A 144,179-nucleotide genomic window follows, 5' to 3' on the forward strand; every position below is an offset into this window, starting at 1 on the left:
GCAAGAAGTGTTTCTTCTAGCGGCGTATATTTAACCGCATAAAAACCTGAGGCATCAAGACTCCCTAACCGATGGTACTCTAGGTTGAAACGTAGTAACACAGTCCGGTCACTGACCGACAGGTAAAATCCAAGGATAGCGGCATATATTTAACCGCAAGAATACAGATGACACCAACAAAGGTAACTTTTTCTTAGAGAAACTTAATATATCTGGCTTAACCGCTCCATAACCACGGTTAAAACTCTGGATAAAATTCTGGTTCATTACAAAACCGCATAAAGGTGTGCATAAAATTTTACATAGAATTTTACAAGGGTAATTAGCCAATACATATGTAACAAAATACCGGAATACACAGCAAGTCAAATTGTGGTACTGTTACAGTGATTTTATATCTGTACATTTTTTATTAGGCTTATTAGTACTATTACTTATTTTTATGTTTTTATATATATACCATTTATCGGCCATATTGTACTGACACCGGTGTCATTTTTATATACAGTGTATATTAAAATTTATTTTATTCACAATAAAATCTTATATCAATATTGAAAATACTGTGGTATTTTATGGAAGAAAAGGAATGAAATATTCAAGGGCAACACAATAACCAATATAATAATATATCACACGGGAAATAGCATTTTTGCGCCACCCATATCTGCACATCATTTTGGTAGAAAAGTTCTTCAGGCAGCTGTTTCAGTTTGATTCTTCTGCTTTTGATTTTAGTTTTTTTCTTTCAATTATGGAAATAAACTTATTTTTTTTGTGTTGTGGATTAATTTTTTTCAGCGGAAAATGGCTGTTTTTATTTTATTCCCTCCCTCTCTAGTGACTCTTGAGTGGAGTTCCACATCTTGGGTATTGCTATCCCATACGTCACTAGCTCATGGACTCTTGCCAATTACATGAAAGAAAACATAATTTATGTAAGAACTTACCTGATAAATTCTTTTCTTTTATATTGGCAAGAGTCCATGAGGCCCACCCCTTTTTTATGGTGGTTATGATTTTTTGTATAAAGCACAATTATTTCCAAATTTCTTTTGCTGATGCTTTCTACTCCTTTCTTTATCACCCCACTGCTTGGCTATTCATTAAACTGAATTGTGGGTGTGGTGAGGGGTGTATTTATAGGCATTTTGAGGTTTGGGAAACTTTGCCCCTCCTGGTAGGATTGTATATCCCATACGTCACTAGCTCATGGACTCTTGCCAATTACATGAAAGAAAGGCCATTTTATGGGCTATTGGTAATTTAGTGTAGACTAGGTTTTTTTTATTTTGGGTGGGCTTTTTTTGCCAATATGAAAAAAATGAATTTATCAGGTAAGTTCTTACATAAATTATGTTTTTACACCCTGTGTTTTGACCATTAAAGTGTGTTCCTCTCTACTGCACTATAGAGCTTAATCATTGCACATGGGGCAATTAGTTGAGTAGCCTGGTCCCTGTAGCCCTCTGGTGGTACTTGGAGAAGGGAGAACAGAACAACGGGACGGATCTGACCCTCACCACAGAGTGCAATCCACTAGGTCTCATTGGCGCTGGGGAGCTGCAACTAGTTCTTACATTGGATAAGGGAAAATCAACACAAAATGCTGTGGAATAAAAACAGTGTTTATTACGGACTTATTGTAAAAAGCAGTCATCAACTTATAAATGCATTGCAACAAAATGATTACACAAAACATTGATAACAGTACAGTAACATAAGGCAGTGTTTAAAATATAAATGAATTACTTATCTTTGGGTTTTGGATAAAGCATTAATAGTGTACACTGGCAAGCAGTCATAATTCAGTGGAAAACTGGCAGCGAAATCCACAGATGCTGTATGAGACTTCTTAAGATGTTACCCAAGGACTCTCACCCCCTTCCTAGAAATTCTGATAATTACACCTTCTACTTAGGAGGTGTTTCTAACGTCCTGTCAATCATATTATTTCATTTAACATTTAGCAAAACATTGCAGGCCAGATACTGAGTGACGCACTTACAATTAAGCACAAGCAATATCGGGTTTACGCTTGTCGGATGTAGCGCTCATATTACAAGTTGAAAGTAAACGTGATTGCTTGAGCGCAATTGAATTGAACACATGTCGGGACAGCACGTCCTCAGAGTTCTGGATAACTGTATCACAAAACAAAAAACTATCACAAAACTCATCAAAAATATATTTAAAAGTACAGTTGCACTCATAATAACACTATCTTATATGGGTTCTCAGGTTTTAGGGAAAAAAAGGCTGCAAAGGTCTTTAACATAGAGATACATACATACTGTATACATGTCTAAATATGCACACACACATAGATATATATATATATATATTTATATGTGTATACAGATGTATTTATGTATTTATAGACACATATACACATATAAACAAATAAATATATATATATATATAAGTGCATTGGAGCCCTTTGCAGTCAAATAGATAAAAACATGAAGAAAAACAAGTTTTTTTCTCTGAAAGGCATATGTGTTAAAGGTATATGTGTTATATACAATATGTATTTTTGTATATGTATATATTTATTTATGCTTAAGAATGTTCGTTTGTGGAATTACTAATTGTCTATACCCTACACCTAGGTATGTCTAGTAAGCCCTCCATTTGGGGGGACTAGCACTTTTCTTTCACTCCCTCTGTCTAGGACAGAACCAGTGGCGTCACTAGGGTTGGTGTCACCCGGTGCGGTAAGTTATGGTGTCACCCCCCCAGAAAGCAGACACACACAAAAACACAGGCAAACACACATTCAAACACTCAGACACACTTAAAACATACTCAGATGCACACACAAACACTCGGAAACACACTCAGACACACACACAAAAACACTGAGACACACACACACACACAAAAACTCAGACACACACATACAAAATATGTAAACTGCACTGCATTAATTATAAAGCTCATGCCTAGAGCTGCTCCCTGGCTCAGCAGAGCATCAAATGAAAGATAAACAGAGCACTCTAAAAATAAATCACTAAAGAAAAGTTTTAGGTGCAAACTATGAAAATTCTGCTCTCTGACTCTGTTCCAAGTCTGTCAGTGCACAGCCCCGGGCCGCGTGCCTACCGCTTCTTATGGCCAATCACCTCTGCACTCTGCCCACCCCCAGACCCCCGCCCGCCCTCCTACCTGTTCAGTGTGCACTTAGTGTACCGTAACCGTAATGGTCTGGTGGGCATCATACGTGGCTCCTTCACTTTAAAGACAGTGTCAAACAGTCATGCGGTCAGGTGCCAGGCATCCCCTCATGATTTGCCAGTTCCCGTTTAGAGAGACAGCACAGCAGTGAGTGACTCCACTGCTCCACATGTCACTAAGCAGTGAGCACAGATAGGCAGGCAGGTTTAGGCTAGCAGCGCAACTTTGCAAGCCCCACGGCATGCCCACAACATTCATAGCGAAATTGGGCAGGGGAGAAGCAAAGTACAAACAAGCAAAAGCAGCCGGGAAAACTATTTGTTGAAATTGCAGCACTGGCTCAAGGGGCAAAAAAATTGTGTGTCTACATCTTCCCCAGTCCCACCAATGTTCACAAATGCCAGCCCCTCTAATAAAAAAAAATCTATGCATCTCAACATTGTATTTCTTTGAATTTCAATAAAATTTAAAAAAAAAAAAAAAAAAAAAAATTTTTTTTTTTTTTTTTTTTTTTTGGTGTCACCCCCTGGTGGGTGTCACCCGGGTGCGGCCCGCCCCCCCCGCCCCCCCCTAGTGACGCCACTGGACAGAACACTCTATAATATGACCTTTTAACAATCATAGGTGATTTACTAACATTGAAAAATAGCAACAGGGTGGAGCTGTAATGCAAAGCAGAAATCACAGAGGTTGCAGATAAAAGAGGAGTCTGGGCAACAAACAGTGGAAGAGAGACAGGGAAGGATAAAGAGAAAGAGAGAGAGAGAGCGATAAAGGGCTTAAGGAAACACTGCTTCTTCCTATAATACAGTGACAGCCTTTATCATCAACCTTGCAGGTAGATGTAACTGCATTTTCTGTCTTTTAATGCTGACCTTTTCCCTCTCTTCCTATAATCTAAAATAGATTTCAAATAATTAAGTTAAGTTAGTTTTAGTTACTTTACAGACTGATCTCATAACTTGCTTGAAGTTGCTGTAGTTTTACTAAACCTGCTACATTCTATGCGGTGATGGCTTGATCTGTGTAGAAACTCATTTATATTTAGAGCTAATGAAATAAGCATACAAAACAGGGTTGTGTCTGAAATAGAAAATACCTGGAACTTGTTTATGCAGTACTTTTGCAAAGCAGTGTTACTTATTTTTAAAATATATTATTACATGCAAAAAGTAATTTGATGTTTCTATAACTTTAGAAATAATAAATCAGTGATTAATAAATAACAAATGATGGGATTGTTTTCTAGACAGAACACGTTACAGTTGGCAGCAGTCACATCACTGACCTTTCAATTTGTTGAAAGACACTAGAGATGGCACCAGCCTCACCAAAAAGGAGACAGCACTGGCAGAGAAGCGTCAGTGCTGGTTACCCACAATACACTCTGGCACACGCCTTCCTATACTGCTGCATTGCTCTCTGGTTCAATGCTCCTGCCGCAGCCGCAATCAAGGTATTATGTAACCTTAAAATCTAATAAAAAAAAAAATCTAATATCATTTTTTGATTTAAGGACCAGCGACGTACCCTGTATGTCACTGGCTTTTTTTTGGGACTTGATTGTTTTATAGCGTGGTCTTGCCACCAGCGTTGAGACTGCTCTATTCCACAAAGCCTGCTGGAGGGAGGGCATTAATAGTGTGTTCTTGCTAGACTTGTGCTATTATGTCCTGAAAAAAACCCTTAACGACCAGTGACATACAGGGTACATTGTGGTCATTAAGGGGATAAACTATGTGAGTGATGCATTATTTGCTAATACTCCTTTCCTTTAGAGTATTCAATTTATTTAAATACTGATGTAAGCATAGTAAAATATGGATGGTCACAATGTGGAATTATGTTTTCTTGGTTGGAGGTGGAGTAAAGAGAATCATAACATGTTTATAAGCATGTATTGCTGTCTAATCAGATCAATTAGAAATGTAAGTCAATAATAATATTAATTAACAATCAGATACAAGTGTATCTAGTTAGCTTGAACTTTTCAAAATAATTTTTTTGCTGTAGTAATTGTGAAATGTTGAAATTAGTTTTATTTGTTGACATTAGGGGGCCAATTTATCATCGGTCTGTCCCACATGATCCGCTCAGTGTCCGACAGTCATTGCTGAATGCCAACAGCATATGCTGTCGGCATTTAGCATTGCACAAGCAGTTCTTGTGAACTGCTTGTGCAATTCCACCCCCTGTAGATTTGCGGCCAATCAGTTGCTAGCAGGGGGTGTCAATCAACCTGAACGTAATCGATCGGGTTGATTGCTGTCCGCTGCTTAGAGGCGGCAGACCAGTTGAGGATCAGCAGTCTTAAGTCTTAACTGCTGTTTCTTGCGAGCCTGAAGGCTTGCGCGGAAACAGGGGCATCCGGGGCCATTTGGCCCTTGATAATTTGGCCCCTAGGTATAAGAATTTACAATCTGTAATTTTACAGAAAACCATTGAGAAGATCTGATATGGGGAAAAACTATGCTATGTGGGATCGCATGAGTGATAAAGTTATTATGCAGAAGTGGTTTTAGGAAAAGCTAGAAGAACTTACATCCATCCAGCCCTCTCTCCCTTTTTTATTTGTTTGATGGGGACGTTGAAAAATAAATTCTCCCAAACTTTGCCTGTAATGTTCCCCTTAAATATTTGTGGGATTTTATTTCTTATAATTGTGTTTTTCAAATGTTTCTTATGTTACTGAACATTTCATATCCCTGTAAGCAGTCAATAAATAAAAACTATTTTATGTATTTCAATGCAGTCTTTACCCTTAAACAAGAGCTTAAAGGTTGAGCAATAACTGGAAACCTGCATAACAGGTATGTTTAAAATAGAAACGTGCAAAACATAGTAACAGAACTGCCTTTTATTAAGTGATTCATTATCACTCTATTATTAACTTCACCCAAACTGTTATAGTTCTGTTGCTTAAATCAGTGATTGCCAACACATGATCAATAATCTAAAATCAGAAAGGGCCAGATATAGATTAATCGCTATTAAACACACATTGGTATACTGCCTAAAAATGCTCTTTGCTATACTTCCCTAGAGAGGGCTCTTTTGAGTCGTGGCCACCTCAAAACAAGTTTTTTGTTCTGCTTTTTCTTGGGACCTCAACAACTATGGCACACATTCTCAGTTAAACATTTTCCCAGGTGGTTGCAAAAATTAGTGCAGAAGGCTGCATGCGGTTCTTGGGCTACCAGTAGGAATGGGCGAATGTTTGCAAAAATTCGAAATTTAAAACGAATTTTGATACATTTGTTCGTTCTAATAGAATTTCGAATGTTTATATAACATTCTAACATTCTATTTTCGAATTTTGGTTTTTTAATTTTTCAATAAAATTCGAAAATATTCATTCGAATAATAGAATGTTTAGCTATGTATTCATTCAATTTCAAAATGTAATATTCGAATTTGAATGTGACATTCGAATTTGAAATAGTATTTCTAGTCTACAACTGTGTTTAATAAATGTAATATTCGAATTCGAATGTGACATTCGATTCAAATGTGATATTCGATTCGAATGTGACATTCGAAATAGTGTTTCTAGTCTACAATTGTGTTTTATAAATGTAATATTCGAATTCGAATGTGATATTCGAATTTAACATTCGAATTCAAATGTAACATTCGAATTCTAATGTGACATTCGAAAACTGTAAATAACATTCGAAAATCGAATTTTTAAGAATATTCGTTCTTATCAACATTCTATTATGTAAATTGAATTTCTACAATAACATTCGTTCTATCATTCGAATTCGGATATAAACACATTCGCCCATCCCTAGCTACCAGTTGGCTATCCCTGACATATATTAACAGATACCAGTGCTATAGGCCAGTGATACAGCCCTGTATATATATATATATATATATATATATATATATATTGGTAGAGGTAAGGGTTAAACATTGTTAGGGTAGGAAGAAATTAAGGCTATGGGGGTTGGTCACAGAGTTAAAGGAACATTTTAGCGGAAAAACTGCATGCTCTAATATATGAGAGTATGTAATTTTTGTATTACTTGTCACTCCACATAAGGATTTATCTGTGTGTTTAACTCTTCTATGCAGAGTTCAAGGGTGAGGGTGAATTAGATCATCTATTTATTTCACTGCAATGTCCCTTTAATTTGATTTAGGGAGAGTTATGTTTAATGCTAGATGGAAATTTAATTAGGGTAATTTAATTAGGGTTTTGTCAATTGGCAGTCTGGTGAATCACATGACATAATTGAATAAGCAAATTAGTGCACACATTGTTTTAAAGGGACACTAAATCCACATTTTTTTCTTTAATGATTCAGATAGAGGATGCAATTTTAAGCAACTTTCTAATTTACTCCTATTATAATTTTTTCTTCGTTCTCTTGCTATCAATATTTAAAAAGCAAGAATGTGATGCAAAGTAGCCTACCCATTTTTGGTTGAGAACCTGGGTTATGCTTGCTTATTGGTTGGTAAATGTAATTCTCCAATAAGCAAGCGCTATCCATGGTGCTTAACCTAAAATGGGCTTGCTGCTAAGATTTACGTTCTTGCTTTTAAAATAAAAATAGCAAGAGAAGGGAGAAAAATTGATAATAGGAGTAATTAGAAAGTTGCTTAAAATGTCATGCTCTATCTCAGAGCTTTCCAAACTTTTTATGTTGGTGACACACTTTTTAGACCTACATCATTTTGCGACACAGTAATTCAGTTGTACCAGCAAACAGGAGGTTAAACTAACTTGTTTTTAAGAGATACAGACACAAACATAAATTATATAATAACAAAATGTATTTACAAGTAACAGTATGTATGTGCAAGAATTAAAAAAAGTTTAATACCACCAATAGCTTCTTACTATTTTAATGGGACGTATGAGGTTGATGGGATGAACACAGTTTATGAATATTTAGTGGAATAGTAGATAAAGACACTCGCATTTCATCATCAAGCATTTTTAAGCTTCCAATTTCTATCCATATATTAAGAGCAGGAGCAGCAATGCACTACTGGGAGCTAGCTGCAAAAAACCAAAACACTTTGACTTCTGCTCAGCGTTTAAGCTGCCGCCCTCAGAGCTCTGTGAGTCCGACTGACTACTGCCCGTGCTGCAAACACACTACTGTCCAACTCACTGACTACACGTGCAGTCACAAGCCGATTGAGGAGACTAGATGTGCAGTCAGGAGTTAATGTGCCGCCAAAACCGCCAATGGGAATAGTTTCAGTTCCCACTGAGCTGCGCCAATAGGTTAAGATGATCTGTGACCCACTAGGTATTAATCACATGTCAACCATGTGATAGCAGGCAGAAAATTTAAATACAAAAAAATTGTGCTGAAGCAGGGACACACCTACACACTGCAGCCGACACACTAATGTGTCACGACACACAGTTTGGAAAGCACTGCTCTATCTGAACCATGAAAGAAAAAAATTGGGTTCAGTGTCCTTTTAAAGTCAGCAGGTCTCCAAAGTATGTACACAAGGGTTCCAAGGCAAAAACATTTTTCTTCTTAAGTGAAGGTAAAGTTGACTTGATTTCAATATCTAATTATAATTGTTGCCCTAATTGAATAGTAGTTTCATTAATCACTTTTTTTAATTATTAGTCTAAACTGAGTTTTCGCTGTTTATACTTACTTTTTTTTTTGCTTCGTAAATTCAACCCGTCCTTTTTTATTTATTTTTTCTGTCAGGTCACGTTTTTGTAGTAGCCTATTGAAATTCTGACCGTTAGGCGGCCGTCAATCTACGTCATCCGCCTCCTGGATGATCTGCGCATGTGTTCAGAAATATTTTCTTGGCTTGCAAGACAAGCGCGCTCCCGTTACGCGCATGCGTATTGATATTATTGAATAGCCGGCATAATACATTTGTTTCTATCTACGGCACCAATCCTGACGGGCACCACATTTTATTGAAAGTTAATAACGATGTTATTATCATTATTTTAATTACATTAAGCAATGATTTTTGAAAAGTAGTCGCCGCTATGCGCATGCGCAGGTAACTTAGATCCTTGTGAACACACTTTGTAGACAAGTATAGAGCGGGTGGGACCGCTCTACACGTCACTCACTCTAAAATAAGGAAGTGTCTGTTAGGAGGAGTCAGGTTCGTAACGGAAGATAAATATAAAACAAGTTTTTTTATATGAATAGATAATGTATTGGGGGAAAAAAGTTAGCGATTTATTTATTTACACTATGACTAATACAATAGTGTTTACAAATAGGTAAAACTTTACCTTCACTTTACTTCCCTTCTTTGGCGTTAGAGTGTCTTTTTTACAATTGTTTCCCTTTTATCTCACAAGATCTTGAGCTTCTTTTAAAAGAAAAAAATAGCTTAAAGGGCAAAGATAACTGGAAAATGCATAACAGGTATGTTTAAAATAGAAACATGCTAAATCTAAACAGGCAAATACTTTTAATGGCTTCTGCTCGGTAAGTATTTTGTAAGTGATTCCTTATCATTCCATGGTTCACTTCATTCTTCTTCTTTTTTTTTATTGAAGATGAAAGACATACATCATACTTGAAATAAACATTGTGCTAGCTATTCACCCCATTATAGCAATGTGTTAGGTTCATGGGCTAATATAATGCTGGAAGGGAAACTGAAAAAAAGAAAAGAAAAACTGCATCTAACAAAAGGACATTGCTGGAGTAATATGGATATTGGTTCAATGATCCTTTTGGCCCACATTCTGCAAATACTTATGTTAGTTGATTCCCCGGGGGCCCCCACAAACCCCCAAGTGAAACACTGGTATGTAAGAGGGCAATATAGAATATGTCAGTAAATGTGCTGTAGGTGATGCATAGGGTACTACATTGGGAAGTACGATCAGTGGGTAGGCTAGCACTGTGCACATTTAGTTCAGTGGACACCTCTGTTGTTTCGATGCATAGGGTACCTCTTTAAGGCATGTGAGTTCTATATGATGCCATCATGTAAAGGTGTGGAATCTCCCGTCTGCATGCTTACTTTAGGTTTATACCACAGAGTAAATAAATACATGAATTGTCAAGTCTGCGATGGAAAAATATTAAAAACTGGAAATCTAAATAACCTGTTATAATGTTTCTGTAGTAAACTTTTTTAGGCTTATATATGATAGTGGCAATGGCGCCTTTTTATGCTCAGTTCCTTAATAACAAATTACACAGAAAATACATATAAACACAAGGTATAACTATATTACTCATGGAGTTGAGGTATGTTAAACATGTCCATGAAGTACATTTCTAAATTTCTCATAGAACGAGCATGGTATATTATTTAAAGTGGTGTGCTAAAGGGATCTATGTCCCAGACTTTTGTTTACATAGTGCCCAGATAAGGATCATCCTGTAAAGAGTGATGGGACAAACTTGATGGGATTAAGTTCTTTAGAGGTTTATAGACCATTAGCTCTTTAGATAAAGTTAAATCTTCAAGATATGGGCGGAAGATCAGTTGTAGAGAGTTACCCTTCACTCCGTTGTCATAAGTGAAAGCAGGTCCGGGACAGGCTCTGCCGACTTTTGCAGTGATCTGGGAGTTCCCTTGAAGATAGAGATATCGGCACAATCTGCCCCGCCTGCAAAGGCCAATGTAGAGCTTCGGCTTGGATCACGGGTGATGGGGTATTGGTAGGTGCACGATCCCCGAAAGAAAGCATGTCTCTTCATAGAACTAGGGAGGTATATATGAGCGAAGCGGATGTTTTTGTAAGTTGTGACCCTTGATTTGCGGGCGATGTGATCTCCTAAAGTATAGACTTCAGTTGGCTGTTAGATATTGTAGGACCCCTCGTGGTTAGTATGTCTTCTGTACAATGACAAAAAGGAGGATAAATTTACCTTCCCTGTAGTATGTAGTATGTGTAAGAGCTTGCATCAGAGACTCCGATAACAGGTGCCTGTATTATAGGTGTAGTATAGTGTCCCATCAGGAAGTCAAATGGAACTCTTTCAAGTTAGTTTAGCAATTTTTTTTCAAGTTTTTCTAGGCTGAGGTTGATTCGAAACATGAGATCTGATTTCCCCTCGGCTGCCCTGTTTAACGCAATGCAATTTAAGCTATGGGCAGATTTATCATCCGTCTGTCCGACATGATTCGCATACGCTGTCTGTATTTTTTTTTTTAAATTGTTTTTATTGAGAATCAGAGTATAACAGTAAGTACAGATTACAAAGATGTTTCAATAGTCATCATACTATACAAAGTCGTCATGTGTACATTTTACTATATCTAGCAAGAAAAGACATACATCAGTGTCCCAATCCTCTATCCCTTTTTCTTTTTTCATTGTATCCATTGCAGATTAAATAACATTAAACAAAAACATAACCAACAATATATTTTGTTCGTAACTGACCTTTTAGGTCGAGTGAGTAAGTTATAAATGCACTTTTTGTGGAAAAAAAAAATAAATAATTTAAAAATAGGCAAGGGGGGTAGAATAAGGTAGGATAAGGAGCCTGCCGCTGTCTGTTATATATCGATTCCCACCCTCCCCTCCCCCACCCCGCCCCTGATACAAAAGCCCCCATTCACCTCTCAGAGAGGCCATGCGCATATAGTCTGTGTCCTTGAAGAATGTCAATAACTGCTTCTGAGAGTCTAGACTTAAAGTGTTGATGTATTCCCGCCACTTAGTGATGAAATGCTTAATTCTTTTATTAGAGTCCATTCTAGTGTCTAATTGTTCTATGAGTAGTTGTTTGTGTAAAGTACATTTAAACGTGCTGAAAGTGGGGGCAGCATGCTCCGTCCACACCTTCAGAATTACCTTCCTGGCAATCAGAACTATGGTGGTGAGTAGAGGAACAAGTCTGGAACTGTGTTCTTTCCAATCTAAAAAGCAAATCTGCACTATATCAATCTGAACTCTAATTTTAATAACGTTGGTGGTCCAAAAGGCAATTCTACCCCAGAACTGTCTAACCCGGGGGCAGGTTACAAAGAAGTGAAGAAAGTCCAGATCACTGAGTCTACACTTACTGCACTCATTCAGTACTCTAGGATTCCACTTAGATAACCGCCTAGGAGTGATGTAATCTCTGTGTAACAGTCTAATCTGGGACTCTCTAAGGATCATAGAAAGTGTTGCTCTCTTTGCATTCTCAATGCTCTGTTGAATTATTACCGTCAAGTCCTCCCTTTCCAGGCTTCCAGTCCACCGATTCTTTAGTGTGTTTAAAGTATTAGTCTCAATTTGAGTTAACAGTGTCTTGTATATCCCTGAGATTGTGAAATTGCCCAGTCTGAAGGAGCCCACTGCTACACCAAGCGCATGCGACTCCCAAAAGTGTGGATCCTCTCTAATCAGTTGAGTAATGTAGTGGCGCATTTGTAAGAAGGCGTAAAAATGAGCCCTTGGCAGTCCAAACTGGGCTTGTAGTTCGGCAAATTATTTTACGCATTTTCTAGAAAGATCCAGAGCATCCCCCACCGAGCATATCCCCTTGTCCTTCCATATGGCGAACGGGGAGGTGTCAATCCCCGGGGGAAATGCCGTATTATGCTGCAGCGGGATCATTCTTGAGGACACACATTGGCGCCCCACATGCTTGAGGGTCGAATGCCATGCCCTCAGCACATCCCTATATAGGAGGCTGTCCCTGATCATTGAGGGAATGTCGTTAATTGGGGCGTAGGGTAGGTAAGAGAGATCAAACGTTCCCAAAGCCCAAGCCTCCAAATCTGATGAATAGAAGTGTTCGGTTTGTAATTGCCAGTCCAGCATGAGGCGATTAAGAGCTGCCCAGTTGTAAAGCTTTAAGTTGGGTAAACCCAACCCACCCTGCGAAAACTTTGCATAGAGTTTTGTAAGCGCTATTCTGGGCTTGCCTCCCTTCCACAAGAATTTCGTGAGAGCACGTGTGTAGAGTGTCGTGTCCTTCTTAGTGATTAAGAAGGGTAGCATTAGAAGAGGATACAGAATTTGCGGCAAGATTACCATTTTTATTAGGTTGATCTGACCCGTGAGTGAGACAGGTACATTTTTCCAGCCCTCTAAGGTCTGTTCAATATCTAGGCATACCCTCAAAATGTTAGAGTGATATAGGCTTTGAATATTGGTAGATAATTGGATGCCCAGATAGGTCATGGTGGGGGTAGCTTCCTGAAAGGGATAAATCGTCTGCTGTGTCTTACGTCTCCGAACCCACAGGATTTCCGACTTGGTCTTATTTATTCTGTATCCAGAGAAAGACCCAAATGTCTCAATGGTTGCTAGAATCTTTGGGACATGTTCCGCCGGGTGCTCCACAAATAGGAGCATGTTGTCTGCGTAGAGTGTGAGGTGCATTCTCGCCTCCCCCAATATGATGCCTGGGTATACTTGGCGTAGTTTATTGGCTAGGGGCTCTAAGGCCAAGTTAAATAGGAGGGGGGAGAGGGGGCATCCCTGATGAGTGCCCCTCTGCAATACAATGCGTGGAGAAAACAGACCATTAGCCATGATATAGATCCATGGATCCGCATATAAGTTTCCAATATATTGTAGGAATGACCCTGAGAAGCCAAAACGGTGCAAAGAGTTCAAGAGATGACTCCATTCTACTCTGTCGAAGGCCCTTTCTGCGTCAACCGACAGCAGGAAGGCCTCCGATTCCCCCCTCAGCCCCAAAGTCCTGGAATCAGGCGCAAAGTGCGTCATGGCATGTAGCACCCTTCGCACATTGGTCACTGAAGTTCTGTGGCACATAAATCCGGTCTGATCCGGATGTATGATGTCGGTCAGTATTACTTTCAGCCTGTCAGACAAGATTTTCATTAGTATCTTGTAGTCCGAGTTGAGGAGGGAGATAGGGCGGTAGGATTCAGGCAAACCAGGATCCTTTCCAGGTTTCGGGATCAGTGACACATGCGCCATTGTAAAAGTCTTAGGAGGGGGGGACAAATCGTTATAGTATTGGTTATACACGCCAGCTAGGATAGGCGTGACTTGAGGTTTGAGTAATTTAAAGAATTCAATGGGTAGGCCATCAGGGCCTGCTGCTTTCCAGTTTGGCATAGAGGAGATGGTCTTCAGAATCTCCTCCGGGGAGATGGGGGCATTAAGTGCAGTCAACTGGTCGGCTGTGATCTGTGGGAGATTCAGGTCATTCCAGAAAGATGCCACGGTCTCCGGAAGGGGCATCTTTTGACTAGTGTAAAGCTTGGCATAGTATTTTGCCAGGGCTTCCACTATGGAGTCAGGGGTCCTATGCGTTTTATTGCCATAGGTAATGGCTGCAATCGGTTTGCGAGCCGTTTTCTTATTTATGAGAGAAGCGAGTAGTCTACCAGACCTGTCCCCTCCTCTATAGTAAACAGCATTGGACCTTAAGAGGTGTGTGACTGCTTGATGGTTCAGGAATACGTCAAGCTCATTTTTACTGGTGAGGTATTTGTCTTTTGCTGATTGACAAGGTCCACCGCAGTATGCCTGGTAAGACTCCGTCAATGCTTCTTGTAGCTTTTGCAATTTAGCCTGCACTTTTCTCTTTAACGCTGCTACATAGGAAATTATGTTTCCAGTCAGAACCGCCTTAGCTGCATTCCAGAACAGCTCTGGGCTATCCCTGTGGGCACAATTATCTGTATAGTAGTCATTCCACGCATGGGTTAGGTGCTTAGAGAAAGCGTCCGAGGTATAAAGATATCCTGGGAATCGTAGCATGCGCCTGTTGGGTGTTGTTGCACCAATCGATACACCCAGCTCGACCGGGGCATGGTCAGAGACCACTACATTGTGAATCTTCGCGGTGTTCACTCTCGCGACTACATTGGAGGAGACCATAAAAAGGTCTATGCGAGAAAGCGTTGGTGTAGCTCTCGAAACGCAGGTAAAATCTCTGCTCTCGGGATTCCTCAGTCTCCAGACATCCGCGAGCTGGAGCGAATCCGAGAGCCGAGAGAAAATCTTCCGCTCAAAGGCACCCCCCCCTCTAGGTCTGCTTCCCTCTGACAAACGCTCTGGATCTTTTATTCTATCACAAGTGGGGTTTGGGGCCAGATTGAAATCTCCCCCTAATATTATATCCTGGCCTAAATATGGAGTAAGTATTTGGATAAGCCCAGTCCAGAAAGCCGTGGACCTGGAGTTTGGGCCGTATATATTAAAGATCACAACTATCCTCTGGTTTATTCTAACCTTTACCACAAGGTATCTCCCCTCAGTATCTTTGTGTGTGGCTAAAACCTCTGTATCCCTTTTTTTCCCGAAAAGAATCGCAATGCCCCTACTGGAGTTAGTGTACAAGACATGTTCCACCGAGCCCACCCAGTCCCTTTTGAGTTTTTCGTGCTCCCCCTCTGAGAGGTGGGTCTCCTGCAATAATGCAATATCAGTCCCCAACCGCCTCAAATGTGTTAGTATAGTACTTCTCTCGGTAGGGGAATTAATCCCACCCACATTCCACGTTATAAATATTACCGTCATTTAAATTTCTCTAAACCGACTAATTGGACCGGCCCTTTACAACAAGAAGGGGGGGAGGAGGGTGAGAGAAGGGGGGAGAAAGGAAGGGAGAGAGGAGGAGAAAAAAAAAAATCTTTATTTTCTTTTCCACCAACGTTGTTATCAATACAAAGCATTCCTCTGCTAATAAATATAACATTTATCCACCACCTCACCTGAGGATATGATAGAATACCAATCACTCTAGAATGGAGTTTGTGTGTTTCATCTTCTTTGTCATGAAAATCTAAACTAATGGACCCTGGATACGCCACATCCAGGTAAAGATCCAGTGTTCCATTCTTTAATGAGAATTGTAAAGGTTTGGTTGTGGTGTGCAAAATGTATGAGATGCACCAGTATAACTTACAACTGTGAATAATTAAATAACATTTAAATGACTCAATGTGACCTGACCATAGTGTCTGTTGCTCCCGTGGTTGTGGAGACGGTAGCTCGTTCATTTTGGTGAGAGCAAGTAAGCTAAGAGCCCAGAATCGTACCACTACATGATGAGATATGTTTAGTGTAACCTTCTGGGGGTGGTTAAATGACAGGCCCATCAAGTCAAGTGTAACAAGTGCAACTTGAAGAAGTAAAATATAAAAAACAACAATACCAACTTCCCTATTAAACCTAATTATATAACACATTAGAATTACTATAGGGACCAGTCACCCCTGTTTAGGGTGATTGTTAAGAAACCAATAAGGCGTTCCCGCCCCCATCCTTCAGCCTGGGTCAGAGTGAGGTGATCTAGGTGCAGCTACTCCCTCTCTACCTCTCATGTTGTTTAGATATTCATTAATTTCTTGCGGGGATTCAAAAAACTTAGGACCAGAGGGAGTTAGCAGTTTCAGCCTAGCTGGATACAAGAGATACACTTTTTCCCCTTTTCTGTTCAGTTCAGAGCAGATTGGTGAGAATTCCTTACGCTTTCTCATTAGCTCAGATGAATAGTCTTGAAATATTAAAAGTTTAGAGCCTTCAAACATTATGGGGGAGGCTTTTCTATAGGCTTGCAACATCTCTACTTTAAGCTGAAAGTGTAACAGTCTGATCATGACCTGCCTGGGTTGTGTATTACCTCTGTCTGCATGCCTCTCTGGACCTACCCTATAGGCTCGCTCTACACTGCCTTTAAATACCGTAGGAGTAAGTTTAAGGAGCCTGGGCAGAGTGTCTTCTATAAAGCGGATCAGGTCTTTAGGTTTCACGCTTTCAGGGAAAGTTATTGCAACGCTACCTGTTTTCTAGGTCTTCTAACCTCTGGTGCAGATTTATATTTTGTTTTAATAAGGTGTCTAACTGTGTGTCATGTGTCACTACTGTATCCTCAAGTCCAGACACCCTATTCTCCATTTCAGTAAACCTAACAGAAAATTGCTTCATTTCACCTGTTAGATGATCCAACCCTTTTTGCAGATTTTCTATCTTTGGGAGAAAGATGGAGGAGAGCTGCTGAACCACCACATGTGTGTCCATAGAATTTACAGTGAACTCTTGCCCACAGGAGGGCGCGTCCTGTGGGTGATCAGCAACTCCCCTGCCCTTGTTCATATTTTTATTCTTGCCAGACATTTTACCTCCAGTCAAGAATCTATCCATGTACCAATACAGTATGACCCCGTTGACCTTGCAGGTAGATAATGAGAGATTGAACACACAGTAAATACATACAAAAGAAGAAAAAGAAGTACAGTGATTTGGAACATAAAAATCCCTTTCTTCCTCAACAATAGCAGGGGTGCAATGACCCGGTTCTTCAAAGTAGGTCCCCAGGCAGAGGTTAGGCTCCCAACAGTTTGGTCATGTATTAATTATTCAATGTCTTTAATAACATTACTGTAGCCAGCAAAGTGTTAACCTGTGTGTAATGAAAGGGTCTTTCCTGCAATGCCCCTTGAAAGTTCCTTATAGGGCTGTGAAGTGCAGTGGAGATCAGTTCAGTTCAGGCCCTCCACTAAGGCCCAGGCTACTCCCAAAGGGCATTCAAAGGGTTTTAGGCTGTTCTCAGACACAGCTTATATGGTGTATACAGAGTGTATGCCGTGTATCTGTCCTCCCGGCTTCTATAAGCACACTGCTTGTGGGCCCTGGCAGTACAAGCCCCAACAGTTCAGATATAGTACTGAGCCCTTTACTTAATTTCTGAAATGTCTGGGGTGAGGGGCCATAAGATATTCGCAGTGCCCAGCCTGTAATCTACAAATGTCCCTCAGTTATAACGGCAGGGCCTGTGTGGGAGTGTGAGTGGCGTACCTTATTCGTGCCTTGAATCGGAGCCAGAAGAGGATCTGCTTCAGTGTATCCTAGCAGTCTCCAGGTGGTACACTGTCTGGGCACCTTCTGGAGTCCACTCCGGGCTGCTGTGTGAGGAGGGAGAGCGCCCGCTGATCAGTTGCGTGTGGAGCAAGATTGCGTCTGGGCACTTTTGCGCCGTATAGAAGCTGTTGCTGACAACGGTGAGTCCGACCACCCCAGGCGGTGTTGATTTGCAGCTCCGGACTCCGTCTTCTTTAGTATCCCCTCCGGGAGAATCAAATGGCTTCCAACCTCTCAGCCGTGATGCCTGGGCCCATCCCCTGCTTCCCGTGTGGCCTGTCTGTTAAGCGTGTGGGTGGATGGGGGGGCTCCTCTCACCGCGGTTTAGCCAGATTCCACCCTGGGGCAAAAGACTCCGCTCCAATTTTGGTCTCCCCGTCCTCAGTCCCTTCTCGGGTCTTCCCCCAGACACAGTCGGCGGATGAGAGTTCAGGTCTGCCGCACTACTCCATACATATGCACTTCATGTGCTAACGATCTTGCAGTGGGGGTAGTTATTATGAACCGGTGCTGAAAGTTGCCTGGTACCCAGTGTACCAAGGCTAGGGTGCACCCGGGCTGTTAGGAGAGTAAAGTGTCCCCACAGAAAGGGTATTTATCTAGAGTAAATAACTTGTTAAAAGCTTCATGCTCTGCAGCTCTCACTCCAAGCTGCTTTCTCCTTGGCCCGCCCACCGGAAGTCCACGCTGTCGGTATTTATCATTGCACAAGCAGTTCTGTCAATCAGCCCAATAGTATGAGATCGGGCAGATTGATGTCTGCAGCCTCAGAGCAAGTGGACCAGTCTTAAGACTGCTGTTTCATAACCGCTGTTTCCGGCGAACCTGAAGGCTCACGCGGAAACGGGGGCATCAGGGGCCATTTGGCCCTCGATAAATCGCCCCCTATAGGTCTCAATGGTCCTGTACCTCGCTCCAACATCAAGAACACAGCTAATATTGTGAAAAATACTTTTACAAAAAAAATACAAATAGAATTGCACAAAGGCAGATTGACAATTTACATACTCTTGCCTTAGATTCTAAAATTCAATGGTCAGCGAATAAAAGCACCAATACAAAACCACTTGAATTTTGATAACTATTTACTCAAAGGTAATATTATCCCTCACCCTTGTTGTTGGTTGGTTGGTTGGTTGGTTGTTGATAACTGATAATCGCTGTTGGATGGCTCCGATATCGGCGGTTTTATCAGAGTTTCAGTCAGAGCTCTTGGAATGTGTAACCATTCAAGATCGCAGTTTGGACACCCCCCCCCATTGTTTTTTTTTTTTAGTAAATAACATGGGAATGGACCCTGTTTTGTGCTCTGTGTTAAAGAAGCTTTCACCTAGATTTTGAGTTTTGCGTTAGAAGGGGTGCGTTAGCTACGCATGCTTTTTTCTGGCCGCACCTTTTAAATACTGCTGGTATTTAGAGTTCACAGAATGGCTGCGTTAGGCTCCAAAAAAGGAGCGTAGAGCATAATTTACCGCCACTGCAACTCTCAATACCAGCGGTGCTTACGGACGCGGCCAGCTTCAAAAACGTGCTCGTGCACGATTCCCCCATAGGAAACAATGGGACAGTTTGAGCTGAGAAAAAAAGCAGCGTTCAGCTCCTAACGCGGCCCCATTGTTTCCTATGGGGAAACTCTTCCTAAGTCTGCACCTAACACCCTAACATGTACCCCGAGTCTAAACACCCCTAACCTTACACTTATTAACCTCTAATCTGCCGCCCACGCTATCGCTGACACCTGCATTTTATTATTAACCCCTAATCTGCCGCTCCGTACACTGCCGCAACCTACGTTATAGCTATGTACCCCTAATCTGCTGCTCCTAACCCCCGCCGACCCCTATATTATATTTATTAACCCCTAATCTGCCGACCGGACCTCACTGCTACTATAATAAATGTATTAACCTCTAATCCGCCTCACTCCCGCCTCACTAACCCTATAATAAATAGTATTAACCCCTAATCTGCCCTCCCTAACATCACCGACACCTAACTTCAAGTACTAACCCCTAATCTGCCGACCGGACCTCACCGCTACTCTATTAAATTTATTAACCCCTAGAGCCTAACCCTAACACTAACACCCCCCTAAGTTAAATATAATTTAAATCTAACGAAATAAATTAACTCTTATTAAAGTAATTATTCCTATTTAAAGCTAAATACTTACCTGTAAAATAAACCCTAATATAGCTACAATATAAATTTTTATTATATTGTAGCTATTTTAGGATTAATATTTATTTTACAGGCAACTTTGTATTTATTTTAACCAGGTACAATAGCTATTAAATAGTTATTTAATATTTAATAGCTACCTATTTAAAATAATTACAAAATTACCTGTAAAATAAATCCTAACCTAAGTTACAATTAAACCTAACACTACACTATCAATAAATTAATTACATAAAATACCTACAATTATCTACAATTAAACCTAACACTATACTATCAATAAATTAATTAAATACAATACCTACAAATAATTACAATTAAATAAACTAACTAAAGTACAAAAAATAAAAAAGAACTAAGTTACAAAAAATAAAAAAATATTTACAAACATTAGAAAAATATTACAACAATTTTAAACTAATTACACCTACTCTAAGCCCCCTAATAAAATAACAAAGCCCCCCAAAATAAAAAAAATGCCCTACCCTATTCTAAATTAAAAAAGTTCAAAGCTCTTTTACCTTACCAGCCCTTAAAAGGGCCATTTGCGGGGCATGCCCCAAAGAATTCAGCTCTTTTGCCTGTAAAAAAAAACATACAATACCCCCCCCAACATTACAACCCACCACCCACATACCCCTAATCTAACCCAAACCCCCCTTAAATAAACCTAACACTAAGCCCCTGAAGATCTCCCTACCTTGTCTTCACCACACCGGGTTCACCAATCGGTCCAGAAGAGCCTCCGATGTCTTCATCCAAGCCCAAGCGGGGGCTGAAGAGTGACGTCCATCCTCCGGCTGAAGTCTTGATCCAAGCGGCGATCCTATCAGCCAATCGTAATTCGAGGGACGCCATCTTGGATGACGTCCCTTAAAGGAACCTTCATTCTTCAGTTGGACGTCGAACGAAGAGGATGGATCCGCGCCAGAGGTCTTCAAGTTCAGCCGCTCGTCATCGGATGGAACAACATAGAAGATGCCGCCTGGATGAAGATGTTTGCCGGTCCGGATGTCCTCTTCTGCCCGGATAGGATGAAGATTTCTGCCCGAAGATGGACTTCTTCATTCGCCGCTTGGATCAAGACTTCAGCCGGAGGATGGACGTCACTCTTCAGCCCCCGCTTGGGCTTGGATGAAGACATCGGAGGCTCTTCTGGACCGATCGGTGAACCCGGTGTGGTGAAGACAAGGTAGGGAGATCTTCAGGGGCTTAGTGATAGGTTTATTTAAGGGGGGTTTGGGTTAGATTAGGGGTATGTGGGTGGTGGGTTGTAATGTTGGGGGGGGGGTATTGTATGTTTTTTTTTACAGGCAAAAGAACTGAATTCTTTGGGGTATGCCCCGGAAATGGCCCTTTTAAGGGCTGGTAAGGTAAAAGAGCTTTTCTATTTTAATTTTAGAATAGGGTAGGGCATTTTTTTTATTTTGGGGGGCTTTGTTATTTTATTAGGGGGCTTAGAGTAGGTGTAATTAGTTTAAAATTGTTGTAATATTTTTCTAATGTTTGTAAATATTTTTTTATTTTTTGTAACTTAGTTCTTTTTTATTTTTTGTACTTTAGTTAGTTTATTTAATTGTATTTATTTGTAGGTATTGTATTTAATTAATTTATTGATAGTGTAGTGTTAGGTTTAATTGTAGATAATTGTAGGTATTTTATTTAAGTAATTTATTGATAGTGTAGTGTTAGGTTTAATTGTAACTTAGGTTAGGATTTATTTTACAGGTAATTTTGTAATTATTTTAACTAGGTAGCTATTAAATAGTTATTAACTATTTAATAGCTATTGTACCTGGTTAAAATAATTGCAAAGTTGCCTGTAAAATAAATGTTAATCCTAAAATAGCTACAATATTAGTATTCGTTATATTGTAGCTATATTAGGGTTTATTTTACAGGTAAGTATTTATCTTTAAATAGGAATAATTTATTTAAAAAGAGTTAATTTTTTTCGTTAGATTTAAATTATATTTAACTTAGGAGGGTGTTAGTGTTAGGGTGAGACTTAGCTTTAGGGGTTAATACATTTATTAGAGTAGCGGTGAGGTCCGGTCGGCAGATTAGGGGTTAATAATTGAAGTTAGGTGTCGGCGATGTTAGGGAGGGCAGATTAGGGGTTAATGCTATTTCTTATAGTGTTATTGAGGCGGGAGTGAGGCGGATTAGGGGTTAATAACTTTATTATAGTAGTGGTGAGGTCCGGTCGGCAGATTAGGGGTTAATTATTGTAGGTAGCTGGCGGCGACTTTGTGGGGGGCAGATTAGGGGTTAATAAATATAATATAGGGTCGGCGGTGTTAGGGGCAGCAGATTAGGGGTACATAAGTATAACGTAGGTGGCGGCGGTGTGCGGTCGGCAGATTAGTGGTTAAAAAAATGTAATAGAGTGGCGGCGATGTGGGGGACCTCGGTTTAGGGGTACATAGGTAGTTTATGGGTGTTAGTGTACTTTAGAGCACAGTAGTTAAGAGCTTTATGAACCGGCGTTAGCCCAGAAAGCTCTTAACTACTGACTTTTTTCTGCGGCTGGAGTTTTATCGGTAGATTTCTAACGCTCACTTCAGCCAAGACTCTAAATACCGGCGTTAGGAAGATCCCATTGAAAAGATAGGATACGCAAATGGCGTAGGGGTATCTGCGGTATGGAAAAGTCGCGGCTGCAAAGTGAGCGTTAGACCCTTACCTACAAGACTCCAAATACCAGCGGTAGCCCAAAACCAGCGTTAGGAGCCTCTAACGCAGGTTTTGACTGCTAACGCCAAACTCTAAATCTAGCCGATAGTCTCTAACATTTTTTGTTCTGTTGTTTAGGTTTTACTGATTTGCATCATTTTTGCAGCGTTGGAAATAAATATATAAATACATTTTAAAAAAATTGAAAGAATGGCAAATAAGATTTAATACTGGTAAATATAAGAAAGAAAGAAATTTAAGGTTCTACATTTTTGGAGGTAAAATATTTTTTTCTTTTTATAGTAGTAACATAGTAGATGAGGCAGAAAGAAGTTTAACCTATACAGATCCTACTCGCTATGCAGTAAAGAAGCATACATTGACCTTAAAATGTTACAATTAAAAAGCTGACTAATTGGGGGAGCGGAGCAAGCCTGGTAACTGAACAGTCGCATATCACTTCAGCTCCATCGGAATGGATTATTATCTTATTTATTAGACTGTTCAATCCAGTTTAAAATGATACCACAGGTTTATCTAGTCCCATAGATCATGATAGGGCTATCTGAGGCACAACACGGCACTTGAAGACAGAGAATAACATCTACTGCAAGGACCTATGCACAGTTCCAGGGCGGCCATTTTATGACCTCATGGATGTTATATAAAACTAAGCACAAGACTACAGCTAACGATCAGAAAAACGCTCAATAACACCTTAATATGAAGTTCACTGTCGGCTTCTTGGAGGATCTGCTCTGTCTCGTAGAGGAACATCATGCTGCTCTTGAAGCAGCGTTATTTAATGCCACCCAGCCTGCAGCCACCTCTTCACCTCTTGTTCCGAGTTACCAAAGTCCAGCTTTAATTGACCGAGGGGATGGAGGGGGTTTGGAGTTCCAAGGCTTACTATGTACCTGTCACAATATTAAGACAGAGCCGGTTCTAGATATCGTATCGCTTACAGCAGCTGAGGAGAAGGCTATGATTGCATACGAGGATGCCTTGGAAGTCAATACTAACGCCGCAATGCTCAATTGGGATGGTTCTCCCGGCACCTACTCAGCCTCTACTCTGAACCAGGGGATTAAGAGGGATGCGTCTAAGAGCCCTACCTTAAGAAAACGCTCTCAACTCCCGAAGGAAGGACGGCTACACAGAGAAAGCCCCACACTGTCTTTGTGGCCTCTATGCACTGCGCACTTTACTGCCGCACTGATGTCCATGTTGCGATCCGGAGAAGTGGCTTACAAGTTGAGAGACTGCCACATGGCATTAGCTACCGGTGTGGGGTAAATTATAGAACACTGATTTGGAGCTGTGTGCTATTCCTCTTTTTATCAGTCTCAGCATTTGCGTCTTCATAATGTCTCAAGTTATTAGTATCGTCATTAACCTATGTGACTGTATTTTCAGTGCCTGGTATATAGCATTGGAATATACTGAGTTGGTATATTTTGGGCACTTGGAGTTCCAGACATTGTATCTCAAGTTTAAGGGTTTTACTGAAAAGTTGTTATGTTTGGCAGATGCGGAGGGACTACCCTGACTCTGCCTTCCATTATAGAGCAGTTAAGAACACTAAGGACTCCATATATCTTATATCGCAGGAACAGGATTTTATGATGGTGACTGATGCTATATCCTTACCCTGCAAATGTTTGCTAATTACCTTGGCCTTGTGCTTCCAATACTGTTCCTAGTATGGCTGCTCATCCATCTTTTACGTTACACAGCTATACCTTGGTTTAAATCAGCTGCCTGTTTTAGTGTTTAACTATATTATGTTCGATACATGCTGTATTATGTAATAGTAGATAGAGGGTGGTTAATTCCCTAGCCATTTATGTTTACCTAGTTACCTACGATCAATAAGTTTGATGCTGAGTGTTTTATATAGTTTTTAACATGTGAATCTTTCCCTCTCCTCATGTACTCCTATTCTATGTGTATCCTTTTAAGCTACACCCTACTCACTCTTCTCTCAGCTTGCAAATGTGAAGTCCCTCAGTTTGATCTATAAAGCACTCCTACGGGCTTGATACCCAAGCTTGTATACATATCCCTATTTAGTTATTGTGCTGTGGCGTCATGGCTGCCGGCGGTGCTGCTTACAATCATACATAGCTGTCTTCTTCGTTATAGTCTTACAAAGCCACGCATATAGTCAATCTTGCTCATTGCTTGCACCCTGACATATTAAACCTCTCATTGAATTACAATTTCTTTGCACTGTTAGCTTGAGATTGCAAAGTATCTTAATAGCATAATGATATGTATACATAGATGTTGGCAGGATTGCCGACAGCTCAGCACCTACCACGCAAAGCCTAACCATAATACCTGACATGACTATAAGATTGGGACACACACTAACAGCAGCACCAACTTTCAACCATACTCTTTCTATAGGGTACATATTAGTTATTGTTCTACTAAATACGAATAACAATTGCATGTATACTGCTAAGTAATTTTTATGCCTACTGCCTATAAAGAGTGCCTGAATGGGGTCTTATGTTTATTGCCGCTGGGCAAAGGGCCCATGCCCCGTGGCAATCTTATTTTTCTTTGCTTTGGCATTCATATATCTGAACACTAGATCTTTTCTTAGAACCCCTATTCATATTTAAGAGGTTGCTAGGCTTTAATGCATAAAATTAGGCTGGTCCTTGTTTTGAATACCACTCAGAGAACCAGCATTTTGAGGGTTTTTTATATTTTCATGTCAGCTTATATGTTTTCATCTTCTATAGGCCAGGGTTCAGTCTGTTCATAAGAGATATTCCCTTGTTCCAAGACAGCATATATTTGATGGAAGTCTCATCTAAGTGCCAATATGTCCATTATTTAACTTACCACCTCCTCCCCCCCCACCCCTATAATACACCTCCTAACTTAGGAGGGTTAACTATATGGCTTATCTTACCTATGCCGTAACCTACTTGAATTATTACCTTCTAACTCACCTACCACAATTTCGATATTGTACTATACCTACATATGTTAACATACTATTTAAGTTAATGGAAAATATACCTGAGGTCTAAATAATGAGACCCATAAGTGGTCTCCTTTCTCTACTATAACCTTCGGCCCATGTTATTACCCTATGAAATATGAGGTCCAAGAGTGGCCTCCTGTTCTTCATAGAAGTCTTTGATGACTAGTGGCATGTGTTTCTCTTTCCTTTTTTTAGCAAATGTTCCATCGCAGAGCTTTATATCATATAAATGACAGACATCATTTACTGTATACAAAACTATTACTTTAAACTCTACTTTATGTAATTGCATATGCCTTTTTAATATGTAATTCATAGGATGTATGTACCTTACTATGTGTTCTGGAGAAATGTGACTATGCAGGGATATGGATTCTTATATGTACCACAATATGTACTTCAACGTGTTTTCCTTTTCTTTTCCCTTTGCGGCGTCTGTTTCTTACCAGATCCTTATAGCATATAGATAATAAACGTTTGTTACATGTAATCCACACCATACGGTGTAGCGGATATTGCTAATTGCATATGTTATATTAATATGTACTTTCTATGATGTCTCTTTCCATAAGTCTTTTCTTTTTTTCTTTTTTGCAATGTAATCACGCAATAATATGCAATGTTACCATGTTTCCTTTGTATGCCAAAATTCTGACCTCAATAAAAACTATTTAAAAAAAAAAAAAAAAAAAAAAGCTGACTAATTTAACACAATTGCCTCTAGTTATGAAGCCGTCTACTTTCCTGCATTCACCGGCCCAATACACTCGCCTAAGATCGCCTAACATCGCTGCCGCTGACTTGAATACGTTCGCCAAAGTTATCAAGAAAGCTGTCAAGAAGCCGCGCACCAAGTACGGAGCGATGAGCAGCGGACTGTTGTTAACTGACAGTCATCGATCTCGCTGCTCATTGGCTTCTTCGCAGCTTTCTTGCTAGCCTGTCACTAAGCACCCACACTATTCTACACTGTTTTACCCCCTATACCGCCGCTCACGGAGCCCCCCGCAACTAAATAAAGTTATTACCCCCTAAACTGCCGCGCCTGGACCCCGCCGCAACTCTAATAAATGTATTAACCCATAAACCACCGCTCCCGGACCCCGCTGCCACCTACATTATACCTATTAACCCCTAATCTGCTGCCCCCTATACCGCCGTCACCTATATTAAAGTTATTAACCCCTATCCTGCGGATCCCGGACCCCGCCGCAACTAAATAAATTGTTTAACCCCTAAACCGCCGCACCAGGAGCCTACCGCCACCTACATTACATTTATTAACCCCTATCCTGCCCCCCACTACACCGCCGCCACCTACATTAAACTCATTAACCCCTAAACCACTGCTCCCGGACCCCGCCGCAACTAAATTAAATGTTTAACCCCTAAACCGCCGCTCCCAGACCCCGCCGCCACCTATATTAAACTTATTAACCCCTATCCTGCCCCCCTATACCACCGCCACATATATTAAACTTATTAACCCCTAAACCTAAGACTAACCCTAACACCCCCCTAACTTTAATATTATTTTAATAAATCTAAATAAAACTTACTATTATTAACTAAATTATTCCTATTTAAAAATAAATACTTACCTGTAAAATAAACCCTAAGATAGCTACAATATAACTAGTAGTTACATTGTCTCTAGCTTAGGGTTTATTTTTATTTTACAGGCAAGTTTGTATTTATTTTAACCAGGTACAATAGTTATTAAATAGTTATTAACTATTTAATAACTACCTAGCTAAAATACTTACAAAATTACCTGTAAAATAAATCCTAACCTAAGTTACAATTAAACCTAACACTACACTATCATTAAATTAATTAAATAAATTAACTACAATTACCTAAAATTAAATTCAATTAAATAAACTAAACTATAGTACAACCCCCCCCCACTAAATTACAGAAAAATAAAAATAAATGCAAGACGTTTAAACTAATTACACCTAATCTAAGCCCCCTAATAAAATAAAGCCCCCCAAAATAAAAAAATGTCCTACCCTATTCTAAATTACAAAGTAATCAGCTCTTTTACCAGCCCTTAAAATGACTTTTTGTGGGGCATTGCAGCAAAGTAATCAGCTCTTTTACCTGTAAAAAAAAATACAACCCCCCCCAACATTAAACCCCACCACCCACATACCCCTACTCTAACCCACCCAAACCCCCCTTAAAAAAACCTAACACTAACCCCTGAAGATCCCCCTACCTTGAGTCGTCTTCACTCAGCCGAGCCGAATTCTTCATCCAAGCGGAGCAAGAAGAGGTCCTCCATCCAGCCGAAGTCTTCATCCAAGCGGGGCAGAAGAGGTCCTCCATCCAGCCGAAGTCTTCATCAAAGCGGGGCAGAAGAGGTCCTCCATCCGGTAGAAGTCTTCATCCAAGCGGTGTCTTCTATCTTCATCTAACCGCGGCTCCACCTGCCCCGCAAAAAGCACTTTTAAGGGCTGGTAAAAGAGCTGATTACTTTGTAATTTAGAATAGGGTAGGGCATTTTTTTATTTTGGGGGGCTTTATTATTTTATTAGGGTGCTTAGATTAGGTGTAATTAGTTTAAACGTGTTGTATTTTTTTTTCTGTAATTTAGTGTTTTGTTTTTTTTGTACTATAGTTTAGTTTATTTAATTGAATTTAATTTTAGGTAATTGTAGTTAATTTATTTAATTCATTTAATGATAGTGTAGTGTTAGGTTTAATTGTAACTTAGGTTAGGATTTATTTTACAGGTAATTTTGTAATTATTTTAGCTAGGTAGTTATTAAAAAGTTAATAACTATTTAATAACTATTGTACCTGGTTAAAATAAATACAAAGTTGCCTGTAAAATAAAAATAAATTATAAAATAGCTACAATGTAATTATTAGTTATATTGTAGCTATCATAGGGTTTATTTTATAGGTATTTATTTTTAAATAGGAATAATTTAGTTAATAATAGTAATTTTTATTTTTATTTATTTAAATAATATTTAAGTTAGGGGGGTGTTAGGGTTAGGGTTAGACTTAGGTTTAGGGGTTAATAAGTTTAATATAGTGACAGCGGTATTGGGGGGGGGCAGGATAGGGGTTAATAAATTTAAGATAGGTGGCGGCGGCATAGGCGCGGCAGATTAGGGGTTAATATATTTATTTAGGTTGAGGTGGGGTCCGGGAGAGGCGGTTTAGGGGTTAATATATTTATTATAGTTGCGGCTGGGTCCGGGAGCGGCGATTTAAGGGGTTAATATATTTATTATAGTTGTGGCGGGGTCCGGGAGCGGCAGTTTAGGGGTTAATATATTTATTTAGGTTGCGGCAGGGTCCGGGAGCGGCGGTTTCGGGGTTAATATATTTATTATAGTTGCCGCAGGGTCTGGGAGCGGCGGTTTAGTGGTTAATATATTTATTATAGTTGTGGTGGGTTCCGGGAGCGGCGGTTTAGGGGTTAATATATTTATTATAGTTGTGGCGGGGTCGGGGAGCGGCGGTTTAGGGGTTAATATATTTATTATAGTTGTGGTGGGTTCCGGGAGCGGCGGTTTAGGGGTTAATATATTTATTATAGTTGTGGCGGGGTCCGGGAGCGGCGGTTTAGGGGTTAATACGTTTATCTAGTTGCGGCGGGGTCTGGGAGCGGCGGTTTAGGGGTTAATATATTTATTTTAGTTGCGGCCGGGAGCGCCGGTTTAGGGGTTAATATATTTATTATAGTTGCGGCGGGGTTTGGGAGCGGCAGTTTAGGGGTTAATATATTTATTATAGTTGCAGCGGGGTCCGGGAGCGGCGGTTTAAGGGTTAATAAGTTTATTTGGGAGCGGCGGTTTAGGGGTTAATAAGTATAATGTAGGTGGCGGCGGTGTAGGGGGGACAGATTAGGGGTGTTTAGACTCGGGGTACATGTTAGGGTGTTAGGTGCAGACACTTCCCATAGGAATCAATGGGATATCGGGCAGCAGCGAACATGAGCTCTCGCTGCTGTCAGACTCCCATTGATTCCTATGGGATCCGCCGCCTCCAGGGCGGCGGATTGAAAACCAGGTACGCTGGCCCAGAATAGTGGCGAGCGTACCTGGTAGGTATTTGATAACTACCAAAAGTAGTCAGATTGTGCCGAACTTGCGTTCGGAACATCTGTTGTGACGTAATCATCGATCTGTGTTGGACTGAGTCTGGCGGATCGTAGGTTACGTCACTATATTCTACTTTTGCCGGGCTGTAGGGCTTGATAACTACAGCGAATAAGCCTCGCCACAAATATGCTGCGGAATTCCAGCGTATTTGCGGTTGACGGCTTGATAACTAGAGGCCAATGAATAATATTCTATATATTAAATGTAAGTAATGTATTGGCATTCACTACCTATTTAGGCAATGAGTGCCATAATTTGTTTGCCCTTACATTAAAAAAACATTTGCATTGCTAGAGATAAATCCACCTTTCCTCCAGCCTTGTCAGTTGCTTTGGAATAAACACAGCTTTCGCTAAAGTAGTAGACTTAAGCAGTACCAAAAAATTTGGTTATTTAACAAATATTCAGGGAAGTTTCTCCGTATATTCATCTGCTACACCATTCGGTATTTGTTTCATTTTAAACCAAACAAATGCTGAATATTCATGAAAAATTTCCATTAGTTGTCATTAAATTAATGTAAATGTTCCTTTGCTACAGTTGAAAAATTTCACATGTAGCATTATACTTGCCTCCTCCTCTAGCAAGCTGGAGAGCCACGCTAACCCTGATCCATTTTCTCTCTAAGAAGGATCAGGGTTTGCACGACTCTCCAGCATGCTAGAGGTAAGTATTTAAGCATTTTAAGGTAAATTAATTAAAACTAATGAATACTAATTAATTTTGTCAGTATTTCTTCATTTTCTTTACATTTTGTTGGTGCATTTGTTGGATATTCATTTAGTGAAAACAAAGTTAATATTCATTTAACATTATGAATTTTCATTCATAATAAAACTAATGCACATCTACATAAAGCAATTATATCACCTCTCAACCGCATTTTTTTCTTCAGGAAAAAAATGCTGTTTGGCTATCCTCTCCTCATAGTCTAATTCCTCCATCCCCTTATTGAGTTTTGTGGCCCTTCTCTAAACTTTTTCTAATTCTTTTTTTTAAATTGGTCCCTAAAACTGCACTTCATACTCAAGGTGAGGTCTTACCAGGGATATATAGTGATATAATTATGCTTTCCTCCCTTACACCAATGCTTCTTTTAATACATGCTATTATATTTTTAGCCTTAGAAGCCGCTGCCCTGCATTATGACTCATTCTTAGCTTTGCTAAGAATTGCTATCTAATCCCTCTCCTCCCCTTTCTAATCCCATATAAACAATAGGTTGCCTGCATATTTTTACTTCCAAAATGTAGACCCTTACATTTACCAGTATGAAATCTCTTTTGCCACGTATCAGCCCATTCTTCCAATTTTTGTAAATCCCCTGGCAAAGCAAGTACATAATGCACTGACATAATCAGCTTACACAACTTTGTATCTTCTGCAAAAATAGAGACATTGCTATTTAATCCTTCATCTAAGTGATTAATAAAAATATTAAAAAGAACACGGCCCAGTACTATTTCCTGGGGAACTCCACTAATTACTTTTGTAAAATCTGTGTATGATCCATTTACTCTTACTCCTTGCTCTTTGTCTTTTATCCAGTTATTTATCCATTTTTTAGCTATTCCCAGTTCCTTATTAATCACAGAGACCAACATTACAAGTTGTGCGGTATAGCCGTAGTGTACACACAGCACAAAATGGGGCCTTACCGCTATTTCTATACTTCCGGTATTATAAGCCACCATAAAACTTTCTTTAGTTGTGTGGCATGGTGCGGTAAGCCACATACCACACAAAATCCAAGTTACAACACTTGGTGGGCTCGTGCACGTATTCCCCCATAGCTGTCAATGGAGAAAAAATGTTGGAAAAAACCTAACACCTGCGATTGCGAAATCGCTACTGCATTTTCTCATTAACACCCTAACATAAGCCCCTAGTCTATTAACCCTAAACTGCCGCCCCCCACATCACCAACACTAACTAAATCTATTAACCCCTAAACTGCTGTGCCCCCACATCGCTACTGCTAATATAAAGCTATTAACCCCTAAACCCCCGTCCCCCCACATCGGCAACACTAAATAAAGCTATTAACCTCTAAACCGTTGTCCCCCCACATTGCTACTTCTAAAATAAAGCTATTAACCACTAAACTGATGACCACCACCGCAGACGAGGACCACCGCTTCAGATCCGCGCCTCCTCAGAAGACCGCTCCGAACCTCCGGCAAAAAGATAAAAGATGATCTCGCGATGGAAGAAGTTGGATCTGCCTGGATGAAGACATGTTGCCGCCTGGAAGAAGATGCATCCCCGCACTTCAGTAAGGGGGTGAGTACCTATTTTGGGTTTAGTGTTAGTTTTTGTTTTGTTTTTTGGGGGTCTTTTTTTTTTAGATTAGAGTTTCTTTTTATTTTTATGGGCAGTAAAAGAGCTGATTGTCCTTTTAAGGGCAATGTCCATACAAATGCCCCTTTAGTTATTTATTTTGGGGGGTTGGGTCGGTGGGGGGTTGTAATTTTAGGGGGGACTTTTTTATTTTTTTATTTTTTTTAAAAAAAGAGTTGATATCTTTAGGGCAATGCCCTACAAAAAGCCCTTTTAAGGGCTATTGGTAGTTTATTGTTTTTTCTTTTGGGGTGGCTTTTTTGTTTTTAAAGGGGTATTAGATTGTTTATTTTAAGGTAGTTAGTATATTGTAACTTTAATTTAAAGTTAGGGGTGTTAGGTTTAGGGGTTAATAGTTTAATTTAGGTAGTCACAATGTGGGGGGATGGCGGTTTAGGGGTTAATCGGGTTATTTTAGTAGTAGCGATGTGGGGGGCAGCAGTTTAGAGGTTAACAGCTTTATTTATTAGTTGTGATGCTGGGGGATGGCAGTTTAGATGTTAATAATGTAGTTTATGGGTGTTAGTGTACTTTGCAACATATTTTTTATGGGTTTTGTGAAACTTTTTGTTTTGCAAAATCCATAACTACAGGTCTTTGAATGCGGAATGGATCATTGCAGTATAGGTCATAACGATCGTGGTAAAGCCATACCTCACGACTTGTAATACCGAGTAGCTGACCATTCCGCACTCAAAAGCCATTTTTTTTAGCGGTAAAGTAATACCGCACAACTTGTATTCTTGGTCAGTGTCATTTATGCTTGAAATCTAGTTCAAAATACTGCTCTAGGACTTAGAGTAGAACATTGCTGTGCCATGCTGCTTGAGGTGTGTGAGTCAAAAGAGTGCAGAATTTATTTGAAGAAAGTTAAATATATATATCCTCAAATGAAGATAAAAAATGTTGGTATAATATGTCCTCGGTTAATAAAATATGGAACTCTGCCAACCTAAGAAAACTATTCTTCTCAAAAAAAGTTGTTGATATTGTAAATATATATATATCCTGGTGACAGTGTTATAAGTGGGAAGTTTGTCAATGAGCTGAAAAAGTAAATTGGACTTTGTTTAAGGAGGCAGTAAAATATATATTTTAAGGCAAACAATCTTGCACTCAAACTAGGCATATATCTGTATTTAACATTTATTTTTTTAAATTATAAAGTAATACCTGATTACAAAAAGTAAATATGAACAATAATTAATAAACATACTGAGGCCAATTTATCAAAGGTCTGTCGGACCTGATCCGACAGTGCGGGTCAGGTCCGACAGACATCGCTGAATGCGGAGAGCAATACGCTCTCCGTATTCAGCATTGCACCAGCAGCTCACAAGAGCTGCTGGTGCCACACCGCCCCCTGCTGACTCACGGGCAATCGGCTGCCAGCAGAGAGGTATCAATCAACCCGACCGTATTCGATCAGGTTCAATTGCGGCAATTCCTGTCCGCCTCATCAGAGCAGGCGGACAGGCTTATGGAGCAGCAGTCTTTAGACTGCTGCTTCATAACTGCTGTTTCTGGCGAGTCTGAAGACTCGCCAGAAACACGAACCTTCAAGCTCCATTCGGAGCTTGATAAATGGGCCCCACTGTATATTCTGTAAATATGCTAGGCTTAATGCTAGGCTTAATCTGAACATTGTTTTTTAAAGGACACTATGTACTTAAAACTGAATTTCATAATCTATGAATGTATAATAAAAGACACTGCAATAGCATTTTAAATTAATATTAATTTTTTTCTGACAATTTTCAAAATTTTCTTCCATAGTCCTGCTCCCTGTATTATGTGACCACAATCAGCGAATCACAGACTGATATATGTATACAGTGTGAACTCTTGCACAAGCTTAATAGGAGCTAGTTACTCAAAAAAAGACTGTGCACAATTTGATAATCCAAGTTTAAGAAAAAAACAAAACACTTTTTTTAAGTGCACCCTCTATTCAAATCATGATAGGTTAATTTTGACTTTAGTTTCCTGTACATTTGTATCTTCCAGTGTAATTCTAAGGTTTCTGACATCATAGAAAATACTTTTGGGTTGAGGTTCAAATTGTGGAAAATATACAAAAGCAAAAGCTATTATTGCAGCACCACTTACTGAAAATGTATATCTTTTATTTTCAGTATAAAGAACCATTTTCAGCTGATGAACTGATCACACCATTAGATGATATAACAAGGTAAACTTTTCTTGCTTTTCTCAATTTTGGGGGGGGGGGTTGTTTCTAACTTTTCATAAGTTATATATAATACACTTCATAAGTTATATATAATATATAATATGCAGCTAAGGCATTCTCATAAGCCTCTAAATGATCAATTATGATAATGGGCGTGCTGCTCTACTTAGGAACTTGATTATCCTAGGGGTGTCATACACTTTATTAAGTACATTACTGGATTTCATTGCGGTCTTATTGTTTGTGTTAGAGCGCCCACTATCTGTCCTATCTTTACTATGCTGAAATTTCACCCGTGCATTTTGATATGGGCTGTCTGAGAAGCTAGCTCCCCCTTCTGACCCACTATAGTAACTGACCTCTTCCTCTGAGGAGTAATAATTATCTTGCACTTCAGAGTTATGTAATTGCCTAAGGGGGAAAGTTATCTCTGGGTCTGAATTAGGGCCATAATTTGGGGACTTTTGTTTATCCTCCTGCCTCATATTTTGAAACTCCTTTCTGACCCAGTCCTGAATTGAGTTAATAATAAAATATTGCTGCTGATTTGTGTCTTTAATTCATTTATTTCCTGTTCATATTCTTTTTCAGCCCCACGATATGTAGCTTTTAAAGTTTTATTTTAATTTTGGCATTTTTCATAGTCTTCTTCTAAAGCTTTAAATTCAGTCACTAATTTCGAATTATATTCATTTAAGGCAGAAATCTTTTTATTAGCTTCTAGAATTTCCATTAATAAAGGCTTCTTCAAATTCTCGCAATGAATAATTTTCACCCCTTAGCTGTCCCAATTGCCTGTTTAGTCCTGCCATTTGGCTAGACATCTCACAGCTCAAATACATTAGGATCTACCAAGTTTTGAAAATTATTTCATCACATCCTCTTGATTCCATGCATTTATTAAGCTTCAGTAAAACTTGGTATAATTCACCATCTTCAACCCACATATCTTTAACTAAATATTTGGCCTTAGCTTTACACCCCTTAATATGCATGGAGACATCGTCCGCAATATCAAGCCTGATCATAAGGTGGCTCATGGCTTTGAATCTTGGTGAGGGCACATTTTCATCATATACAGAAACGTTAGCGTTGCTTTTTGTTGAAGACATAGTTGTTTTGTTTTTTTTGGTTTTTCTTAGTATGGTATTTAATAAGATAAAAACGCTAATACAATTTTGACCAATAAGGAGAGAGAGAAAAAAAAATATTTTCAAAAATATTAATATTCATTTTGAGATATGAAAAAAAAAAAGAAATTTATCAATTTTTCAAAAAATTAATTTTCAATATATATATATATTTTTAGTAATTTCTGTTTACTACCGTTATATTATATCAATGTGATAAGTATTAATAATATCTCAGCAGTGTGCCTCCAAATAATATGTCAGTCAGTATATGGCCGGGTTATAATACAATATATTTAATAATTATCCTTTAAAATAAACCCCCATAAATGCATATACGAAACAATAAAATGAATGTAAATTCCTAAATTCTTTATATTAGTTAAAATTTATAGACACATTGAAATATATTTGTAGAAAACCAGATATGAATCAAAACTATACACGTTTCAACTGTTATAATATGCTATGCAAAGATCCAAAAAGTTACCTTATTTATTAACCTTACTCGCAATTGAATATCTTTTAAATACCACAATGAGACACCAATATATGCACCACTAACATTCAGACTAATCCAACTAAGCTATTTAACCTACAAATGTTTTTTTATACAACTCTAATTAAGCCAGTTTATATGCTAATTTCTCTGACCTGAAATGAACTCTTTAGCATCAATGAGGCAAATTCAAAAATGTATGTGCATATTTGCAAAGATAAATTACTTAGTATACAAAAGACAAGCTTAACACTATACAGGACTATGAAACACAAGGTTAAAATACAATTTGTTCTTTTAAATCTGCTTATTTGACTATAGTTACTAAATACCTTTCATTTAAATATTAAAATATAGAACAATCATACAACACCAACTTGAACCAATAAATGTTTCAATCCTTTCCAAGTATTTTCTTGTTTCACCTCATATGAAGAAAGGTTATGGCATATATCAAGGAGTTAGTCTCAGCTCTTTGCTTAAGTTATGTCCCAAGTATGGCCACCAGTTATTCAATCAGACCAGTTTCAGCAGATAAAAGCCTCCAAGACTGTGTGTCCTCTCTCTTGCATTTAGCCTTTCTTATATCTTAATCATTGGTGAAACAATATCGGAGCTGAACATCTCATTGGTCACCTGGGAGGTGCCTCTCTGATTGGCTCTCTTTGTGCTCTAAGAGACAATTAATTTGGCTGTCATACCAGTTTTAATCCCCTAGGGGGCAGCAGACTGCTAGCAATATAGTCTTAACATTCATTTTTGCTATATTTCAAATATCTCCCTATATAATGATTATTTAACATACTATAACTTTTTGCATTAATAAACTCTCATCTCAGTATCTATATTTCATTTTGCGTAACAGAAAATTTACAATTTGATATCAAACTCCAATATTTCATCAATCTCTATGTTAAAATAGAAAATATCCACATATATCTGTTTTTATGACTAAGGACATCTTGTTTCCCTGTAAAACAAAGGGAAAAATTGTCAAATATATATACATCTATTTGCAGTATTTATCTAATATGTTACTATTAGTAATTGATTTTAGGTAAACACATATCCATTTCTATGCTTCAAAAAAAATACAGAGGTTAAGACATTTTATGCTTTAAAAATAATATATAGGTTAAGACATGTTAAAATCTTAACTCTCAGGTTTTCATGTTCATATTTAATATGTGTCTGACTATATATGTTCATTTGAGTATCTCCTTATATTCATATAAAAACACAGCAGATCACACATTTTTATATAGTATTTAAAATCATACAGGCTGTATTTTAACAATGGGCTTAAGAGTTATAATTGCAAAACATGGGTCTCATTTTGATTCAGTGCATGTTTATCTGACAAAGCAGGTATCAATTTAGCACCTATTTGTTACAGATTATTTCCTTTGAGAATCTTCAAAAGGACTGTTTGGGATTATACAGTTGCATAATTTAACATATTGAGTGTTTAGGAAAGGTTCCGGTGGATCCTGATGTAATTAGCAATGTTTCTCATGTCTGAACTATGAACTTGCAATACACAGAGTGTAGATGACCATCTCTTTGATCACCAGATGTTTTATAGCTAGGAGGAGGGTTTGCTTCCAAAACAGTTTCATAAAAAAAATTAATCATTTGGTGTACACAGCTATATATATTAAATAATATATATATATATATATATATATATATATATATATATATATATATATATATATATATATATATATATGTGTGTGTATATATACACATTATTTAATAACATTCAGATACCCTGACACACAGGAACTTGAAAATGAAATGCCACAGGATACTCAGGAACTTGAAATAGCAATGTGACAGGTAGGGATGGGCGAATGTGTTTATATTCGAATTCGAATGTTAGAATGACTGTTATTGTAGAAATTTCGATTTACATAATAGAATATTGATAAGAGCGAATATTCTTAAAAATTCGATTTTCAAATGTTATTTACAGTTTTTGAATGTCACATTCCAATTCGAATGTCACATTCCAATTCGAATGTCACATTCCAATTCGAATGTCACATTCCAATTCGAATGTCACTTTTGAATTTGAATATTACATTTATAAAACACAATTGTAGACTAGAAACATTATTTTGATTTTGAATGTCACATTCGAATCGAATATCACATTCAAATTTGAATATTACATTTATAAAACACAGTATTAGACTAGAAATACTATTTTGAATTCGAATGTCACATTCAAATTGAATATCACATTCGAATCGTATATCACATTCAAATCGAATATCACATTTATTAAACACAGTTGTAAACTAAAAATACTATTGTGAATTTGAATGTCACATTCAAATTCAAATATTACATTTAAAACACAGTATTAGACTAAAAATACTATTTCGAATTTGAATGTCACATTCAAATATTACATTTAAAACACAGTATTAGACTAGAAATACTATTTCAAATTTGAATGTGACATTCGAATGTAGCATTTGAATATTACATTTATTAAACACAGATGTAGACTAGAAATACTATTTCGAATTTGAATGTCACATTCAAATTCGAATATTACATTTCAAAATTGAATGAATACATAGCTAAACATTCTATTATTCTAATGAATATTTTCGAATTTTATTCAAAAATTCGAAAACGAAAATTCGAAAAGAGAATGTTAGAATGTGATATAAACATTCGAAATTCGATTCGAACGAATGAATGTATAAAAATTTGTTTTAAATTTACAATTTTTATAAACATTCGCCCATCCCTAGTCACAGGATACACAGGAACTTGGGATAGTAGGTTGCAAGATACACAGACTTGAAATAGCAGATCACAGTACCAACTGGCTTGTATAACAGCCGGATACAGAGACTTGAAATAGCAGATACATATCAGTACTGATTGGTTTGTATTGGTTGCAGAGTACACAGACTTGAAATGTAGCTTACAAGACTCACAGGTTTGGATTGCAGTTTAAGATCTAAGAAATAATCCTCTTTCTTATATTTTTTGTATATTTACCCAATATGAATGTCAAACATACAGATATTCCAGAATTATTACATAAGGAGCTTTAGCAGATTAGCTAACCAAACTTTTCTGATGCACTGGAATATCACAGAAAAGGATTATCACATTTTTTAATTCAACACGCTGATGGATTGGAATGTGGGTGCACTTATTTTGGAGACTAGCTTCATGATAAAATGCTTTCACTTTATAAGAAATGTTTTAACAAATTATTGTGTACTTCCAGGGAACCAGTAGGATTTCCCAAGCAAGATAACTTTGTACTATTGCTTAAGGTAAGAAAATAATTACTATGAGGGGCTGAAACTTATATTGTCTAGGAAATCAAGATTTATTAAAAAATGAATTCTTAATGCAGTCTCATCATCTGGGTTCTAACAGGCAATATACTGTAAGTCAAAAAATAGATAGCAATTTCAGGTATTTTCAAATCCAGTGAATAAATGTATTAACGTTTTGGGGATAAGACCGTCCCCTTCATCTGAAGCAATTGTATGTATGTATGTTTGTATGTATGTATATATATATATATTTTTTTTTATATATATATCTAAAGTCATCTAAAGTCAGTAGTTATGAGTTTTACGTTACAAAGCTGTAGCATAAAACTCATAACTAAAGTGTTAAAAAGTACACTAACATCCATAAACTACCTATTAACCCCTAAACCGAGGCCCTCCTGCATAGCAAACACTAAAATAAAATTATTAACCCCTAATCTGCCGCTCCAGACATCGCCACCACTAAAAAAATGTATTATCCCCTATTCCGCTGCTCCCCGACATCGTTGCCACTATAATAAACCTATTAACCCCTAAACCACCGCCTTCCCGCATCGCAAACACTATTTAAAGATTATTAACCCCTAATCTGCCGTCCGCCCACACTGCCGCTATAATAAACATATTAACCACTAAACCGCAAGCCCCCCACAACGAAATATACTATAGTAAATTATTAACCCCGAAACCTCTGACCTCCTACATCACTAACTCTACATAAATATATTACCTCCTAAATCTAACCCTAACCCTAACGTAACCCTAAGCCTAAGTCTAACCCTAGCCCTAACACCCCCTAACTTAAATATAATTAAAATTAAGCTAAATAAACCTTACAATTATTACCTAAATAATTCCTATTTAAAACTAAATACATAGTTACCTGTAAATTAAAACCTAAGCTAGCTACAATATTACTAATAGTTATATTGTATCTAGCTAAGGTTTTATTTTTATTTCACAGGTAAGTTTGTATTTATTTTAACTAGGTAGACTAGTTAGTAAATAGTTATTAACTATTTAATAACTACCTAGTTAAAATAAAATACAAAGTTACCTGTAAAATAAAACCTAACCTGCCTTACACTAAAAACATTACAATAAAATAAAATACATTTAATTATTAAAATACATTTTTTTTTTAAAACCCCTCCAACTAAATTACAAAAAATAAAAAACGAAATTATCAAAAATAAAAACAAATTACTCCTAATCTAATAGCCCTATCAAAATAAAAAAAGCCCTCCCCAAAATAAAAAAAACTAGCCTACACTAAACTACCAATAGCCCTTAAAAGGGCCTTTTGTGGGGCATTGCCCCAAAGAAATCAGCTCTTTTACCTGTAAAAAAAATACAAACACCCCCCAACAGTAAAACCCACCACCCAACCAACAAACCCCCCCCAAATAAAAACTATCTAAATAAACCTAAGCTAACCATTGCCCTGAAAAGGGCATTTGGATGGGCATTGCCCTTAAAAGGGCATTTAGCTCTTTTACATTGCCCAAACCCTAAGCTAAAAAAAAACTCACCCAAAAAAACCTTAAAAAAAAACCTAACACTAACCCCGATGATCCACTTACAGTTATCAAAGTCCAGACATCCATCCTCATCCAGCCGGCGAAGTCCTCATCCAAGCGGCAAGAAGTCTTCATCCAGGAGGCCTCTTCGATCTTCATCCATCCAGTGAAGCCCTCATCCAAGTGGAAAGAAGTCTTCATCCATCCAGCACAGAGCAGGTCCATCTTCAAGACATCCGGCGCAGAGCACCCCCTTCTTACGGTCGCCGACGTAAACTGAAGGTTCCCTTTAAGTGACATCATCCAAGATGGCGTCCCTTACATTCCTATTCGCTGAAAGATTTATATCAGCCAATAGGAATTAAAGGGGAAAAAATCCTATTTAGGCGGGCTATTTAGAGTTGAAAGTAAAATGTTAGCGTGCAAAAAAATGTTAGAGTGAAAACCCGACGAGTGCAAAAAAGTTGGACTTAGAATATCATGACTGTGTTAACGTATTCTCTCATAGACTTCAATGGAGTGTGACAACGGCAAAACAAAACTAACACCCATATTGGCACTAACCCAACCACATATACTCAACAGCACTAAACCCAACATGAAATATGAATATTTCACATTCTAATTTTCTTCAGATAAAAGAATATGTTCTATTTATTCTTAAACATATACTGTATTTCTACATGTATCTGATGGTTTATATGTATATATATATATATATATATATATATATATATAGGTATATATATATTTATATATATATATATGTGTGTGTGTTTGTGTGTGAAGAATATTGGAATGTGAAACATTTACAGTACATACACAGTTAAATACTTTATTAAATATGAATATGGCATGAATATGATTTTTCATGTCTTCAGCTAATTGACTGCAAAGGACTCCAATGCAATTATTTATTTATTTATGTCTATGTGTGTGTACATATGTACTGATGTGTTTATATGTGTATATATGTCTGTAAATACATATATACACATACAAATACATAAATACATATGTACACACATATAAATATATATATATACATATGTATATATATATATATATATATATATATATATTCATATACATATTTAGACATGTCTATGTATGTATCTTTATGTTAAAGTCCTTTGCATGCATTTTTTTTCTAACGCATGAAACCTCTTATCTTTAAGCCCTTTTAACTTTTTAATGCAATTCTTTTTTAATAATAATTTTTATCACACGTTATAATGAGTATAACTGTCCTATTTAATGTATTTGTGATGTTTTTTGTGCACCCACTGCTTAACCAGTGAAGTTGCACTAAATCAATGAATGTAACATTAAATTGTGCCCAAGTGAACGCTTTTACTTTCATCTCATAATACGTGCGCTATTTCCATTGCGTGTTAAGAGCCACAAAATACTGCATGTCACTCACCTGCTATAGTTATCGTGCCACTCGTTATCAAGCCAATAATCTGCTAAAAGTTTCACCACAAATTAGTCTGCTTCAATTTTCTCACCAAATCACTTAAAGTTTTGGGAGACTATAAAAGTATATTCTTTTATCAAGCAGTGACTTCGCTGCTTCCTACACATTGTATAAAAACTTACACTAAAACTATCGCCTAGATTGCGAGTTTTGTCGGTAAAGCTGTGCGTTGCTAATGCTCAGTTCCAGCTCACCGCTCATCTACAAACAACGCTGGTATTACAGGTTTTTTCAAACCCGGCGTTAGCCTCTAAAAAGTGAGCGTTGAGCAAAATTTAGCTCCACATCTCACTGTAATACCAGCGTTGCTTGGTTTAGGGGTTAATAAATTTAATATAGTGGTGGCGACGTTGGGGCGGAAGATTAGGGGTTAATAAATGTAGGTAGGTGTCGATGATGTTAGGGACGGCAGATTAGGAGTTAATAAAATTTAACTAGTGTTTGCGAGACAGGAGTGCAGCGGTTTAGGGGTTAATACATTTATTAAAGTGGCGGCGATGTCCGGTCAGCAGTTTAGTTGTTAAAAAATGTTATTATAGTGTTTGCAATGTGGGGGGGCTCGGTTTAGGGGTTAATAGGTAGTTTATGGGTGTTAGTGTACTTTTTAGCACTTTAGTTAAGAGCTTTATGTTACAGCGTTAGCCCATAAAACTCTTAACTACTGACTTTTAAATGCGGTAGGAGTCTTGACAGGAGAGGGTCTACCGCTCACTTTTTCCAAGACTTGTAATACCGGCGTTAGGAAAATCCCATTGAAAAGATAGGATACGCAATTTACGTAAGGGGATTTGCGGTATGTTAAAATCGCGGAAAAAAAGTGAGCGGTACACCTGTACCTGCCAGACTCCTAATACCAGCGGGCGTTAAAAAGCAGCGTTGGGACCCCTCAACGCTGCTTTTAAATGCTAATGCCAAACTCGTAATCTAGCCGTATGTGTTGGTCATAATAAGGGTTAGTTCTCATAATTTGGTTATATTGCTAAAAAGTAAAATAAGTCTTCTAAACTAATTAAAACTTAATAAAAATATAATGCCCTTGTAATGTATCTTTTAAGGCCGAGCAACCACAGCAGAAATTTAAAAAAAAAACTTAATTGGTTGTCAAATGTCAAAGAACATAGCTAGTCTGCAATAACAATCTCAGCTGCATTTTTCAATGAAAGCAAAGAAATATAGTTTTACTATGACTTCCTTGAGTAATTATTTGTGTATGGAATCATCAAAGTTTTCTACATTGTTTTGAAGATTCAAGTTTTAATTTTTATTGAATTTTGTTTTATATCTTAACATTTGAAAAAAAACATAAGTCAATTTAATTGTATTGTTTATAGAGTGTAATAGTCTGAGCTAAACAAATTGTGGCTATTTTTGTAACATTCAATGGCTATTATCATTTTATAATCAACATTTGAAATAAATGTCAGACCACAACTTAAACTATACTGTCTGAAAATTATATCCTGAAAAGAAATTAATATACAAGTTAATATACCCTTTAATTGTTACCTTAAAGCGATAGTGTGATAACTTTCAATGCACATCACCTATGTATCCTAGTAACACTAATGACACATTTCTGAGTAATAGTATCAATGTAACATTTTATTATTCCTATCTTTTATTTAACTGATTATTTCAAGCCCCGTTCCATTGTCTTTTTTTATTTCTGCCATCTGACTCTGGCATCCAATAGACAACATAGCCATATGGCTCACTGATTAAAATAAAAGCTGTTGTTTTCGAGGGGACATGCATGCGCTTAGAAGTTTCCTTTTACCTATACGCTCAGTGTGTGCTTTGTGCTTGCACAATTTTGTCTTTGTATCGGGAGTTCACGTTGGGTCTCACATGTACAGCTGGTGGGACCACAAAACTATGCAGACCACAATCGAATAGGGCGCGAAGTGAAGGAATTCAGCCAGCTACAAAAAAAATCTATTTTTTAAAAAAAATAAAGTAAGTTTATATGACAAACATTTTTATAGAGTTTCTACTGGGAATTTTATGTAGATTACAGTTTTGCACTTCAAACTACCAACTTTTAGCTTTCCATAATTACTTAATGGGCAGGAAAGTCAAAATTTAATTTTCATGATTCAGATACAGAAGGCAATTTTAAACAACTTTCCTATTTTCTTCTATTACCAAATTTTCTGTATTCTGTTTGGTATCTTATGTTGAAGAGCAGAGCTAGGTAGGCTTATGGGAGAGTGCATACGTCTTTAGCATTCATTGGCAGCATTGTTTGCAACTATGCATAACACTGATATAAACATTGTTGCAAACACTGGTGCTAGAAGACACATGCACACTCATGAGCTCATCTAGAATCACCCTTTAACAAAGAATATCCAGAAAACTGAACAAATTGATAATATAGGTATGAAAAGTTGTTTACATGTCAAGTTCTATTCAATCCATAAATTTAATTTTAGCTTTACTGTCACTTTTAGGGGTAGATTTAGCAAGTAGAGGATTCTGCTTTCTACCCCCAAAGTTTCCGGCTCGCCTAAACTTGTCCGCCCAATCCGATCGGGATGATTGACACCCCCTGCTAGCAGCTGATTGGCCGCAAATGTGTAGTGGGCGGCATTGCACAAGCATTTCACAAGAAATGCTTGTGCAATGTTAAATGCCGACAGCATATGGTGTCGGCATTTAGCGATGTTGGGCGGACATGATTCGCTACAGCAATATAACAGGCAATTACAGAAATCTGTTCACTAAATAAATAACCTCTAGAACCAGTGAATTTAGATGTATAAATGTACTAATATTTAGACCAATTAGATGATAATTCAATTTTTCATATTTATTTATTTTTTATAACAGAAAACAAAAGATCCTCCTTCACTAAACGATGATTTGCTACCTAATTTGAATCCTGATGTAGACATCATACTTACCAATTCTCTTGCTCACCTGAGTGAAGACATTGTGTATACAATAAAGCAAACAGCCATAACAGGTAAACAATCTATCTGATGTATTTGTCCACTTGCACGAGAGTGCCAGACTTACTTTGTGTGTGGTGTTAATCAATTTGTTTTGTAATTTTGCACCCAGACTTGTCTAGGGTTAACTACCTGGGTCTCTAGAGGCTGTGCAGCTGGCTGTTAGTGCCATTGAGCACCTAGGGCTGTGCATTTTTCAGGGTCATAGGATGTGTACCTGGTTCAGTTTGAGAGTGCATTTCATTTCTGTGTTTTTATATATATATATATATACATGTATGTGTGTGCAGTATTTCCATGTTTTATATGTGTCTAGCGAGATTATATAAGGCATGTGCACTATTATGTGGTTTCCAGTTTGTGTGATTGAAAGCATGCATTGCTTGGCTGTGGATAGGGACCCAGGAGGGAAGAGACCTTGACGTGGTTCCTGGGATTGACCCTTTTAGCCAGATGCGGTATATATATATATATATATATATATATATATATATATATATATATATACGTATATACATTGGAATCATTTCCAGTCAAATACCTCAAAACATTAAAAATCATATTTATTTATCTTTTTTATGTAATAATGTGTTTAACTGTGTATATTCTGTAAATAATTTACATACCAATATTCTCTCTCTCTCTCTATCGCTCTCTCTCTACCTATATATATATATATATATATATATATATATATATATATATATATATATATATATATATATATATAGATAGATAGATAGATAGATATAGATATAGATATATATTTTACAAAATAATAATTATATATATATATATATATTCAAGCAATTTCCAGCTCAGCCCACCAAGAGACAACCGCCTGGGTGCAAATATAAGCAATATAAGTAACACAGTCAAATGCACTCTCAGGTCTTTTCAATTGATTCTTTAATGGAACGTTTTCGGGGTTCACAACCCCTTCATCAGCATGAACAACAAAACAAATATCACACAATTTATAGTGTATCAAACAGTGTCTCACCAAACAATAATTGCTTCCAAAAAGTGCGCCAAAATATCGAGTGTGGAACGCATCTTGCGTTCCACCGTGGTCATGTCAACCGGAAGTGATGTCACTTCTGGTTTCGCGACATGATCAAAACATATAAACAATGCTGTGTATTTCGTTTTAATATGTACATTATAGCATAATCTAAAATGTGCTCAAAATTACCTTATAGGTATATGAAAATGATGCCATCAATCGCTATGTTATTAGCTCTGATCGGCAAGTCAAATATGATAGTGTAAACAAGTCGTCATAGCAACTGTAGCCATGGTTACGATACATACCCAAGTTAGTGTATCTATATAATAGTGAATTGTCTAGTGCAGCAAGCATATACAGTGACAATAATTGCTAGGCATTCTGAGTCACGTCCATTCATAGCTATGCACAATAATCTATATACATAGATAAATAAAAAAATAGGAGATTAAAAATAGGAGATTAAAAATAAAAATAAATATAAAAAGTGGCGGTTCTTGCTGTGCTAGTTATCAATACATGTGCACTAACTGCAGAATAATACATATACTCTATACAGATAGTATATCCATTAAATCGATTTGCAACATTATTCTATTGTGTTTTACACTAAATGTAAAGATAGATAAATGATGTACTATAGCTAGTTAAGCATAACTTGTTATGTTAGCGCTCAAAATTAGCAAACTGGAAAGTACATCTATTCCTTTGTATGTGATATGATACAGATATGTGGCCCACTAGGGAAAAATTCACTTAATGATATAGTGAATTCACAGAAGGATCTAGATTATCATACTAGGACAAAGAGAGGCATATTAGATCATGACAATATTCATTGTGCCTCTATTTCTGTGTATATATCAATATGGCCTATAGCTGTTTAATATTTGAAATATGAGGATGATACTATGTGGTGTATAGAAATGTGTCTAGACTATGCCTAGAATATAATCTCTTAATACACCTAGATGAAACAGGTAACAATGTCCAACATATAGATGACCAGGTGTGGACATATAAGAAAAGTCCATCTTTTTGCTCCTTAGCATTTGCAGTTGCATTGGTTTATTCCCGGTATAAGGTATAAAGTGCAAAATTGGGTAATCTCACCTCAGGGACCAGGCTTCCACAACCTAGATGGGGGAGATGTTCCTCCACCCGGGTGTGTCGTAAGTGACCAGCTCACATCGCTCAGAAGAGCCATAGAGCTGGTAGCTAAACGTAGCCACAGTGACCCTGGGTTATACCCCGAGCATGTAGCACTACCTTATAACATTAAATAAGATTTTTGAAATCTGGGGTAGTTTTTAATCCACCTGGATGTATGGTTCCCAATTTAAAGATCCACTGGGCTTCCCGTTTAAGCAATTTCTTGCTCCTATCCCCTCCCCGATCAAGTGGGGGTATGTGGTCAATGAGTATATAGCGCATTGAAGAAACGGCATGGCCTTGCTTGGCACAATGGCGTGCAACAGGCTGGTCGGAATCCCCCTGTTTGAGTGCAGATCGAATTGCGTGCCTATGGTTTGCCATTCGTTCACGTAACGTGCCTGTAGTTTTGCCCACGTAAAAACATGAACATGGGCAAAAGAGAAGGTACACCACGTGTGTGGTAGTGCACGTAATGGAGTGCTTAATCACATATCTTCGATTAGTATGTGGGTGATGAAAGGTTTTAGTACTGACCAAACCATTGCACGTTGTGCAGCCTAAAGATCTGTATGATCCTTTGATATTTATTTTAGCCCCTGTGGTGTAGCTGGATTTTTGATCAGTGCGCATCAAGAGGTCTTTAAGATTAGTCCCTCTCTTAAAGCCCACCATTGGTTGTACCTGCCGGGTAAATGTTAGCTTAGGGTCTGACGTCATGATAGGCCAATGTTGATGTAAAATACGTCCGGTATTTTTAGTAGTTGGAGTGAATGTAGTGGTCATAATTAATCTATTACTCGTGTCCCTCTTTGATGTGGGCTTGATCAGTTCTTCTTGAGTGAGTGAGGATGCTGTAATCATGTTTACTTGGATAATGGAAGATTTATATCCCCGCTCGCGGAATCTTTCTCCCACTCCTGCCAATTGGGAGACCCCAGTTTGTGTATCTGAATTATTTCTCATGGTTCTCACAAATTGAGATCTGACTATGCCCTTCAAAAGGGCAGGGGGGTGACAGCTGTCAGCGCTCAGAATAGAATTCCGATCGGTTTGTTTGTGATAAAGGGTCGTGCCCAATTGATGTATCTTTTTAAAGACAGTCAAGTCCAAAAAATTAATGGACTGTGTATCAACCGACATTTTAAATTTAACGTTGCTTGTGGCCGTGTTATATGTTTCAAACCAAATTTGTAGTTCCTCCATGGTCCCCCGCCATACCATGAAGATGTCGTCAATATATCTGTAATAACATACTACTGCCAAATTGGTAGTGTTCCATAGATACAGATTTTCAAATTGAGACATGTACAGGTTGGCGTACGTGGGGGCCATGGAGGAACCCATGGCTGTACCAGCTGTTTGTAAATAGAAATCACTCTCAAATCTGAAGTAATTCTTATACAAACAGAATTCTATCAAAAAAAGAAAGAATTTAATTGGTGGGCCCTCATAAAGAGGGTTATTGGTGATATGTTCCTCAATTGATTTCAGACCCTCAGTGTGGGGAATAATAGTATACAGACCGTTGACGTCCAAACAGACCAATAGGTCATCAGGTTGGACGTCAACAGTCCGTATCTTTCGTATGAAATCACCTGTATCCATAATATATGATCTTACTTCCCTAACAACAGGTTGTAATAAGATATCCACCAGTTGTGCTACCGGCTGTGTCAAAGAATCTCTTGCTGACACAATAGGACGGCCTGGTGGATGATCCAATGTTTTGTGTATCTTAGGGATGGAATATAGGATAGGTATTTTAGGGTAAGTGGTGATACAAAAATCACAAATATGTTTGGACAGCCAGCCTTGTTCAAAACCCATCTGGATCAGTGCATCCAATTGTGTTTTAAACCTTGTAGTAGGGTCATTGGGCAATACAGAATAAGTTTGTATGTCTGTCAACTGAGTCAGGATGTCAGTGCGGTAATCCTCATAGTTGAGTATCACTATGGCACCGCCCTTATCGGCGGGCCTAATGACTATACTTGGGTCATCCTGGAGGGTCTTTATCGCCTGTCGTTCTTCCCTAGACATATTATGTGTCCAAGGGGATTGTTGTCTGGCTGTTTCAAGATCTTGGGTGACCAGTCTGATAAAAGTTTTAGTGCTTGGACTGCTATTCATTGGTTCAAACGAACTAGGGGTTTTACATTGAAGTTCTACCTGTGTCTTAATTGAACTAGATGTGGAGTTTTGAAAAAACTCTCTTATCTTAAGTGATTTGTTCAATTTATACAGGTCCAATTTTAAATCAAACTCAGAAAGGGCTGTGCTAGGCACAAAAGATAAACCCTGGTTCAAAACTTTACGTTCACTGTCTGATAGATTGTGTGTACTTAAATTGATAACTATGTCCTCTGTCGTGGGCGTCTTGGTGGTCGGTGTCTTATGCCCCGCCCACCTAATATGGGGTCTATTGTGCTGCCCCCTCCCCGGGAGCGAGTAGTTACCCCTAAAAAATGATGGTTGGGTGTAGAGTGTTCCCTAGATGTATGTGTGGAAAATTGATTTAAGGGTCTATATGATCCAGGTGGAGTCAGAGAAGTATTGCCAGGGTTTCTACCAGTGTCTGTGGACTCTCCCCCACTGGTGTCCACAGTATCAAAGTGGACCCGTCTATTTCTCTGTCTCCTTCTGGGTCTAGTATCTGGTGTGGTAGTTAACCATTTATAGACTTTCCCTTGTTTGTAGTCCTGATTTACTGTTTCTAATTTCCTGTTTTTGAAGGTTATTAAATCTGTCTGGTATTTATCTATTTGTGTTTTAATTTTAGATAACCAGTTTTCTTGTGTGTCACTAGTAAGTGTAGCCTGGTATGTGTTTTCAAAAGTCTGTATTTCAACTTTGACTTTACCTAGAATTGAAGTGACTTCCTCTATAACAAGTAGAATTAAGTCTAAGGAGCACTTGTTCAGAATAAAGCACCATTTTTTTCTGAACTCTGGATTTTCTCGCCCGATGGTGGGTACATTATGGACCCTAAAGCCTCGGGGTATGTGCCCTGTTCTAAAGTAATCCGAAAGGTAACTACCATGTAAAGTTAAATCAACCTCTCTTTTTTTCAATTTCAATAAAGTGTGATATAAATTGATTGAGGTCTCACCAACTGTCTTGGAGATTGGTGCGAACAAGATCCGGGCAGCATCATCTGGTGTATACGATACAGTTCCAGTCTGGGCTTCCACTGCTTGACAGGTCAAATCCTCACTTTGTACTTGCAACTCGATATGTTCCTCCTGTGTCTGTGATGTAGACATACTATAATCAGGAAAGAAGGTGCAAACACAAAGCAATGAATTCCTGAGTATGTAAGTTTATGTATACACAGATGTAGAGCAAGAGAAGAAATAGTATCTATTAGTGGTGAGGTATAGTCAGGAGCCAGGTCCCAGAAAAAGAATGTCCATATGGATGAGAAACACAAAGTTGCAAAAAACGATTGATAACAGTCCAGATGTTAAACAGTCATGAAGCAAGCTACAACCACAAAAATAGGGCACTGGAGCAAATAGAAACAAATAATGTCAAAAGCAGGGGGTTCCGCTGGTCAGTAGATAATATTCAAGCAATTTCCAGCTCAGCCCACCAAGAGACAACCGCCTGGGTGCAAATATAAGCAATATAAGTAACACAGTCAAATGCACTCTCAGGTCTTTTCAATTGATTCTTTAATGGAACGTTTTATATATATATTATATTATCCAATTAGCACGTGTTCCAGCACTCCAGCTTCAACTAATAATGAAGCACCTGGGTGCAATACTCAATGGATTGTAGATAAGAGCTAGGAAAGGGAGGGAACTCTCAGGATTTATATACATCAAAGTTAGTTTATTGTTTATAACAACAACGTTAGAAAGTCATAAGGATAGGTCGACGTTTCGGCTTACATAGAAGCCTTCATCAAGACAGATGAACAACTCACAACTGCGACTAGCAGCCGCACACAACACCACAGAAATTTCTGTTTTGCCGGTGGTGTTGTGTGCGGCTGCTAGTCGCCGTTGTGAGTTGTTCATCTGTCTTGATGAAGGCTTCTATGTAAGCCGAAACGTCGACCTATCCTTATGACTTTCTAACGTTGTTGTTATAAACAATAAACTAACTTTGATGTATATAAATCCTGAGAGTGCCCTCCCTTTCCTAGCTCTTATATATATATATATATATATATATATATATATATATATATATATATATATATTTATATATATATAAAAATAGAACATTTTCTTCTATGTGAAGAACATTGAAATGTTAAATATGGGAATTGGGAATTGAGTTTAGGGCTGTAGGTCTAACACAATGTTGTTTGCGGTGCAGGCTTGCTCATGAGAGCCTGCTTACCACGAGTTAAGAAGTGGCATCAAAAAACTACAGCTTCCTAACCTCTCTGGCACTTCAGAGGTGGTATAATTAAAGAACTATGAATTTACTTCTTTGTGGTGATTGTCATGCAAGAACAGGGGCAGCTCTGCACAAATGTTTTCCTTGCGCAATTATAATGGTTATCTGCAATCACGGATGGACAGGTTCCCTAGCAGAGAATCTTTCCCGTCTATGCTTTGTTAAATGGGGCCTTAGTGAGAATAAGTAGGAAGTCTCTATTAACCAATGAACATTAAAAAAGAAAGCACCTATCATCCAATAAGACTTAGTGATAAGAACAGATCTGAAACCACTTAATTAGTTTAAATTAAAATTTAAAAAGCTTTTACTTCACATTTTTACATTTTCTAACAAAACAAAAGATGTTTAGGGATTACAGAACATTTTTGACTACTTTTTCTCTTTTTTAATTCCATAAAATACCTGGGGCCTCATCCGATATGCAGCGTCGCCCGCAAAAGTCGGCAACACCGTTTTTTGCGCAGGTTTGGTATCCTATATACAGCGCCGCATATAAATGTGGCACATATATTTAACACGGCGGACGTCGTTTTTCCCCACATATACTAACATATAAAACCCGCGCAATTTGGTATCCAATATCCAGCGCAAGGCCTTAAGTGGCGAAAATGGAGAAAACTTACTCCATTTTCACCTCGCCATAAAAAGCAGCCGTAGCAGGCCTTGCACTGAGTATGGGAGCACCGTAACTCCCTAAAATGCCTACAAAAAAAAACCTAACACCTAACGCATGCGCAATGTCTATCTACCTGTCAACCGCAATCCCCCACCGCAATACCTAATAAAGTGTTTAACCCCTAAACCGCCACTCCCAGACCCCGCCGCCACCTACATTATATGTATTAACCCCTAATCCTCCGCTCCCGGACCCCGCCGCCACCTACATTAAATTTATTACCCCCTAATCTGACCCCCCCTACACCGCCGCCACCTACATTAAATATATTAATCCCTAATCTGATCCCCCTACACCGCCACCACCTACATTAAATATATTAACCCCTAATCTGATCCCCCTACACCGCCGCCACCTACATTAAATATATTAACCCCTAATCTGATCCCCCTACACCACCGCCACCTACATTAAATATATTACCCCCTAAACCTAAGTCTAACCCTAACACCCCCTAATTTAATTATTATTTAAATAAATCTAAATAATATTAATATTATTAACTAAATAATTCCTATTTAAAACTAAATACTTACCTATAAAATAAACCCTAAAATAGCTACAATATAATTAACAATTACATTGTAGCTATTTTAGGATTTATATTTATTTTAAAGGTAACTTTGTATTTATTTTAACTAGGTACAATAGCTATTAAATAGTTAATAACTATTTAATAGCTACCTAGTTAAAATACTTACAAAATTACCTATAAAATAAATCCTAACATAAATTACAAATACACCTAACAGTACACTATCAATAAATTAATTAAATAAATTAACTACAATTATCTAATATAAAATACAATTAAATAAACTAAACTATATTACAAAAAACTAGCACTAAATTACAAAAAATAAAAAAATATTACAAGATGTTTAATCAATTACACCTAATCTAAGCCTCCTAATAAAATAAAAAAGCCCCCCAAAATAATAAAATTTCCCTACCCTAAACTAAATTACAAATAACCCTTAAAAGGGCCTTTTGCGGGGCATTGCCCCAAAGTAACCAGTTCTTTTACCAGCCCTTAAAAGGGCTTTTTGCGGGGCATTGCAACCAAATTAATCAGCTCTTTTACCTGTAAAAAAAAAGAAATACAATACCCCCCCCAACATTACAAACCACCACCCACAAACCCCTACTCTAAAATTCACCCAAACCCCCCTTAAATAAACCTAACACTACCCCATTGAAGATCACCCTACCTTGAGCCATCTTCACCCAGCCGGGCGGAACTCTTCATCCGATCCGGGCACAAGTGGTCTTCCAGCCGGGCAGAACTCTTCATCCGATCGGGGCAGAAGAGGTCCTCCATTCAGCAGAAGTCTTCATCCAAGCGCCATCTTCTATCTTCATCCTTCCGGCGATGAGCGGCTCCATCTTGAAGACCTCTGGGGCGGAACTTCCATCTCTGCCGACGACTACCCGACGACTACCCGACGAATGACTGGTCCTTTAAATTACGTCATCCAAGATGGCGTCCCTCGAATTCGGATTGGCTGATAGGATTCTATCAGCCAATTGGAATAAAGGTAGGAAAAATCCGATTGGTTTATTTAATCAGCCAATAGAATGTGACGTCAATTCTATTGGCTGATCCAATCAGCCAATCAGATTAAAGTTCAATCCGATTGGCTGATTAAATCAACCAATCGGATTTTTCCTACCTTAATTCCGATTGGCTGATAGAATCCTATTAGCCAATCGGAATTCGAGGGATGCCATCTTGAATGACGTCATTTAAAGTACCAGTCATTCGTCGGGTAGTCGTCGGCAGAGATGGATGTTCCGCGCAGGAGGTCTTCAAGATGGAGCCGCTCATCGCCGGAAGGATGAAGATAGAAGATGCCGCTTAGATGAAGACTTCTGCGGGATGGAGGACCTCTTCTGCCCCGATCGGATGAAGACTTCTGCCCGGCTGGAGGACCACTTGTGCCCGGATCGGATGAAGAGTTCGGCCCGGCTGGGTGAAGACGGCTTAAGGTAGGGTGATCTTCAATGGGGTAGTGTTAGGTTTATTTAAGGGGGGATCAGGTGGGTTTTAGAGTAGGGGTGTGTGGGTGGTGGGTTGTAATGTTGGGGGGGTATTGTATTTCTTTTTTTTTTACAGGTAAAAGAGCTGGTTACTTTGGGGCAATGCCCCGCAAAAGGCCCTTTTAAGGGATATTTGTAATTTAGTTTAGGGTAGGGAAATTTTATTATTTTGAGGGGCTTTTTTTGTTTTATTAGGGGGCTTAGATTAAGTGTAATTAGATTAAACATCTTGTAATATTTTTTAATTTTTTGTAATTTAGTGTTTGTTTTTGTAATATAGTTTAATTTATTTAATTGTATTTTATATTAGATAATTGCAGTTAATTTATTTAATTAATTTATTGATAGTGTAGTGTTAGGTGTATTTGTAACTTAGGTTAGGATTTATTTTACAGGTAATTTTGTAAGTATTTTAACTAGGTAGCTATTAAATAGTTATTAACTATTTAATAGCTATTGTACCTAGTTAAAAAACAAACAAAGTTACCTGTAAAATAAAAATAAATCCTAAAATAGCTACAATGTAATTATTAATGATATTGTAGCTATCTTAGGGTTTATTTTATAGGTAAGTATTTAGTTTTAAATAGGAATTATAAACGGCTAGATTTAGAGTTCTGCGTTAGCCGTCAAAAGCAGCGTTAAGGGGTCCTAACGCTGCTTTTGGCCGCCCGCTGGTATTTAGAGTCAGACAGGAAAGGGTCTAACGCTCACTTTCAAGCCACGACTTTTCCATATCGCAGATCCCCTTATGATAGTCTTGGCTGAAGTGAGCGGTAGAGCCTCTACCGACAAGACTCCAGCCGCAAAAAAAAGTCAGTAGTTAAGAGCTTTATGGGCTAACGCCAGTTTATAAGGCTCTCAACTACTGTGCTCTAAAGTACACTAACACCCATAAACTACCTATGTACCCCTAAACTGAGCCCCCCCCACATCGCCACCACTATAATACATTTTTTTAACCCCTAATCTGCCGACCGCACACCGCCGCCACCTACATTATCCCTATGAATCCCTAATCTGCTGCACCTAACATCGCCGACACCTACATAATATTTATTAACCCCTAATCTGCCCCCCAACGTCGCCGCTACCTAACTATACTTATTAACCCCTAATCTGCCGACCGGACCTCGCCGCCACTATAATAAATGTATTAACCCCTAAACCGCCGCACTCCCGCCTCGCAAACACTATAATAAATAGTATTAACCCCTAATCTGCCCTCCCTAACATCGCCGCCACCTAACTTCAAGTATTAACCCCTAATCTGCCGACCGGAACTCGCCGCTACTCTAATAAATGTATTAACCCCTAAAGCTAAGTCTAACCCTAACACCCCCCTAAATTAAATATAATTTTAATCTAACAAAATAAATTAAATCTTATTAACTAAAGTATTCCTATTTAAAACTAAATACTTACCTGTAAAATAAACCCTAATATAGCTACAATATAACAAATAATTATATTGTAGCTATTTTAAGATTTATATTTATTTTACAGGCAACTTTGTATTTATTTTAACTAGGTACAATAGCTATTAAATAGTTATTAACTATTTAATAGCTACCTAGTTAAAATAATTACAAAATTACCTGTAAAATAAATCCTAAACTAAGTTACAATTAAACCTAACACTATCAATAAATTAATTAAATAAATTACCTACAATTACATACAATTAAATAAATTAAATATATATAAATATATTAAATTAAAAAAACTAAACTAAATTACAAAAAAAAAAAAACACTAAATACAAAAAATAAAAAAAGATTACAAGAATATTAGGCTAATTACACCTACTCTAAGCCCCCTAATAAAATAAAAAAGCCCCCCAAAATGATAAAGGTCCCTACCCTATTCTAAATTAAAAAGTAACCAGCTCTTTTACCAGCCCTTAAAAGGGCTTTTTGCGAGGCATGCCCCTAAGTAATCTGCTCTTTTGCCTGTAAAAAAAAATACAACCCCCCCAACATTAAAACCCACCACCCACATACCCCTACTCTAACCCAAACCCCCCCTTAAATAAACCTAACACTACCCCCCTGAAGATCTCCCTACCTTAAATCGTGTTCACCCAGCCGGGCACCGATGGACCAAAAGAGGCCATCCAGAGCGGCAGAAGTCTTCATCCTATCCAGGCAGAAGAGGACATCCGGACCGGCAGACATCTTCATCCAAGCGGCATCTTCTATCTTCATCCATCCGGAGCGGAGCGGAGCCATCTTCTTCCAGCCAACGCAGATCCATCCTCTTCAACCTACTCGCCGAATGAAGGTTCCTTTAAATGACGTCATCCAAGATGGCGTCCCTCAAATTCCGATTGGCTGATAGGATTCTATCAGCCAATCGGAATTAAGGTAGGAAAAATCTGATTGGCTGATTAAATCAGGCAATCATATTCAAGTTCAATCCGATTGGCTGATCCAATCAGCCAATCAGATTGAGCTCACATTCTATTGGCTGTTCCGATCAGCCAAGTTAGGTGGCGGCGACGTTGGGGGGCAGATTAGGGGTTAATACTATTTATTATAGGGTTTGCGAGGCGGGAGTGCGGCGGTTTAGGGGTTAATAACTTTATTAGAGTAGCGGCGAGGTCCGGTCGGCAGATTAGGGGTTAATAAGTGTAGGTAAGGTTAGCTGCGATGTTGTGGGGGCAGATTAGGGGGTTAATAAATATAATATAGGGGTCGGCGATGTTAGGGGCAGCAGATTAGGGGTACATAGGTATAATGTAGGTTGCGGCGTTGTCCGGAGCGGCAGATTAGGGGTTAATAGTATAATGCAGGTGTTAGCGATAGCGGGGGCGGCAGATTAGGGTTTAATGAGTGTAAGGTTAGGGGTGTTTAGACTCGGGGCTCATGTTAGGGTGTTAGGTGCAGACTTAGAAAGTTTTCCCCATAGGAAACAATGGGGCTGCGTTGGGAGCTTAACGCTCCTTTTTTGCAGGTGTTAGGTTTTTTTTCATCCAAAACTGCACAAGCACGTTTTGCCAGCTTACCGCTACCGTAAGCAACACTGGTATTGAGGGTTGAAGTGGCAGTACATTCGGCTCAACGCACCCTTTTTGGAGCCTAACGCAGCCCTTCAGACAACTCTAAATACCAGCGTTGTCTTAAGGGTGCGTTGGGAAAAAAAAGCTGCGTTAGCTACGCGGGTCTTTACCGCCAAAACTCTAAATCTAGGCGTCAGTTAATAATATTAATATTATTTAGATTTATTTAAATAATAATTAAGTTAGGGGGTGTTAGGGTTACACTTAGGGTTAGGGGGTAATATATTTAATGTAGGTGGTGGCGGTGTAGGGGGATCAGATTAGGGGTTAATATATTTAATGTAGGTGGCGGCGGTGTTGGGGGGTCAGATAAGGGGTTAATATATGTAATGTAGGTGGCGGCTGTGTAGGGGGGTCAGATTAGGGGTTAATATATGTAATGTAGGTGGCGGCGGTGTAGGGGGGTCAGATTAGGGGGTAATAAATTCAATGTAGGTGGCGGCGGGGTCCGGGAGCGGCGGTTTAGGGGTTAATACACATAATGTAGGTGGCGGCGGGGGCCGAGAGCAGGGTCCGAGAGCGGCGTTTTAAGGGTTAAACACTTTATTAGGTATTGCGGTGGGGGATTGCGGTTGACAGGTAGATAGACATTGCGCATGCATTAGGTGTTAGGTTTTTTTTTGTAGGCATTTTAGGGAGTTACGGTGTTCCCATACTCAGTGCAAGGCCTGCTAAGGCTGCTTTTTATGGCGAGGTGAAAATGGAGTAAGTTTCCTCCATTTTCGCCACGTAAGGCCTTGCGCTGGATATTGGATACCAAATTGCGTGGGTTTTATATGTTAGTCTATGGGGGAAAAACTACGTCCGCATTTATATGCAGCACTGTATATAGGATACCTATCAGCCAATCGGAATTTGAGGGACGCCATCTTTGATGACGTGATTTAAAGGAACCGTCATTCGTCGTTAGTCCGTCGTGCTGGAAGGATGCTCCGCGCCGGAGGTCTTCAAGATGGAGCTGCTCCTCGTCGAATGGATGAAGATAGAAGATGCTGCTTGGATGAAGACGTCTGTCGGTCCGGATGTCCTCTTCTGCCCGGATAGGATGAAGACTTCTGCCGGTCTGGATGTCCTCTTCTGCCCCATCGGATGAAGACTTCGGCCCGGCTAGGTGAAGACGGCTCAAGGTAGGGTGATCTTCAATGGGGTAGTGTTAGGTGTTATTTAAGGGGGGATCGGGTGGGTTTTAGAGTAGGGGTGTGTGGGTGGTGGGTTGTATGTTGGGGGGGATTGTTCTTTTTTTACAGGTAAAAGAGCTGATTACTTTGGGGCAATGCCCCGCAAAAGGCCCTTTTAAGGGCTATTTGTAATTTAGTATAGGGTAGGGAATTTTATTATTTTGGGGGGATTTTTTATTTTATTAGGGGCCTTAGATTAGGTGTAATTAGTTTAAACTTCTTGTAATTTTTTTTATTTTTTGTAATTAAGTGGGGGGTTTTTGTACTATAGTTTAGTTTATTTAATTGTATTTAATTTTAGATAATTGTAGTTAATTTATTTAATTAATTTAATGATAGTGTACTGTTAGGTGTATTTGTAACTTAGGTTAGGATTTATTTTACAGGTAATTTTGTAATTATTTTAACTAGGTAGCTATTAAATAGTTATTAACTATTTAATAGCTATTGCACCTAGTTAAAATAAATACAAAGTTGCCTGTAAAATAAAAATAAATCCTAAAATAGCTACAATGTAATTATTAATTATATTGTAGCTATCTTAGGGTTAATTTTATAGGTAAGTATTTAGTTTTAAATAGGAATACTTTAGTTAATAATATTAATATTATTTAGATTTATTTAAATAATAATTAAGTTAGGGTGTTGTTAGGGTTAGACTTAGGTTTAGGGGGTAATAACTTTATTATAGTGGTGGCGACGTTGACGGCGGCAGATTAGGGGTTAATAGATTTAATAGGCTATGTAGGCTACGGCGGTTTAGGGGTTAATACTAGGATAGGTTTATTGCTGTGTGGGCTATGGCAGTTTAGGGGTTAATACTAGGATAGGTTTATTGCTGTGTGGGCTATGGCGGTTTAGGGGTTAATACTAGGATAGGTTTATTGCGGTGTGGGCTATGACGGTTTAGGGGTAATAATTAGGCTGATTGCGTTGTGGGGGGTTGTCGGTCTAGGGGTTAATACATTTATTATTAGGAGTGAGAGGGGGGATTGCGGATATAGGGGTATACGTGTCGGGCTTATTTTTGGGAGGCAGGTTAGACAGTTACGGGAGATTTAACATTTTAGTTAGTTTTCTTAGGCGCAGGCAGTTTCTAAAGTGCCGTAAGTCACTGGCGACTCCAGAAATTTGTACTTACTCTCATTTCTGGACATCGCTAGTTTATCCGATTTACGGCACTTTAGGAACTGCCGGCGGGGTATATGTAATACCCCAATGTGCAAGGTGAAATTATGGGCAGCGCGGGTTCCCTCACTTGTGCTGAAAACTACGCCGTATATCGGATCGCGCCCTAGTAGTGCATTGCTGCTCCTTCAACATTTTATTCCAAAAGAATGAAACAAATTTGATAATAGAAGTATCTAAGTCATGAAAGAAATTTTTTGGGTTTCATGTTCCTATAAGTTTAAGCTGCTGTCCAGCTGCTCCTCTGCTGCCCTGAATACATTCCCATAGAAAACAGAGGGCAAATAGATTTTCCTTAAAGGAGTATGAAACCAAATTGTTTTCTTTCATGATTCAGACAGAGCATACAATTTTAAACAACTTTCCAATTTACTTCTACTGTCAACTTTGTTTCATTCTAATTGTATCTTTTGTTGAAGGAGCAGCAATGGAATGATGGGAACTAGCTGAACAAATCAGATGAGCCAATCAGCAGCTAGCTCCCAGAAGTACATTGCTTCTCCTGACTCTTCAATGGAGTGGGAAAAGTGAAAAAAAACTAACACTCTACTCACATGCAATGTACTTAATATAGCAGAATATGTTCTATTTATTCATAAATATACATTTATACATATATCTGATGGTATTTTGGTAATATATATATATATATATATATATATATATATATATATATATATATATATATATATATATATATATATATATATATATATACCTAGATATATAGATGATTTTATATATATATATATATATATATATATAGATATATATAGTAAAGTCCAGGGGTGAAGCACTCTCAATTATAGTCCGGGGTGCACAGCACAAGCTACAAACAATCCCAAAAAGAAGCAGGCACTCTCCGTTAAATTTTCAAATAATTTACTACGTGACGTTTCGGGGTTTCACCCCCGTCCTCAGACTTACAACAACAGTGACAAAAGAACTGTGACATACTTATACCCCCCCCAGCACCAATTATGCATTCATTAAAACAATAATGTAATAATCAACATAAGATACAATCACCTAAACTTCCACATCATCATGATCCGGCTCACAGCGGTGCATACCCGGCGCTTCAATTGCGTCATCTGAGAGGAGACACCGCACTCTACTGGGTCACACCCACGGAAGCCGCCAACCAACTACCCGTGCCAACCACAGCAAGTATACGTCATCATAGATGTTGTATGTGGCTGGAGGCTCAAATGTCAGTGACTATGCGATCACTGACGAGGCCCAAAGGAGGCCGAAACGATTGTCTGGGGTTGTCAAGTTCCTTGTTCAGAGGAGAATTGCCTGGTATTTAGGGGCTGGACTGACCATGTCGGCGGGATCAGACTGATATACTACAGGAAAGTTTTCCTCTGTAAAAAGCACAATTGGGCAGAAAGAAGCTACTACCAGGTGGCAACCGGGCCATAGAACAAGCTATTGATGCTGCTGTTCATTCCTGGCAGACTGCTTCTCATTCTGTTTTGCATATAAATATATATACTATATATATATATATATATATATATATATATATATATATATATATATATATATATATATATATATATATATATATAAATATATAATTAAAACTATGTGAAAAAAATTGGAATGTGAAATATTTACAGTAAAAACACAAACACTTTATTAAATATTAATATTGCATAATTATGATTTTACATGTTTTCATCTACATGACTGCAAAGGACTCCAATGCACTTTTATATGTATGTCTATATATGTGACAAAACAACAAAAAGTATTGGTGCACATCCAACCACTTAAGTCCACTCTTTCATGGTATATTTGTATATGCTTCTGTCTGCCAAATATACTTACATAGCTTCTAATAAGATTGGGATAAACATCTCGCAATAATATTGGCTTATATTTAATCTGCAAAAACAAATATACTGCTATCTGCTAAATATACTTACATAGTTCAAATAAAATTGTGATTAACATCTCGCAATAATATTGACTTATATTTATGCTGCAAAAAAAATTTGCCTGTAAAAAATGCCTTTAAATGAAATGGGATCTTAGTCACACAATATGATCATATTCTGCTAAGCCAGTCACCACTTACAAGGTGTCTCAGAGTAGACTGGTCCTAACACTAACCAGTTTCCTTTTGTGGTGTGCTTAACCAAAAAAAAAACCTTTGTTGTATCTTTTGAATAGGGAGCTGACCAAATCCCTCCCCTTTGGTTAATGCACGCCACCCAGCCCAGGTGTGTTCCAGTTAATCCCAATTTTATTTGAACTTTGTAAGTATATTTAGCAGATAGAAGTATATTTGTTTTTGCAGCTTAAATAATAGTCAATATTATTGTGAGATGTGAATCCCAATCTTATTAGAAGCTATATAAGTATATTTGGCAGACAGAAGCATATACAAATATGCCATGAAAGAGTGGACTTAAATGGTTGGATGTGCACCAATATTTTTTGTTGTTTTGTAATTGTTTTGGTCACTTTGGTAGCACTCCCACAATATGTGTGTTAAGATTAAACAGTCTTTTTGTGATGTGCTTAACCAAAAAAAAACCTTTGTTGTATCTTTTGAATAGGGAGCTGACCAAATCCCTCCCCTTTGGTTAATGCACGCCACCCAGCCCAGGTGTGTTCCAGATAATGTAATTGTGATATACTTAATAAGCTAGAAAGCTTCACACTGTGTAGACATGATTTGCTGCAGTGTGGAAACTGGTTAGTGTTAGGACCAGTCTACTATGGGACACCTTGTAAGTGGTGACTGGCTTAGCAGAATATGATCATATTGTGTGACTAAGATCCCATTTCATTTAAAGGCATTTTTTACAGGCAAAAAAATGTTTGCAGCATAAATATAAGTCAATATTATTGCGAGATGTTAATCCCAATTTTATTTGAACTATGTAAGTATATTTAGCAGATAGAAATATATTTGTTTTTGCAGCTTAAATATAAGCCAATATTATTGCAAGATGTTTATCCCAATCTTATTAGAAGATATGTAAGTATATTTGGCAGACAGAAGCATATACAAATATGCCATGAAAGAGTGGACTTAAGTGGTTGGATGTGCATCAATACTTTTTGTTGTTTTGTAATTGTTTTGGTCACTTTGGTAGCACTCCCACAATATGTGTGTTAAGATTAAACAGCCCTTTTGTTGTGTGCTTAACCAAAAAAAACCTTTGTTGTGTCTATATATGTGTGTACATATGTATTTATGATTTTATCTGTGTATATATGTCTGTAAATACATATATACACATATAAATACATATATACATTACATCTGTAGACACACACACACATACAGTATATATATATATATATATATACACAGTATATATATATATATATATATATATATATATATATATATATATATATATATATATATATATGCACGTTAAATTCAATTGCTCTCAAGTGATCGTTTACTTTCAATTTGTAGTATGCGTGATATCGCTTGTGCGCAACTGTTTGCGTGCCATTTACAATCTGGCCCTATGAGGCCCTTCTTCCAAAATACCAGACATTTCTCATTAGAACAAGAGATAAAGCCAATCTCAGTAAAATCTTTTCCCTAGTATGAGATTCCAATCCTAGGTCCATGTTTTCTTTTAGGAAGTATAACTACAGATATTACTCTGCATGTCTAGACTCCAACAATGTGCACTAATTATTTTTTTTTTTTTTTTATTTCAGATTTTTCATATTTAGTAATTGACACATCGACACAAATAATGAAATCAGGGTGTATATTTTTGCTGAGTCAAGATGTAAGAATTAAGGACACATTATCCAAATGGTTTATGACACTTAAAGGCAAAGTCTGTGCATCATCACTTCAAGGATCTATAAACATAAACTATAAAGGTAAGGCTTAGGGGCCGATTTATGAAAGTACGAGCGGACATGATACAATGTAGCGTATCATATCTGCCGCACATCGATAAATGCTGACAGCATACGCTGTCGGCATTTATCATTGCACCAGAAGTTATTGTGAACTGCTTGAGCAATGCCGCCCCCTGCAGATTCATGGCCAATCGGCCGCTAGCAGGGGGGTGTCAATCAGCCCGATTGTATAGGATCGCTGGATTGATTTCCGCAGCCTCAGAGCAGGCAGACAAGTTATGGAGCAGCGGTCTTTAGATCATTCGGCCCCTAAATGTATTTTATCTGCAATACAATTAAATAATCTAATATTTTTAAACCTGTTACAGCGAGGCACAATGTAAATAAGTAAAACAAAAATTCAGATAAAACGTGTTTATTATGTGCACAAATCAAAGAAGTATAAGGCATTTTGGCACACATTTGCATAAACTAAACAAGACAGATGTCAGGTTTCCACACAGATTCACTATATAGAAGCTTAGAATACTTAGTAGCGTCAGGTATATTGGTTCCTAATTATTAGATTCATTGGACATTTACAGTACTTTGCAAATGTTTTAGGCAAGTGTGAAAAAATTTGTAAATTAAAAACGCTTTCAAAAATAGAAATGTTCATTTATTTTTATTAATTAACAAAATTCAAAAAATCAACATCTGGTGTGCCCACCCTTTTCTTTAAAAACAGCATCAATTCTAGGTACACTTGCACACAGTTTTTTAAACAGCTTAGCAGGTAGGTTGTTCCAAATATTTTGGAGATCTAGCCACAGTTCCGTCTTGACGATGTTGAGATCAGGGCTCTCTGGGTGCAATACCATCACTTGCAGGTCTCCTTGTTCTCCTTTATACTGAACATAGTTCTTAATGACTTTGGCTGTATGTTTGGGGTCATTGTCATGGTGCTAAATACATTTGGGCATATCAGATGCCTCCCTGATGGTATTTGATGATGGATAAGAATCTTCCTGTACTTCTCATCATTAAGGAGACCATAAATTTGCCAAGTACCCAACTCAATTTGCAAAAATGCATAAATGCAGCCTTAAACATGCAAGTAACCTCCACCATTCTTCACTATTGCCTGGAGAAACTCTTTTGTACTGCTCTCCAGCCCTTTAAAAAAATGTCCAGAGCACCTACTGACATTTTCCTACACCACAGTTCTTGTGTTTTTGTGCATAGTTAAGTCGCTTGGCCTGGTTTCCATGTCGGAGATAATGCTTTTTGGATCCAAATCTTCAATGAAGACCACTTCTGAACAGAATTCTCTGGACAATAGATGTGTGTACAAGGATTCCACAGTTTTTTTTCCAAATTAAGGCACTGCAGAACATCTTAGAGTCACGAAGGGAAATAAGCATGATGTGTCTTTAATCTGCTGCAAGTTTTCTGTGGTCCTCAACATTGCCCTTTTCTTTGTGCTTTTTCAGAAGAACTTGGGCAGCACATCTGGAAAATCCTGCCTCCTTAAAAATTCTGCCTAGTAGAGACATTGCTGATGCAGTATAACTTGTGTCTGTCAGGGTGCCAAGAATCAGACTGAGACAAGAAGTGCAAAAATAATCACACCTTTATTAATAGCAAAAAATAATAAAAAGTCCACAAGTCAAATAACAAGCCAGGAATCAAAACCAGAGCTGGAAGTCATACGAGCCGAGTCAGGAGCCAAAGCGAATAGTCAGATGAGCCAGAATCAGGAACAGGGAGAACAGCAGAGTCAGGAACAAGCCAGGGATCAGGAACCAGGAGGGACGTCAGACAGCCAGGTAATACACATGAGCTCTCACAAACAGGTCTGAGACAACGCAAGGTCAAAGCATACTGAACAGAGGCCCTTTAAATAATAAGTGATGACATCACAATTCTGAGACTGCATCTTGTCTGACACGGATGATGTACACCATTCTGGCCATAAAATGAAGTGCAGGAAATGAGCAGCATCACACAGTATGCACCAGAAGAGAGAGGTGAGTAAAATGGCTGACAGCAGCACATGGCAAACAGATCAAGGAAAAATCCTGACAGTACCTTCGCCTCAACGACGCCTCCCCCGCGGGAGGACAAAAGGCTTATTGGGGAAACAGGCATGGAAAGCACGGAGGAGAGCGGGAGCATGAAAATCAGAGGAGGGAACCCATGAACGCTCCTCCAGACTGTAGCCCCTCCAGTGAACCAAATACTGTACGCGGCCCCTGGACATACGAGAGTCAATAATGCTGCTGACCTTATACTCCTCATGGTTGTCAACAAAGATAGGGCGGGGATGAGGCAACACAGTGGTAAACTGATTACAAACCAATAGCTTCAAGAGGGAGACATTGGAGATGCGCATTGCAGGAGGAAGGTCAAGAGCATAGGCCACAGGATTGACCCGTGGGAGTATTCGAAAAGGACCATCGTAACATGGGAGCCAGTTCATTGGAAGGCATATGAAGGTTCAAGTTGCGGGAGGACAGCCAAACTCTCTCACCAAACTGGTAGGAAGGCGCGGGCAGACGCCTACGATCAGCCTGGAACTTTTGGCGCTGCATAGAACGATGAAGGCAATCCTGAATCTGCACCCATGTGGAACGGAGTTGCCGGAGATACTCCTCCAAAGCCGGCATACCCTGAAGACATGAATGAATCAGGCAACAAGGATGGTTGAAATCCATAATTCGCCATGAACGGGGATAACTTGGAGGAAGCATTAATAGCACTATTACGAGCAAACTCTGCCCAAGGTAACAGTTCAGACCAATTATTGTGGTGATCTGAGACATAGCAAAGGAGGAACTGTTCCAGAGCTTGATTAGACCATTCCCCAGCCCCATTGGATTGAGGGTGATATGCTGAGGAGAAGGAAAGCTGGATCCCCATTTGAGCACAGAAGGAACACCAAAATCTGGAGACAAACTGGCTACCCCGGTCTGACACTATCTCCTTGGGTAACCCATGTAAACAGAAGACCTCTCGGGCAAAAATTGAAGCAAGCTCCTGAGCGGTAGGCAACTTCTTCAAGGGAATGCAATGTGACATTTTAGAAAAACGGTCAACCACCATAAGGATAACAGTATTGCCATTGGAAACAGGGAGCTCAACAATGAAGTCCATGGAAAGATGTGTCCAAGGACGCTCACCATTAGCAATAGGTTGAAGAAGACCCACAGTCTCAGTGCACAAACTGAGCAGGAGGCAACATACGCAGCAACGAAGAGCTGGCCACCAGAATTGTCGAGTGACAGACCAAATAATTTGTTTCTTGCCTGGGTGACCTGCGGCTTTAGGATAGTGGTAAGTGTGCAAAAGTTTAGTTCGAAGATTCTCAGGAACAAAACACTTACCACTAGGTTTCCAAGAGGTGCATTGGTTTGTGCAGCCAGGATCTCCTCCCCCAAGGGAGAAGTCAAATTAGTATGTATGGTAGCCAAAATATGGTCAGGAGGTATAACTGGAGTAGGTACAGACTCCAAAATTGTTGAGAGAGTGCATCAGCCTTAACATTTTTATTACCAGGCAGGTAGGGGACCACATAATTAAACCGAGACAAAAATAGCACCCATCTGGCCTATCGGGTGACAAACGTTTTGCTTCAGATAAATAAGTTAAATTCTTGTGGTCAGTAAGAATGAGCACTGGCACGCTAGTACCCTCGAGAAGATGCCTCCATTCCTTGAGTGGCAAAATTATGGCCAGTAATTCCCTGTCGCCAATTTCATAATTGCACTCCGCTGGAGACAGTTTCTTAGAGAAGAAACCACACGGATGCAAGGAATCGTCAGGCGTAGGACATTGAGACAAGAGGGCACCTACTCCAGTCTCAGACACATTGACCTCAAGAACGAAAGACAGGACAGGGTTAGGATGAGCCAGAACTGGAGCAGCAGAAAAGGCAGTCTTAAGACTATCAATGGCCTTAATCGCAGTAGGTGACCAATGGCGAACCCCAAAAAAATGTTGAATAGACCGAAGATCAACTGGGCGAGGCCACTGCAGAACTGCAGATAACTTGTCAGGATCCATGGAGAACCCTGCAACAGAGATAACATAACCTAGGAAGGTTACTTGAGTCTGATGGAACTCACATTTCTCGAGTTTACAAAACAGGCCGTTCTCACGTAGTCTCTGAAGAACCCGTGTAACATCAGAACGATGAGACTCAAGTGTGGATGAGTGTATGAGGATGTCGTCTATGTACACCACAACACACTGTTGCAACATATCTCGTAGGACATCATTAATAAATTCCTGAAAAACAGCAGGAGCATTACATAGGCCAAAGGGCATTACAAGATACTCATAATTCCCGCTCCTGGTGTTAAATGCTGTTTTCCATTCGTGGCCCTCCTTAATCCTAACGAGATTGTACGCTTCTCTCAAATCAAGTTTAGTAAAGACTGTAGCTCCCTTGAGGCGGTCAAAGAGTTCCGTAATGAGCAGAATAGGGTAAGCATTCTTAATGGTAAGACGATTAAGACCCCTATAATTGATGCATGGTCTTAACTCACCACCCTTTTTCTTCACAAAGAAGAAGCCAGCCTCTGCAGGAGAGCAGGATTTGCGGATGATCCCCTGCGACAGAGCATCAGCAAATACTCCTCCATAGCACAATTCTCCACAACAGACAGAGGGTAAACCCGGCCCCGAGGAGGAATGGCTCCAGGTTGCAGGTCTATGACACAATCATAAGACCGGTGAGAAGGCAACGTACCAGCATGCACCTTGTCAAAAACATCTAGGAACTCTCAGTACTCCTCTGGCAATTGAGATATCGAAGACGTGCACAAGACTTTAACTGGTTTCCGAAGACAAGTGGAAATACATTGCGGAGACCATGACAAAATTTCGAACCTGTGCCAGTGGAGATTGGAATTGTGCTTTTGGAGCCAGGGATAACCCAGAATAACCAGAAAATGCGGAGAGTTTATAACCTGGAACTGGAGGGTTTCAAAATGGAGAGCCCCAACAGCCATGGATAACAGAGCAGTTTTGTGAGTAACGAGTGTGGGCTGAAGGGGCCTGGCATCAATGGCCTCAATAGCAAGCAGAACGGACCGAGGCAAAACAGGAATGGAGTGCTTTGATACAAAAGCACTGTCAATGAAATAGCCTGCAGCACCGGAGTCAACAAGAGCCTTGGTGACTATGGAAGAGTCCACCCAGGAAAGGACAACCGTGACCAAAGGTTTGTCCTTTAGCGTTTCTGGGGACGAGGATAAACCACCCAAGGTCTGCCCCCGACAGGACCTTAGGTGTGAGCGTTTCCCAGCCGTGTAGGACAAGACTTCAAAAGGTGGCCCTGTAACCCACAATAGAGGCAGAGCCCCTCCCTCCTCCTAAAGGCCCTCTCCAACGTGGAGAGACGCGTGAATCCCAACTGCATCGGCTCAGCAGTACCTGGTGACTCAGGACCAGGAGGCATGGGTGGGAACGAATACGTAGGAGACAACAGAACAGGAGGCTTCCGCAAGTGCTCCTTGAAAGAGGGCCTCTCACTTAGTCTGATGTCAATTAGGATCAAAAAAGACACCAATGCCTCGAGAGCCTTGAGATCTTCTGGTATATCTCTGGCAGTAACTTCATCTTTAATCGCATCAGAGAGCCCATAAAAAAAAGGCGGCAACAAGGCCTTCATTGTTCCAACCTACCTCTGTTTCAAGCGTACGGAACTCAATGGAATACTGAGCAACCGATCTTGTACCTTGCTGAATGGACTTGAGTCGTTTAGCAGCAGAGGAGGAGCGAGCCGGAACATCAAATACCCTTCGAAAGGAGGCCACAAATTCAGGGTAATTTGAAATCACAGGTTTATTAGTCTCCCACAAGGGATTAGCCCAGGCAAGAGCTGTTACAGAGAGTAAGGAGATGAGAAATCCCACCTTAGCTCTGTCAGCGGGAAACGCCTGAGGTAACATCTCAAAGTAAATGCCCGTCTGGTTCAAAAACCCTCTGCACTGATTAGGATTGCCTCCATATCGCTGAGGTAGAGGTGCAGAACCAGACATGCTCCTAGTAGGACTAGGTGCAGCAGCGGAAACAGGAGCAGTCATAACTTGCAGGACACTTTGGTCCAAATGTGCAGTGAAAGTCAGCAGGGTTTGCATGGATAGTGCAAACCCAAGCGGTGATCCTGTTCATCCATCCTGGAAATTATGGCAGGTAAAGGTGGATTATTAGCACCATCAGGATTCATGGCCCTTGCGTAATGTCAGGGTGCCAGGAATCAGACTGAGGCAAGAAGTGCAAAAATAATCACACCTTTATTAATAGCAAAAAATAATAAAAAGTCCACAAGTCAAATAACAAGCCAGGAATCAAAACCAGAACTGGCAGTCAGATGAGCCAAGTCAGGAGCCAAAGCGAATAGTCAGACGAGCCAAAATCAGGAACAAGAAGAACAGCGGAGTCAGGAACAAGCCAGGGATCAGGAACCAGGACAGACGTCAGATAGCCAGGTAATACACAGGAGCTCTCACAAACAGGTCTGAGACAACGCAAGGGCAAAGCATACTGAACACAGGCCCTTTAAATAATAAGTGATGACATCACAATTCTGAGACTGCATCCTGTCTCACACGGATGATGTACACCATTCTGGCCATAAAAGGAAGTGCAGGAAATGAGCAGCATCACACAGTATGCATCAGAATCAGCAAGAAAGGTGAGTAAAATGGCTGCCAGCAGCACATGGCAAACAGATCAGGGAAAAACCCTGACAGTGTCCCTGTTGCTGTGCTCAGTCTTGTCATGGTGACTTCAGCATTCTCACCTTTTATCATAGTATGACTGTTCCTCAACCAGTTCTATTCCTCCTACACAACCATTTCTGTTTCTGTTATTGTTTACCTTTCAACTTACATATTAAATTGAGGATCATAGTACCTTTGGTATAATTGCTTAATAATGTTTCTGACTATATGCCTACAAAATTCCTGATGCAAGTGTACTTTTAAAGAATTTAGGAAATATATTAATTTCAATTGTTTCATATACACATTTTTATTGGAGGTTATTTCAAAGAATAATAATTAATAAATTGTATTATAACCTTGGTATATACTGACAGTACCTAGAAGAATTGATGCTGTTGGTCGCACCAAATATTTAGATTTTTTTTTCTGATCACTCACTTTGCATTTTGTTAATTGATAAAAAAATAAACTATTAACATTTCCATTTTTTTAAAGCATTCTTACTTTACAGCATTCTTATCACACCTGAATAAGTACTCTGTATGCTATTATTACTTTTTTTTTAATTATAACAATTGGCTTTTCTATTATCTCCAGATCATATTTAAAAATATAATATTTATTGAAAGAAGCAAAATAAATCATTTTGTGAACATATGTTAGATTTCAAACTAAAGGTGTAGTACAGTACACTGATAAACATCTAGAATACTAACTTTTTTGGTACATGAACATAGTTGATTTGCAATATACAGATTGATTATACAAGCATCCAAGATCCTGTACGATTGTCAGAGATTGGGTTTGGACAGGACCAGCTAAATGTGCCCCATTTATGAACCTGCAGATGCCACTTCAGGGCCTGAGCATTGCAGGCTCACTGCAGTCTTAACACTACTACTACTTACTTAGCCTCTCTACCACTTCAAGTGTGTCAGAGTTAAATCATCCTGGTCAAGATCAACTGAAAAGATTGACCAGCTCTGCTCTCATGCACTTTAAAGGACCAGTCAACACAGTAGATTTGCATAATTAACAAATGCAAGACAATACAATAGCACTTAGTCAGAACTTCAAATGAGTAGTAGATTTTTTTCTGACAATTTTAAAAGTTATGTCTATTTCCACTCCCACTGTACCATGTGACAGCCATCAGCCAATTATAAATGCATACACGTTCCATGTGACAGCCATCAGCCAATCACAAATACATACAAGTTTTATTCTGTGAATTCTTGCACATGCTCAGTAGGAGCTGGTGACTCAAAAGTTTAAATATAAAAAGACTGTGCACATTTTGTTAATAGAGGTAAAATGGAAAGTTGTTTACAATTGCATGCTCTATCTGAATAATGAAAGTTTAATTTTGACTTGAGTGTCCCTTTAATAAATGGGGACATTGTGCTGCCTGGATCTAAGAATAAAATGACACTCCTCAACAACTAAAACATTAAAGTCTAAACCAAACCAGAACCAGTTGTCTCAAAGATTAAAGTTCAGCAGATTTAAAATTCACATGAGAACATGCAAACGCGCATCATATAAGATGAGTTAAAAACACTATTACCCAGAATATGCTCTCCCTATGTGCTGCCCCTGTTAAGTTCTGCTTTTCTCCCATAGTTTTACTTGGTTCAATAAAAGAGCCGGCCATGGGCCTGGCCCACTTTCTGTACACAGCTTGTCTCGGCATCATAGCTTTTAGGGACTGCCTTAGCTCAAACCCAGACAATTACTATCCTACCCACAACATTCCCATTCATATCCATGAACCACCTTTTACCTGACCATTACCCATTTGGCTCTGTCTCTCCTGTGGCATCTACCACCACAAAACACTGATGGGCCACCACCCAAAAGTTCCCTAACCTCTCCTTCCCAGAAAGTGGAAGGTTTGAATATGATATAGCTTTACCCCACTGCTGGTCAACAAGAACTTGTATACATCTACTTACATGGATATAAATGGCCCATAATGGCTGTCATGTTTAATTTGTTTCTGTCATATAGAGGCAAGAGGCAAAGTCTCTAGAAACATTATAAGGATATTAAATTGTGTTGTGTAACATATTTTACAAATTATAAGAAAATAATTTTTAACTTCCAATATGCACGCAAACCTGACCGTGCTAAAATTTTAATTTCAGTGCGTCACTTGTAATCTAGCCCAATATTTTAGTTTCATTTTTAACCAATGACGTGTAACAACATATTGAGATATATATATATATATATATATATATATATATTGCAAGAGGCCAAGTGGTCACTGCGAACAATCATTTAATTTCACTTGTAATCTAGCCCCTATCTGTTTTGCCATTTGGATCATATGAGGTCCCAGCAAATGAACGAATGAACAAATGAGTTCAACAACAAAAATACTGTGATTCCTTCTTCCATTCATTAAACAATTTTTCTGCAGGCAGCAAAGACTTCTTTGCAGGTGGGAAAGGCTTCACATATACACTGCCCAATAACAGTCCAGTAATGTACTTGTCAGTGGATTAAGTCTTGAGTCAGCCAATAAGTATGTAAGCACTTTACTTTTGTTCTTGTTCAATCCATGTCCAATTAGGAAATGACTGTTCACTTAGCACTTGGTCAGTTTTCTGCTTACTTGCATTGACAGTGCCATTATTCACACACACACACAGAGGCAATTACACAGAGACAGAGAGTGGTGTCAGAAAGAGATAGGAGAGAGAGGAAGAAGAATAAGATAGAGAGATAAGACAAGAGAATAGAGATGATATGGAAGAAGAGATAAAGAGAGAGAATGGGGCTGATTTATCAAGGGCCTATTGGTCCCTGATGACCCTGTTTCCACGCAAGCCTTCAGGCTCGCTGGAAACAGCAGTTATGAAGCAGCGGTCAACTGGTCCGCTGACTCTGAGTCTGCGGTCTGCAATGCGCCCGATCCTATACAATCGGGTTGATTGACACCCCCTGCTAGCGGGTGATTGGCTGCAAATCTGCAGGGGGCTGCATCGCACAAGCAGTTCTTGTGCAATGTTAAACGCCAACAGCGTATGCATTCGGCATTCAGCGATGTCTGTCGGACATGATACATGTCACGGATACCAAGGGACAAGGGTTAAAACCCTACCCCCTATAACCTCACCCCTGTTGTTATCTAGTCTAGGTGTGAAGTGTCTTTCTGTTATTGTGTGAGTCATCCATTGTCCTTTTGTAAGTCAGGATGTGATTAGAATCTTGTTTAACTAACCATTGTCTGATGTTTGTCTCATTGTATAATAGTTGTTTCTATTTCTGTAGTAACGACCCCTATTTGTTGGAAATGTATAAAAGCTGTGTTTTCTGTGCAATAAAGAAGTTCTTATTTCTCCTGAATGCTAGTCTGTCTAGTCATTTAGGTGGGCTCCTGCTAGAATCACTTTCCTGGGCTACATATAAATCCCTTTCCTGGGCTACATAGCAGCCTGTTCCAGGCAGAGGAAAGACACCCTGGCAGAGCTACCTAGTCTGGGTAGCTGTAGTTTGCCACAGGGTGGGACCCTGAGTACTGGTGCTGTCGGGCATCAGGGGTGGCTACAGGCTGTGGTCACTTGCCGGCTACATAGCTGTAGTTGGCAGGGAGGAAGCAGGACCCGTTTGGCAAAGCTAACCAGTCGGGGTAGCCGGGGTATCCATCACATTGGTTGGCAGAGGTGGGATGCTTCCGTCTACCTGGAACGTCCAAACCACCAACTGAAGATATTGCTGGATGGAGCAGTACCATTGGCTCCGGAAGGAAGAATTAAGAATGTTGCTGCAGGCTAGAGGGAAAGTCGCTGGCGCTGGCAACAAGACAAAGGCAGTACTCGTAGCCGAACTGATGGAGGACAATTGGGCTAGCGAACAGGCTGGTGGGTCGGACAGCGACCAAAATGGAGGATGGCCAAGTACAGCCTCCACTCAAGGGACTACAGTGTCCGACATGCAGCGGCAGGTACAGTGGCAACTGGCTCTCTATGGACCTAATCCCCCCAAGGAGATCATTACTCGGATAGTGACTGACGCCACCAAGGTACATATGTTGGAGCTTCAGAAGTCTATGGGGGGGGTCATGCCGGATCCTACGTCACATGGCTTTCCGAACATTCCAGGATGATGAGATCGAGGATATCGACTGCTATCTACAGCTGTTCAAGACCCAGTGCCGGGCAAGACCCGGTGCCAGGTGGCCACAGACCTCAGAAGAAACCGCTCAGCCGCCAAGTAACCCTGCACCAACTCTGTGGGGGACTCCTCAAGCCCGCACCTACCAGGTCACTGCCCATTGTGCGCATACAGCGAGCTCCGACCCCTATGCTGAGTGGACAGGAGAAGAAGTGGGTGTCTTGCACCACGTCAGCTCCGTGGGCCAAGACAACCGACACCAACATCGGCAAGATGTCTGGGTCAACGGGCAGGTGGCTCAAGGAATGAGAGATACGGCGGCCACCATCTCTTTGATTCAGCCTCACCTTGTTCCCCCCTCTGGCTGCACTGGACGGACCCTCACTGTAGGGGTAGCGGGAGGTACTGTTCTGAGGGTTACTACCACCTGGATCCATTTGGACTGGAAAACCAACGCCCGCAATGTAGAAGTGGGGGTTATGCAAAACATCCCTGCTGAGGTCCTGTTGGGAAACGACCTCGCTACCTTGTCTCTGCCTTTTTGGGGAATACCTCTCCGGACACCTGCCCTGTGACTACCCGCCAGCAGGCCAGATGCCAAGCCACCTCACCAACTCTGGGGACCCAGGTAAGACCTACTGCCCCGACTCCTACCTTACCCCGACTAACCGTCGCCACTAAACCCGAACTTGCTGACACCCCCTCCTGGGCAGCCCTTTCCGACTTCCCCAAAGAGACCTTGAGGGACCCGACCCTAGCCCCTTACCAAGACCGAGTAGGTGCTGACGCCCAGGGCCCCGGAGATGAATGGTTCCAGTGGGAGGGTGAGCTCCTGTACCGGATCTCCAAGAGGAGAAAAGGACCGGTGCCCAAATGCCAGCTGGTCGTACTGAAGAAGTTTCGGTCCAACCTGCTGAAAATAGGGCCTGACATTCCCTTAGCTGGCCACTTAGGAAAACAAAGGACCCACCACCGCTTGACTCAAACCTTCTTCTGGCCAGGCATTACAGACGATATTAAGAAATACTGTAAATCCTGTGAGGTTTGCCAGAAGGTAGGAAAGACGGGAGATCATACGAAAGCCCCCCTCCATCCCCTGCCCATTATTGATAAACCCTTTAGCCGAGTAGCAGTAGACATTGTAGGGCCATTAGTTCAGCTCAGCTCCTCTGGGAAGAAATATTTCCTCATTACGGTGGTAGACTATGCCACCCGATACACAGAGGCAATCCCCTTGGCCAATATCCAGGTGGAGACCATAGCAGATGCGATGCTCCGGATATTCACCAGGGTAGGCTTCCCTCGGGATGTGGTTTCCGATCAGGGAACACAGTTCACTGTGGAAATCACTCAACAACTCTGCAAGTTTTGCAGGATTAAACCCCTGCACAGCGCCCCTTACCATCCCCAGACAAATGGGCTGAGTGAGAGGTTTAATTGGAACCCTAAAGCAACTGCTTCGGACGTTCTCGGCCACTCACAGGGACTGGGAAAAATTCCTGCCGCATCTCCTCTTTGCATATCGAGAGATGCCTCAGGAATCCACAGGTTTTTCCCCTTTTGAACTACTGTATGGTCGAAAGGTGAGGGGCCCGCTAGATTTGGTATGAGCCCACTGGGAGGGAGCCACAGGGTGAGAAGAGCACTCTGTTGTGGGGTACGTACTCCAGCTCAGGGACCGGCTGCAGGACCTGGCAGCCCAGGTCCGTGAGAGCCTTCAGGCCTCTCAGCACAAACAGAAGCGATGGTACAATCGCAATACCCGTACCCGAACCCTGATAGTGGGACAGAAGGTCCTCGCCCTGAAGCCTGGCAAAACAGACAAGCTACAGGCCTCTTGACAAGGACCCTACCGGGTTATGGAACAACTGAACAACACCACATACCTGGTAGCGAAGTGTTCAGATGAAAGGATCCGTCGGACCTTTCATGTGAACATGTTGAAGGCATACATAGAAAGACCCAGAGATGTGGCCACTATCTGTGCGCCGGCAGTGGAGGACTCTGAAAGTCTTCCAATGCCGGAGCTGCCAGGAACTACTGACGCCCCACAGGGGGTGGATGACATATCCCTAGACGACAGGTTAGAGCCGGGCAGAAAAGGCAGGTCCAGCGACTCCTAGAACAGAGAAGTGACATGTTCTCTACTGTCCCTGGGTTTACCACCACAGCCATCCACCGGGTGGAGACCCCAGGACAGACCCCCCTGCGACAGGCTGCCTACAGGGTCCCAGAGGCCATCAGGGAAAGTATGCACCGGGAGCTCCGGGGAATGTTGGACCTCGGTGTCATTGAACTGTCCAAAAGTCCCTGGGCCTCCCCGGTAGTGTTAGTACCCAAGAAGGATGGAACTACCCAGTTCTGTGTTGACTACCATAGACTCAACGACAGAACCACCACTGACGCCTATCCCATGCCCCAAGTAGATGACCTGTTAGATCGAATCGTGCGGGGCCACTTCCTAACCACCCTCGACCTATGCAAGGGTTATTGGCAAATTCCCCTCGACCCTGAGTCCATCCCCAAGTCTGCCTTCATCACTCCCTTCAGCTTATACCAGTTTAAGGTCATGCCGTTTGGAATGAAGAACGCCCCAGCCACTTTCCAAAGAATGGTAGACCGCCTGTTAGGTGGCCTCCAGGACTATGCCTGTGCATACCTGAATGACATCGCTATCTATAGCGAGACCTGGAAGGACCATCTGGTCCACCTAGGCATCGTCTTAGATCATCTTCGAGCCGCCGGACTAACCTTGAAGCCAGATAAGTGTACCATTGAGCGCTCGGAGGTTCAATACTTGGGCCACCGAGTCGGCTGCGGTAAGCAGTGACCCGAACCAGCCAAAGTCGAGGCAGTGGCTAACTGGCCCATCCCCAGGACCAAAACACAAGTCCTTGCCTTTCTGGGTACTGCAGGCTACTACTGGAGGTTTGTCCCCAATTACAGTACCCTCGCCAAACCCCTGACTGACCTGACCCATAAACCACTTCCCCTACAGGTCCTGTGGTCCCCCGAGTGTGAACAAGCCTTCCAGAGTCTTAAGTCTGCCTTAATCTCTGCTCCAGTAGTGGCCGCATCTAACCCAGCCAAACGCTTTTCTGTCCACACCGATGCCTCCATGTTTGGGTTGGGGGCCATACTAAGTCAGGCAGGCGAGGAAGGAAAGGACCACCCCATTGCCTACCTCAGTCGAAAACTGCTACCTGGGGAAGTAGACTACGCGGGGGTCGAGAAAGAGTGTCTGGTGCTGGTATGGGCTTTGAAGAAGTTGCAGCCCTACCTATATGGAAGACCCTTCACTGTCCTCACTGACCATAATCCCCTTGTATGGCTCAACCGAGTTTCCGGGGACAACGGGAAACTGTTGAGGTGGAGCCTAGCCCTGCAGCCATTTAACTTTGACATTCAGTACCGACCGGGAAAAAGCAATGGGAATGCTGACGGACTTTCCCGGTGGACTGAAGTGGCATAAATTCCTCGGACATCCCCGGGCCGACCCATATGTGGATCTAGCCGGGCCTGCTAAACTGAAGGGAGGGAGATGTCACGGATACCAGGCTGCAAGGGTTAAACCCCATACCCCCTATAACCTCACCCCTGTTGTTATCTAGTCTAGGTGTGAAGTGCCTTTCTGTTATTGTGTGAGTAATCCATTGTCCTTTTGTAAGTCAGGATGTGATTAGAATCTTGTTTAACTAACCATTGTCTGATTTTTGTCTCATTGTATAATATTTGTTTCTATTTGTGTAGTAACTACCCCCATTTGTTGGAAATGTATAAAAGCTGTGTTTTCTGTGCAATAAAGCAGTTCTTATTTCACCTGAATGCTAGTCTGTCTAGTCATTTAGGTGGGCTCCTGCTAGAATCACTTTCCTGGGCTACATAGAAATCACTTTCCTGGGCTACATAGCAGCCTGTTCCAGGCAGAGGAAGGACACTCTGGCAGAGCTACCTAGTCTGGGTTGCTGGAGTCTGCCACAGGGTGAGACCCTGAGTACTGGTGCTGTCAGGCATCAGGGGTGGCTACAGGCTGTGGTCACTTGCCAGCTACATAGCTGCAGTCGGCAGGAAGAAAGCAGGACCAGTTTGGCAGGGCTACCCAGTCGGGGTAGCCAGGGTATTCGTCACAATACGCTACAGGAAAATCATCTTTCACAGAATTTTTCAGCTCTCAGCACCTAGAATTCCATTGTGAAGGATGCAAAAATGCCTTTAAAATGCTCCACACAAAAACAAATCAAAAAATATATTTAAAAAAAGTCCACTTTACCATATGTACAAAAGGAAACTTGAAAACAGTTAAGAAAAAGTAAAATATCTAGGAAATGAGATACCTCATACCTCTTAAAGGCAATAGAGTGTTTATGAATTCTCCAAGTAAAAAAATAAACTTGACCACACCCCTAGAATGGCATGAACACAGTCAGCCCCCTGAGACGCCTTTTGCTCTATCCAGCTACACTCATTTACCATAACAAAATAGAAGATTGTAAGGTAGAGATGTGCATTCATTTTTGCATTTTACTTTAGTAAGGGTCCAGGGACCCAAGTGGCTTAAAAAGAGGATCGGGTTAGCGCGCTCTTCACAGCGTGTTAGGGTAAGAATGTAACTACAGATTGATGTTTTGCCTGTAGCTTTGAAACATTTACATTTGTTTAACTTAAACAAATGTAAATGTTTAATGAAAATTCGATTCCCATTTCGATTTAAACAAAATGAAAACCGAATAGTGCAGACAATGAATATTCGGGGAAACAAATTTCCCTGAATATTTGAAACAAAAATGTGATCAGAAATTGTCTTCCCTACACATGTCTAATATAAGTCATTATACAATTGTATTTCCTAAGTGTTGCTGATGTAATTAGTGTTAGTGGTTTGTGTTTGATGTGTGAGATATTATGTGCTGGGCACTTACTGCAACTATGGGCTAGATTACAAGTGGTGCACAAAATATCGTGTCCGCATGAACTAGTGCTCATATTACAAGTAGGAAGTAATTGTGAGCACACAAGCGCAATAACATCTTACACTAGTCAGATTAGCGCAACTGAAGACCTCGCAATATATATACGTGTATTAATGTATGTGTGTATAGATGTATATACATATATACACATATAAACACACATATATATATATATATATATATATATATATATATATATATATATATATATATATATATATATATATATACAAAAAAGTAACAAACTTGCACTCGCTGGTCTTTTTAGTGAAATAATTTACTGCAAAATTGTGACGTTTCGAGGACAAAAAATCCCCTTCCTCAGACAATGTGTTTAACAAACAATGGTGACTTTATACACTGTGTAAAATCAAACCCCTCCCCTCAATTAGACAAAAAAAAACGCCAAATTGGTAACCATAGTGACCACTTAGTCACATTATACACAAACAAGTGCTATCGTATATAAAATATGTATAAATGAGCAATCCTAGTTCTAACATGATAGTGACAGCCCAAGTGCACAATAAGGAACTGTGATATAATAGAAATATAACCCTGACTACTTCTAGGAACAAGGATGAGCAGAGAATGACATTCACGACTGTTTATAGTCCCCTGACGAGATCTTTGGGAAAGTCACTAAGAGAGCATTGGCACATTGTACAGGGTGATCCTTCACTTCCACTCAGTAACTGGGAACACCCTAGAGTGGGGTACAAACGTGACAAGAACCTTAAAGATCTTTTGATGCTAACAGATCCGACTCACTGCTATACCCCTGAGACATGGTTGTCACAGAAAAAGAAACCAGGGTGTTATAGGTGCTTAGGATGCACGACCTGCAATTCTATGATTCCAGGGGCCACTTTTGGCCACCCTCACCGCAATCAGAGATACAAGATCAGGCATGTATTAACCTGTACCACCACCCATTTGGTATATTTATTAAATTGCAGCTGTGGGCGTTTTTATGTGGGTAAAAACCACAGACGATGCCAGAATTCGGTTTGCCAACCATAGGTCTTCAATCAGGACAGCACTTAAAAAGGGTTCGAGTGACCAGCCAGTAGCTAGACACTTTGTGGAAAAAGGACATGGACTCCAGGATTTAAGATTTACACTAATAGACCATGTCCCCCCATTGAGGCGAGGGGGTGACAGGGATACACTCCTTCTACTAATTGAGGCCAAATGGATTTTTCGATTAAACACCCTTCAACCACATGGACTGAACACTATGTTTGATTGGCACTGTTTTCTGTAGATTGAAGTGTCCTGCCTTGTGCCACAACAATAATTTTTGGGAACCCACGTAGACGGATGGGAGAGTTCACTTATCATTCAATTTAATTCACCTTAGTCCCTTTGACATTTCCTACACCTTGTATTGGTGATTTGGGCTTTTAACTATGTATATTCCACCTTTTTTCTTTGTACTCTTATGTGTCTCTTATAGATGGTATGTAGAGCGCTTGGGAGATGGTATTTGTAGGTCATCACTATTGAATTTAGGTATTTTTTCCTTGGGGGTGACACTTTATTTTATTATATTGTTTGCTGTCCGGTGATTATATCTTTGTTTGTCCTTACTTTTTCTTTGGTCCTTATCTTTGGGGAAAACTACAGCTCTATCGTCTGTGAAAGTGGGCCCTTTTGAATGTGGATGCTCCGGTCTGACAGAGTATGTGAAGGGGTAACTATTGGTATACCTCTGACTGAGGTGGCATGTAGTCATGTGTGTTTACTGAATTTTACATCATTGTCCTTGATCTATGGTTTGTATTTTGATTTTATTCAGTGCTGCGCTCAGTTGCATCGTGCATGTGTGTATTCCAGTGCTTCAGATCTTACGTGTGACTTGATGCTTACGGTCACTGTGGCAACGGTAAACAATTCTGGTGATTGGCCGATTGCCCCCCATGTGAGAGTCCTGTGTAGTTCCGGGTTTTTTACCCGGCGTTGTGTACCGGTGCGGCAGTGAATGGCCTCTGAGTCTCTGGCGTGTATCAACTCCGGTTAGTTAGTAACTGGTGTTGCGATTCTGATCTCTAATATCTTTAGATACTATATGGAGCAACAAATGGCGGTATGAATGATTGATTGGAAACCCTCATTCTGCTTATTATGTGATCTGAGTCAGTGACGTGCGGTGAGGTCAGAGGCTAGTGAGGCTATTAGTACATTTGCTTCATTCTCTTGTTATCCTTTGTTGAAGGATATGCAGCAATGCACAACTGGGAGCTAACTGAACACATTAAATGAGCCAATGACAAGAGGCATATATGTGCAACCACCACTCACCAGCTGCTCCCAGTAGTGCATTACTGATCCTTAGCCTACCTAGGTATGCTTTTCAAAGGATACTAAAAGAAAAAATCAAATTGGATAACATAAGTAAAATGTAAAAAGTCTTTAATATTGTATGTTCTATCTGAAACATAAAAGAAAAATGTTGTGTTCCTTTAACGTTTTAAAACAAATTAACATCCTTTTAACTGCAGCTATTCTCCAGTAGTCAAATTCCAACTTGCCTTATTTGTAAAAGGAGAAGCCAGATGCGCACACACTCTCATGCAGATGCACACACACTCTCATACAGTGGCACACACACTCATACAGATGCACACACACTCATACAGATGCACACACACCCACACTCATACAGATGCACACACACCCACACTCATACAGATGCACACACACCCACACTCATACAGATGCACACACACCCACACTCATACAGATGCACACACACTCATACAGATGCACACAGACACACTCATACAGATGCATACAGATGCACACAGACACACTCATACAGATGCACACAGACCCACTCATACAGATGCCCACACACTCATACAGATGCACACACACACTCATGCAGATGCACACACACTCTCATGCAGATGCACACACACTCTCATAAACACACACTCTTACAGATGCACACACACTCATACAGATGCACACACATACACTCATACAGATGCACACACACTCATACAGATGCACACACACTCTCATACAGATGCACACACACTCTCATACAGATGCACACACACTCTCATACAGATGTACACACACGCTCATATAGATGCACACACACTCTCATACAGATGTACACACACACTCTCATACATACAGATGTACACACACACACTCTCATACATACAGATGCACACACACACTCATACAGACGCACACACACTCTCATACAGATGTGCACACTCTCATACAGATACACAAAAACTCTCATACAGATGCACACACACACTCTCATACAGATGCACACACAAACTCTCATACAGATGCACACACTCATACAGATACAAAACACAGATACACTGATTCTCTCAACTCCCATACATCTGTATATGTCACTTTATATAAAAAAACACAAGTACTGTGGGAAAACATACACATATAGGCAACCTCATATTTTTAGACAGAAGCATTGGAGTTGTCTTAAAGGATTACTATAATACAAGCAGCTGCTGACTCAGTAAAGAAAATATCTATTTTTAAATAGGAATCCCCAACCCCCTACCCTCAGAAACCCTTTTCCCATGTGATTTCCCTTCAGTAAACATGCTCTGCACAGCAGCCATATCTACCAGCAGGAAGACAGATACAACACAGCCCTGAGAAGGAATGGGGGAAATGAGAGCAGGGAGGAGGGGAGACTATAAAGAGCAGACCAGGTACTGTGGGAAGCTTCAGACCTCTATAGCCGTGACAACAATATATGAGTTACTGATACTCACTCACAGCTAACTCCAGCGTTTCCTCTTGTCTAAGCTGAGCTCCACCCACATGTGTCCTGTTTCCTGCAGCAGCAGGAAAAAAAAAAAGATTCCGTGCACTCACTGTTGACTGCTGTGGGGGAGATCAGGTGATCTTTCAAAATAATACATTAAGATTATGTTCTCTTAGTCTACCTGCTGTCTGCCACACTCTGCATCCATTAACCCCTGCAGTAGTACAAGGAGCCCAATTAGTATACAGCTACAAACAGCGTGTCAGTAACAGGATGATTTGTGAGTGATTTACTAAGTTGTTAGAAAAAAATGATTAGCTGACTATTGTAAGTAAATTACTAACAAATCATTCTGTCACTGACACGCTGTCTGTAGCTGTATACTAATTGGGCTCCTCGTACTACTGCAGGGGTTAATGGATGCAGAGTGTGGCAGACAGCAGTTTGCAGTTGCACCGGACCTGCCCTGAATAGTGAGCACACAGCATGGCCAATATAAAAGTATACCTGATGGAACTCAACGTTGCAGTGTTGTGGGTGCACTGCCAACACATTGTGTATCTCCAGCATGTATGAATTCTACACTAGTAGCCACACACCTCACTCTGGCCAGGCTGCCCCAGGGCATTTACACTCGATCACTACTAGAAGTACTTACAGTTACCGGTGTTTTCCAGGTCCAGGGTAGTCAGTCAATGGCACTGGGTCTGGCACTATTAGGCAGTCCTCCGCTCCGGCTCCTCATGAGTCTGACTTCAGTCTCCTACAGGCAGTGGGCAGGCACTGGCAGCAACTCCTCCGTGACTAGTCCTGGTCCACACTAGTCCACCAGACAGCCACACAACAACTGGGGCAGTAGGCACTAGGCAGCAGTGGTCGGCGGCATGCACGCGCAAGACTCTCTCAGCAGCTCCCTCCACTACTGACACTGAGTCTTCCCGCCAGTAGATCTGTCAGCGCGCTCAATGTGACACGTCAAAATGGTCACATGGCCCACACCTGTCAATCAGCAGCCCAGCAGACACGCCTCCCCTCAGTGCTGCTGAAGCTGTGATTGGCTGAAGTGACCTAGCTCATCATGGAGGCGGTTTTGAGAACCGCCTCCATTGGAGCTTGTATCAGGGCCCGAAGAGTCACCAGTGGGTGGCGCAGCTCCAGATCCATGTTGCACAATTAATGGAGGGCAGCGGACCGGCTCACGGCCTCCTAATTGCGCAACAATGGAATATGGATAGTGAATATTTTGCACAGCGCATGCGCAAAGCGCAGTACCGTAATAGACAAAATATTATTGAAGTAACAAACACTTTTTTTTTTTTTTAATAAATATGAATTAAAATCTTTTTTCCCTCATTGGACAGGGGAGGCACTGCCTCCCCTGCCTCCTATTACTGCACGTCACTGATCTGAGTGTATATTGAACTTCACATCATCGATCCTTATTTATGTTTTGTATTCTGCTGTATTTATTTACATCATGCGTGTGTGTATTCCAGTGCTTCTGATCTTACGTGTAACTTGATGCTTACGGTCACTGTGGCAACGGTAAACAATTCTGGTGATTGGCCGATTGCCCCCCACGTGAGAGTCCTGTGCAGTTCCGGGTTCTCTACCCGGCGTTGTGTACCGGTGCGACAGTGAATGGCTACTGAGTCTCTGGCTTGTGTCTTAACCCCGGTGAGTTACTAACTGGTGTTGTGATTCTGATCTCTAGCATCTTTAGATATTAGATGAAGCAACAAATGGCGGTATGAATGATCGACTGGAAACCCTGATTCTGTCTATTATGTGATCTGTTTGTGTTTCACGTCTGTTTCTATTATATCACAGTTCCTTATTGTGCACTTGGGCTGTCACTATCATGTTAGAACTAGGATTGCTCATTTATACATATTTTATATACGATAGCACTTGTTTGTGTATAATGTGACTAAGTGGTCACTATGGTTACCAATTTGGCGTTTTTTTTTGTCTAATTGAGGGGAGGGGTTTGATTTTACACAGTGTATAAAGTCACCATTGTTTGTTAAACACATTGTCTGAGGAAGGGGATTTTTTGTCCTCGAAACGTCACAATTTTGCAGTAAATTATTTCACTAAAAAGACCAGCGAGTGCAAGTTTGTTACTTTTTTGTATATTGATTTTTACTAGCACCCTGGCTGTTGTTACAAAGTGAGAGTGCATATATAAATAAACATGTATAGACATATATAAAAATATATATACTCTTTTGAGCCTTTTCCAATCAAATACCTGAAAACATGAAAATGCCTTTTTACTCATTTTAATATTTAATAATGTGTTTAACTGTATATTTACTGTAAATATTTTACATTCCAATTTTCTTCACATAATGAAAACGTTTTATTTATTTTTAAATATGTATTCCTATATATATATCTGTATGTATCTATACCTGTATATATTCATATAGATATATAGGTATATATATATATATATATATATATATATATATATATATATATAATATATAAAATAGTTTCAGCTAGATTACGAGTTTTAGGTTAGAGGCTGTGCGGTGCTAACGAGCAGTTTATGCTCACCGCTCACTTACAGACAGCGCTGGTATTACAGGTTTTTACAAACCAGACAAGAAGTGAGCGTTGAGCAAAATTTTGCTCATTACCGCACTCCAATACCAGCGCTGCTTACGTTAGCAGTGAGCTAGTGTAATGTGCTCATGCATGATTTCCCCATAGGAATCAACGGGGAGAGCCGGCTGAAAAAAAGTCTAACACCTGCATAAAAGCAGCGTAAATCTCAGTAAGGCAGTCAAATTGATTCCTATGGGGAAATACATTTTACGTCTACACCTAACACCCTAACATGAACCCCGAGTCTAAACACCTAATCTTACACTTATTAACCCCTAATCTGCCGCCCCCGACATCGCCGACACCTACATTATATTATTAACCCTTAATCTGCCGCTCCGGACACCGCCGCCACCTACATTATAGTTATGAACCCCTAATCTGCTGCCCCCAACATCGCCGACACCTACATTATATTTATTAACCCCTAATCTGCCGCCCCAATGTTGCCGCCACCAACCTACACTTATTAACCCCTAATCTGCTGCCCAAACGTCGCCGCCACTATATTAAACATATTAACCCCTAAACCGCCGCACTCCCACCTCGCAAACATTACTTAAATATTATCAGCCAATTATCAACCAATAGGATTGAGCTCGCATTCTATTGGCTGTCCCAAGTCTTCCAATGCCGGAGCTGCCCGGAACTACTGACGCCCCCACAGGGGGTGGATGACATATCCCTAGACGACAGGTTAGAGCCGGGCAGAAAAGGCAGGTCCGGCGACTCCTAGAACAGAGAAGTGACATGTTCTCTACTGTCCCTGGGTTTACCACCACAGCCATCCACCGGGTGGAGACCCCAGGACAGACCCCCCAGCGACAGGCTGCCTACAGGGTCCCAGAGGCCATCAGGGAAAGTACGCACCGGGAGCTACGGGGAATCTTGGACCTCGGTGTCATTGAACTGTCCAAAAGTCCCTGGGCCTCCCCGGTAGTGTTAGTACCTAAGAAGAATGGAACTACTCAGTTTTGTGTTGACTACCGTAGACTCAACGACAGAACCACCACTGACGCCTATCCCATGCCCCAAGTAGATGACCTGTTAGATCGAATCGTCAGGGGCCACTTCCTAACCACCCTCGACCTATACAAGGGTTATTGGCAAATTCCCCCTCGACCCTGAGTCCATCCCCAAGTCTGCCTTCATCACTCCCTTCGGCTTATGCCGTTTGGAATGAAGAACACCCCAGCCACTTTCCAAAGAATGGTAGACTACCTGTTAGATGGCCTCCAGGACTATGCCTGTGCATACCTGAATGACATCGCTGTCTATAGCGAGACCTGGAAGGACCATCTGGTCCACCTAGGCATCGTCTTAGATCATCTTCGAGCCGCCGGACTAACCTTAAAGCCAGATAAATGTACCATTGAGCGCTCAGAGGTTCAATACTTGGGCCACCGAGTCGGCTGCGGTAAGCAGTGACCCAAACCAGCCAAAGTCGAGGCAGTGGCTAACTGGCCCACCCCCAGGACCAAAACACAAGTCCTTGCCTTTCTGGGTACTGCAGGCTACTACCGGAGGTTTGTCCCCAATTACAGTACCCTCGCCAAACCCCTGACTGACCTGACCTATAAACCACTTCCCCGACAGGTCCTGTGGTCCCCCCGAGTGTGAACAAGCCTTCCAGAGTCTTAAGTCTGCCTCCAGTACTGGCCGCATCTAACCCAGCCAAACGCTTTTTCTGTCCACACCGATGCCTCCATGTTTGGGTTGGGGGCCATACTAAGTCAGGCAGGCGAGGAAGGAAAGGACCACCCCGTTGCCTACCTCAGTCGAAAACTGCTACCCCGGGAAGTAGGCTACGCGGCAGTCGAGAAAGAGTGTCTGGTGCTGGTATGGGCTTTGAAGAAGTTGCAGCCCTACCTATATGGAAGACCCTTCACCATCCTCACTGACCATAATCCCCTTGTATGGCTAAACCGAGTTTCCGGGGACAATGGGAAACTGTTGAGGTGGAGCCTAGCCCTGCAGCCATTTAACTTTGACATTCAGTACCGACCGGGAAAAAGCAATGGGAATGCTGGCGGACTTTCCCGGTGGATTGAAGTGGCATAAATTCCTCGGACATCCCCGGGCCGACCCATATGTGGATCTAGCCGGGCCTGCTGAACTGAAGGGGGGGAGATGTCACGGATACCAGGCTGCAAGGGTTAAACCCCATACCCCCTATAACCTCACCCCTGTTGTTATCTAGTCTAGGTGTGAAGTGCCTTTCTGTTATTGTGTGAGTAATCCATTGTCCTTTTGTAAGTCAGGATGTGATTAGAATCTTGTTTAACTAACCATTGTCTGATGTTTGTCTCATTGTATAATATTTGTTTCTATTTGTGTAGTAACTACCCCCATTTGTTGGAAATGTATAAAAGCTGTGTTTTCTGTGCAATAAAGCAGTTCTTATTTCACCTGAATGCTAGTCTGTCTAGTCATTTAGGTGGGCTCCTGCTAGAATCACTTTCCTGGGCTACATAGAAATCACTTTCCTGGGCTACATAGCAGCCTGTTGTGAAGGATGCAAAAACGCCTTTAAAATGCTCCACACAAAAACAAATCAAAAAATATATTTAAAAAAAGTCCACTTTACCATATGTACAAAAGGAAACTTGAAAACAGTTAAGAAAAAGTAAAATATCTAGGAAATGAGATACCTCATACCTCTTAAAGGCAATAGAATGCTTATGAATTCTCCAAGTAAAAAAATAAACTTGACCACACCCCCTAGAATGGCATGAACACAGTCAGCCCCCTGAGACACCTTTTGCTCTATCCAGCTAGACTCATTTACCATAACAAAATAGAAGATTGTAAGGTAGAGATGTGCATTCATTTTCGCATTTTACTTTAGTAAGGGTCCAGGGACCCAAATGGCTTAAAAAGAGGATCGGGTTAGAACGCTCTTCACAGCTTGTTAGGGTAAGTATGTAGCTACATATTGATGTTTTGCCTGTAGCTTTGAAACATTTACATTTGTTTAACTTAAACAAATGTAAATGTTTAATGAAAATTCGATTCCCATTTCGATTTAAACAAAATGAAAACCGAATAGTGCAGGCAATGAATTTCCCTGAATATTTGAAACAAAAATGTGATCAGAAATTGTCTTCCCTACACATGCCTAATATAAGTCATTATACAATTGTATTTCCTAAGTGTTGCTGATGTAATTAGTGTTAGTGGTTTGTGTTTGATGTGTGAGATATTATGTGCTGGGCACTTACTGCAAACTATGGGCTAGATTACAAGTGGTGCACGAAATATCGTGTCCGCATGAACTAGTGCTCATATTACAAGTAGAAAGTAATTGTGAGCACACAAGCGCAATCACATTTTACACTAGTCAGATTAGCGCAACTGAAGACCTCGCAATATATATACGTGTATTAATTTATATGTGTATATATGTATATACATATATACACATATAAACACATATATATATATATATATATATATATATATATAAAAACATGTATAGACATATATAAAAATATATATACTCTTTTGAGCCTTTTCCAATCAAATACCTGAAAACATGAAAACGCCTTTTTACTCATTTTAATATTTAATAATGTGTTTAACTGTATATTTACTGTAAATATTTTACATTCCAATTTTCTTCACATAACGAAAACGTTTTATTTATTTTTAAATATGTATTCCTATATATATATCTGTAAAAGTAGTAAATGAGTACAGCACCTGTTGGTTCCTTAAAGCAGGTTTTAGTTCTGTGTGATGCCCGTGGAGAAAGGGTTACTGCCACCCTTACAGCAACATAGACAAATGGAATCCACAGCACCAATTAGGTAAAAGAAAATACCTTTATTTTCACATTACATGCGACGTTTCGGCCTTCACAGCCTTAATCATGCATACAAAAAACTTCAGCCTCTGTCCACAGTATATAGGCTGATCAATTAAAACATTAATTACAAACAGATTTGACAAAATGTTTCGCACAGAGCAATTACTCCCTCTAGTGTTAGTCATATTTTACTACATCCTATAAAATTTAACTCTCAAGTTACCAAAATACAATTACTAGAGGAGTTTCCACTGAATGTACAAGTGTCATTAAAAACAAGAAAATATATAGGAACAAGTCTTACTGCAATCTTATATTTCTATAGTAACACTACTAAAGTATATTACTGACACATTTTACCAATCTTACTGATAAACTTTACCTATGTGTTTAAGTGAACAAGTGACTTTACCTATGTGTTTAACTAAACCAAAACTAACTAAAAAATTTTTTTGAAGAAAATGTTTTTTGTTTTGAATTTTTACTTTGTTACATTTAGAGAAAGACAGAGAAATCTATTTCTCTATTTAACCCTTTAGGGTACATACAATCTAATTTATGGATCCAGTAAGTTTCTTTTTGTTTAAGGATCCTCTCCCTGTCACCCCCTCCTCTTAATGTGCCTACATGGTCAATAATCTGCCACCTAATTTGACTTATGTTGTGGCCTGCCTGGATAAAATGATTAGAAACAGGAGCTTCTTTATTACCACATCTCAAGTTGGACTTATGCTGATTAATTCTTTCCCTGCCTTTTCTAGTCGATTCTCCAATGTAAATAAGAGAACATGGGCATTTAATAAGATAGATTACGTAGGATGTCTCACATGTATAATAACCATTAATTTTATATTTATGCCCTGTTCTTGGATGGGAAAATTCTTTCCCTTTTATCATTGCATGGCAATTAGAGCACCCTAGACAGGGATAAGAACCATAAGATTTCTGACCCATATGGCTTTGTTTAAGACTTTTGGAGGGTCCCAAATCATTTTTAATCAGTGTGTCTCTCAAATTTCTAACCCTCTTAAAGGCCATAATGGGATTATTTTGGAATATCTCCATATCTCTATTACAATTTTTAATAATATTCCAATGCTTTCTTATGATTTTAGTAACTTCAGTACTGTATGAATTATATTGTGAAGTAAATACCATCCTCCTACTTTTATTTTTACCATTTTTATTATTATCTTTAGGGGCATTATTATCCCTGTACATTTTCTTCTCTCTCTGAAGCCTTGAGATCTCTTCCTTAATGAGGTTTTCAGGATAACCTCTGCTAACAAATCTGTTGCCCATTTCCATCATTCTGGTAGATAATATTTCTTCATCCTTCACTATTCTACAGACCCTAAGGAGTTGACTCCTAGGGAGTGAGTCTTTTAACCTAGTTGGATGGAAACTATCATAGGCAAGCATAGTATTCCTATCAGTGGATTTTCTAAAAGATCTGTTTTAAGGGTCCCATTATCCTTATAAACCCTAGTGTCTAAGAATTCCACTGAAACCTCACTATGTATAAGGGTAAATTCTATCCCTGGGATAGCGGAGTTTAAGTCACATACAAAGGATTCTAGGGATCCAACGTCACCCCACCACACGCCCAAACACGTCATCTATAAAACGCCACCAGGCTGCACCATATTCCAAGAACATCTTATTAGTATATACAAAATTCTCTTCAAAGCTGTTCATGAACAGGTTGGCGTATGCTGGGGCAACGTTGGATCCCATTGCAGTCCCCCTGACCTGTACATACCAGTTGTCTCGAAATAAAAAATAGTTCCAGTACAGGATAAGAGTTAATAAATCACAAATAAATTCTATTTGAGGAGAATTATATGTACCAGTACCACTTAAAAGTTTCCTAATAACTCCTATACCTGTCTCATGCTTAATGGCAGTATAAAGACTTTTTACATCAAGTGTGAAGAGTATATATTTCTTACTGGGTAGATGTAAACTGTATAATTTATCAAGGAAATCACTAGTATCTTTGATGTAGGCCGACATTTTAATTACTTCATGTTGTAAAATTTTATCAAGGAAAATGGCTATGTTAGTGAAGATAGAATCTACACTGGAGACTATGGGCCTCCCTGGGGGGCATTTAGCATTTTTATGCACTTTTGGCACAGTATAGAATATGGGTGTCCTAGGATGTTCTTTGTACAAATAATCAGATAATTTAGTATCAATAATATCATTCTTAACTGCCTTGGCAAGTATGTGTTTAATTTCCTTTTGTATTTTAAATACTGGATCCCCTGCAAGTGGATGATATGTAGTATTATCTTGTAATTGTGACAGTATTTCCTCTACATAATATTGTTTATCAAGAACAATGGTGGCACCACCCTTATCTGCTGCCCTCACTAAAATATCTTTCTGTTTTTCTTTTAAAGATTTAAAAGCCTGTTTTTCCTCTAAAGTCAGATTGTCATTTCTCTTATTTTTACCACCTTGTTTGGAGATTTTTTCTTTTAAGTTACACCAATCATTGTTTACCATTTTGATAAATGTTTCCACACTGTTGTTACTAAAATTGGGCACAAATGTAGATTTGTTTCTAAGACCCATCTCCTTAGCCCTAAAACATTTGCTGGTATCTAAAGCATTTTGTGCACTAGGTGTTACTACATCTCCTTTATTAAACATTATTTGCAACCTTAAAGATCTGTAAAATAATTGCAAATTTTTTTCAATTTCAAATACATTTACATTACCAATAGGGCAAAAGGACAGTCCTTTGTTGAGCAGTTTGTACTCATTGTCCGTGAGCTCAATGGAGGAAATGTTTAGAACCGTCTGTTTGGCTCCGTTGATTCCTCATGTTTCCTCTGCCTCTCCTGCTCCTTGTGCTCCGGGTGTCCAAGGCGGTGCTTGTGTTTTCTACCGCCTCTATGCTGCCTTCGTCGCTGGATAAAAAAGCTGGTGAAGCCTTCCCTGCAGAGGATTCCTGTGAAGTCTCGCTGACATCATCTCTATACGCCTGGTTCTCGCGAGATCCTCCTCTGTTGCGAGTATTACCGTGGAAACGTCGGCCTCTCATGAAGCTCCCTCTGTCTGAAAACGATCCTCTCCATCTATACACTCTCCCACTGAGGTAATCCTGTTCATCCCTCAGGAACTTGGATCGCTTGGTTTCCTTAATCTCAGTCTCCATGATTTTGATCTTCATATCTACCTCTTTGATCATCTTATCCAGCTCATCAACGGTAAGTATTTTGCTCAGTTCACTTGTTGTTTTCAGTACTTGCTCTCTTTGTATTTCAATTTCTTTTAGCAAGTATTCCACTGTCAGGATTAGCAGATCGTATGAGCATTTGTTTAAAATAGCCTCAAACTTGTTGCAATATTCTTCATTATTTCTCAATAGAGTAGGCCTGGTATTCATCCTCAGGCCTCTGGGGATACGTCTGACTTTATGATACTCAGCCAGCGTTGTAGCGTGTAAGTCCCAGGCTGTAATCCTCCTCCTTGTATATTCTATACTGTGCCAAAAGTGCATAAAAATGCTAAATGCCCCCCAGGGAGGCCCATAGTCTCCAGTGTAGATTCTATCTTCACTAACATAGCCATTTTCCTTGATAAAATTTTACAACATGAAGTAATTAAAATGTCGGCCTACATCAAAGATACTAGTGATTTCCTTGATAAATTATACAGTTTACATCTACCCAGTAAGAAATATATACTCTTCACACTTGATGTAAAAAGTCTTTATACTGCCATTAAGCATGAGACAGGTATAGGAGTTATTAGGAAACTTTTAAGTGGTACTGGTACATATAATTCTCCTCAAATAGAATTTATTTGTGATTTATTAACTCTTATCCTGTACTGGAACTATTTTTTATTTCGAGACAACTGGTATGTACAGGTCAGGGGGACTGCAATGGGATCCAACGTTGCCCCAGCATACGCCAACCTGTTCATGAACAGCTTTGAAGAGAATTTTGTATATACTAATAAGATGTTCTTGGAATATGGTGCAGCCTGGTGGCGTTTTATAGATGACGTGTTTGGCGTGTGGTGGGGTGACGTTGGATCCCTAGAATCCTTTGTATGTGACTTAAACTCCGCTATCCCAGGGATAGAATTTACCCTTATACATAGTGAGGTTTCAGTGGAATTCTTAGACACTAGGGTTTATAAAGATAATGGGACCCTTAAAACAGATCTTTTTAGAAAATCCACTGATAGGAATACTATGCTTGCCTATGATAGTTTCCATCCAACTAGGTTAAAAGACTCACTCCCTAGGAGTCAACTCCTTAGGGTCTGTAGAATAGTGAAGGATGAAGAAATATTATCTACCAGAATGATGGAAATGGGCAACAGATTTGTTAGCAGAGGTTATCCTGAAAACCTCATTAAGGAAGAGATCTCAAGGCTTCAGAGAGAGAAGAAAATGTACAGGGATAATAATGCCCCTAAAGATAATAATAAAAATGGTAAAAATAAAAGTAGGAGGATGGTATTTACTTCACAATATAATTCATACAGTACTGAAGTTACTAAAATCATAAGAAAGCATTGGAATATTATTAAAAATTGTAATAGAGATATGGAGATATTCCAAAATAATCCCATTATGGCCTTTAAGAGGGTTAGAAATTTGAGAGACACACTGATTAAAAATGATTTGGGACCCTCCAAAAGTCTTAAACAAAGCCATATGGGTCAGAAATCTTATGGTTCTTATCCCTGTCTAGGGTGCTCTAATTGCCATGCAATGATAAAAGGGAAAGAATTTTCCCATCCAAGAACAGGGCATAAATATAAAATTAATGGTTATTATACATGTGAGACATCCTACGTAATCTATCTTATTAAATGCCCATGTTCTCTTATTTACATTGGAGAATCGACTAGAAAAGGCAGGGAAAGAATTAATCAGCATAAGTCCAACTTGAGATGTGGTAATAAAGAAGCTCCTGTTTCTAATCATTTTATCCAGGCAGGCCACAACATAAGTCAAATTAGGTGGCAGATTATTGACCATGTAGGCACATTAAGAGGAGGGGGTGACAGGGAGAGGATCCTTAAACAAAAAGAAACTTACTGGATCCATAAATTAGATTGTATGTACCCTAAAGGGTTAAATAGAGAAATAGATTTCTCTGTCTTTCTCTAAATGTAACAAAGTAAAAATTCAAAACAAAAAACATTTTCTTCAAAAAAATTTTTTAGTTAGTTTTGGTTTAGTTAAACACATAGGTAAAGTCACTTGTTCACTTAAACACATAGGTAAAGTTTATCAGTAAGATTGGTAAAATGTGTCAGTAATATACTTTAGTAGTGTTACTATAGAAATATAAGATTGCAGTAAGACTTGTTCCTATATATTTTCTTGTTTTTAATGACACTTGTACATTCAGTGGAAACTCCTCTAGTAATTGTATTTTTGGTAACTTGAGAGTTAAATTTTATAGAATGTAGTAAAATATGACTAACACTAGAGGGAGTAATTGCTCTGTGTGAAACATTTTGTCAAATCTGTTTGTAATTAATGTTTTAATTGATCAGCCTATATACTGTGGACAGAGGCTGAAGTTTTTTGTATGCATGATTAAGGCTGTGAAGGCCGAAACGTCGCATGTAATGTGAAAATAAAGGTATTTTCTTTTACCTAATTGGTGCTGTGGATTCCATTTGTCTATATATATATCTGTATGTATCTATACCTGTATATATTTATATTGATATATATATATATATAATATATAAAATAGTTTCGGCTAGATACGAGTTTTGCGTTAGAGGCTGTGCGGTGCTAACGAGCAGTTTATGCTCACCGCTCACTTACAGACAGCGCTGGTATTACAGGTTTTTACAAACCAGACAAGAAGTGAGCGTTGAGCAAAATTTTGCTCATTACCGCACTCCAATACCAGCGCTGCTTACGTTAGCAGTGAGCTGGTGTAACGTGCTCATGCATGATTTCCCCATAGGAATCAACGGGGAGAGCCGGCTGAAAAAAAGTCTAACACCTGCAAAAAAGCAGCGTAAATCTCAGTAAGGCAGTCAAATTGATTCCTATGGGGAAATACATTTTACGTCTACACCTAACACCCTAACATGAACCCCGAGTCTAAACACCTAATCTTACACTTATTAACCCCTAATCTGCTGCCCCCAACATCGCCGACACCTACGTTATATTATTAACCCTTAATCTGCTGCTCCGGACACCGCCGCCACCTACATTATAGTTATGAACCCCTAATCTGCTGCCCCCAACATCGCCGACACCTATATTATATTTATTAACCCTAATCTGCCGCCCCCAATGTCGCCGCCACCAACCTACACTTATTAACCCCTAATCTGCTGCCCCAATGTCGCTGCTACTATAATAAAAATATTAACCCCTAAACCGCCGCAATCCCACCTCACAAACATTACTGAAATATTATCAGCCAATTATCAGCCAATAGGATTGAGCTTGCATTCTATTGGCTGTCCCAATCAGCCAATAGAATGCAAGCTCAATCCTATTGACTGATTGCATCAGCCAATAGGATTTTTTTCTACATTTATTCCGATTGGCTGATAGAATCCTATCAGCCAATCGGAATTCGAGGGACGCCATCTTGGATGACGTCAATTAAAGGAACCTTCATTCAGTCTTAGCCGTCGTTAGAAGAGGATGCACCGCTTCGGATGTCTTGAAGATGGACGCGCTCAGTGCCGGATGGATGAAGATAGAAGATGGCTTCTGGATGAAGACTTCTGCCCGTCTGGAGGACCACTTTGCCCGGCTTGGATGAAAACTTCTCCCAGCTTCATTGAGGACTTTGGGCCGGTTGGCTGAAGACTTCTCCCGGTAAGGTGATCTTCAAAGGGTTAGGTTTTTTTTAAGGGGGTATTATGTGGGATTTAGAGTAGGGTTGGTTGTGTGGGTTTTAATGTTGGGGGGGGATTTGCACTTTTTTTACAGGTAAAAGAGCTGATTACTTTGGGGCAATGCCCCGCAAAAGGCCCTATTTGTAATTTAGGGTAGGGCTTTTTTATTTTGGGGGGGCTTTTTTATTTTGTTAGGGGGATTAGATTAGGTGTAATAAGTTTAAAAATCTTGTAATTTGTTTATTACACTTTAGTTAAGAGTTTTATGCTACGGTGTTGTAGTGTAAAACTCTTAACTACTGACTTTAGAATGCAGGTACCAGTGTTGACAGGAGAGGGTCTAATGCTCACTTTTTGTCAGACTCGTAATACCGGCGCAATGCATGTCCCATTGAAAAAGAGGATACGCAATTGACGTAAGTGGATTTGCCGTATTTTCAAGTCTGGCCAAAAAAGTGAGCAGTACACCTGTACCTGCAAGACTCGTAATACCAGCGGGCGTTAAAAAGCAGCGTTAGGACCTCTTAAAGCTCCTTTTTTAACCTAACGCACAACTCGTAATCTAGCCGTTTGTTTGTCCCCATCTTTAACCTCATACTTCTAACCTGTTAGAGGTTTTTTGATTCTGACCTCGATTATTTTGGTATAACCATTATTTTTAACATATCAAATAAATTCAATATAGTTTTACCGTTCACCAGTTTATTGGATGTCTACTGTAATCATTGTCTTTAAGTCTAACAATTATTTATATTTATTATATTTATATTTATTATATTTATTGTTAAAATATATTTTATATTGTTTTATCTTCTTCATATCTTATGAGATCAGCCATAATAGGGAATTACATCTCCCTATTTTAGAAATATATCTCATTCATTTGAGGTATTCTCCAGTGAGCCCTATTTTCTTCATAAATGGAAAGGGTCCACAGCTGCATTCATTATTTTGGGAAATATGAACCTGGCCATCAGGAGGAGGCAAAGACACCCCAGCCAAAGGCTTAAATACTCCTCCCACTTCCCTTATCCCCCAGTCATTCTTTGCCTTTCGTCCCAAGACGTTGGCAGAGAATTGTCAGAAGTTTGTTTTCGTCTTTTATGGAGGGTAGTACTCTTCAACATGGGACGGGAGTTTTAAGTAATCCTGTCAGTCTCTCAGTGAGGGCTTGGATGAAAGTTAGAGTCCGGAGATGCAGGAAGAGTCTTTCTGCAAAAACCATCCCGACTCAATTTAACAATTCCACAAGCAATCAGCGTTGTCGCACTTCGCTTCGCTACCTGCTTCCTTTTTTCAAGTCCATGGCGGAGACGAGGCTACTATCTGTCACACTTGAAGGGCCGTGTTCCTGTTCCACGGCATAGATTACGGTAAGATTGTTTCATTTTACTTCTTCATGATTGTACTGTAACTCATTTGTTCCTGCGAACTCACATGAAAAATACAGGGTCTCAGTGGGACTCCTTTAGTAGGGGATTATTGAACAGGGTTTTTTTTTTATCATGTTTGTTATGTGATTCAATCTGTTTATTTGTAGTGTTAGCGGGGCTCGTGACTTTTGGAACATAACAGGCTTTCGAAGTTTTTTTGGACTGTACGGTTCACCTTGTGACTGGGCGTGTTTACGCTCTGGTCTCCCATTTCCACATTCCTGACTGTGTGGCGATGGAGAAATCTAGTTGTCTGGTTAATAGGAGGTGGTGACTGAGTGCCCCAGCCATTGTGGGTGTCAGTTGCCATTTAAATTGTTATATATTTAGTCCATTTTTTGGTATCCTTTATCCAGTTATGGAGGATACTGATGTTGAGATTGTTCAACTTTCTGATTCAGATTCTTCATCCTGTGACGAATGCGAATTGGCCCCATTGACTCAGGACAGTCAGTTATGTTCTTTAGGCGTTCTAGAGCACCTTGTTCCTCAGGCTCGGGGATTCAAGGGACTGCTGAGACATCTGCTTTGGGGGGCCCTGTCCTCCAGGAGGTGAGTTCCCTACCGCTCCCTACTACTACACATGCGGGTAACCCAGATTATGTTTTTTGGTGGATTGTTCCCCCCCGGAAGTTGTGGCACATTTTCGCTTTTACATTTGCAATTGTGTTCGTGCCCAATTGCCCCAGTTCTCTCGGCCACAGGAGGGCATGTGCAGTTCCCTGTGGGTGTAACTGCTCCTGAGTGTTGTGCCTTTTGTTACAGAACACTTCGTGTTCTACTTAGACATGTTTTTGAGCTGTTTGGGGACCCCTACCCTTCCTGGTTATGGGACTCATCAGTCTCTTCCTTTGAATGACTCACCTCGTTGGACATGGGGGGATGAAGTAATCTCCTTTAAGTCTTGTTATCGAGATCCTTCCCAGTTTTGTTGGAATAACAGGGTTTCCATTAGGCTGGTCCTGCAGATCTTGCTGTTCTTCTTGGGCGTTAACCCTCAGGTTGCCTGTTACTTTATTTTATCTGGTTAGGATGAATTTTATTTTCTTTTTTCATACTATGTTTCCTGCGGGAAAATAAAATCTCTGGGATCGATACTCGCTGTTTACTTCTACGGAAGTTGTTTGGGCCACGTTAGTCCCATGCTTGTCTGTTTTTCTTCCTCCCTCTCTGAGGGTGGATTTAGCCAGCTTGGCAGCTATGACCCTGGTTGTAGGCTGGTCCTGCCTGGGTTCAGATATTCTGTCTCGTGGCTTACTCAGACACGTGGCACCTATTATACCTTGCTGATCAGGTTGGGGTGCCGAGTGCTATTAACATTATTTATGTTCTTGTTAATTGTTTTACAAGTTTCAGCTAAGCATTCTCAAGAGGACTTGCCGGTCTGTGTGGCTCTCAGGATTGTTTCAGTCCTAAATAGTCAACTCTCTGGTGACTGGGTCAGTGAATTTGCTGCGCAATTCTCTGTTGTTTCCGATACCCTAGGAACGTAGAGTATTCTTTCCCATGTGCTGGGAAAATTAGAGGGTTTAGCGCCTCTTTCCGCCGGTTGGGGCGGTGTTGCTTTAGGAAATTGTCCTTTTTGGACTTGTTCCTTTAGTGGTTCTCTTCTTCATTGAGACCTCTTGGATTGTCCATTTCTCCTTGTGGATGGGTCGCCTTCGAGGGTCTTGGATTCCTTTCGGGAGTTGGTTGTTCCGGACATTGGACAGTGAGGTCCTTTTGGGCTCCAGGTAGGGGTTCTTTCCCGGTGTTGGAATGCTCTGCATCTCTTTCTTGGGATAGAAGAGGTCCTAGTGGTTTTCCACTCATATGGTTCAGGTATTGGTATCCAGGTGGCATCCAAACCCATGTTTTACTGTCCTCTGACTTAAAATCTGAGGTGATGTGGAGGCTTGATGTTGCTCTGTTCGGGTTACTTGTTCTCACTCTTCCCCTTGTGTCTGGAGCTTGTGGCTAGCCGGACAGCTAGCTCAGCATACTAATGCTCTGTGGCTACTCTGTACTGTAGCAAACCGAGGGTTGCTAGTTTGATCCCTGGCAAGATCTACTCAGCCTTTCCTTCTTTTGAGGTTGATAAAATGAGCAGCACCATGTGTCCCTTAAGGGGGATTAGTTGCATTTTTAAGCACAGTCATGTTAAGGTGGCTTAGACGCCTGTTAGCTCTAGTGTCCTTTTATGGCCCTGACTCTTTAGAGTGTTGGGCTCCTGCAAGGGGTGGTCTCTTCCCTTTGGGTCGGGACTTGCAAGGGCTTCTTGCTTTTGGTATCCGGGTTATTCTGGATTTTTTCCCCTGGGAGGTCTGTTTTTTTTATATCAGAAGATTGTTTAATCTTAACATTTGTGGGGCCCGGGCTTCTTGTCCTGATCTTCTGGTTGTCGAGGGTTTTACTCTGTGTTTTCTCTTTGTGGATCCCGCTGTGGGATGTTAACGGACCTTATGATCCTAGGATTGGCTGGGGGTTCCCAGTTTCTGGGGTATTTGGGCTTAGCCCTTGTTCTGGCTGTTCTGTTCTACAACTTGGCCAGATTTGCTTAGAACCGGGACTCCTTGGAGCTTGTCTTGTACCAGATGGTACGGTTCCCTTTGGGACAGCCAACTGACGTGACCTGATGGTGGGCTTTCCTGCCTAGCAAACAGAAAGTTTGCGGTTGCACAGTTGTCACTTTTGTGCCTGGTATATATGCTAGAGCACGATGGTGTTTTAAGGGGTTCTACCATGTTCATCAGTGACAAGGCCTTGTGTCCTCTCGGTTCTTCCTACAACTTCCTGTCTTATGGGCAAGTGTTTCTTGATGCTCTCCCTCTTCAAGGAGATCGTTGCTCCTCCTTACAGAGGATGTGGTTCCCTTATAAAGGACCTCTCCTGTGTTCGGGAGGTTGGAACAGATGTTTATCTTGTTCCGGGATTGATCTGCTCTTTGAGTTGTTCCTATCCATCTGGGGAACTGCTGGCTCTGCATTGAGACTTAGTCGGATGGCTTTGCTAGATCTCTTTAGGTCTAACGCCCTGCCCAGTTGTCTTTAAGTTGAATTGGCTGTGTCCATTCTTCCGCCCTCTTTGGGGGCTGGTTTTGGGGTTCCTTTCGGTTCCCTTGCTTTCAGATCTGCCTTTGCTTGGGCTGGTCAGCTAGGTGTAGGATCTGAGATCTGTTGTTCATCCTCAGGTCTTAGGGGTTACAGTGGACCTTCTCTTTTAGAGGTTTTGGGCCTCTCCCCCTTTGAGATCTGTAAACAGGCTTGGCGGCCTGGATTGCCTGGAGAGTGTCCTCTGTCTTGGAGGTTGGGCAATCTATGTCTTTGAGGTTGGGCAGTCTGCTATTTTGTGTGGCCGCTTCTTCCTTAGGGATAGTGTTTTCTCTGTGTCTTCTTTCAAATGGCAGCGTGTTACTAGACTCAGATATTTATTCTCTGAATTTGCTACTTGTTTTCTGTTTGCTCAGTCTCTGAGTTCTGACGTTTTGAGGACTTTGTCTTCAGCTGTCCTTTTCGGTGCTGTTGCACGATGTTTGGGAGATGTTTCTTTTCCTTGATGATGCCTGGTTGCTCCTTGTGGGTTGGGTGTCATCTCCCCTTGTTCTCTGGATCCTTTTGGGTCTCTCTGGATTTGGCCTTCCTTTGAAGCATTTTTTTTACTTTATTGGATCTTGCTGTACCTTTTGGGTATCCCTTTGGCTCACCCTTGTCCTCTATCTTTTTGGGGGATTTTGGTACTGTACTAGTAAGGGTTGTGTGGGGACCGACTGCTGGGCGATGGTTCTCCTGGAGGAGTGTTGGAACAGTGAGTCTGCTTTGCGGTCTCTAGTTAGACTTTCGGACTATCTGCGGGTCAGTGTCGTTGGGGCCTTTTCTTTCTAGTTTTTTTGCCCGTCTCCGATGAAGCGGGGTTTGTTTGGATTGTGGGTTTTTTTTTTCAAGCCTGGTGCCCTCAGAATGGGCCCTCCTATTGTACCCTCCCATTTTTGCATTCAGTGTTCTCTATAGCTTGGGTATTGTTTTCCCAAAAGTAATGAATGCAGCTGTGGACTATTTCCATTTATGAAGAAAAACTTAAATTATGATTACCTGATCATTTTTAGAGTCCACAGCTCCCCACCCGTATTTTTTCTGTGGGGCGTCTTATGTTTTATTCTTCTGGCACCTTTTCACCCTAGGTATTTCTTCTACTGTTCCTTGTTCCTTGGCAGAATGACTGGGGGATGTGGGAAGGGGGAGGAGTATTAAAGCCTTTGGCTGGGGTGTCTTTGCCTCCTCCTGGTGACCAGGTTCATATTTCCCAAAAGTAATGAATGCAGCTGTGGACTCTTTCCATCTGAAGATAAAGAAAATTATCAGGTAAGCATAATTTCAATTTTTTTTATTTTGATTTGTATTTATATTCAGTGAATCACTTATCAGCACTCTATCTTTATCTTTTGGTTGAAGCGGCTTGATCTGCTCTGTAACAAACCAAGCTTCAAAGTTCAGTTTATAGATAGATAGATAGATAGATAGATAGATAGATAGATAGATAGATAGATAGATAGATAGATAGACAGATAGATATAAACTAGGATTGAAATTTCCACTAGCCCACTATTACCTGACGAGTAAAAATGTAGACTTTTTCCTATCTTTAACATTTTAGTGGATCAGTAACTTTTTCTGTCTGGGCTAGTAAATTGTAACCCCTAACTACTCAAATATAGTGTATTTTTCAACCCCTAGTAATGTAAAATACATATAGACCTTTCAGTATAGAGGTTGACTCTAACCAAGCTATGATAATATATTAGGAATGGCTTGACAATTTATGCTTATGTTATTTAAAATGCATTATACAACAATAGATACAGAAGGTCAGAAGGTTATGCTGGACAACTACCTAAATTTCACAAAAAAGATATTGGGTATGTTAAGGAAAGGAGCGTAAACTGTTATCACCATCTCACACCACTTTTACAGATTGATAAACCAGGGTTCTGATAAGTTGAGGCCAATAATGTGAGTCATAAGGTATAATGGGCCCTATCATACTCCAGTTTGCCTCTCCCTCTGGATCAAAAGACTGGTAAAAAATGCATACAAAGAGAGATGCACTCTACCAGGAACAAACAGCAGCTCAGTAGCTTGTTCTATGGCAAGTTACCATCTAAGAGTAGGCTCTATTAGCCCAGTTTTGCCTTTCACAGAGGAAAAAGGGGCAACCAGACATGGACTCATTGCTTAGTGTGCTTAGAGGAATATGGCTAAATCTCACTAACAAGGCCCAATGAAGGCTGAAATGATCATCTGGGGTTGCGGTGTTCCTTGTTCAGAGAGGAATTGCCTGGTATTTCAGCGTTGGACTGTAATAGGCAGGATCAGACTGATATACTACAGGAAAGTTCTACTCTGTGAAAAGCATTACTTTGCTAAAAAGAAGCTGCACCCAGGTAGTAAATCGCCAAAGAACAGACTAACAATGTTATTGAGCTGGCTATTCATTCCTGTGAGTGAGCTTCTCTCTGTGTGTATCAAAAGACTGGTAGAGTAATTCCAAAGTCAAAAATACAATTATACTGTATTCCTTAATTTCCCCATCAGCATGTAAAAGAAAATTACTATTCAATTTAGTAAGGGCAGCATAAATAGATAGCAGAATACCCAATATAGAAGAACCCAACTCAGCTATATGGCTAACATTTTTCTCTGTAAGCAGTGAGGTAGTCACTTTGGATATTTAACAAGCAGTTAAAAACTGCAGTTATAACATAGTAAGAGGCGAGGGGAAGCTTCCGAATCTATTTACTTGGTGCCAAAGTTGCTGCTCCTCTGTTGTCCTGTCTCCATAGAAGCTGGGGTAATAGGGGAGAATAAACCATGTCTAGGGAGCACAATCCTTCCATGAACATCAGTGATAAAGCCTCTGTTCTTGGTACAGGTGTAACATTACCATAATAAATCAGCAACTTTTGCAATGTTGACTTGGGTGTGACATTTGAAATTGGGTTGTGTATATCCTTAGAGAACTCCTTTCTGTGTTCCTCTAGCAAACCACATAGTACTGTGTAGAGACTATCCTTTGTCAGTGGCAGAGATTTGGATTGGAGCAGTACATGAAAACTTCGGCCCAGCTCTCTGAGAAACTAAGACTTGGAGGGGGTTGCTTGAAGCTGCTTGGGCTGCTCCGTAATGTACCAAGCTTCAAAGTTCAGATGTATTGGGCTGCCATTCAAAATATAAAGTTCAATCAATGCTGTAGGCACACAATACATAGAGGGAGGGCACCAATAGCTTGTGAAGATGAATACAATTAAAAGGATTAGCTGTCATTCAAGGCAGAGCACACAATGCTAAGTTCCATCATGGCCGCCATCCTTAAGTTCTTCCCCCAAACAACATATTTAGCCTGAATTTCACAAATGATTTGCTTCTAAATGAAATGTAGAATTTAATGAAAAAATGTAATTTGTTAAAGGGACAGTCTACACCAGAATTTGTATTATTTTAAAAGATAGATAATCCCTTTATTACCCATTCCCCAGTTTTGCATAACCAACACAGTTATAATAATATACTTTTAACCTCTGTGATTATCTTGTATCTAAGCCTCTGCAAACTGCCCCTTTATTACTTGCAGTCTAGCCAATCAGTGCCTGCTCCCAGATAACTTCACGTGCACGAGCACAGTGTTATCTATATAAAATATGTGAAGTAACACCCTCTAGTGGTGAAAAACTGTTAAAATGCATTCTGAAAAGAGGTGGCCTTCAAGGTCTAAGAAATTAGCATATGAACCTCCTATGTTAAGCTTTCAACTAAGAATACCAAGAGAACAAAGCAAAATTGGTGATAAAAAGTAAATTGGAAAATTTTGGCCTAGGCTGTCCCTTAATTAAAAGGCTTTGGAGTCAATGTTGAAAAGTAAATTTAAATGTGATGTGGATAGTGATATATATTTAAATAATTTTGTATGATTTATTTTTACAGATAAATATACCTTAAGTCTCTACAGTAGGAATTACAATATTATCTGTACTTTTAAGAATGTGGCAAATAATCTGTATCTCGCGTATGAGGGTGGCGTACTTACACTAAAGGTAAGCTCTGTTTTTTTCTTTCTGTAAACTCTCTATGATTTATTTTTAGATCCAAGGCTTTTATATTCATTTGTATGAAAATACATTTCTGTTTAATAAGTACTGTCTGCTTTCTGGCAAGTAAAAGAATACATTGTATTCCCAAATTATTATTAGAAAGTGGTCAGCCTTTTTCTTTCTAGAAAATGAACCATTAACCCCTTAATGACCAGTGACATATTATACCCCAGACAATCCCTTAAACCCAGACAAATCCCTTAACGATCAGCAACGTACAAGGTATGTCGCTGGTCGTTAAGGGGTTAAAGTCTTGGGGGACTTATGTTAAAAAAATCTGTGCTGTCCCTCAAGTGGAAAATAATCTATCTGAATCTGAAAGAAAAAAAACAGAGAGTAAATAGAGAAGAGAATAAAACAAGACAATTGGGAGGAAAAAAACACATATAATAGTCAAGTATAACAAGCAGTAAAAAAGGGTCCAGATTTTTAAAGATTTTTAAAGATATATTTAATTAATGTGCCATTTTACAGTGTACAACATGCAACTATGGAATATTAATGAAAAATAAAATCACAGATGTGAGATCAATAAATCCACAACTTGATATTGGAGTAGTGCCTACTGATCCACTAGTAATATTGACTGTTTCCTTGTTAACCAATAAACAAAAGATATTGCACTGTGTCAGAATGCAATTTGTCTATAGAATAGGGGGCGCCTATAGTATAGCACTCAGAGGACTATAGAGTGTCAATAATAATAGTAAGTATAGAATACAAAAAATATATATAGAATATCAGTGCCGATGAGCCCTATTGGCAAATGAGAATTCTATTGGCAAATGAAATTTCAACAAAATAAAATTGGCAAATAAAATTTCAACAAAATATAAGATAAATCTCACATAAATATAACAATAATATAAACTAATAAGTGGTAGTATACAAAAAAGTCTTTAAATTTCAGATAGGTGTTGAAGAGGCAGCAATCTGTAGAGGACCCCGGCCAGGATCCAACAGGACTAATCTAAAAGCAGAGAAAAAGACAGATGCGCCACATGGCCCAATATTGTTTGATCCACAGAATTTGATTATCAGATTGTATTATATCAAACTCCACAATTTTAAAGCACTCCAATTAGTGCAGTGGGAGCAGTCTGGGATCTATAACAGTCACCCAGCAGACCGACCTCTTGGGGTGCAGATGGATGTTCTGTAGCATTGGGAGTGCTTTTAAAATTGTGAGTTTGATATAATACAATCTGATAATCAAATTCTGTGGATCAAAACAATATTGGGCCATGTGGCGCATCTGTCTTTTTCTCTGCTTTTAGAATGCAATTTATAGTGAATGTACATGTAATCAGACTCTTTTCTCTTACACCTGTGCTTCATCAGAGATGGGTTTGTGTAAGACTGACTAGAAACTTTAGATAAGATTAGCACTATATACTATAAAGTGTAATTTTCAGTGTCTTAACTCTCAACCTGTCAACATCTATGGCCTTAGATTAGTTGGCTTTTTCAGAGTTAAACTACATACCTATACCGTATATTATATTAAACAGGCTGCATTATGTTTCATTACTAAGATGATCTAATTTTAATTTAAAACCATTATAACACATTAAAATAACAAATACATATGTTCTTTTTGTTGTTTTGGATTTAATGTAATAATATATATATCTATTTATATTGTTTGCATATTCTAAAATGGAAATCAAATGGAATATGGGTATTATTAGCTATTTGCAGACTAATTAAACAAGAGATAAGCACAAATAAATGATAGCACTACATGAAATGACAGTAGTTGTGTTACATTTACAATTTGCACTTTTATTTAAGTTACTTTAGACTTTAAATATAAGTTTTTATTATATTTTAATTGTGTGTGTGTTATATTTCTTTTAAATGCACTTTTGACTGATTTATAGCAATATATTCTAGGTTTTTGATTTGTTCAAATTTGGGCTTCATTTTGAATGTTTCACTGTAACTAGTTTATGATAATATGTTGCCTATTTCTTTGTATCTTTACATACTGCATCTATTATGCTTTGATTTTTTTCTAAAGTAAAATTAGCCTTGTACTTTCGGTAAATAAGCTGAAACTGGGGAGTTCCTTGGGCTAAACAGGGACATTCCTTTAACTTTTTCTGAAGTTCACAACCCTCATCATACGGGGGTAGTTATCAAGCCGTCTACTTTTCTGCTTCGCCGGCCCAATTCGTCCGCCCTTAAGCTCGCCTACCTTCGCCGCCACGGACCTTGAATACGTTCACCTAAGTTATTAAATAAAGCTGTCAAAAAGCCCGGGGGCGATGAGCAGCGGACTGTGACAGTTATCACTCATCCGATCTCGCTGCCCTTCGGCTTTTTCCCAGCTTTATTGCTAGCCTGTCACTAAGCAACTCACACTAAACTACACTGTTCTACCCCCTATACCGGCGCCCCCGGAGGCCCCCGCAACTAAATAAAGTTACTAACCCCCTAAACGCCGCTCCCTAGACCCCGCCGCAAGTCTTACTAAATGTATTAACCCTAAACCGCCGCTCCTAGACCCCGCGCAAGTCTTATAAATGTATTAACCCCTAAACCGCCGCTCCCGGACACCGCTGCCACCCTACATTATACCTAGTAACCCCTATCCTGCCCCCCCCTATACCGTCGCCCTCTATTATAAAATTATTAACCCCTATCCTGCTGATCCCGCACCTCTCCGCAACTAAATAAATAGTTTAGCCCCTAAAACCGCCGCTCCATGAACCCGCCGCAACCTATAATAAATTTATTAACCCCTATCCTGCCCCCCCACTACGCCGCCGCCACTGTAATAAAATTATTAACCCCTAAACCTAAGTCTAACCCTAACCATAACGCCCCCCTAACTTAAATATTAATTAAATACATCTAAATAAATTAACTCTTATTAACTAAATGAATCCTATTTAAAACTAAATACTTACTTATAAAATAAACCCTAATATAGCTACAATATAAATAATAATTATATTCTAGCTATCTTAGGATTTATATTTATTTTACAGGTACCTTTCAATTTATTTAACCATGTACAATAACTATTAAATAGTTATTAACTATTTAATAGCTTACCTAGCTAAAATAAACTGAAATTACCTGTAAAATAAAAACCTAACCTAAGTTACAATTACACCTAAACACTACACTATACTTTAATAAATTATTCCTATTTAAAACTAAATACTTACCTGTAAAATAAACCCTAAGATAGCTACAATATAAATAATAATTATATTCTAGCTATCTTAGGATTTATATTTATTTTACAGGTAACTTTGTATTTATTTTAGCTAGTTAGAATAGTTATAATAGTTATTAACTATTTAATAACTAACTAGCTAAAAGAAATACAAAAATTACCTGTAAAACTAAATCCTAACCTAAGTTACAATTAAACCTATACTACACTATCATTAAATTAACTAAATAAACTACCTACAAATAACTACAATGAAATACAATTACATAAACTAAACTAAAGTACAAAAAATAAAAAAAGCTAAGTTACAAAAAATAAAAAATTAAGTTACAAACATGTTAAAAATATTACAACAATTTTTAAGCTACTTACACCTAATCTAAGCCCCCTAATAAAATAACAAAGCCCCCCAAAATAAAAAAAATCCCTACCCTATTCTAAATTACATAAATTTCAAAGCTCTTTTACCTTACCCAGCCCCTTAAAAGGGCCATTTGTGGGGGCATGCCCCAAAAAGTTCAGCTCTTTTGCCTGTAAAAGAAAAATACAACTACCCCCCCAAATTAAAACCCACCACCCACATACCCCTAATCTAACCCAAACCCCCCTTACAAAAACCTAACACTAATCCCTGAAGATCATCCTACCTTGAGTCGTCTTCACTCAGCCGAGCCACCGATGGAACTGAAGAGGACCATCCGGAGCGGAAGAAGTTAATCCTCCAAGCGGCGCTGAAGAAATCTTCCCTACGATGAAGTCATCATCCAGGCGGCGCTGAAGAAGTCTTCGATCCGGCCGATGTCATCTTCAAAGAGGCGCTGAAGAGGTCTTCTATCCGGGCGAAGTCATCTTCCAAGCCGGGTCTTCAATCTTCCTTCCGCCGACGCGGAACCACCTTCTTCACCGACGGACTACGAGAATGACGGCTCCTTTAAGGGACGTCATCCAAGATGGGTCCACCTCAATTCCGATTGGCTGATAGGATTCTATCAGCCATTCGGAATTAAGGTAGTAAATCTGATTGGCTGATGGAATCAGCCAATCAGATTCAAGTTCAATCGATTGGCTGATCCAATCAGCCAATCAGATTGAGCTCGCATTCTATTGGCTGATCGGAACAGCCAATAGAATGCGAGCTCAATCTGATTGGCTGATTCCATCAGCCAATCAGATTTTTCCTACCCTTAATTCCGATTGGCTGATAGAATCCTATCAGCCAATCGGAATTGAGGGGACGCCATCTTGGATGACGTCCCTTAAAGGAGCCGTCATTCGTCGTAGTCCGTCGGTGAAGAAGGTGGTTCCGCGTCGGCGGAAGGAAGATTCAAGACCGGCTTGGAAGATGACTTCGCCCGGATAGAAGACCTCTTCAGCGCCTCTTTGAAGATGACATCGGCCGGATCGAAGACTTCTTCAGCGCCGCTGGATGATGACTTCATCGGATGGAAGATTTCTTCAGCGCCGCTTGGAGGATTAACTTCTTCGCTCCGGATGTCCTCTTCAGTTCCATCGGTGGCTCGGCTGAGTGAAGACGACTCAAGGTAGGATGATCTTCAGGGGATTAGTGTTAGGTTTTTGTAAGGGGGGGTTTGGGTTAGATTAGGGGTATGTGGGGTGGTGGGTTTTAAAGTTGGGGGGTAGTTGTATTTTTCTTTACAGGCAAAAGAGCTGAACTTTTTGGGGCATGCCCCCACAAATGGCCCTTTTAAGGGCTGGTAAGGTAAAAGAGCTTTGAAATTTATGTAATTTAGAATAGGGTAGGGATTTTTTTTATTTTGGGGGGGCTTTGTTATTTTATTAGGGGGCTTAGATTAGGTGTAAGTAGCTTAAAATTGTTGTAATATTTTTAACATGTTTGTAACTTACTTTTTTATTTTTTGTAACTTAGCTTTTTTTATTTTTTGTACTTTAGTTAGTTTATGTAATTGTATTTCATTGTAGTTATTTGTAGGTAGTTTATTTAGTTAATTTAATGATAGTGTAGTATTAGGTTTAATTGTAACTTAAGGTTAGGATTTATTTTACAGGTAATTTTGTATTTCTTTTAGCTAGGTAGTTATTAAATAGTTAATAACTATTTAATAACTATTCTAACTAGGCTAAAATAAATACAAAGTTACCTGTAAACTAAATATAAATCTAAGATAGCTAGAATATACTGTATTAATTATATTGTAGCTATCTTAGGGTTTATTTTACAGGTAAGTATTTATTTTTAAATAGGAATAATTTATTAAAGTATAGTGTAGTGTTAGGTGTAATTGTAACTTAGATTAGGATTTATTTTACAGGTTACATTCAGTTTATTTTAGCTAGGTAAGCTATTAAATAGTTAATAACTATTTAATAGTTATTGTACATGGTTAAAATAAATTGAAAGGTACTCTGTAAAATAAAATAAATCCTAAGATAGCTAGAATATAATTATTATTTATATTGTAGCTATATTAGGGTTTATTTTCTAAGGTAAGTATTTAGTTTTAAAATAGGATTCATTTAGTTAATAAGAGTTAATTTATTTAGATGTATTTAATTAATATTTAAGTTAGGGGGCGTTAGGGTTAGGGTTAGACTTAGGTTTAGGGGTTAATAATTTTATTACAGTGGCGGCGGCGTAGTGGGGGGCAGGATAGGGGTTAATAAATTTATTATAGGTTGCGGCGGGGGGGTTCTGGGAGCGGCGGTGTAGGGGCTAAACTATTTATTGAGTTGCGGAGAGGTGCGGGGATCAGCAGGATAGGGGTTAATTATTTTATAATAGAGGGCGACGGATAGGGGGGGCAGGATAGGGTGTTACTAGGTATAATGTAGGTGGCAGCGTGTGTCCCGGGAGCGGCGGTTTAGGGGGGTTCATACTTTATAGACTTGCGGCGGGGTCTAGGAGCGGCGGTTTAAGGGGTTAATACAATTTATAAGACTTGCGGCGGGGTCTATGAGCGGCGGTTTAGTGGTTAGTAACTTTATTTAGTTGCGGGGGCCTCCGGTGTGGGCGACCGGTTATAGGGGGTATGAACAGTGTAGTTAATGTGTGAGTGCTTAGTGACAGGCTAGCAATAAAGCTGGGAAAAAGCCGAAGGGCAGCGAGATCGGATGAGTGATAACTCTCACAGTCCGCTGCTCATCGCCCCGCGGCTTTTTGACAGCTTTATTTGATAACTTAGGTGAACGTATTCAAGGTCCGTGGCGGCGAAGGTAGGCGAGCTTAGGCGACGTATTGGGCCGGCGAAGCCAGAAAAGTAGACGGCTTGATAACTACCCCCGTATGATGAGGGTTGTGAACTTCAGAAAAAGTTAAGGAATGTCCCTGTTTAGCCCAAGGAACTCCCCAGTTCAGCTTATTTACCGAAAGTACAAGGCTAATTTTACTTAGAAAAAAATCAAAGCATAATAATGCAGTATGTAAAGATACAAAGAAATAGGCAACATATTATCATAACTAGTTACAGTGAAACATTCAAAATGAAGCCCAAATTTGAACAAATCAAAAACCTAAATATATTGCTATAAATCAGTCAAAAGTGCATTTAAAAGAAATATAACACACACACAATTAAAATATAATAAAACTTATATTTAAAGTCTAAAGTAACTTAAATACAAAGTGCAAATTGTAAATGTAACACAACTACTGTCATTTCATGTAGTGCTATCATTTATTGTGCTTATCTCTTGTTTAATTAGTCTGCAAATAGCTAATAATACCCATATTCCATTTGATTTCCATTTTAGAATATGCAAACAATATAAATAGATATATATTATTACATTAAATCCAAAACAACAAAAAGAACATATGTATTTGTTATTTTAATTGTTTATAATGGTTTTAAATTAAAATTAGATCATCTTAGTAATGAAACATAATGCACCTGTTTAATATAATATACGGTATAGGTATGTAGTTTAACTCTGAAAAAGCAACTAATCTAAGGCCATAGATGTTGACAGTTTGAGAGTTAAGACACTGAAAATTACACTTTATAGTATATAGTGCTAATCTTATCTAAAGTTTCTAGTCAGTCTTACACAAACCCATCTCTGATGAAGCACAGGTGTAAGAGAAAAGAGTCTGATTACATGTACATTCACTATAAATTGCATTCTAAAAGCAGAGAAAAAGACAGATGCGCCACATGGCCCAATATTGTTTGATCCACAGAATTTGATTATCAGATTGTATTATATCAAACTCACAATTTTAAAAGCACTCCAATGCTACAGAACATCCATCTGCACCCCAAGAGGTCGGTCTGCTGGGTGACTGTTATAGATCCCAGACTGCTCCCACTGCACTAATTGGAGTGCTTTTAAAATTGTGAGTTTGATATAATACAATCTGATAATCAAATTCTGTGGATCAAACAATATTGGGCCATGTGGCGCATCTGTCTTTTTCTCTGCTTTTAGATTATCCTGTTGGATCCTGGCCGGGTCCTCTACAGATTGCTGCCTCTTCAACACCTATCTGAAATTTAAAGACTTTTTTGTATACTACCACTTATTAGTTTATATTATTGTTATATTTATGTGAGATTTATCTTATATTTTGTTGAAATTTTATTTGCCAATTTTGATTTTTGTGGTTGAAATTTCATTTGCCCAATAGAATTCTCATTTGCCAATAGGCTCATCGGCACTGATATTCTATATATATTTTTTTGTATTCTATACTTACTATTTATTATTGACCCTCTATAGTCCTCTGAGCTGGCTATACTATAGGGCGCCCCCTAATTCTATAGACAAATTGCATTCTGACTACAGTGCAATATCTTTTGTTTATTTGTTAACAAGGAAACAGTCCAATATTACTAGTGGGATCAGTAGCACTACTCCAATATCAATTGTGGATTTATTGATCTCACATCTGTGATTTTTATTTTTCATTAATATTCCATAGTTGCATGGTTGTACACTGTTAAATGGCACATTAATTAATTATATCTTTAAAAATCTTTAAAAATATCTGGACCCTTTCTTACTGCTTGTTATACTTGACTATTATATGTGTTTTTTCCTCCCAATTGTCTTGTTTTATTCTCTTCTCTATTTACTCTCTGTTTTTTTTTCTTTCAGATTCAGATAGATTATTTTCCACTTGAGGGACTAGCACAGATTTTTTTAACATAAGTCCCCCAAGACTTAACCCCCTTAACGACCGCCGACATACCTTGTACGTTGCTGATCGTTAAGGGATTGTCTGGGTTTAAGGGATTGTCTGGGTATTAATATAGTCACTGGTCATTAAGGGGTTAATGGTTCATTTTCTAGAAAGAAAAAGGCTGACCACTTTCTAATAATAATTTGGAATACAATGTATTCGTTTTACTTGCCAGAAAGCAGACAGTACTTATTAAAAGAGAAATGTATTTTCATACCAAATGAATATAAAAGCCTTGGATCTAAAATAAATCATAGAGAGTTTACAGAAAGAAAAAAAACAGAGCTTACCTTTAGTGTAAGTACGCCACTCACTCATACGCGAGATACAGATTATTTGCCACATTCTTAAAAGTACAGATAATATTGTAATTCCTACTGTAGAGACTTAAGGTATATTTATCTGTAAAAATAAATCATACAAAAATTGATTGTAAATATATATCACTATCCAACATCACATTTTAAATTTACTTTTCAACATTGACTCCAAAGCCTTTTAATTAAAGGGACAGCCTAGGCCAAAATTTTCCAATTTACTTTTTATCACCAATTTTGCTTTGTTCTCTTGGTATTCTTAGTTGAAAGCTTAACATAGGAGGTTCATATGCTAATTTCTTAGACCTTGAAGGCCACCTCTTTTCAGAATGCATTTTAACAGTTTTTCACCACTAGAGGGTGTTACTTCACATATTTTATATAGATAACACTGTGCTCGTGCACGTGAAGTTATCTGGGAGCAGGCACTGATTGGCTAGACTGCAAGTAATAAAGGGGCAGTTTGCAGAGGCTTAGATACAAGATAATCACAGAGGTTAAAAGTATATTATTATAACTGTGTTGGTTATGCAAACTGGGGAATGGGTAATAAAGGGATTATCTATCTTTTAAAATAATACAAATTCTGGTGTAGACTGTCCCCTTTAACAAATTACATTTTTTCATTAATTCTACCATTTCATTTAGAAGCAAATCATTTGTGAAATTCAGGCTAAAATATGTTGTTTGGGGGGAAGAACTTAAGGATGGCGGCCATGATGGAACTTAGCATTGTGTGCTCTGCCTTGAATGACAGCTAATCCTTTTAATTGTATTCATCTTCACAAGCTATTGGTGCCCCTCCCTCTATGTATTGTGTGCCTACAGCATTGATTGAACTTTATATTTTGAATGGCAGCCCACATACATCTGAACTTTGAAGCTTGGTACATTACGGAGCAGCCCAAGCAGCTTCAAGCAAACCCCCTCCAAGTCTTAGTTTCTCAGAGAGCATGGGCCGAAGTTTTCATGTACTGCTCCAATCCAAATCTCTGCCACTGACAAAGGATAGTCTCTACACAGTACTATGTGGTTTGCTAGAGGAACACAGAAAGGAGTTCTCTAAGGATATACACAACCCAATTTCAAATGTCACACCCAAGTAACATTGCAAAAGTTGCTGATTTATTATGGTAATGTTACACCTGTACCAAGAACAGAGGCTTTATCACTGATGTTCATGGACAGGATTGTGCTCCCTAGACATGGTTTATTCTCCCCCTATTTACCCCAGCTTCTATGGAGACAGGACACAGAGGAGCAGCAACTTTGGCACCAAGTAAATAGATTCGGAAGCTTCCCCTCGCCTCTTACTATGTTATAACTGCAGTTTTTAACTGCTTGTTAAATATCCAAAGTGACTACCTCACTGCTTACAGAGAAAAATGTTAGCCATATAGCTGAGTTGGGTTCTTCTATATTGGGTATTCTGCTATCTATTTATGCTGCCCTTACTAAATTGAATAGTAATTTTCTTTTACATGCTGATGGGGAAATTAAGGGAATACAGTATAATTGTATTTTTGACTTTGGAATTACTCTACCAGTCTTTTTGATACACACAGAGAGAAGCTCACTCACAGGAATGAATAGCCAGCTCAATAACATTGTTAGTCTGTTCTTTGGCGACTTACTACCTGGGTGCAGCTTCTTTTTAGCATAAGTAATGCTTTTCACAGAGTAGAACTTTCCTGTAGTATATCAGTCTGATCCTGCCCTATTACAGTCCCAACGCTGAAATACCAGGCAATTCCTCTCTGAACAAGGAAACACCGCAACCCCAGATGATCATTTCAGCCTTCATTGGGCCTTGTTAGTGAGATTTAGCATATTCCTCTAAGCACACTAAGCAATGAGTCCATGTCTGGTTGCCCCTTTTTCCTCTGTGAAAGGCAAAAACTGGGCTAATAGAGCCTACTCTTAGATGGTAAGCTTTGCCATTAGAACAAGCTACTGAGCTGCTGTTTGTTCCTGGTAGAGTGCATCTCTCTTTGTATGCATTTTTTACCAGTCTTTTGATCCAGAGGGAGAGGCAAACTGGAGTATGATAGGGCCCATTATACCTTATGACTCACATTATGGCCTCAACTTAATCAGAACCCTGGTTTATCAATCTGTAAAAGTAGGTGTGAGATGGTGATAACAGTTTACGCTCCTTTCCTTAACATACCCAATATCTTTTTTTGTGAAATTTAGGTAGTTGTCCAGCATAACCTTCTGACCTTCTGTATCTATTGTTGTATAATGCATTTTAAATAACATAAGCATAAATTGTCAAGCCATTCCTAATATATTATCATAGCTTGGTTAGAGTCAACCTCTATACTGAAAGGTCTATATGTATTTTACATTACTAGGGGTTGAAAATACACTATATTTGAGTAGTTAGGGGTTACAATTTTACTAGCCCAGACAGGAAAAAGTTACTGATCCACTAAATGTTAAAGATAGGGAAAAAGTCTACATTTTTACTCGTACAGGTAATAGTGGGCTAGTGGAAATTTCAATCCTAGTTTATATCTATCTGTCTATCTATCTATCTATCTATCTATCTATCTATCTATCTATCTATCTATCTATCTATCTATCTATAAACTGAACTTTGAAGCTTGGTTTGTTACAGAGCAGATCAAGCCGCTTCAAACCAAAAGATAAAGATAGAGTGCTGATAGTGATTCACTGAATATAAATACAAATCAAAATAAAAAAAATTGAAATTATGCTTACCTGATAATTTTCTTTATCTTCAGATGGAAAGAGTCCACAGCTGCATTCATTACTTTTGGGAAATATGAACCTGGTCACCAGGAGGAGGGCAAAGACACCCCAGCCAAAGGCTTTATACTCCTCCCCCTTCCCACATCCCCCAGTCATTCTGCCAAGGAACAAGGAACAGTAGAAGAAATACCTAGGGTGAAAAGGTGCCAGAAGAATAAAACATAAGACGACCCACAGAAAAAATACGGAGTGGGGAGCTGTGGACTCTTAAAAATGATCAGGTAATCATAATTTAAGTTTTTCTTCATAAATGGAAATAGTCCACAGCCTGCATTCATTACTTTTGGGAAAACAATACCCCAAGCTATAGAGAACACTGAATGCAAAAATGGGAGGGGTACAATAGGAGGGCCCATTCTGAGGCACAGGCTTGAAAAAAAAAAACCCACAATCCAAACAAACCCCGCTTCATCGGAGACGGGCAAAAAAACTAGAAAGAAAAGGCCCCAACGACCACTGACCCGCAGATAGTCCGAAAGTCTAACTAGAGACCGCAAAGCAGACTCACTGTTCCAACACTCCTCCAGGATGAACCATCGCCCAGCAGTCGGTCCCCACAACCCTTACTAGTACAGTACCAAAATCCCAAAAAGATAGAGGACAAGGGTGAGCCAAAGGGATACCCAAAAGGTACAGCAAGATCCAATAAAGTAAAAAAAATGCTTCAAAGGAAGGCCAAATCCAGAGAGACCCAAAAGGATCCAGAGAACAAGGGGAGATGACACCCCAACCCACAAGGAGCAACCAGGCATCATCAAGAAAAGAAACATCTCCCAAACATCGGTGCAACAGCACCGAAAAGGACAGCTGAAGACAAAGTTCCTCAAAAACGTCAGAACTCAGAGACTGAGCAAACAGAAAACAAGTAGCAAATTCAGAGAAATAATATCTGAGTCTAGTAAACGCTGCCATTTGAAAGAAGGACACAGAGAAAAACACTATCCCTAAGGAAGAAGCGGCCACACAAATAGCAGACCTGCCCAAACTCAAAGACATAGATTGCCCAACCTCCAAGACAGAGGACACTCTCCAGGCCAATCCAGGCCGCCAAGCCTGTTACAGATCTCAAACGGGGGAGAAGGCCCAAAACCTCTAAAAGAGAAGGTCCACTGTAAACCCCTAAGACCTGAGGATGAACAACAGATCTCAGATCCTACACCTAGCTGGACCAGCCCAAGCAAAGGCAGATCTGAAAGCAAGGGAACCGAAAGAACCCCCAAAACCAGCCCCCAAAAGGGCGGAAGAGATGGACCAGCCAATTCAACTTAAAGGACAACTGGGCAAGGCGTTAGACCTAAAGAGATCTTAGCAAAGCCATCCGACTAGTCTCAATGCAGAGCCAGCAGTTCCCCAGATGGATAGGAAAAACTCAAAGAGGCAGATCAATCCCGGAACAAGATAAACATCTGTTCCAACCTCCCGAACACAGGAGAGGTCCTTTATAAGGGAACCACACCTCTGTAAGGAGGACAACGATCTCCTTGAAGAGGAGAGCTCAAGAAACACTTGCCCATACGACAGGAAGTTGTAGGAAGAACCAGAGAGGTACACAAGGCCCTTGTCACTGATGACATTGGTAGAACCCCTTAAAACACCATCGTGCTCTAGCATATATACCAGGCACAAAAGTGACACTGTGCAACCGAAAACTTTCTGTTTGCTAGGCAGGAAAGCCCACCATCAGGTACGTCAGTTGGCTGTCCCAAAGGGAACCGTACCATCTGGTACAAGACAAGCTCCAAGGGAGTCCCGGTTCTAAGCAAATCTGGCCCAAGTTGTAGAACAGAACAGCCAGAACAAGGGGCTAAGCCCAAATACCCAGAAAACTGGAACCCCCAGCCAATCCTAGGATCATAAGGTCCGTTAACATCCACAGCGGGATCCACAAAGAGAAAACACAGAGTAAAACCCTCGACAACAACAGAAGATCAGGACAAGAAGCCGGGGCCCCCACAAATGTTTAAGATTAAACAATCTTCTGATATAAAAAAACAGACCTCCAGGGGAAAAAATCCAGATTAACCCGGATACCAAAAGCAGAAAGCCTTGCAAGTCCCGACCCAAAGGGAAGAGACCACCCCCTTGCAGGAGCCCAACACTCTAAAGAGTCAGGGCATAAAAGGACACTAGAGCTAACAGGCGTCTAAGCCACCTTAACATGACTGTGCTTAAAAATGCAACTAATCCCCCTTAAGGGACACATGTGCTGCTCATTTTATCAACCTCAAAAGAAGGAAAGGCTGAGTAGATCTTGCAGGGATCAAACTAGCAACCCTCGGTTTGCTACAGTACAGAGTAGCCACAGAGCATTAGTATGCTGAGCTAGCTGTCCGGCTAGCCACAAGCTCCAGACACAAGGGGAAGAGTGAGAACAAGTAACCCGAACAGAGCAACATCAAGCTCCACATCACCTCAGATTTTAAGTCAGAGGACAGTAAAACATGGGTTTGGATGCCACCTGGATACCAATACCTGAACCATATGAGTGGGAAAACCACTAGGACCTCTTCTATCCCAAGAAGAGAATGCAGAGCATTCCCAACACCGGGAAAGAAACCCCTACCTGGGAGCCCAAAAGGACCTCACTGTCCAATGTCCGGAACACCAACTCCCGAAAGGAATCCAAGACCCTCGAAGGCGACCCATCCACAAGGAGAAATGGACAATCCAAGAGGTCTCAATGAAGAAGAGAACCACTAAAGGAACAAGTCCAAAAAGGACAATTTCCTAAAGCAACACCGCCCCAACCGGACGGGAAGAGGCGCTAAACCCTCTAATTTTCCCCAGCACATGGGAAAGAATACTCTACGTTCCTAGGGTATCGGGAAACAACAGAGAATTGCGCAGCAAATTCACTGACCCAGTCACCAGAGAGTTGACTATTTAGGACTGAAACAATCCTGAGAGCCACACAGACCGCAAGTCCTCTTGAGAATGCTTAGCTGAAACTTGTAAAAACAATTAACAAGAACATAATAATGTTAATAGCACTCGGCACCCCCAACTGATCAGCAAGGTATAATAGGTGCCACGTGTCTGAGTAAGCACGAGACAGAATATCTGAACCCAGGCAGGACCAGCCTACAACCAGGGTCATAGCTGCCAAGCTGGCTAAATCCACCCTCAGAGAGGGAGAAGAAAAACAGACAAGCATGGGACTAACGTGGCCCAAACAACTTCCGTAGAAGTAAACAGCGAGTATCGATCCCAGAGATTTTATTTTCCCGCAGGAAACATAGTATGAAAAAGAAAATAAAAATTCATCCTAACCAGATAAAATAAAGTAAACAGGCAACCTGAGGGTTAACGCCCAAGAAGAACAGCAAGATCTTGCAGGACCAGCTAAATGGAAACCCTGTTATTCCAACAAAACTGGGAAGGATCTCGATAACAAGACTTAAAGGAGATTACTTCATCCCCCCATGTCCAACGAGGGGTGAGTCATTCAAAGGGAAGAGACTGATGAGTCCCATAACCAGGAAGGGTAGGGTCCCCAAACAGCTCAAAACATGTCTAAGTAGAACACGAAGTGTTCTGTAACAAAAGGCACAACACTCAGGAGCAGTTCACCCACAGGGAACTGCACATTGCCCTCCTGTGGCCGAGAGAACTGGGGGCAATTGGGCACGAACACAATTGCAAATGTAAAAGCGAATATGTGCCACAAACTTCCGGGGGGAAACAATCCACCAAACAAACTTAATCTGGGGTACCCGCATGTGTAGTAGTAGGGAGCGGGTAGGGAACTCACCTCCTGGAGGACAGGGCCCCCCAAAGCAGATGTCTCAGCAGTCCCTTGAATCCCCGAGCCTGAGGAACAAGGTGCTCTAGAACGCCTAAAGAACATATACTGACTGTCCTGAGTCAATGGGCCAATTCGCATTCGTCTCAGGTTGAAGAATCTGAATCAGAAAGTTGAACAATCTCAACATCAGTATCCTCCATAACTGGATAAAGGATACCAAAAAATGGACCTAAATATATAAACAATTTAAATGGCAACTGACACCCACAATGGCTGGGGCACTCAGTCACCACCTCCTATTAACCAGACAACTAGATTTCTCCATCGCCACACAGTCAGGAATGTGGAAATGGGAGACCAGAGCGTAAACACGCCCAGTCACAAGGTGAACCGTACAGTCAAAAAAACTTCGAAAGCCTGTTATGTTCCAAAAAGTCACGAGCCCCCGCTAACACTACAAATAAACAGATTGAATCACCATAACAAACATGATAAAAAAAAAAACCCTGTTCAATAATCCCCTACTAAAGGAGTCCCACTGAGACCCTGTATTTTTCATGTGAGTTCGCAGGAACAAATGAGTTACAGTACAATCACTGAAGAAGTAAAATGAAACAATCTTACCGTAATCTATGCCGTGGAACAGGAACACGGCCCTTCAAGTGTGACAGATAGTAGCCTCGTCTCCGCCATGGACTTGAAAAAAGGACAGCAGGTAGCGAAGCGAAGTGCGACAACGCTGATTGCTTGTGGAATTTGTTAAATTGAGTCGGGATGGTTTTGCAGAAAGACTCTTCCTGCATCTCCGGACTCTAACTTTTAATCCAAGCCCTCACTGAGAGACTGACAGGATTACTTAAAACTCCCGTCCCATGTTGAAGAGTACTACCCTCCATAAAAGACTGAAAACAAACTTCTGACAATTCTCTGCCAACGTCTTGGGACGAAAAGGCAAAGAATGACTGGGGGATAAGGGAAGTGGGAGGAGTATTTAAGCCTTTGGCTGGGGTTGTCTCTTGCCTCCTCCTGATGGCCAGGTTCATATTTCCCAAAATAATGAATGCAGCTGTGGACCCTTTCCATTTATGAAGAGAAAATAGGGCTCACTGGAGAATTACCTCAAATGAATGAGATATATTTCTAAAATAGGAGGAGATGTAATTCCCTATTATGGCTGATCTCATTAAGATATGAAGAAGATAAAACAATATAAAATATATTTTAACAATAAATATAATAAATATAAATATAATAAATATAAATAATTGTTAGACTTAAAGACAATGATTACAGTAGACATCCAATAAACTGGTGAACGGTAAAACTATATTGAATTTATTTGATATGTTAAAAATAATGGTTATACCAAAATAATCGAGGTCAGAAATCAAAAAAACCTCTAACAGGTTAGAAGTATGAGGTTAAGATGGGGACAAACAAACGGCTAGATTACGAGTTGTGCGTTAGGTTAAAAAAGGAGCTTTTAAGAGGTCCTAACGCTGCTTTTTAACGCCCCGCTGGTATTACGAGTCTTGAAGGTACGGTGTACTGCTCACTTTTTTGGCCAGACTTGAAAATACGGCAAATCCACTTAAGTCAATTGCGTATCCCTCTTTTTTCAATGGGACATGCATTGCGCCAGGTATTACGAGTCTGACAAAAAGTGAGCATTAGACCCCTCTCCTGTCAACACTGTACCGCATTCTAAAGTCAGTAGTTAAGAGTTTTCACTACAACACCCGTAGCATAAAACTCTTAACTAAAGTGTAATAAACAAATTACAAGATTTTTAAACTTATTACACCTAATCTAATCCCCCTAACAAAATAAAAAGACCCCCACAAAATAAAAAAAGCCCTACCCTAAATTACAAATAGGGCCTTTTGCGGGGCATTGCCCCAAAAGTAATCAGCTCTTTTACCTGTAAAAAAAGTGCAAATCCCCCCCCAACATTAAACCCACCACAACCAACCCTACTCTAAATCCCACATAATACCCCCTTAAAAAAAACCTAACCCTTTGAAGATCACCTACGGGAGAAGTCTTCAGCCAACCGGACCCAAAGTCTCAATGAAGCTGGGAGAAGTTTTCATCCAAGCCGGGCAAAGTGGTCCTCCAGACGGGCAGAAGTCTTCATCCAGGAAGCCATCTTCTATCTTCATCCATCCGGCACTTGAGCGCGTCCATCTTCAAGACATCCGAAGCGGTGCATCCTCTTCTAACGACGGACTAAGACTGAATGAAGGTTCTTTAATTGACGTCATCCAAGATGGCGTCCCCTCGAATTCCGATTGGCTGATAGGATTTCTATCAGCCCAATCGGAATAAATTTAGAAAAAATCCTATTGGCTGATGCAATCAGTCAATAGGATTGAGCTTCGCATTCTATTGGCTGATTGGGACAGCCAATAGAATGCAAGCTCAAATCCTATTGGCTGATAATTGGCTGATAATATTTCAGTAATGTTTGTGAGGTGGGATTGCGGCGGTTTAGGGGTTAATATTTTTATTATAGTAGCAGCGACATTGGGGCAGCTGATTAGGGGTTAATAAGTGTAGCTTGGTGGCGGCGACATTGGGGGCGGCAGATTAGGGGTTAATAAATATAATATAGGTCGTCGGCGATGTTGGGGGCAGCAGATTAGGGGTTCATACTATAATGTAGGTGGCGGCGGTGTCCGGTGCAGCAGATTAAGGGTTAATAAATAACGTAGGTGTCGGCGATGTTGGGGGGCAGCAGATTTAGGGGTTAATAAGTGTAAGATTAGGTGTTTAGACTCGGGTGGTTCATGTTAGGGTGTTAGGTGTAGACGTAAAAGTATTTCCCCATAGGAATCAATTTTGACTGCCTTACTGAGATTTACGCTGCTTTTTTGCAGGTGTTAGACTTTTTTTCAGCCGGCTCTCCCCGTTGATTCCTATGGGGGAAATCATGCATGAGCACGTTACACCAGCTCACTGCTAACGTTAAGCAGCGCTGGTATTGAGTGCGGTTATGAGCAAAATTTTGCTCAACGCTCACTTCTTGTCTGGTTTGTAAAAACCTGTAATACCAGCGCTGTCTGTAAGTGAGCGGTGAGCATTAAACTGCTCGTTAGCACCGCACAGCCTCTAACGCAAAACTCGTAATCTAGCCACGAAACTATTTTATATATTATATATATATATATATCAATATAAATAAATACAGGTATAGATACATACAGATATATATATAGACAAATGGAATCCACAGCACCAATTAGGTAAAAAGAAAATACCTTTATTTTCACATTACATGCGACGTTTCGGCCTTCAACAGCCTTAATCATGCATACAAAAAACTTCAGCCTCTGTCCACAGTATATAGGCTGATCAATTTAAACATTAATTACAAACAGATTTGACCAAAATGTTTCACACAGAGCAATTACTCCCTCTAGTGTTAGTCATATTTTACTACATTCTATAAAATTTAACTCTCAAGTTACCAAAAATACAATTACTAGAGGAGTTTCCACTGAATGTACAAAGTGTCATTAAAAACAAGAAAATATATAGGAACAAGTCCTTACTGCAATCTTATATTTCTATAGTAACACTACTAAAGTATATTACTGACACATTTTACGCAATCTTACTGATAAACTTTACCTATGTGTTTAAGTGAACAAGCTGACTTTACCTATGGTTTAACTAAACCAATACTAACCTAAAAAATTTTTTTTGAAGAAAATGTTTTTTGTTTTTGAATTTTTACTTTGTTACATTTAGAGAAAGACAGAGAAAATCTATTCTCTATTTTAACCCTTTTGAGGTTACATACAATCTAATTTATGGATCCAGTAAGTTTCTTTTTGTTTAAGGATCCTCTCCCTGTCACCCCCTCCTCTTATATGTGCCTACATGGTCAATAATCTGCCACCTAATTTGACTTATGTTGTGGCCTGCCTGGATAAAATGATTAGAAACAGGAGCTTCTTTATTACCACATCTCAAGTTGGACTTATGCTGATTAATTCTTTCCCTGCCTTTTCTAGTCGATTCTCCAATGTAAATAAGAGAACATGGGCATTTAATAAGATAGATTACGTAGGATGTCTCACATGTATAATAACCATTAATTTTATATTTATGCCCTGTTTCTTGGATGGGAAAATTCTTTCCCTTTTTATCATTGCATGGCAATTAGAGCACCCTAGACAGGGATAAGAACCATAAGATTTCTGACCCATATGGCTTTGTTTAAGACTTTTGGAGGGTCCCAAATCCATTTTTAATCAGTGTGTCTCTCAAATTTCTAACCCTCTTAAAGGCCATAATGGGATTTATTTTGGAATATCCTCCATATCTCTATTACAATTTTTAATAATATTCCAATGCTTTCTTATGATTTTAGTAACTTCAGTACTGTATGAATTATATTGTGAAGTAAATACCATTCCTCCTACTTTTATTTTACCATTTTTATTTTATTATCTTTAGGGGCTTTATTATCCCTGTACATTTTCTTCTCTCTCTGAAGCCTTGAGATCTCTTCCTTATGAGGTTTCAGGATAACCCTCTGCTAAACAAATCTGTTGCCCATTTCCATCATTCTGGTAGATAATATTTCTTCATCCTTCACTATTCTACAGACCCTAAGGAGTTGACTCCTAGGGAGTGAGTCTTTTTAACCTAGTTGGATGGAAAACTATCATAGGCAAGCATAGTATTCCTATCAGTGGATTTTCTAAAAAGATCTGTTTTAAGGGTCCCCATTATCTTTATAAACCCTAGTGTCTAAGAATTCCACTGAAACCTCACTATGTATAAGGGTAAATTCTATCCCTGGGATAGCGGAGTTTAAGTCACATACAAAGGATTCTAGGGATCCAACGTCACCCCACCACACGCCAAACACGTCATCTATAAAACGCCACCAGGCTGCACCATATTCCAAGAACATCTTATTAGTAATATACAAAATTCTCTTCAAAGCTGTTCATGAACAGGTTGGCGTATGCTGGGGCAACGTTGGATCCCATTGCAGTCCCCGCTGACCTGTACATACCAGTTGTCTCGAAATAAAAAATAGTTCCAGTACAGGATAAGAGTTAATAAATCACAAATAAATTCTATTTGAGGGAATTATATGTACCAGTACCACTTAAAAGTTTCCTAATAACTCCTATACCTGTCTCATGCTTAATGGCAGTATAAAGACTTTTTACATCAAGTGTGAAGAGTATATATTTCTTACTGGGTAGATGTAAACTGTAATAATTTATCAAGGAAATCACTAGTATCTTTGATGTAGGCCGAATTTTAATTACTTATGTTGTAAAATTTTATAAAGGAAAATGGCTATGTTAGTGAAGATAGAATCTACACTGGAGGACTATGGCCTCCCTGGGGGGCATTTAGCATTTTTATGCACTTTTGGCACAGTATAGAATATACAAGGAGGAGGATTACAGCCTGGGACTTACACGCTACAACGCTGGCTGAGTATCATAAAGTCAGACGTATCCCCCAGAGGCCTGAGGATGAATACCAGGCCTACTCTATTGAGAAATAATGAAGAATATTGCAACAAGTTTGAGGCTATTTTAAACAAATGCTCATACGATCTGCTAATCCGACAGTGGAATACTTGCTAAAAGAAATTGAAAATACAAAGAGAGCAAGTACTGAAAACAACAAGTGAACTGAGCAAAATACTTACCGTTGATGAGTCGGATAAGATGATCAAAGAGGTAGATATGAAGATCAAAATCATGGAGACTGAGAATTAAGGAAACCAAGCGATCCAAGTTCCTGAGGATGAACAGGATTACCTCAGTGGGAGAGTGTATAGATGGAGAGGATCGTTTTCAGACAGAGGAGCTTCATGAGAGGCCGACGTTTCCACGGTAATACTCGCAACAGAGGAGGATCTCGCGAGAACCAGGCGTATAGAGATGATGTCAGCGAGGACTTCACAGGAATCCTCTGCAGGGAAGGCTTACACCAGCTTTTTTATCCAGCGACGAAGGCAGCATAGAGGCGGTAGAAAAACACAAAGCACCGCCTTGGACACCCGGAGCACAAGGAGCAGGAGAGGCAGAGGAAACATGAGGAATCAACGGATGCCAAACAGACGGTTCTAAACATTTCCTCCATTGAGCTCACGGACAATGAGTACAAACTGCTCAACAAAGGACTGTCCTTTTGCCCTATTGGTAATGTAAATGTATTTGAAATTGAAAAAAATTTGCAATTATTTTACAGATCTTTAAGGTTGCAAATAATGTTTAATAAAGGAGATGTAGTAACACCTAGTGCACAAAATGCTTTAGATACCAGCAAATGTTTTAGGGCTAAGGAGATGGGTCTTAGAAACAAATCTACATTTGTGCCCAATTTTAGTAACAACAGTGTGGAAACATTTATCAAAATGGTAAAACAATGATTGGTGTAAACTTAAAAGAAAAAATCTCCAAACAAGGTGGTAAAAATAAGAGAAATGACAATCTGACTTTAGAGGAAAAACAGGCTTTTTAAATCTTTAAAAGAAAACAGAAAAGATATTTTAGTGGAGGGCAGCAGATAAGGGTGGTGCCCTCCATTGTTTTGATAAACAATATTATGTAGAGGAAATACTGTCACAATATACAAGATAATACTACATATCATCCACTTGCAGGGGATCCAGTATTTAAAATACAAAAGGAAATTAAACACATACTTGCCAAGGCAGTTAAGAATGATATTATTGAATACTAATTATCTGATTTATATCGTACCAAAGAACATCTAGGGACAACCAAATCTATACTGTGCCCAAAAGTGCATAAAAATGACTAATGCCCCCAGGGAGGCCCATAGTCTCCAGTGTCGATTCTATCTTCCACTAACATAGCCATTATCCTTGATAAATTTTTTACAACATGAAGTAATTAAAATGTCAGGCCTACAATCAAAGAATACTAGTGATTCCTTGATAAATTATACAGTTTACATACTACCCAGTAAGAAATATTACTCTTCACACTTGATGTAAAAACGTCTTTATACTGCCATAAGCATAGAGACAGGTATATGAGTTATTAGAAACTTTTAAGTGGTACTGGTACATATAATTCTCCTCAAATAGAATTTATTTGTGATTTATTAACTCTTATCCTGTACTGGAACTATTTTTTATTTCGAGACCAAACTGGTATGTACAGGTCAGGGGGACTGCAATGGGATCCAACGTTGCCCCAGCATACGCAACCTGTTCATGAACAGCTTTGAAGAGAATTTTGTATATACTAATAAGATGTTCTTGGAATATGGTGCAGCTGGTGGCGTTTTTATAGATGACGTGTTTGGCGTGTGGTGGGGGTGACGTTGGATCCCTAGAATCCTTTGTATGTGTGTACTTAAACTCCGCTATCCCAGGGATAGAATTTACCCTTATACATAGTGAGGTTTCAGTGGAATTCTTAGACACTAGGGTTTATAAAGATAATGGGGACCCTTAAAACAGATCTTTTTAGAAAATCCACTGATAGGAATACTATGCTTGCCTATGATAGTTTCCATCCAACTAGGTTCTAAAAGACTCACTCCCTAGGAGTCAACTCCTTAGGGGTCTGTAGAATAGTGAAGGATGAAGAATATTATCTACCAGAATGATGGAAATGGGCAACAGATTTGTTAGCAGAGGTTATCCTGAAAACCTCATTAAGGAAGAGATCTCAAGGCTTCAGAAGAGAGAAGAAAATGTACAGGGATAATAATGCCCCTAAAGATAATAATAAAAAATGGTAAAAACTAAAAGTAGGAGGATGGTATTTACTTCACAATATAATTCATACAGTACTGAAGTTACTTAAATCATAAGAAAGCATTGGAATATTATTAAAAATTGTAATAGGATATGGAGATATTCCAAAATAATCCCATTTATGGACCTTTATGAGGGTTTGAAATTTGAGAGACACAACTGATTAAATATGATTTGGGACCTCCAAAAGTCTTAAACAAAGCCACTATGGGTCAGAAATCTTATGGTTCTTATCCCTGCAGTCTAGGGTGCTCTAATTGCCATGCAATGATATAAAAGGGAAAGAATTTTCCCCATCCAAAGAACAAGGCATAAATATAAAATTAATGGTTATTATAACTGTGAGACATCCTACGTAATCTATCTTATTAAATGCCCATGTTCTCTTATTTACATTGGAGATCGACTAGAAAAGGCAGGGAAAGAATTAATCAGCATAAGTCCAACTTGAGATGTGGTAATAAAGAAGCTCCTGTTTCTAATCATTTTATCCAGGCAGGCCACAACATAAGTCAAATTAGGTGGCAGATTATTGACCATGTAGGCACATTAAGAGGAAGGGGGTGACAGGGAGAGGATCTTAAACAAAAAGAAACTTACTGGATCCATAAATTAGATTGTATGTACCCTAAAGGGTTAAATAGAGAAATAGATTTTCTCTGTCTTTCTCTAAATGTAACAAAGTAAAAAATTCAAAACAAAAAAACATTTTCTTTCAAAAAAATTTTTTAGTTAGTTTTGGTTTAGTTAAACACATAGGTAAAGTCACTTGTTCACTTAAACACATTAGGTAAAGTTTATCAGTAAGATTGGTAAAATGTGTCAGTAATATACTTTAGTAGTGTTACCTATAGAAATATAGATTGCAGTAAGACTTGTTCCTATATATTTTCTTGTTTTTAATGACACTTGTACATTCAGTGGAAACTCCTCTAGTACTAGTATTTTTTGTTAACTTGAGAGTTAACTGTTTATAGGCTGTAGTAAAATATGACTAACACTAGAGGGAGTAATTTGCTCTGTGTGAAACATTTTGTCAAATCTGTTTGTAATTAATGTTTTAATTGATCAGCCTATATACTGTGGGACAGAGGCTGAAGTTCTTTTGTATGCATGATTAAAGGCTGTTGAAGGCCGAAATGTCGCATGTAATGTGAAAATAAAGGTATTTTCTTTTACCTAATTGGTGCTGTGGATTCCATTTGTCCATGTTGCTGTAAGGGTGGCAGTAACCCTTTCTCCACGGGCATCACACAGAACTAAAACCTGCTTTAAAGGAACCAACAGGTGCTGTACTCATTTACTACTTTTACAGATTATATATATAGGAATACATATTTAAAAATAAATAAAAGTTTTCGTTATGTGAAGAAAATTGGTAATGTAAAATTATTTACAGTAAATATACAGTTAAACACATTATTAAATATTAAAATGAGGTAAAAAGGCGTTTTCATGTTTTCAGGTATTTGATTGGAAAAGGCTCAAAAGAGTATTCTATATTTTTCTATATGTCGTATACATGTTTTTATATTATATATATATATATATATATATATATGTGTTTATATGTGTATATATGTATATAACTATCTAACACACATAAATTAATACACGTATATATATTGCGAGGTCTTCAGTTGCGCTAATACCTGACTAGTGGTAAAATGTGATTGCGCTCTGTGTGCTCACAATTACTTTCTACTTGTAATATGAGCACTAGTTCATGCGGACAACGATATTTCGGTGCACCACTTGTAATCTAGCCCATAGTTGCAGTAAGTGCCCAGCACATAATATCTCACACATCAAACACAAACCACTAACACTAATTACATCAGCAACACTTAGGAAATACAATTGTATTATGACTTATATTAGGCATGTGTAGGGAAGACAATTTCTGATCACATTTTTGTTTCAAATATTCAGGGAAATTCATTGCCTGCACTATTCGGTTTTCATTTTGTTTAAATCGAAATGGGAATCGAATTTTCATTAAACATTTACATTTGTTTAAGTTTAAACAAATGTAAATGTTTCAAAGCTACAGGCAAAACATCAATATGTAGCTACATACTTACCCTAACAAGCTGTGAAGAGCGTTCTAACCCGATCCTCTTTTTAAGCCATTTGGGTCCCTGGACCCTTACTAAAGTAAAATGCGAAAATGAATGCACATCTCTACCTTACAATCTTCTATTTTGTTATGGTAAATGAGTCTAGCTGGATAGAGCAAAAGGTGTCTCAGGGGGCTGACTGTGTCATGCCATTCTAGGGGTGTGGTCAAGTTTATTTTTTTACTTGGAGAATTCATAAGCATTCTATTGCCTTTAAGAGGTATGAGGTATCTCATTTCCTAGATATTTACTTTTTCTTAACTGTTTTCAAGTTTCCTTTTGTACATATTGGTAAAGTGGACTTTTTTTAAATATATTTTTTGATTTGTTTTTGTGTGGAGCATTTTAAAGGCGTTTTTGCATCCTTCACAACAGGCTGCTATGTAGCCCAGGAAAGTGATTTCTATGTAGCCCAGGAAAGTGATTCTAGCAGGAGCCCACCTAAATGACTAGACAGACTAGCATTCAGGTGAAATAAGAACTGCTTTATTGCACAGAAAACACAGCTTTTATACATTTCCAACAAATGGGGGGGTAGTTACTACACACAAATAGAAACAAATATTATACAATGAGACAAAATCAGACAATGGTTAGTTAAACAAGATTCTAATCACCATCCTGACTTACAAAAGGACAATGGATTACTCACACAATAACAGAAAGGCACTTCACACCTAGACTAGATAACAACAGGGGTGAGGTTATAGGGGGTATGGGGTTTAACCCTTGCAGCCTGGTATCCGTGACATCTCCCCCCCTTCAGTTCAGCAGGCCCGGCTAGATCCACATATGGGTCGGCCCGGGGATGTCCGAGGAATTTATGCACTTCAATCCACCGGGAAAGTCCGCCAGCATTCCCATTGCTTTTTCCCGGTCGGTACTGAATGTCAAAGTTAAATGGCTGCAGGGCTAGGCTCCACCTCAACAGTTTCCCATTTGTCCCCTGGAAACTCGGTTTAGGCCATACTAGGGATTATGGTCAGTGAGGAAGGTGAAGGGTCTTCCATATAGGTAGGGCTGCAACTTCTCAAAAGCCCATACCAGCACCAGACACTCCTTTCTCGACTGCCGCGTAGCCTACTTCCCGGGGGTAGCAGTTTTCGATGAGGTAGGCAACGGGGTGGTCCTTTCCTTCCTCGCCTGCCTGACTTAGTATGGCCCCCCCACCCAAACATGGAGGCATCGGTGTGGACAGAAAAGCGTTTGGCTGGGTTAGGATGCAGGCCAGTACTGGAGGCAGACTTAAGGACTCTGGAAGGCTTGTTCACACTCGGGGGACCACAGGACCTGTCGGGGAAGTGGTTTATAGGTCAGGTCAGTCAGGGGTTTGGCGAGGGTACTGTAATTGGGGACAAACCTCCGGTAGTAGCCTGCAGTACCCAGAAAGGCAAGGGACTTGTGTTTTGGTCCTGGGGGTGGGCCAGTTAGCCACTGCCTCGACTTTGGCTGGTTTGGGTCACTGCTTACCGCAGCCGACTCGGTGGCCCAAGTATTGAACCTCTGAGCGCTCAATGTACATTTATCTGGCTTTAAGGTTAGTCCGGCGGCTCGAAGATGATCTAAGACGATGCCTAGGTGGACCAGATGGTCCTTCCAGGTCTCGCTATAGACAGCGATGTCAATTCAGGTATGCACAGGCATAGTCCTGGAGGGCCATCTAACAGGTAGTCTATACCATTCTTTGGAAAGTGGCTGGGGTGTTCTTCATTCCAAACGGCATAAGCCGAAGGGGAGTGATGAAGGCAGACTTGGGGATGGACTCAGGGTCGAGGGGAATTTGCCAATAAACCCTTGTATAGGTCGAGGGTGGTTAGGAAGTGGCCCCTGACGATTCGATCTAACAGGTCATCTACTTGGGGGCATGGGATAGGCCGTCAGTGGTGGTTCTGTCGTTGAGTCTACGGTAGTCAACACAAAACTGAGTAGTTCCATTCTTCTTAGGTACTAACACTTCCGGGGAGGGCCCAGGGACTTTTGGACAGTTCAATGACACCGAGGTCCAAGATTCCCCGTAGCTCCCGGTGCGTACTTTCCTGATGGCCTCTGGGACCCTGTAGGCAGCCTGTCGCTGGGGGTCTGTCCTGGGGTCTCCACCCGGTGGATGGCTGTGGTGGTAAACCCAGGGACAGTAGAGAGACATGTCACTTTCTCTGTTCTAGGAGTCGCCGGACCTGCCTTTTCTGCCCGGCTCTAACCTGTCGTCTAGGGATATGTCATCCACTCCCCTGTGGGGCGTCAGTAGTTCCGGGCAGCTCCGGCATTGGAAGACTTGGGACAGCCAATAGAATGCGAGCTCAATCCTATTGGTTGATAATTGGCTGATAATATTTAAGTAATGTTTGCGAGGTGGGAGTGTGCGGCGGTTTAGGGGTTAATATGTTTAATATAGTGGCGGGCGATCGTTTTGGGCAGGCAGATTAGGGGTTAATAAGTGTAGGTTGGGTGGCGGCAACATTGGGGCGGCAGATTAGGGGTTAATAAATATAATGTAGGGTGTCGGCGATGTTGGGGGCAGCAGATTAGGGGTTCATAACTATAATGTAGGTGGCGGCGGTGTCCGGAGCGGCAGATTAAGGGTTAATAATATAATGTAGGTGTCGGCGATGTCGGGGCGGCAGATTAGGGGTTAATAAGTGTAAGATTAGGTGTTTAGACTCGGGGTTCATGTTAGGGTGTTAGGTGTAGACGTAAAATGTATTTCCCCATAGGAATCAATTGACTGCCTTACTGAGATTTACGCTGCTTTTATGCAGGTGTTAGACTTTTTTTCAGCCGGCTCTCCCCCGTTGATTCCTATGGGGAAATCATGCATGAGCACATTACACTAGCTCACTGCTAACGTAAGCAGCGCTGGTATTGGAGTGCGGTAATGAGCAAAATTTGCTCAACGCTCACTTCTTGTCTGGTTTGTAAAAAACCTGTAATACCAGCGCTGTCTGTAAGTGAGCGGTGAGCATAAACTGCTCGTTAGCACCGCACAGCCTCTAACCTAAAACTCGTAATCTAGCTGAAACTATTTTATATATTATATATATATATATATATATATATATATATATATATATACCTATATATCTATATGAATATATACAGGTATAGATACATACAGATATATATATAGGAATACATATTTAAAAATAAATAAAACGTTTTCATTATGTGAAGAAAATTGGAATGTAAAATATTTACAGTAAATATACAGTTAAACACATTATTAAATATTAAAATGAGTAAAAAGGCATTTTCATGTTTTCAGGTATTTGATTGGAAAAGGCTCAAAAGAGTATATATATTTTTATATAGTCTATACATGTTTATTTATATATGCACTCTCACTTTGTAACAACAGCCAGGGTGCTAGTAAAAATCAATATACAAAAAAGTAACAAACTTGCACTCGCTGGTCTTTTTAGTGAAATAATTTACTGCAAAATTGTGACGTTTCGAGGACAAAAAATCCCCTTCCTCAGACAATGTGTTTAACAAACAATGGTGACTTTATACACTGTGTAAAATCAAACCCCTCCCCTCAATTAGACAAAAAAAAACGCCAAATTGGTAACCATAGTGACCACTTAGTCACATTATACACAAACAAGTGCTATCGTATATAAAATATGTATAAATGAGCAATCCTAGTTCTAACATGATAGTGACAGCCCAAGTGCACAATAAGGAACTGTGATATAATAGAAACAGACGTGAAACACAAACAGATCACATAATAGACAGAATCAGGGTTTCCAGTCGATCATTCATACCGCCATTTGTTGCTTCATCTAATATCTAAAGATGCTAGAGATCAGAATCACAACACCAGTTAGTAACTCACCGGGGTTAAGACACAAGCCAGAGACTCAGTAGCCATTCACTGTCGCACCGGTACACAACGCCGGGTAGAGAACCCGGAACTGCACAGGACTCTCACGTGGGGGGCAATCGGCCAATCACCAGAATTGTTTACCGTTGCCACAGTGACCGTAAGCATCAAGTTACACGTAAGATCAGAAGCACTGGAATACACACACGCATGATGTAAATAAATACAGCAGAATACAAAACATAAATAAGGATCGATGATGTGAAGTTCAATATACACTCAGATCAGTGACGTGCAGTAATAGGAGGCAGGGGAGGCAGTGCCTCCCCTGTCCAATGAGGGAAAAAAGATTTTAATTCATATTTATTAAAAAAAAAAAAAAGTGTTTGTTACTTCAATAATATTTTGTCTATTACGGTACTGCGCTTTGCGCATGCGCTGTGCAAAATATTCACTATCCATATTCCATTGTTGCGCAATTAGGAGGCCGTGAGCCGGTCCGCTGCCCTCCATTAATTGTGCAACATGGATCTGGAGCTGCGCCACCCACTGGTGACTCTTCGGGCCCTGATACAAGCTCCAATGGAGGCGGTTCTCAAAACCGCCTCCATGATGAGCTAGGTCACTTCAGCCAATCACAGCTTCAGCAGCACTGAGGGGAGGCGTGTCTGCTGGGCTGCTGATTGACAGGTGTGGGCCATGTGACCATTTTGACGTGTCACATTGAGCGCGCTGACAGATCTACTGGCGGGAAGACTCAGTGTCAGTAGTGGAGGGAGCTGCTGAGAGAGTCTTGCGCGTGCATGCCGCCGACCACTGCTGCCTAGTGCCTACTGCCCCAGTTGTTGTGTGGCTGTCTGGTGGACTAGTGTGGACCAGGACTAGTCACGGAGGAGTTGCTGCCAGTGCCTGCCCACTGCCTGTAGGAGACTGAAGTCAGACTCATGAGGAGCCGGAGCGGAGGACTGCCTAATAGTGCCAGACCCAGTGCCATTGACTGACTACCCTGGACCTGGAAAACACCGGTAACTGTAAGTACTTCTAGTAGTGATCGAGTGTAAATGCCCTGGGGCAGCCTGGCCAGAGTGAGGTGTGTGGCTACTAGTGTAGAATTCATACATGCTGGAGATACACAATGTGTTGGCAGTGCACCCACAACACTGCAACGTTGAGTTCCATCAGGTATACTTTTATATTGGCCATGCTGTGTGCTCACTATTCAGGGCAGGTCCGGTGCAACTGCAAACTGCTGTCTGCCACACTCTGCATCCATTAACCCCTGCAGTAGTACGAGGAGCCCAATTAGTATACAGCTACAGACAGCGTGTCAGTGACAGAATGATTTGTTAGTAATTTACTTACAATAGTCAGCTAATCATTTTTTTCTAACAACTTAGTAAATCACTCACAAATCATCCTGTTACTGACACGCTGTTTGTAGCTGTATACTAATTGGGCTCCTTGTACTACTGCAGGGGTTAATGGATGCAGAGTGTGGCAGACAGCAGGTAGACTAAGAGAACATAATCTTAATGTATTATTTTGAAAGATCACCTGATCTCCCCCACAGCAGTCAACAGTGAGTGCACGGAATCTTTTTTTTTTTCCTGCAGCAGCAGGAAACAGGAAACATGTGGGTGGAGCTCAGCTTAGACAAGAGGAAACGCTGGAGTTAGCTGTGAGTGAGTATCAGTAACTCATATATTGTTGTCACGGCTATAGAGGTCTGAAGCTTCCCACAGTACCTGGTCTGCTCTTTATAGTCTCCCCTCCTCCCTGCTCTCATTTCCCCCATTCCTTCTCAGGGCTGTGTTGTATCTGTCTTCCTGCTGGTAGATATGGCTGCTGTGCAGAGCATGTTTACTGAAGGGAAATCACATGGGGAAAAGGGTTTCTGAGGGTAGGGGGTTGGGGATTCCTATTTAAAAATAGATATTTTCTTTACTGAGTCAGCAGCTGCTTGTATTATAGTAATCCTTTAAGACAACTCCAATGCTTCTGTCTAAAAATATGAGGTTGCCTATATGTGTATGTTTTCCCACAGTACTTGTGTTTTTTTATATAAAGTGACATATACAGATGTATGGGAGTTGAGAGAATCAGTGTATCTGTGTTTTGTATCTGTATGAGTGTGTGCATCTGTATGAGAGTTTGTGTGTGCATCTGTATGAGAGTGTGTGTGTGCATCTGTATGAGAGTTTTTGTGTATCTGTATGAGAGTGTGCACATCTGTATGAGAGTGTGTGTGCGTCTGTATGAGTGTGTGTGTGCATCTGTATGTATGAGAGTGTGTGTGTGTACATCTGTATGTATGAGAGTGTGTGTGTACATCTGTATGAGAGTGTGTGTGCATCTATATGAGCGTGTGTGTACATCTGTATGAGAGTGTGTGTGCATCTGTATGAGAGTGTGTGTGCATCTGTATGAGAGTGTGTGTGCATCTGTATGAGTGTGTGTGCATCTGTATGAGTGTATGTGTGTGCATCTGTATGAGTGTGTGTGCATCTGTAAGAGTGTGTGTTTATGAGAGTGTGTGTGCATCTGCATGAGAGTGTGTGTGCATCTGCATGAGTGTGTGTGTGCATCTGTATGAGTGTGTGGGCATCTGTATGAGTGGGTCTGTGTGCATCTGTATGAGTGTGTCTGTGTGCATCTGTATGCATCTGTATGAGTGTGTCTGTGTGCATCTGTATGAGTGTGTGTGCATCTGTATGAGTGTGGGTGTGTGTGCATCTGTATGAGTGTGGGTGTGTGTGCATCTGTATGAGTGTGGGTGTGTGTGCATCTGTATGAGTGTGGGTGTGTGTGCATCTGTATGAGTGTGTGTGCATCTGTATGAGTGTGTGTGCCACTGTATGAGAGTGTGTGTGCATCTGCATGAGAGTGTGTGCGCATCTGGCTTCTCCTTTTACAAATAAGGCAAGTTGGAATTTGACTACTGGAGAATAGCTGCAGTTAAAAGGATGTTAATTTGTTTTAAAACGTTAAAGGAACACAACATTTTTCTTTTATGTTTCAGATAGAACATACAATATTAAAGACTTTTTACATTTTACTTATGTTATCCAATTTGATTTTTTCTTTTAGTATCCTTTGAAAAGCATACCTAGGTAGGCTAAGGATCAGTAATGCACTACTGGGAGCAGCTGGTGAGTGGTGGTTGCACATATATGCCTCTTGTCATTGGCTCATTTAATGTGTTCAGTTAGCTCCCAGTTGTGCATTGCTGCATATCCTTCAACAAAGGATAACAAGAGAATGAAGCAAATGTACTAATAGCCTCACTAGCCTCTGACCTCACCGCACGTCACTGACTCAGATCACATAATAAGCAGAATGAGGGTTTCCAATCAATCATTCATACCGCCATTTGTTGCTCCATATAGTATCTAAAGATATTAGAGATCAGAATCGCAACACCAGTTACTAACTAACCGGAGTTGATACACGCCAGAGACTCAGAGGCCATTCACTGCCGCACCGGTACACAACGCCGGGTAAAAAACCCGGAACTACACAGGACTCTCACATGGGGGGCAATCGGCCAATCACCAGAATTGTTTACCGTTGCCACAGTGACCGTAAGCATCAAGTCACACGTAAGATCTGAAGCACTGGAATACACACATGCACGATGCAACTGAGCGCAGCACTGAATAAAATCAAAATACAAACCATAGATCAAGGACAATGATGTAAAATTCAGTAAACACACATGACTACATGCCACCTCAGTCAGAGGTATACCAATAGTTACCCCTTCACATACTCTGTCAGACCGGAGCATCCACATTCAAAAGGGCCCACTTTCACAGACGATAGAGCTGTAGTTTTCCCAAAGATAAGGACCAAAGAAAAAGTAAGGACAAACAAAGATATAATCACCGGACAGCAAACAATATAATAAAATAAAGTGTCACCCCCAAGGAAAAAATACCTAAATTCAATAGTGATGACCTACAAATACCATCTCCCAAGCGCTCTACATACCATCTATAAGAGACACATAAGAGTACAAAGAAAAAAGGTGGAATATACATAGTTAAAAGCCCAAATCACCAATACAAGGTGTAGGAAATGTCAAAGGGACTAAGGTGAATTAAATTGAATGATAAGTGAACTCTCCCATCCGTCTACGTGGGTTCCCAAAAATTATTGTTGTGGCACAAGGCAGGACACTTCAATCTACAGAAAACAGTGCCAATCAAACATAGTGTTCAGTCCATGTGGTTGAAGGGTGTTTAATCGAAAAATCCATTTGGCCTCAATTAGTAGAAGGAGTGTATCCCTGTCACCCCCTCGCCTCAATGGGGGGACATGGTCTATTAGTGTAAATCTTAAATCCTGGAGTCCATGTCCTTTTTCCACAAAGTGTCTAGCTACTGGCTGGTCACTCGAACCCTTTTTAAGTGCTGTCCTGATTGAAGACCTATGGTTGGCAAACCGAATTCTGGCATCGTCTGTGGTTTTACCCACATAAAAACGCCCACAGCTGCAATTTAATAAATATACCAAATGGGTGGTGGTACAGGTTAATACATGCCTGATCTTGTATCTCTGATTGCGGTGAGGGTGGCCAAAAGTGGCCCCTGGAATCATAGAATTGCAGGTCGTGCATCCTAAGCACCTATAACACCCTGGTTTCTTTTTCTGTGACAACCATGTCTCAGGGGTATAGCAGTGAGTCGGATCTGTTAGCATCAAAAGATCTTTAAGGTTCTTGTCACGTTTGTACCCCACTCTAGGGTGTTCCCAGTTACTGAGTGGAAGTGAAGGATCACCCTGTACAATGTGCCAATGCTCTCTTAGTGACTTTCCCAAAGATCTCGTCAGGGGACTATAAACAGTCGTGAATGTCATTCTCTGCTCATCCTTGTTCCTAGAAGTAGTCAGGGTTATATTTCTATTATATCACAGTTCCTTATTGTGCACTTGGGCTGTCACTATCATGTTAGAACTAGGATTGCTCATTTATACATATTTTATATACGATAGCACTTGTTTGTGTATAATGTGACTAAGTGGTCACTATGGTTACCAATTTGGCGTTTTTTTTGTCTAATTGAGGGGAGGGGTTTGATTTTACACAGTGTATAAAGTCACCATTGTTTGTTAAACACATTGTCTGAGGAAGGGGATTTTTTGTCCTCGAAACGTCACAATTTTGCAGTAAATTATTTCACTAAAAAGACCAGCGAGTGCAAGTTTGTTACTTTTTTGTATATATATATATATATATATATATATATATATATATATATATATATATATATATATATATATATATATGTGTGTTTATATGTGTATATATGTATATACATCTATACACACATACATTAATACACGTATATATATTGCGAGGTCTTCAGTTGCGCTAATCTGACTAGTGTAAGATGTTATTGCGCTTGTGTGCTCACAATTACTTCCTACTTGTAATATGAGCACTAGTTCATGCGGGACACGATATTTTGTGCACCACTTGTAATCTAGCCCATAGTTGCAGTAAGTGCCCAGCACATAATATCTCACACATCAAACACAAACCACTAACACTAATTACATCAGCAACACTTAGGAAATACAATTGTATAATGACTTATATTAGACATGTGTAGGGAAGACAATTTCTGATCACATTTTTTGTTTCAAATATTCAGGGAAATTTGTTTCCCCGAATATTCATTGTCTGCACTATTCGGTTTTCATTTTGTTTAAATCGAAATGGGAATCGAATTTTCATTAAACATTTACATTTGTTTAAGTTAAACAAATGTAAATGTTTCAAAGCTACAGGCAAAACATCAATCTGTAGTTACATTCTTACCCTAACACGCTGTGAAGAGCGCGCTAACCCGATCCTCTTTTTAAGCCACTTGGGTCCCTGGACCCTTACTAAAGTAAAATGCAAAAATGAATGCACATCTCTACCTTACAATCTTCTATTTTGTTATGGTAAATGAGTGTAGCTGGATAGAGCAAAAGGCGTCTCAGGGGGCTGACTGTGTTCATGCCATTCTAGGGGTGTGGTCAAGTTTATTTTTTTACTTGGAGAATTCATAAACACTCTATTGCCTTTAAGAGGTATGAGGTATCTCATTTCCTAGATATTTTACTTTTTCTTAACTGTTTTCAAGTTTCCTTTTGTACATATGGTAAAGTGGACTTTTTTTAAATATATTTTTTGATTTGTTTTTGTGTGGAGCATTTTAAAGGCATTTTTGCATCCTTCACAATGGAATTCTAGGTGCTGAGAGCTGAAAAATTCTGTGAAAGATGATTTTCCTGTAGCGTATTGTGACGAATACCCTGGCTACCCCGACTGGGTAGCCCTGCCAAACTGGTCCTGCTTTCTTCCTGCCGACTGCAGCTATGTAGCTGGCAAGTGACCACAGCCTGTAGCCACCCCTGATGCCTGACAGCACCAGTACTCAGGGTCTCACCCTGTGGCAGACTCCAGCAACCCAGACTAGGTAGCTCTGCCAGAGTGTCCTTCCTCTGCCTGGAACAGGCTGCTATGTAGCCCAGGAAAGTGATTTCTATGTAGCCCAGGAAAGTGATTCTAGCAGGAGCCCACCTAAATGACTAGACAGACTAGCATTCAGGTGAAATAAGAACTGCTTTATTGCACAGAAAACACAGCTTTTATACATTTCCAACAAATGGGGGTAGTTACTACACAAATAGAAACAAATATTATACAATGAGACAAAAATCAGACAATGGTTAGTTAAACAAGATTCTAATCACATCCTGACTTACAAAAGGACAATGGATTACTCACACAATAACAGAAAGGCACTTCACACCTAGACTAGATAACAACAGGGGTGAGGTTATAGGGGGTATGGGGTTTAACCCTTGCAGCCTGGTATCCGTGACATCTCCCTCCCTTCAGTTTAGCAGGCCCGGCTAGATCCACATATGGGTCGGCCCGGGGATGTCCGAGGAATTTATGCCACTTCAGTCCACCGGGAAAGTCCGTCAGCATTCCCATTGCTTTTTCCCGGTCGGTACTGAATGTCAAAGTTAAATGGCTGCAGGGCTAGGCTCCACCTCAACAGTTTCCCGTTGTCCCCGGAAACTCGGTTGAGCCATACAAGGGGATTATGGTCAGTGAGGACAGTGAAGGGTCTTCCATATAGGTAGGGCTGCAACTTCTTCAAAGCCCATACCAGCACCAGACACTCTTCTCGACCCCCGCGTAGTCTACTTCCCCAGGTAGCAGTTTTCGACTGAGGTAGGCAATGGGGTGGTCCTTTCCTTCCTCGCCTGCCTGACTTAGTATGGCCCCCAACCCAAACATGGAGGCATCGGTGTGGACAGAAAAGCGTTTGGCTGGGTTAGATGCGGCCACTACTGGAGCAGAGATTAAGGCAGACTTAAGACTCTGGAAGGCTTGTTCACACTCGGGGGACCACAGGACCTGTAGGGGAAGTGGTTTTATGGGTCAGGTCAGTCAGGGGTTTGGCGAGGGTACTGTAATTGGGGACAAACCTCCAGTAGTAGCCTGCAGTACCCAGAAAGGCAAGGACTTGTGTTTTGGTCCTGGGATGGGCCAGTTAGCCACTGCCTCGACTTTGGCTGGTTCGGGTCACTGCTTACCGCAGCCGACTCGGTGGCCCAAGTATTGAACCTCCGAGCGCTCAATGGTACACTTATCTGGCTTCAAGGTTAGTCCGGCGGCTCGAAGATGATCTAAGACGATGCCTAGGTGGACCAGATGGTCCTTCCAGGTCTCGCTATAGATAGCGATGTCATTCAGGTATGCACAGGCATAGTCCTGGAGGCCACCTAACAGGCGGTCTACCATTCTTTGGAAAGTGGCTGGGGCGTTCTTCATTCCAAACGGCATGACCTTAAACTGGTATAAGCTGAAGGGAGTGATGAAGGCAGACTTGGGGATGGACTCAGGGTCGAGGGGAATTTGCCAATAACCCTTGCATAGGTCGAGGGTGGTTAGGAAGTGGCCCCGCACGATTCGATCTAACAGGTCATCTACTTGGGGCATGGGATAGGCGTCAGTGGTGGTTCTGTCGTTGAGTCTATGGTAGTCAACACAGAACTGGGTAGTTCCATCCTTCTTGGGTACTAACACTACCGGGGAGGCCCAGGGACTTTTGGACAGTTCAATGACACCGAGGTCCAACATTCCCCGGAGCTCCCAGTGCATACTTTCCCTGACGGCCTCTGGGACCCTGTAGGCAGCCTGTCGCAGGGGGGTCTGTCCTGGGGTCTCCACCCGGTGGATGGCTGTGGTGGTAAACCCAGGGACAGTAGAGAACATGTCACTTCTCTGTTCTAGGAGTCGCTGGACCTGCCTTTTCTGCCCGGCTCTAACCTGTCGTCTAGGGATATGTCATCCACCCCCTGTGGGGCGTCAGTAGTTCCTGGCAGCTCCGGCATTGGAAGACTTTCAGAGTCCTCCACTGCCGGCGCACAGATAGTGGCCACATCTCTGGGTCTTTCTATGTATGCCTTCAACATGTTCACATGAAAGGTCCGACGGATCCTTTCATCTGAACACTTCGCTACCAGGTATGTGGTGTTGTTCAGTTGTTCCATAACCCGGTAGGGTCCTTGTCAAGAGGCCTGTAGCTTGTCTGTTTTGCCAGGCTTCAGGGCGAGGACCTTCTGTCCCACTATCAGGGTTCGGGTACGGGTATTGCGATTGTACCATCGCTTCTGTTTGTGCTGAGAGGCCTGAAGGCTCTCACGGACCTGGGCTGCCAGGTCCTGCAGCCGGTCCCTGAGCTGGAGTACGTACCCCACAACAGAGTGCTCTTCTCACCCTGTGGCTCCCTCCCAGTGGGCTCATACCAAATCTAGCGGGCCCCTCACCTTTCGACCATACAGTAGTTCAAAAGGGGAAAAACCTGTGGATTCCTGAGGCATCTCTCGATATGCAAAGAGGAGATGCGGCAGGAATTTTTCCCAGTCCCTGTGAGTGGCCGAGAACGTCCGAAGCAGTTGCTTTAGGGTTCCAATTAAACCTCTCACTCAGCCCATTTGTCTGGGGATGGTAAGGGGCGCTGTGCAGGGGTTTAATCCTGCAAAACTTGCAGAGTTGTTGAGTGATTTCCACAGTGAACTGTGTTCCCTGATCGGAAACCACATCCCGAGGGAAGCCTACCCTGGTGAATATCCGGAGCATCGCATCTGCTATGGTCTCCACCTGGATATTGGCCAAGGGGATTGCCTCTGTGTATCGGGTGGCATAGTCTACCACCGTAATGAGGAAATATTTCTTCCCAGAGGAGCTGAGCTGAACTAATGGCCCTACAATGTCTACTGCTACTCGGCTAAAGGGTTTATCAATAATGGGCAGGGGATGGAGGGGGGCTTTCGTATGATCTCCCGTCTTTCCTACCTTCTGGCAAACCTCACAGGATTTACAGTATTTCTTAATATCGTCTGTAATGCCTGGCCAGAAGAAGGTTTGAGTCAAGCGGTGGTGGGTCCTTTGTTTTCCTAAGTGGCCAGCTAAGGGAATGTCAGGCCCTATTTTCAGCAGGTTGGACCGAAACTTCTTCAGTACGACCAGCTGGCATTTGGGCACCGGTCCTTTTCTCCTCTTGGAGATCCGGTACAGGAGCTCACCCTCCCACTGGAACCATTCATCTCCGGGGCCCTGGGCGTCAGCACCTACTCGGTCTTGGTAAGGGGCTAGGGTCGGGTCCCTCAAGGTCTCTTTGGGGAAGTCGGAAAGGGCTGCCCAGGAGGGGGTGTCAGCAAGTTCGGGTTTAGTGGCGACGGTTAGTCGGGGTAAGGTAGGAGTCGGGGCAGTAGGTCTTACCTGGGTCCCCAGAGTTGGTGAGGTGGCTTGGCCATCTGGCCTGCTGGCGGGTAGTCACAGGGCAGGTGTCCGGAGAGGTATTCCCCAAAAAGGCAGAGACAAGGTAGCGAGGTCGTTTCCCAACAGGACCTCAGCAGGGATGTTTTGCATAA

The 144,179-nt window shown here is 40.1% G+C and overlaps 1 protein-coding gene across 1 annotated transcript; it reads left to right on the top strand.

Moving 5' to 3' along the window:
• Positions 1 to 3,857: 3,857 nt before the first annotated feature.
• LOC128664566 (uncharacterized) lies at positions 3,858 to 105,393 on the top strand. Its single transcript, XM_053719384.1, has 8 exons — positions 3,858 to 4,015; positions 4,427 to 4,633; positions 34,396 to 34,451; positions 39,340 to 39,388; positions 45,227 to 45,362; positions 63,774 to 63,944; positions 105,160 to 105,269; positions 105,319 to 105,393. The coding sequence occupies exons 2-8, from the start codon at positions 4,493 to 4,495 to the stop codon at positions 105,391 to 105,393; spliced, it is 738 nt and encodes a 245-aa protein (XP_053575359.1). The 5' UTR covers positions 3,858 to 4,015; positions 4,427 to 4,492.
• Positions 105,394 to 144,179: the final 38,786 nt, after the last annotated feature.

The sequence above is a fragment of the Bombina bombina genome, chromosome 6 (assembly GCF_027579735.1).
Source record: "Bombina bombina isolate aBomBom1 chromosome 6, aBomBom1.pri, whole genome shotgun sequence".
NCBI classification, from domain to species: Eukaryota; Metazoa; Chordata; class Amphibia; order Anura; family Bombinatoridae; genus Bombina; species Bombina bombina.

Bases quoted from the DNA above. Each gene is read 5' to 3' on its own strand.
- LOC128664566 (XM_053719384.1), top strand. From the start codon at position 4,493: ATGGCACCAGCCTCACCAAAAAGGAGACAGCACTGGCAGAGAAGCGTC. The intron at 4,634-34,395 runs GTATTATGTAAC...TTTTATTTTCAG, and splicing joins CTGCCGCAGCCGCAATCAAG to TATAAAGAACCATTTTCAGC. The intron at 63,945-105,159 runs GTAAGGCTTAGG...TTATTTTTACAG, and splicing joins TATAAACATAAACTATAAAG to ATAAATATACCTTAAGTCTC.